We start from the raw sequence: 144,179 nt of genomic DNA on the forward strand, positions 1-144,179 counted from the left end.
GCCCCCCCGGGCGCAAGTTAAGTATCATCCCTCCTTCACACACACCATGACACATGCAGTATTTTTAACATGTGGATTTTTGAGGGCAGAAACAGCAACTGAACTCACAAGACGTAGAAATACAAAACAGGTATATTCATGCAAATAGGCATTTGCAGAAACATTTCAACACATAACACAACATATTCCCATGCCACATATTTCTTTCCCCACTCCCCCTCCCGCCCCCACCGTCTCTAAAGCACCCACAGCAGGTCACAATTGCACTCAGTCACCCAGTGCAGTGCGGGCCGGCGACGTGGTATTTCAACCACACCACCCAGGACAGACTAAAGAGGATTTGGGGACCCCCAGGGGTGTGTGGAGGCCCTGGACTTTGGCCCCAAAGTCCTGGGGGTAAGAGCACCTCAGCTCTTGTCATGGTACTTGGAGAAAAAGATAAAACCTCACTAAGAAGTGCGCTGCTGGGTTTAGAATTTTGAACAAATTCAGTAAAGTTTGATGGCAGGAGGTTTTTCACAGGAGGCTTTTAAAGCACTTTAACACACATCTCCTCTGGAATGGAGGTGCTGCATTCACATGTTGGCCAGATTGACCCTGAAGTCCCTGCAAGTTATTGGAGAGCAGTTCACACACAAGAAAAATAAAATAAAATAAAATAAAAGCACCACACATGCTTCACAGTTCTCACTCAGACCTTCTGGGTTGCAAAACAACTTGAGCATAAGTGCATTTATAAATGAACGAATGAATAAATACATACAATATTGTTTGTTCCAGAAGTTTTTGTAATTTTCTGCCATGAAACAAGCCACTTATAGGACTTTTTAGATAGTTTTTTTTTTAAGCCAGCAAATTTTCTCAGCTGTTTTAAATTAAATATTCAGAGACTTCTTAGTCTCTCCCCCCTCCCTATCAAAGCCCTATGGCAAGCAGATCCCTATATATGGGCGGGTGTGTGTGACCACAAAAAGGAGTTCACATTCTACCTGGCTAATGCTGGGCTGGGCTGAGGGTCTGCTGCAGAGAGCTGTGGGGGCCACTTTGCCTGCCTCCTTCATTCCTTGCTTGGGGCCTCCCTGCAAGCCTACTCCAGTTCAGGCTTCACTGGGGCCTACACAGAGGCCTCCCTGGAAGCCCCGCCCACCCACCGATCAGCTGAGAGGCGGGGAGAAAAGGAGCTCTTTGCAGCTTGCCTGCTGCTTAGATTGCCTGCCAGGAGAACAAGCAGGAGAGAGGGCAAACAGGGCAAGTGGCTGAGGGGGCCTTGGGGCTGGGCAGGGGGCAATGGGGAGTCACGTGAGGTGCCTCTGGGGGGCCCCTCCAGGCAGTGGGGCCCCCAGACAACTGTCTCCCCTTGCCTAATAGTAGTTATGCCCCTGCAGCCAGTGTAACCTTCAATATATTGTTTCACCAACCCTGGAAGTGGTGTAAGTAAAAAAGCTGCAAGCACCCACTGAAACAGAAAGCAAAAAAGCACTGCCCCTCCACCTCCTGCTGCATCCACCTTGCCACTTTGAAGTAGAAAATTCAGACTATCTCTGTAGCCAACCATAGCACACCTAGCGCCTGATAGGGGGACCATCACTCAGATGTACCATATAAGGTATATCTATAGGGTAGATGTATCCTATAGGGTATGTGGCATGAGGCTGTATGACTCAGGTCTCATGTCATGCATCCTTAGGGCACACAAAGGTGCTCCCTGGTGGTGGGAATTATGGAGACAGGCCCCTTTGCAGAAGAAGGGAGCACATTACATAAACCACCTGCTGACCTCAGAAACATAGACAGGAAGAGCACTTTGCTAACCTTTGCCTTCTCAGAACCCTTAAAGCAGGCCTGCTCAACTTCAGCCCTCCTGCAGATGTTGGCCTACAATTCCCATTCGCTGGCTATTGGCTGCTGTGGCTGAGAATTATGGGAGTTGTAGTCCAAAAACAGCTGGGGGGCCTAAGTTGAGCAGGCCTGCCTTAGAAGTACTCTGCCTCAGGAGGACTCCATAATTAGATGACTCCGCTCAGGTGGACTACCCATTGATTTCAAGGGGAAAGGTTTAAGCAAGTGCTTCACTTCCTCATAAAAATAGATGAAATTTGAAAATGTTTAAATTTGACTGCTGTGCCCTAAGGCAATACCAGAAGGGGCAGGAGGGCAAGTGCCTCCCCCCCCCCATTGCTAAATCATAAACTGGAAATTAAAATAATCCTAATAACGCATACTTGAAACTTAACTCTATCAAAATCAACATGATTTAGTTCAAAGAAAATATATCTAGGATGGGAGCAATATTGTGATATATACCATGGATTCTTAACCTTTGGGTCCCCAGATGTTATTGGACTTCAACTCCCATAATCCCCAGCCAGTGGCCTTTGGTTGGGGATTATGGGAGCTGAAGTCCAATAACATCTGGGGACCCAACGTTGAGAATCCCTGATATATACCATTCTTTTGCTCTTAGAAATCTGACATGGAATAAAGGTCTCTCTCACCCTGCAAATGCACTTTGCTCCTTTTGTGCAATATTGTTTTCTGATGCCATCACTGATTATATATGTTATATTTATCAGTCTTATTTATTACTTTTCTCCTGTTCTGAACCAGATTAATCAAATCCTGATAAAATAAATATTTAGGATTAGTTCTTAGAGCAGGCTGAACGATTCTGCTGTTTACCTCATCAATACAATCAACTCAGTCAGCTAACAAACATGTGACTGGATCTATTCTGTCTTACTAGTGGACAAAAAGAACGTGGCTTCTTAAATTAGTACAGGTACAGTTCCGTAAAGCAATCTTATTACCAACCTAAAACAAATATAGAGAAATGCTTTTTCAAAGTAACATAACACGGCCAATTTTCTGGTTTTTGGCTTGTTAAATTAAAATAACTGTAGTTGTAGCCGATTAGCCTAAATGCTTTTTAACAATCATATCTAGACATATGTTTCATGTCCATAGATGGTATCTTGGCTTCCTTTATCTCTGACCATCTGTCCAGAATCATCATGCCCACTTACTAGTTAGCCAAAACATTAGTCAGGTGCCAGGCAAAGAGGAGGCGAAGCAGGCTTGCATGACTCTGAGAGCAATTTAAAAAATCCCCCATTTCCTTCTCTGATAACAATTCTAATTAATCTCTGTGAGCTTAATCTCATTTGCTGAGAAAAATGCATGATGCTTCTTTGACTAACCCAGGAAGGCTACGGTCAGCATTTAAAAGCATGCAAAAGTAACAGCCAAATGCATGCATTCTGTTGTTAGCTCTCGTGGCTGATGAGAGCATGCAAGGGTAGCATGAATCATAGACCTAGCTGAGCCACAAGACAACAGCTGTGCACTTAAGTAAAATACCAGCTGAAGTGACATAAGGGACTGATTATGAACAGAATAATCTATAATGCTTTTTCTACATGAAGCAAAGGACTGAGTCATTTTGAGCACCCTCATTTCATAAGTTACAAATGAATCAATTCCAGTATTACATCATTTCTATTATTAATCACTGCAATGGACTTTTCAGCACACAGGCTACATTGCGATGTCCTGAACCATAAAATAAAAAGGGACAAACAGTTGGGCTTCAACATCAGATATATTTATTTTGGAGCTAGAATGAATCTTTTAAAGCCCAGCTGTATCCTTAGCTGGGTTTCAGGAAAACACCAACAGCAATGCTAAATCACTGCAAGAGGTTTCAAAAGGCAGAATGGAAAGAGATGTTGGGAAAACAATGTGAAGTAAATTCATTAATTACACTAAAAACCAAGTTGGTACTTTTCCCTAGCTTCCTCCTAAGCAGTATATCAATAAAAACTATTAAATGAGACTTTCAGGTCCATAATGTTCTGTAGTAAGAGAGCTAGAAATGAAGTCAATTGGCAAAAGGAAAGGAAAGTAGAGAGGCAGCTTAAATTAGGTAATTAATTGGTTAACTGATACATTAGTGAGGATTATACAAGTATGAAATCATCAGAAAGTCTTGCTGAGTGAATGGTTCTCTCCCATAATAAAGAGGGAAAGTATAATATGGTTTACACAGAGAAAGGCTATGAAAAGATGTATAGAAACTATCTTGGCTTAAATTTATAGCCGGCAAAGTAGAAGATTTCAGATATTCTCTTAGCGGCAGCATAGGAGCAAATATAGGAGAAGCAGCCAACAACTGTGCTGGTAATTACACTTTAGGGGATCTTAGTCCAAGTCAATATGCTTAGGCCTAAAGAATTGGACCTTGGTCACAAAAAGTGCCCATGGCTCTATAACAGTTGAGGCTCCCAACATGCAGGCTGAACAGCATTGACGTCATAGAATAAACCAGACAGGCATTTACACACATTTCTCCAGAATTTACAACAATAGTGCCCTTGGTTTTATAGTTTCATAAAGAGTTTGGATATTTTGTGATAAGACACCTCACAAAACCTTGTTATAAATACTGTGCAGCTCCAGTACAGCAATCTGACAAAAAGGAAGAAGCATAGTCAGTTGAAAATTAACCAAAATATTTTGTCCCGCAGTTGCCTGTCACCAAACCAATGGTTTGTTTCTTTGTTTTTTATGTGTGGTATGAAGAAGTACTTCCTTTTGTCGATTCTAAAGTTCCTGGCAATCAGTTTCATTAGATGATTTCCATCTATCAGGATGAACAACAGTTAATGCATAAAAATATTAAAACTAATCTCTAAAATATACATCCATGGAGCAATAAAAGCAACAGTTAAACTGTAAAAATAGACACAGATAAAACTCAACAACTGCAGCAGTAAATCAAACACTAAAAGCGTAGGCATATAATTATAACTAGCTTGACCGGCACAGAGTATCTCCGTGCTAGTTGCTCTCCTCGCCCTCCACCACAGATCCCTCACCCCAGAGACCTCCCCAACCGCCAGCGTGCCAGCAGCAGCAGCAGCACTACTTTCTTTCCCTGTGCCACCTCCACTTCAGACCTCCCTCCTCCTCTCTCTCGCCATTCATGCACTTAGTGCTGAGTGGATGGGGCTTGCCATGTACCACCTAAGGCTAACAGAGATAAAATTTGCTTGGCACCTAAAATATTTGCCTGGCATCTAAAACTCATCAAGCTGGGTATCAGGCAAACAACTCTAGGGAGACCATTCCAAAGAGTAGGGCATCAAGACAGAAACAGCCTTTTCCCAGTCACTACCTGACTGAATCCCAGCAGCAGGGGCATCCAGAGGAGGGTTTCTGATGACAATCTTAACGAAAAGGCTAGGGAAGTGCACGAAATGGATTTTGGGCAAAATCCTAGAATCGATTTGTCGAAACAGTGGCCAAAGCCAGTTATTTCGACAAATCAACCTCAAAACACTTGAAACATTTTGAGCGCCATTTTGAGGCCTGTTTTTCAGGGAAGAGCTGATGTATCAATTGGGGCACGCAGGTAAACCAGTCGTCCAAGGCAACCGACGTACTAAATCCGAGGTGGTAGCCTGGTCTACTCACCTCACACGGCCCTCTGCCCCAAACTTAGCATATCATCCCACCTCAGATGCCTCGTCTACTGGGTAAGACCAGTCATCTGAGGTAGGATGACACACCAAGTCCAGAGCGGAGGGCTGGTCTACCCGCTGACCCTAATTGGTGGACCAGCTCTCCGCAGAAAAAGAGACCTCAAAATGGCACTCAAAACATTTTGAGTAGAAACAGGGCTGTTTTTTTCACGCTCAGAGAAGGCCCTTTATTTTAAAGGGTGTTTTTTTTAGGTGAAACACTCAAAACAGCCCATTTCAAGCTTGAATTGATTTGCACATCTCTTTTAAAAGACAGGTTTTTATGGGAGCAGGCAGTCCTAGATGAATTGGAGCTTCTCCCAAGCTTGTTATAACAGGCCCAACACAGAGCAAATAAAACAGAAAACACACATGTCAAAATCAGGCAGCCCCCACTAGGGATGTGCATGGAACCGTTCGGCACTCCATTCTAGGAGCACTGGACCGGTTCCGACAACTAGCGTTTGAACTGGTTCAGAGGGCGGGGAGGGGGGTTGCTTTAAATGGCAGGGAAGGCACTGCCTACCTGCCAGCCCCCACCTTGCCGCTTCCCCCCCGCTGGCACTCTTTCAAAAAGTGGGTGCAGGGCTGCAGCATTCCTCCTTGCAGCCCAGACCAGCATTGCCACGCACATGCGCCAGCCATTTTGTGGTGATGCTGGTCCAGGCTGCATGGAGGCACACTGTAACCCCGCACACCCACTTTTGGGAAGAGCACCGGCGGGGAGAATGTGGTGGCGTGGGGGCTAGCAGGTAGGTAGTGCCTTCCCTGCCATTTAAAGCCACTCCCCCACCCTCCCAAGAGTGCACAGATCCAGTTCCATGCATATCCCTAGCCCCCACCTCAGTCTATGCATATAAAAATCACCTTAATTAGATGATTACAACGAAATTAAATCAAAACATTTTTCATTTAAGCCAGCTAAACTTAATAGCACTAAACCCACTTAAGTCCAAACATTTTCATTTTACCTAGGCTGGGCATCAGGTAGTAGACAATAAAATATAATCTATAACTTGTAAGCCACTGGAGTGAAGGCATTTAAAGGGAAAAGAAAAACATATAGTCACCAATTAGCAGTATAAATATTGTGACTGAAATAACTGAAAACTAGGCATACACCAGATTTGTACAAGACTAGCAAAGGTAATTTGTTTAGCTAAACAGCCTCAGAGGTTTATTATGAGGATAACAATATCATACCATATAACTCATTGACTTGCTCTAAAGCTAAACTGTAGTAATAATAAGCATATGTGCATAGAAATTTCAGCTCAGTTTATCTTTCTGTCACAGCAATCCTTTTCAGCATAGAGAGAATAAAATAAATTTGATGTTGAATTTTTTTCAAAAGTGCTCTACATAGTTCGATACCAGTCGCAGGGGAGCAACAGCAGGAGAGGGGGCATGCACATAACTGGCCCTATCCACCCGCAGCACAGTACCTCCAGTGACTGTTGCTGGTGTCTATCTTATGTTTCTTTTTAGATTGTGAGCCCTTTGGGGACAGGGAGCCATTTATTTAATTATTTCTCTGTGTAAACTGCCCTGAGCCATTATTGGAAGGGCTGTATAGACATCAAATAACTAACTAGATAAATAAATAAAATACCTCTTGCCTATGGGCTCCCCAGAGGCATCTGGTATGCCACTGAGTGAAATAGGATGCTGGACTAGATGGGCTTTGTGCCCGATCCAGCAGGGCTGTTCTTAAGTACATCTCATTATATGAGAAATGCAGCCCAATCCTATTTATGTTTACTCAGAAGTACATCATACTGTTTATTGAGAATTACTTCCAAGTAAATATGCATTTAACTTAAATTCTCTATAAAGAGCCAGCGTGGTGTAGTGGTTAGAGTGCTGGACTAGGACTGGGGAGACCCGAGTTCAAATCCCCATTCAGCCATGAAACTAGCTGGGTGACTCTGGGCCAGTCACTTCTCTCTCAGCCTAACCTACTTCACAGGGTTGTTGTGAAAGAGAAACTCAAGTATGTAGTACACCGCTCTGGGCTCCTTGAAGGAAGAGTGGGATATAAATGTAAAAATAATAATAAAAATAATTATATAAACTGCCAAATTATTTCATTTCAAGACACCACTAGCTCAAAGCACGAGTTTAAGAAGCCGCTGCCAGTCTGGGTAGATAATACTGAACTAGATGGACCTAAGGTCTGACTCAGTATATGGCAGCTTCCTGTGTTCCTAAGCTCACTGGAAGGCACATGCTTCGCATGCAGGAGACCCGGATACAATCCCTGGCAGCTCCAGGTAGAGCTAGGAAAAACCCTAGCCTGAAACTTACTACTACTATTATTTTTATTCCACTTTTCAATCAACAGTTCTCAAAGCAGTTTAACTAGAAAAAGCATAAGAAGAAGATGGTTCCCTGTCCCCCAAAGGGCTTACAGACTAAAAAGAAACACAAGGTAGACACCAGCAACAGCCACTAGAGGGGTAAAGTGCTGAGGCTAAATAGGGCCAATTGCTCCCCGCTTTCTAAATATAAAAGAATCACCACTTTGAAAGGTGCCTCTCTGCCCAGTTAGCAAGGGGCAACCCAGGAGAGCCTCGGCCAGTCAGTACAGACAACACTGAGCTAAATGGATCAGCAGTCCTAAGGCAGGTACAAGGCAGAAGGTTTACATGCAAAACTATATGCCATACAATAAAGTAGAATAACAGAAACATAAAGCAAAATAAGCATAACATGCTCTGATTTGAACACATAGCCTGATCCACAAAAAGTTAAGCCTTTTCAAGTCCAATTGAAATAAATGGAACTATTTTGAGTATTCAGTTATTTTAACAGCAGTTCAAGGGGAAGTTTGTGCCTACAATGCCCTCCTACACTAGACCAATAGAAGAAACCTGAGCCAAGCAGCTGCTCAGTACAAAGATTTGCAAGGCTCACAAGGGAGCAGAGAAAGGGATGTTACAAGGAGAGACAGGCAAGCAGGGTCATTAGCAAACTTTCTCCTTCCAAAAGTCAGGTTTCCCCAGCTACACATTTCATCGAGGCAAAGTTGTGTGCAGAAAACATGTTCATTAACTGTTGGTAATAGAAAACATAGCCCACATGCATGATCTTACAAATGTCAATGTAAAAAATATATATGACATTCACACAAAACTTCAGTACCTCTCACCAAACATATACAAAACTCCAACCCCAATCTGGTGCTGGATTTAAAAAATTCAGAGATAATGCAAGCAACACTGTATTGCCGAAATCTGGAACTGGTTGAACAGTACTGGTTCTGTTAAGCCCAGCTGAATATCCAATGATTTGTCAGTGTTGAAGGACAGCAGGATGACCATAGTCTGCAAAACTCTATTTTCTTCACCAGATATCATATATCACAACCAGCAGTTTTTGAGTATATCTATTTTTTAAATATATCTAGTGTTGGGGCAGAGGGGAAAATTGGTGGTTCTGTACTATTCACCCTGCTCCCTAAGATACCTTGGTTGAGTTCACTGGGGTAGGCTCAACTTTGTTGCTGATGTTCTCCAGATTCGTTCTCCAGATTCTTGAGGCCTCTTTATCTAAGACCTCATCACCTGGTGCTACACAGAATGTTTTGACAACCATGGTGTTTTCTCATTTTGGCCAAAGTGTCTATACGTCAATCAAGCACCTGATGAGCCTTTGCTTGGTTATATATTATGTATGGTGTTGTCATGGATGTATAGTTTTCTAGTGAAGGTGTGAATTATGGGAGTTCTTGTTCTCTGAAGGAGTGGTGGATATATTAAGAACGTCCATCTTGAGGTTTATGGATCCAATAATTTTCCAGAAATTTCAGTGGGGGAGGGGGTCTACCACCAACACAACTGGCATCTCTATTTCTCTCTGAAATGAAGTTAATACAGATATTTAACATCATTGTTTCTAAGTGCTTGGTCATTTAGTTTGAAGCTATGCATCTCTTTAATTTACTGAGGAGTTATGAGCAATATCTCTATGGTTTTAAGATGAAATGGCAGAGGTTAATGTGGATCTCTACACAGAAGTATTTAGAATATCCAAAGGCAAAATTCCAATATTGAACCAAAACAAGAAACTCAGAAGGGGAAGCAAGAAGGGAAACAAGAAGGGGAGCCAGCGTGGTGTAGTGGTTAGAGTGCTGAACTAGGACCGGGGAGACCCGAGTTCAAATCAGCCATGAAACTAGCTGGGTGATTCTAAGCCAGTCACTTCTCTCTCAGCCTAACCTTATTCACAGGGTTGTTGTGAAAGAGAAACTCAAGTATGTGGTACACCGCTCTGGGCTCCTTGGAGGAAGAGCAGGATATAAATGTAATAATAATTATAATTATAATTATAATTTTAATTTTAAAAGATAGCAACTCTTACAATCGTACAATGACAAACTATTTCCAAACTTTGTTCAGGTCAGAAAACAAAACATTAGCATCTTATTTTCCAGAAGTCATGTAACAGAGACGTCCCAGACTAACACTAAGAATATGCAATTTATTCCTCATTTATGCAGAACTGAAGACCCCAAGAAACTTTTAGACCCTTTATGTATGCCACTAGCTGGCATTTTGAGAAAGCTGTCTATATGGGTCACTGTCAGGGAAGATGGCGAAGAGAAAGGAAATTCAGACAATGAGTAGCTCAGCTTGTACTTGAGCAGCTATGGCTGAGGACCCAATCACTCTAATGTGCTTCACAAAAAATAAGCAGAGAAACCGATACTAATAACAGCGTAAGTATGTGTACTTGCACCACCGTGGTTACTTTGCAAAAGTGTGGAAGGGCCCTACATAAAGCATGCACTCTATAAGTGTGCTATGGCTCCTTCCAAACTAGGCAACATGGAAAGGTCCAGACTCCCATGCAAGGGCCCAAAGAGGTGGACCACAGAGAAAATGGCATGTCTTTTGCAAGGCTTGTCTACATTGTATGCAGATTCAAGTTAATGTAAATCCTCCTACATTTGATGGAATTATTAATTATTATTTCTTGTTTACACAGTCAGACAGGTGTTATTGACTGGTTTGTTTTATCCAGACATCGAGTCCTTCGCAAGGACCTGGGATGGCTGAATTTTATTGTCAGTGTTGTTGCTGTTATAGATATCGTCACAGAATATAGGCTGTTCCCAGAAAAGTTGCTTTTTGTAATTGGCTGATGGTGATTTCTGTGGCCCCTATGGTGTTGAGATACTCTTCAAGTTGTTTTGGAATTGCACCTAGGGTGCCAATTACCACTGCGATTATTTTGGTCTTTTTCTGCCACAGCCTTTCAATTTCAATTGGTAGATCTTTGTAATTTGTGATTTTTTTTCCTATTTCTTTTTCTTCTATTCTGCTATCCCCTGGTATTGCTATGTCGGTTATTTTCACTTGTTTTTCTTTCTTCTCAACTACAGTTCTATCTGGTGTATTGTGTGGCAGATGTTTGTCTGTTTGTAGTCGGAAGTCCCATAATATTTTTGCATCTTCATTTTCTTCAACGTTTTCAATTGTATGGTCCCACCAATTTTTGGCTACAGGTAGCTTGTATTTTTTGCAGAAATACAGGTAGCTTGTATATTTTTCCAGTGTATCATCCCTGCTACCTTGTCATGCCTTTGTTTGTAGTCAGTCTGTGTGATCTTTTTACAACAGCTGATTAGGTTGTCCACGGTTTCATCTGCTTCTTTACAAAGGTGGTACTTGCTGTTTGTTGTTGACTTTTCTACTTTTGCTCTTATTGCGTTTGTTCTTAGTGCCTGTTCTTGTGCAGCCAGTATTAAACCCTCTGTTTCTTTCTTCAAGTTGCCATTCTTAAGCCATTGCCAGGTCTTGGTGATGTCTGGTATTCCACTTATATTGTGCAAATATTGACCATGCAGTGGCTTATTTTTCCATTTTTCTGCTCGGAGTACAACATACTTACATTTCTCCTCACAACAACCCTATGAAGTAGGTTAGGCTGAGAGAGAAGTGATTGGCCCAGAGTCACCCAGCAAGTATCATGGCTGAATGGGGATTTGAACTCGGGGTCTACCTGGTCCTAGTCCAGCACTCCAACCACGCTGCTGAAGAGCTAGATACATCTAGTTCTGCTGAAGATCTAGATACATTTAATTTGTCCAATGAACAATTTTATAATTTATTGTCCATAAAATATAGCATGGGGAAAAACAGCCTACTGCCTTTATATATACCTCATTTTATAACCAAAAGGATATTCAAGTTAAAAGGGAAAGCATGGATTTAACCTTCATGAGTAAACCTTGAAGTCAATTACCCTTCTTGGGGAGCTTTCCAGCAGCCACAGCTAAGACCTGGCCTGTTGTATGATAATCTCAAACAGATTGTTTACCTGCTTATACAGGTATAATCACTGCAGATTTTCTGATGGTTACAGCTTCACTTATTTTATTTCTAGGTATGTGCTATAGCACCACCTCATTTGGGACTTTCTGCAGCCCTGCTGGGTTCCCTGTATTAATCTTCCTGCCCTGCTTTGCGTTTGTTGTATTCAACTCTTGTATGTATCTCAGCTCCATATTAGGGATGTGCATGGAACCGGTTCTGTGCACTCCTGGGAGGTAGGGGGATTACTTTACCCACCCACCCCCCAATGCTGAACCGGGCTATGAGGAGGAATGCTGCAACCCCGCACCCACACTTTTTGGGAAAGTGCCAGCGGGGGAGAAGCAGCAGGGCAGGGATGGGCAGGTAGGAGGCACCCTCCCTGCCCCTTAAAGTAACCCCTCCAGCCTCCTAACTGGCTCAAACGCTGGCACTCTGAACCAGTTTGGCGCTCCAGAAAAGGAGCACTGCACCAGTTCCGTGCACATCCCTGCTCCATCTTGCTCTATTGTTAACACTTTTGTTAATTCCCAGTACAAAAATACAAAACAGACAACAGTCTACTGAAATTATGTAAATGAAGTGCCTAGAACTGAATTGTGCTATATAAATGCCATGTATTATTGTTATTAGAAATCAGTCACAAGAAAGAAAGAGAGCTGCCTGTAAGGAGTAATACCTATTGAAGAGTGTCTACAGCAGGGTTTCTTAACCTTGGTTCTCCAGATGTTGTTGGACTAAAGCTCCCATCACCTCCAGCCATGGCCTTTATGGCTGGGAATAATGGGAGTTGCAGTCCAACAACATCTGAGGACCCAAGGTTAAGAAACCCTGGTCTAAAGGGATACCTTCCTGACAGCAGAATTCAGTAGCATCTATATAATACACATGTCATGTGGAGCACATAAGGCAGTCAGGTCTTACTGTTGCTTTAACTTTTACATTAGCTTACATAGCTGCACTTTGGTCAAGATGAATACCAAAAATAATAAGAATAGGTATATTTCCTCAACAGCAGCAATGTATGGTAGGGTACAGTATTAAATTATATACATACTACAGTTAAATTGCACTTAATAAATAGCTAAAACCAATTACATAGACAAGCTTAATAAACCTTAGGACCTTTTATTAGATCCAGAGGGCATCTTGTAATCTTTGCCCTTTTTTCTTGTTCAGTGAATAACCTAGTAAGCAAAATAATCTTTAACTGGTTCCCATTTGTCCAATGGGAAGTCTAAACCTCAAGCAATGACACGGTTGCCAATGCATATATCTACAGAGATGCTAACCGCATAAAAAATTTCTTGCTTCAGAAAAATAGTCCACCTTTTCACATCATAGGAATAGGTCATGACAGTATAAATTAAAAGCCACAAGGAAACAAATCAGCTTTACTGAAATGCTTTCGAGCGTACAAGAGCATTTCACTGATTGCCCATATAGTTCACATACACCATTTTAATTTGCTTGGTATGTACTGACTTAACTTATAGCTTCAAGTTATGTTAAGACAAGCAAGGACCCATAACAAAATGCTGCAGTCTCTCCCAGACTCTAACAGTAGAGCACTACCTGAGGCTTGCTGAGTGGCACTAGGTTTCAGGAATGCAGAAAGAAAATGACACTTTTTAATTTCCCACTCTCCTGAAACCTTTGCCCACTCTGCAATGACTGCCAGCACCACCACATTGACTTTCATCACTTGAGTTGAAAGGTAACAAGCCACTTGTCCTGCCCTCTGACACTGATGCCACCCTGCCCACTGCTGACACTGACCCCACCCCTGATGCTGCCCCCTCCTCACCACTGACACTCTGCTTCCATTTCAGAAGGCTGGCCTCACCTTCTAGGTACACTGGAGCCACTGCTTGATACTGAATGTCAGTGTCCAGCAAGGACAGAGCTTCTGTGCAGTTGCAGCCTCTCCTCATCACTGCTTCTGCATCAGCTCCAGCAGCTTAATCACTTCTGTCTCTCTTCCGACAACGAACCTGTCCATTTTGTCTAATCCCCAAACGGAGTAGACGTAGCAGACATATTTGTTGGTGGAAGGGGTGGTGGGGAGAGAGCACGATCAAGCTGCTGGAGCTAGTGCAGCAGCGACAAGGAGAGGCCACTGCTGCAGCTGCCATTGACTTACAACAGCAAGCAGTGGCTACAGCACCCTCAAAAAGTGAGGCCAGCCTGCTGAGGGAGGCAGGGCCGGTGTCAGTGTGTTGGTATCAGCATCGGGGGAAGAGCCAACAGACAAGGGAGGGGAAACACATAACACAATGAAAGTGTCGAGTTGGAGGTGGTGGCAGGCAGGTGGGGCAGCACCCGCAGGGGAACAGGGCAGGGATGGGGATTCATACTTGTCACCGCATGGTGCAGTCACCAACTAAGGCCATTGTCATGAGGGAGCTGCCCCTGCCAAATGCTTTATTGCTATATATGATGGGGCGGCGGGGGGTGGGGGCGGGAGTCAGGTTCTGTAGAGTGAGAAAAGGGGCAAGTGTTCCTGAAGCCTACTCATATGGCCCAGGAAGAAAAGGCTTTTAACCTCACAATGAGCATCTGTCTGACCCTAATCATCCCAATCCTTCTCCCCACTCTCTTTTCATTTTCATTTATTTTTTCAACAGCGTCTCTCAACATTCCATGGCTCAACAGCCTTCAACATTCTGCAAGTCTTGAAAGGTGCAGAGAATAGGTCCATGTTGGGTTGTATGGAAAAAATGTTTTTCTTTTAATTTACAAACTAATATACTTCTGTATACTTGGGGAATCCTCCAAATATGAAGAGCACACTTCTTTATTTTGGGGTAGCCTCATTCTGCCTCCAGACCGATAGGAATGGGACCACCCAAGTTTAGTATTAGAAGGAAAAATATGTTAGATCCAAACAAATTACACAACACATTCAATATTTAGATGTGTTTTTCTTGCTGGGATTTGTGATTATTTAGCAAAGTCCAAAGAAGCTACCACTCCAGTTACAGAGTGCAGACTTTAGTTGTTGCAGCTATTTAAAGAACACTAATGGAGATCACTGTAGAGTCTAAACTAAATTGATTTATGGGTGAAGTACATTTGAGATAGGAAAGACCTACTTTATCTATTAGCTATAGAATGAATAGGTAGGAAATGAGAGAGATGTTTCCATCTTCTCTAGGAGGAGAAAAAGACGACTGATTCACTACAGGAAGTACCTGAGGAGTCAAAGCAGGGGTCATAAAGTAGAGGCAAGCAGGAACAGGTAAGGAGACCATTACTAACTACCTCTATTCCCAATGCCCCTAGCAGCCATTAGGATAGGTGGTGCAAAAGGTCAATGCACTGGAACCCAATCTCCAACATTTCTAACCAGGAAACTGTTGACTAGAGTTTTGCTCAAAATAATTTGCTGATTAAGACTGCTAAGTAGGGATGTGCATGAAACGGATTTTCCATTTTGTTTTGAGCTAGAAACAAAACGCAAAACGGCCAAAACATTTTGCTGAAACAACTCAAAATGTTTCGCTGAAACAACTTATCAAAAAAGCTGTTGAACTGGCTGTTTTGTTGAAACAACATGAAGTGTTTCGAGTGTTTCGACCATAGGGCACAATCGGGAACCTTGGAACACCCCATTGTTCCCCATGGGTAGCTCCTAGTGAACCAAAGTGGATTGATTCCTGCCTGCAACCTTGGAGAAACCACTGCCAGTCTGTGTAGACAATACTGAGCTAGATGGACCTATGGTCTGACTCAGTATATGGCAGCTTACACCTTGCAGCTTACTCCTACTTCTAGATAATTTATGAACAAGTAATAGAGCACTGGTCCCAATACTGATCCCTGGGAGACTCCACTTCTAACTTCCCTCCATTTAGAGAACTCCTCATTTATTACTACCCTCTGTTTCCTGTCCTTCAACCAGTTACCAATCCACACATGAACTTGTCCCCTTATCCCATGACTGCTGTTTTCTCAAGAGTCTTTGATGAGAAACTTTTTCGAAAGCTTTTTGAAAGTCTAGGTAGACTATGTCAACTGGATCACCTTTATCCACACACCTGTTGACATTCTCAAAGAACTCCAAAAGGTTAGTTAGCAAAGATTTGCAGAAGCCATGCTGGTTCTCCTTCAGCAGGGCTTGTTCTTCTATATGCATTTTATCTTTGAGGTTGCTTTCCATCAATTTGCGCTGGTGATAGTTTGTAAGTTCCAGGTTTCATTTGTCCCCAAGTATATCCAAGCCAGGGTCCCTGTCTCCATGCATGAAGGTATAAAGATTTTATTTAGTTTTGAAATAGGCGACATCTTAACTCCATGCACTAATATATCTGGTTGCTGGGGCCACCAGGGCATCAGGTCCGAATTGAGCAGATATACTATGTTTCAATTGCACATACTGCCAGGCACTAGATGGGGTAAATGGAACTCCTCTTGCAGGGAAGCGAAGGATTTGTAGTTATCCTCCTCATTTATCAACTGTGATAGCCGGCTGATTCCTTTTTCCACCCAATGTTTCCATAAAAATGGCAGTTTACCTATCAGGCAGTTTACCTGTGGTTTCCCCACAGTGTCATTTCCATGTGGGTGTAGAGGCAGAAACTTAGTTGTCTTGCCAGTTCCTTCCAGGCATGTCGGGCTGCTTGTATTATAGGAGATTGGTAATGGGAGTGTTTAAGATAACTGGAGCCCAGTGCTTCCCAGCCTTCTAAGGGTTACAGTTCTGCTAGCTCCACTTGTGCTCATTCTGGCCTTTCCCCTTTCATGCTGGATATCCAATGTTCAGCTCATGCAATTAAAAACGTGTTAAGGTACAATCTAAAGTTCACCAGGTTAAAGCCCCCTGTGTTTGCAGCTAGCTGGAGTTTGATATAAGCAATCTGAGGCCAGCTGTTTCCCCAGAGAAACCTCCTCATGACTCTGTCAATTTTTCTGAAGTATCTTTGAGGAATAAGCAGAGGAAGTCCTCTTAAAGTATAAATACATCTGGGCATAACATTAATCATTATCACATTTCTCTTATCCCACAAACTCAGAGAGAGGTCAGCCCAGCAGAGGAGATCAATCTTAATCTGTGTGATTATTTTATCTAAAATAGTTTTGGCTACCAGATTAGGTTGTTTTGTAATCAGAATTCCTAAGTATTTCAGGGAGTCGGTTTTCCATGTAAGAGGCCATGGCATTTCACTGCTATAAAGAGGTAATTTCCCTATGGACATAGCCTCAGATTTGCACCAGTTAATGTTATATCCAAATAGGTCCCCAAATTGGCGTAACAATTCCATAAATTTAGGAACAGATTTCTGCGGTTTTGCAAGGAACAGAAGGCTATCATCAGCACATACCACAATTTTAAGTTCTTGTCCACCCACCTCAATCTCCCTGATTTTCTTCTGTAACTCCAAGTAACTGTCAGCGTTTTGACCAGGAGGGTGATAGCACATTCCTAGTAGCACATTTCTTTTCCGTCCTCGTATTGTTACCCATAATGATTCTGTGGAGTATTCTGGTCCTCCTAGGTTTTCTAGCTTCTTGGATTCTATCCCTTCTTTATATACACTGCTACTCCACCCCAAATCCTCCCCTCCCTGTCCTTTCTATAGAGTTTATATCCAGCAATAACTGTGTCCCACTGGTTCTCACTGATCCACCATGTTTCCATTATGCCCACTATATCTATGTTTTCATTAGCAACCAAGCAGTCCAGCTCGCCAATCTTGGCTCGGAGACTTCAGGCATTGGCATATAAGCACCTATATGCTGAATCTCTTACCTGGTGTGTGCTATTTTTCTTCTGGCCATTTGAGCTCTTTGACCAGCTTGCACATCCTTCTGCCTGCTTTTTATCTGCTTTTTATCTCTGTCCCCTTCTGGTTTATCTGAATCATTTACAGCCTCACACCTTAAGAGATGGCATTTATTGAACTGGATACTGCCCAGCTCCTGATGGCTATCCACCAGGCATCATTTTAAAAACTGCTCTGAGACCTTTTTGATTTTACATGCTAGCAGTCTGGTTCCATCTTGGTTTGAGTGGAGTCCATCCTTTTGTACAGCCTCATCTTGTCCCAAAATGTATCCCAGTAACAAATCTAAACCCCTCTTCCTGGCACCACCATCTCATCCATGTATTGAGATGCCTCAACTCTGCCTATTTCGCTGGCCCTGCGGGTGGAACAGGTAGCATTTCTGAGAATGCTGCCTTGGGGGTCCTGTATTTCAATCTGCTACCTATCAGCCTAAATTTGGCTTCCAGGACCTCCCGACTACATTTCCACTCCTTCCCAGCACTTCCTAACAGCCTATCTAGATGCTGTGTGACGTTCACAACCTTTGCACCAGGCAGGGAAGTCACTGTGTGGTCAACACGTGAGTCACAGACCCATCTCTCTATAACCCTAATGATCAAATCACACACTACTAGGAGGCCCCCACCCGCCAGAGGAGTAACCCCTGTGTGACAGATATGGGTTAATCATTCATGGAAGGGGTCCCTTCTAAGGGAGCATTTCCCTTTTTTCCAGAATGATGTCCTCCTCCTTCCCTGAGAGCTCCAGTTTTGTCATTAAAAAGCCAGACTGGAATTTGCTAAAATGCATATTGACAAGCCACAATGCTTCTGGGAGAATGTCCTTTGGACAGATGAGACAAAACTGGAGCTTTTTGGCAAATCACATCAGCTCTATGTCCACAGATGAAAAAATGAAGCTTTCAAAGAAAAGAACACCATACCTACTGTGAAACATGGAGGAGGCTCAGTTATGTTTTGGGGCTGCTTTGCTGCGTCTGGCATGGGGTGCCTTGAGTCTGTGCAGGGAACAATGAAATCTCAAGACATTCTGGAGCAAAACGTACTGCCCAGTATCAGAAAGCTCTGTCTCAGTCACAGCATAATGGCCCAAAATACACAGCTAAAAACACCCAAGAATGGCTAAGGACAAAACATTGGACTATTCTGGCCTTCTATGAGCCTTGATTTAAATCCTATTGGACATCTATGGAAAGAACTGAAACATGCAGTCTGCAGAAGGCACCCTTCAAACCTGACACAGCTGGAGCAGTTTGCTCAGGAAGAGTGGGCCAAACTACCTGTTGACAGGTGCAGGTCTCATTGAGAGCTACAGGAATCACTTGTCCACCAAGCAGCATCCTCACCATGGCTAGAGCAGGAGGAGGCAGATAAGAACTACTTTATTATTATTATTGCCAGAGCCTCAGAAGCTACCAGTATGAAATGGCAGCTTCTAGGGATGGAGCCAGTCACAAGCTGGCAACTTTGGTACACAGAGTCAGTCACAAAATGGCAGCTATTACATCTACAGAGTAATAGCAAAACCCCTCAAATGGTCATACAGAGATTTGATCGTAAGCAACTAATAATGTTCATTTTACTAATGTGGAACACCAATGCTGAGATAAGCCTACAGTTAGTCATTGAATCCAAAGCAAATATTTTCTTCTTCTTTTTTGCAGTTTTCAAGCTGCCCAACTCCTGGAGAGTTACTTCAGATAAACCCGAGAGCTACCCAATGCCCACTCCTGTTAAGGCAGCAAAATGGCACCACACTGCTTTTACATTCTTGAAAAGGAAGGCAGGGAAAATATTTGGGAGCGGGAGGAAGGAACTGGGAGTGTGAACAGAAAAAAGAGATAGAGGAGGAAGGGAAACAAGAGGAGGGGCAGTATTTGGTGCTCTGAATCAGGCAGCAAAATGTCTTAGATTTTAGTGTTTGCGAAGAGACCAAAAATTTACAATTGGACAATAAATGGGTACAAGTTAGAACAAGTAAAACAATTTAAGTACCTTGGTGTGGTATTTCAGGCCTCTGGCTGTAAATCTGTGCATAGAGAATACGTAAGGCAGAATGCAAGTAAGAGTGCACAAGCAATTCAATCTTATTACCACTCTAGGGGTGCCCACTTTATCCCTGCTGCTATTAAATTTTTTGAGGCCAAAGTTTGAGCACAGCTCTTGTACGGAGTGCAGCTGGGCATATGCTTTAATTTTTCTATACTAAAAGCGGTTCAATCCAATTCCCTAAAGAATATATTTCAGGTTCCCAGCTGCATGCCTAGGGTTATTGTACAGCTAGAAGCAGGGTTGCTCAAAGTAGAGGCTAGAGTTTGGATTATTATTTTAGAATTCTGGCTTAAGCTGATTTTTCATCCCACTGGTTTAGCTCCACTTGTATTAAAGGACATTTCAATCACTCAAGGTGGGGAAAAGGAGTGGAGGAAAGGCTATATCATTATGGCTTTTCGCCCACCTCATTGCTAACTTTGAGTTATGAAAGCACTAGAGTCAAAATAAGGGAAAGAGTTTATGTTATGGAGCAGCAAATTGATTAGGGCTCCATTCCGGATGGTATCTATTTGGGCAATCAAATTCTGAGCTTTACCCCTGCCAACTATTTAAACCTGTTAACAGTCCCAAAGTACCGCAGAGCTCTGATATTGGCCCAATACAATGCCTTGCACACAGATGTAATGGAAGGAAGATATCAAAAAATCCAATATGGAGAGCGTATTTGCCCGTGGCTTTGGTGAGATTGAAACAACGACTCACGTACTCTTGTACTGTCAGTACTATTGTGACATTGGGCATAAGCTTATCTCCCCATATATTAGCGCATGTACAGGTTGTAATTTTTTTTTAATCTTAATTTCCTTTTGACAGATCAGAATTTTAGATGCTATAATGTGGCCAAGTTCTGCCTCATAGCTAGCAAAATTCATTTAGAGTTTAATAAGAATTAAACACTTTAGCACCTGTATGTATGTTGTGTCCACTTAAGAACATAAGAATAGCCCTGCTGGATCAGGCCCAAGGCCCATCTAGTCCAGCATCCTGTTTCACACAGTGGCCCACCAGATGCCGCTGGAAGCCACAGGCAGGAGTTGAGGGCATGCACACTCTCCTGCTGTTACTCCCCTGCAACTGGTACTCAGAGGCATCCTGCCTTTGAGGCTGGAGGTAGCCTACAGCCCTCCGACTAGTAGCTGATGATAGACCTCTCCTCCATGAAGTTATCCAAACCCCTCTTAAAGTCATCCAGGTTGTTGGCTGTCACCACATCTTGTGGCAGAGAATTCCACAAGTTGATTATGCGTTGTGTAAAAAAGTACTTCCAGTGGTTGGTCCTAGATTTCCTGGCAATCAATTTCCTGGGATGACCCCTGGTTTTAGTGTTATGTGAGAGGGAGAAGAATTTTTCCCTATTAACTTTCTCCACACCATGCATGATTTGATAGACCTCTATCATGTCTCTCCGCAGTGGTCTTTTTTCTAAACTAAATAGCCCCAGATGTTGTAGCCTTGCCTCATAAAAAAGGTGCTCCAAGCCCCTGATATGCACTTGTTGGATATGCTGTTGCCATACATAGTATAGAATACAATATGGAATGAGATTTAACACCATTCTGTATTAGGCACATAATTTTGCTGTCTTGCACCCTTTCCCTTTATACTCAGTATCATTCTTATAGCAGTGTTGATTAATTTTTACATATAGGTATATGTTCATAGTCTTAATTTTTAGCTTCTTCTACTCACTATAAAATGTTTAGGTAATTTTATAGAGATCCCTTATTACTTTGTAGGAGTAGATTGTCTTAACTGGTTTTTGTTTATTTTGATGTTATGCTAGTCAAAGACCGAAATAAAGACTACGCCTATGCCTAAATTGTCTTGCTGTCACTGTGACAAAACTGTGATAAAACTTTGTCACCGCCCAGATACAATATATTTCTTAATTTCTAAACTAGTAAAGCCTATGGGTCAATTTTTCAGAAAGTCACACACCTGGAACTCCCAGTGTATATTTGGTTATTTATTTGTAGCATTACATAGAAGCACACTTGTTTTTTCACAATAATTGTTCCAGAATTGAAATTTGTGAAAGTAGGTCCCAAGGCTGAAAAAATTAAGCCCAAGCTTCTTTGCCATAACACAAAGAATGGGGAGTTTATGTTTTTTTAACACTTGTGTATTGTAAGCAAGACAAAACATTTAAGCCCATCCAACATTCAGAATTTCCCAATGGAAAATTACAGGTCTTTTTGAAGTCAGTGTATTCTCAGCACTACGACTATCAGTTGCTTGAAACTTTTCCATTATAGAGGAACAGTGACTTCTACAGGCTTGCCAGGTTTTCCAATTTTATCTGGAGTGTCTTGATGGAAAGACCCAGCTGGTGAAACCATGAGAACCTTGGCTTTTGCCCAGGCAGACACAGACCTTAAAGTCTTGTACACACACAAGAACAAGCCGCATGTAAAATCCCAGAAGAAGCTTTACGGTTTTTAATATGTGTTACACCAATTTAATAATTTGGTAGGGAGTGGGGGTGAGCTTTGGGCTTCAAAGCAACTAAAAAAAGAACATGATATTTATACTGTATGCTTAATTATAAAAATATTGACTGGCATCCAAAGAACCACAATTAATAATACACATCTAACTCAATGAGCAGTCTTCCACAGTGCATAGTACAAGCCTTGGCAAATATTCTTTGGATCTAGTAGTCTGTTCAGAAATGTAGGAGCCAGACAATGGACTCTTGACAAAATTGCAGGACTTAGTGACAGACATTGTGGAGAGGAAGGGTAAATGGACTTCTCTTTATCTCCTTTACAATCAATACACTTAGAACAGAAACAGGGCTGCCTGGAACAAGTAAAGATGTTAATAAACTCTATCTCTGAATATCCTAGTCTGAGTGACATAATTAAACTTTTAGACACCATGGTTCCCTGGAGCCTGAGATTTATCAAGCCCAGACATAGCAAACTGCATTTAAAACTGAAGGATATTTCAACAGCAGTTTGTAATATGGCATGGAGATCTGTCCAAAAGGAGAAAAAGTATAAAATCATTCGGCAATCCCAAGCTCTTTGGTGTAGTCACAAGAACAGCCCAAGGCCTAGCTAGTCCAGCATTCTGTTTCACAGAGTGGCCCACCAAATGCCTCTGAAAAGCCCACAGGCAAGAGGTGAGGCCATGCCCTCTCTCTTGCTGTAACCCCCCTGCAACTGGTATTTAAAGGCATCTTGCCTCTGAGGCAAGAGGTGGCCTATAGCCACCAGACTAGTAGACATTGATAGACCTGTCCTCCATGAATTTGTCTAAGTCCCTTTTGAAGCCATAGAAGCTAGTGGCCATCACCACATGCCATGGCAGAGAATTATGTGCTGTGTGAAAAAGTACTTCCTTTTGTTGAACCTGAACTTTGGTCCTAAAGTCATTTTGATCCTGGTCTTTATATGCTATTACTAGGGTTCTCATCCTTTGGGCTCATAAACTTTACAGGAACAAGGCAAGGTAGAACTGTTGGACTTTATGAATAGGCTCCTTCTGTGAACACTTGCTGCACTCCCACTCCACCCACTCTGCAAATATTTGAGCAAGTTAAAAAAGCAGTGGAAAAAACTAATGGGGGAACAAAGATATAACTGCATGTACTTAGTGCAATAAGAGAAAGTAGTGTTTGTAACAAATTGTTCTAACTGTACATGCCTCTATTGCAGTTGTGGCAATAGCCATGGAAGGGGAGCTGTAGTTAGTGGTAGAGCATATGCTGTATGTAGATAAAGTCCCAGCCAGGTTCAATTCCCAAGCAGGGCTGAGAAGGAAACCATTTGGGACCATGAAGTACTGCTACCAGTCAGTATCGACAATACTGAACTAGATGGACCAGTGGTCTGAATTTGAAACAGTATAAGGCAGTTTCATATGTTCAAAAGGGAGAAAGAAAGAGATCAGTGCAAAAAACAGATTACATCAAGGAAAGGAATTTATAAGGACCAATTAAGATGTCAGCGAGTACTGAGCAGGCTTTTGAATTCTCCAAAATTCTTCTTCACAGGACTGGTTAGATTGACATTCTACCAATTATTTTACAGAAGTAGTGTCTTTTCTATTTTTCCTGTGAATCATCTCTAGGGAAAGAGTTATAGAAACAGTTTGGAAGGGAAGTCTCTGGGACCAGGCTTGTCAACGCCTGCCCCCAAAAGAATTTGACAGCTCCCTGCATCCTGTTTCCAGTGGCAAGCCAGAAACATGAAATTTTTGACAGAAAAGGATTATCTCAGCATATGCACAATGCCTTCCCCTCTTACCACTAAAAACAGAAAACCACAGTCACCCTCGTTTCAAATCGGAGTACTATTTCTAGATAGATAGGCCTTGAGCCTCTTTTAGAATCTATTTATTACTCCATACCTGACCATTACAGATTTGTTTTTTGCAGAGCCTTTTAAAGCGAATTTTGACTGGGGGGGGGGGGGGACATCAGACCGCACAGAGCCCAAACATAACTCCAAAATCAAACTTAGCTATATACATAGCTGAACGCACAGTGCGAACCCCATTTCACTGGTTATAGTTTGGAACACAACATTTATTTAAACAATTGTTCTCTATTTGTGTTGTTTTGGAGGACTGCAGGGTGGGTACGGAGGAGGTGTTTTTTACGCACCCTAATGATTTCATTCAAATCCAAGAATCACGTCTTGGCTGGGGCTGGCCTGCCTTAGCAGCGGTTTGAAGCCTGAGCGCGCACTTTCTGGCAACCCCACCTCCAGCGCCTCGGTCACAGGCGGGCGGAGGACAGAGGACGAGCGAGCGCTCGCTGCCCCGCCTCTTGTAGGGGTGGAGTCCCGCCAGGCCCGCCTCGGTTTCTTTGTGCTCGGCATCGGCGGCGGGTACTTGCTGGCAGCCTCTCTGTGTGTGACTAGCTGAGCTCGGCTGTTGGCGGCCGTTTTCCCTCACAGAACCGGCCTCGGTCTGACAGACCTGACCCTTCTCTCTCTGCCTGCCGTCGCCGCCGCCCTTTGGAGCTGCCGCCATGTCGCTGGGATCCGGTCCGGAGGCAGGTTTCTCCAGCGAAGAGCTGCTGACCCTGCGCTTCCCTCTGCACCGCGCCTGTCGCGACGGCGACTTGCCGGCTTTGTGCGCTCTGCTGCAGAGCGCGCCCCGCGAAGACCTGGCAGCCGAGGACTCCTTCTACGGGTGGACCCCCATCCACTGGGCCGCGCATTTCGGAAAGGTAAAGCCGGGGTGGGGGCAGGGAGCCGCCGAGTCGTCCGCCCCGCATCACTCGCTCCCGCGGGGAGGCTAACGGAGACCGCCCAAGGCGCGCCGCCCCTGGCTGCGGTCCACGAGCGCCTTCAGCTGCGGTGCTCCGGGGTCGTTTGTAGGTAGCAGCGGCGGGAAGCGCCGGCGCCATCTTAGAGCGCCTATTCCGCCTTGTTCACCCCAGCGGGGTCTCCCCGAGTGGGGCGGGGGAGGAAGAGCAGAGGGAAGCGGCCATTCCACGTAGTAGAGATGTACGTCTCGGGCCGCCGCCTGCCTCGAGAGGCTTCCTCGGGGGAAAGAGAGGGAGGAGGCGCTCTTGCGAGGGAGATCCCGCGACGGGCGCGCGCGCGTTTTTAAACGGGTGGTGGTTGCGCGGCCCCTGCTAACCTCTCGAGGTAGCCGTCATCACCACTGTCGAAACCCGGTGAGGCGAGGCTGCTTTCTTTAGGTTGCCAAGGCCGTTATGTGTCCGCGTGAAGGAGGCTGAGCGAGCGAGCGAGCGTATCCCTTCTCTCAGAGTTGCCCCGCAGAAACCGCGGAGAGCGTTTTCCTGATCTGTGGGTTGGCTTTATTGGAGATGGTGTGTTGTTCATGCCACAATATCCGCACAACCTGAAATATATTCTCTCTTCCGTGTATCATTTTCTGACCCTACAGGAGGCTGAAAAATGCACTCGGTCTCTGTGTCTTCTGGTCTGAATTGCCACTCCTAAGAACACACAACTTTTCACCAAACCCATCCTGTTGTCAAAGTAGTTGGTTGGAGTCTTACATCTTTCTGGGTATGGTGGGGATTAAACAACAACAACAAACCATGAACCACCAGGTGTGCTAGCTAAGCTAAATTTTAAAAAAACTGGGCAAAACCTTACATGATTCGTCTGCCTTGTGCTTATAGAATGTGTTCAATTGGGGACCTTGCAGTAATAGTTTTAAAAGAGCATGCAGCAGAGGGTGTAGTGGTTAGAGAGTGTCGGACCAAGACTGGGGAGATCCAAGTTCAAACCCCCACTCAGCCATGAAACTCAGTGAGTGGGTGACTCTAGGCCGGTCACTGCCCTCTCAGCCTAGCCTACCTCACAGGGTGGTTGTGAGGATAAACATAACCATGTTTATCTGGGCTCCTTGGAGGAAGAGTGGGATATAAATGTACAAATAAATTTTAAAAATAAAAAATTCTCCCACAGCTTATCTCTCTACATTTGCACTTTTCTTCATTCTTGATTCAGGAACTGAGGGTGGTCAGTGTCTCCTCCACACACAACACAGAGATCAATAACCTTCTTACTCTTTCCTGCCTTTCTCCATCAAATAAGAGGGAAGACAGATGAAGCCTAGTGGTCCCCTCCTACACAATAACTGAGTGATTACCCTCCTCGCCTGTACGGTATATTTAGATCACTAAATATAGTAGTGATCTTGGGGCTCTGTATCATAACTGCCCATCCTTCCTCAGAGATAAACTATTTTACCAATCCCCTCCTACACAGCTTTTGGCAGATCCATGAATCTCAAGCCTTTTCTTGTTGGTTTTTTCCAATATGTAGGTGCTGTGTGAACTAATGGGTAGAGAGATCATTATAGTGTGTCTGTTTTCCCCTACTGCACCTCCCATTGTCTACTCATGGTGTTGGGTAAAAGTAATTACTAATTTGATGGGCTTTTTTGCCAAATGTCATCTGTCTCTCATCTTTCCCCTTGAGATTTTTGTCACTTTGTTCTAAGAGCTCTTAGCCACCCATTTATGGCAATTGAGCTTCCAAACACCTGCAGTCTGTCCTTTCTCTTTTTCTTTCTTTTCTTTTTTGTTGTGTTTATTATGGCAACAAAGTCATTTGGAGTATTTGTTCAGATTGCAAGCAGGTCTTTGCTTGTGTTTGATAGCAATAAACCTTACAGAAGAATTGTCCCCAGGGCCGGACTGGGGGCTCTGAGAGGGCAGTGGAATGTATGTTGGGAGGGCGTTGGGTTTTGAGCGTAATGGGTACTTAAGGATGCCAGTCTGAGCCTGATTGTCCCCTGATAGTAGATCAAGGTTAATTAGTGCTCTCTCATATTTTGGCTCCTGGTTTTCTTGGCAGTAGTGGGTTTTCTGTTGCAGTTATCTCTAAAAATCCACTGAGCCTATTGTGGTGGTGAAAATATGTCAGTCAGTCAAACAATTTTTGTTATGGTCTCTGGCCAGCATAAAGTAGATTACATTAAAACGGCTTTAAAACAGGCTATGCCTAGAACTGTGAGAGTAGAGAGGTTAAAAACTATACAGTGTTATACAGCTACTGTTAAACTGTGGTGAGCTATCTTAAAACTGGGTAAAGTGGGTGAGACTGTATAAAAAGTTTACGTAGTTACAAATCTTAAAATCAATCTGTAAAACTATAAAATGCTATGAGGTTTTAAACTAAACTGTTTTGGGCCTGCTTAATTCTTGCTGGCTGTCAGGACCCAACAAATTTTACATGCTGCTTTGCAGAACTTGGCAGTGTTTTGTGTGATAACAGGGTTGGAGTCGGCGAGCAGGAGAGAGCCATAGAATTGACTTGAGTGACCTGGGGACTTGATTAATAGCAGAAGGATGAGGGCGATATAAATGTCTTTGTAGAATGGGCAATGGAGGAGGACATTCTCTGTTTCAACTTGCCCAGAATCACAGTGGCACAGGAGTTCCGAGTAGGGGGGTCTTCCTGTATCTCTGTCTAAATCATTTTGGCACTCTGTGTCCGTGATGCGTCATTTGAGTGTTTTTGCCTGTTTGTAACCCATGGAAAATAGGGGAGGAGAGCAGTGTTCCCTCTAACAAGGATTCCCAGATGTTGTTGACTACAACTCCCATAATCCCCAATCAAAAGTCATTGCAGCTGGAGATTCTGGGAGTTGAACATCTGGGAATCCCTTTCAGAGGGAACCATGAGGAGCGGTGAAAATATGTGAATGTTTCTTGAGGAGGAACCAGGGTGGATTTGATTTAAATCAAACTGATTTAATTCACGATTTAAATCACGATTTAAATCACTAGTCAGTAAGGCTTGATTTAAATCATAGTTTTCTACATAAAGACTAATTCTTGCTGGTATAACTTTAATATGCAAGTAGATGAAGATTTTTAGAATAACAACTTTTCATATTAGTTTTTTTATCCCCAGTTTAATAGGTTAATCATTCATATTTGGACAACTTTTCTGTTGTACTTAGGAAGGAGAAAAATAATCATTACCTTAATAATAACAATTTAAATAGATTTATTCAACTGAAACAATAACATTACAGCATATGTTATTTGCTTAAACAAACATCCATGTTTGTTAACTAATTTGGCTAAACAAAATATATATATTTTAAGAAACTTAGACTGTCAGCCCAGCCTACACATGAAAAACTTATATACTGTCCTCTGTAGCTCATTCGTCATCTTCATCTTCTTCTTTGTTCATAATCTGGAAAAGAAAAACAAGCTTTCCTGCTTTATCGGGTCCCAAATGATTTCTCAATTTAGAATGAATGAATCCAAAGGAAGAGAATATTCTTTCAACGCCTGCAGAAGAAGCTACTGCTGTTAAAAGTGAAATCATTACTTGAACAGTCTCTAAATCCAAGTGCTTAAGTGACTTCCACCAGTTCACTGGTGTGACTTTCTTTAAAATATCTTCAGCAAACATATATTTCTTGAATGGTTCCCCCTTAGCTTTGAAGTTTATTATAGTTGGCATTACAGATGGATGATTGCTGGATACCCATGTCATAGCTAACTCCTCTTCCTCAGCACTTAAGTTTTGACCCTGGTACTGGATATTGACAATATTTGCCAAAAAATGAGCTGGAGACAGTACTTGTCCCATTCGTTTTTTTAATGCTTGTAATTTAATTCTGTCCATGTGTAGTTCTGTTTTTAAGTGTTCACTCAGTTCCTTCCAAATTTCAACAGCATCAGCAATAAAACAGCTATTTTTCTGTATTTTGTTTAAAGATTCAGAGATGGGTTTCAGGATGCTCAGCATATGTTCAACATTTCTCTTAAGCCCAATGTTGAGGATTTTGGCTGTGACAGTGCCATCTATTTTATCTCGATTTTGTTCACAAACTGTCATCAGAATAGGCCAGTTCTTGATATACTGCTCAAAACAGTCAACCACAGAGTTCCATCTAACATCTTGTGGGAGTGTTAGCTTGGTTCCACCCATCCTTTTCAGAGCTGCTGCAGCAAAGTGATTGTTACGGAAGTATTTAGCAATTTCAACAACATTAGTCTTTATTTCTGGAACACTTAAGGCTTTGGCTAAGAGGTGCAGCAAATGAGCACTGCAACCATATGTTATTAGCTTTGTATTCCCTTCCTGCTCTTCTAAATTTCTTCTCATCTTGGATACATTTGCAGCATTGTCTGTGACCAAACTGCGTACTAGACATTTGAATTTTTGTTCACATGTTGTTATAGCTTTTACTGCCACTTCTTGTAAGTATTCTGCTGTGTGTGCATTTCCTGACGTATCAATTGTTTGTGCAAGGAAGACTTTCCCTTCTGTTGTTATACAAGCACATACAATAGGATCATTGTGGACATTACTCCACCCATCAATACCTAGGTTAACAATTCTACCCTCCAGAGCTGTAGCACATTGCTCCATTTCTCTGTCATACACTTTATCCAGCAGTTTCCCTGCAACATCTGCTCTGCTGGGTGGACTGTATCCTGGTCTCAGTGACTGAACCATATTAATGAAATGTGGGTTCTCAGTCAGATGGAAAGAAGAGTTCGTTGCATAAACAAACTGGGCAATTTTTTCATCAATTAACACTTTTTCTAATCTGCTAGTTTTTACCACAAACTTATCTATGGTGGTTCCAGGAGGGAAGGATTTTTTCTTTCTTTTAGGTAATAGTGATATGTGGCTGTGGGTGTCTGATGATGATGCTAATGAAGCACTATCCTGGATGGATAACTCTGAAACTGTAGAACAGGAGGATGGTGATCTTGAAGGTGGATAGTTTCCAGAATCCATGAATTCCCCTAAACAAAAAAGTCAATGCTGTTATTTTATTGTTTATACAATTTCTGCTTATTGTACACAGCACTGCCCCAAAAGGAATATTTGCTTTTCTTCATAACTGTACCAAATGACAGTAACATGCAGTAATAATAAAAAATATAATTTTGCTCAAACATGACAGTTCAAGGCAGTCTTTAGAAATATTATATGATTCAATAAAAATGTTTACCAACCTGAAGATCCTGCCTGTTCAAATGTGTTTCTTTGGTCATCTTCATCACAGCACTTCTCATGATGTTGCCTCATTCGGGCCACCAGGCCTTGCATTTCTTTGTTGCAGTGTTTGCATTTTGCACGCATGCCTGCCTTACCGATAGGTAAAGGAACTTCATTAAAATATTGCCAAACTGGGTCTCTTTTACGGCCTGCTGCCATTATAGGTTTTTTCCTCCAAGGAAAGAATGTGATAAACCTCAGGTCATACACACAAAAAGATCCAAAGACTTGTCTGTCTGTGGCTATGCAGTATTGTGCTCAGAAAGTTTCACTTTCATTTTGTACTGCTTGTCTGCTTGCCCCTCCCTCCTCACACTTAGTTTCACTTTCTTCTTGTGCAGATCTATTCCACTCCAAACAATCAGAAAAATATTGTTTCTATTCTATTTCACTGAACTTCTTGAAACTTAGCACTGAAGGGGTTGATTCTGTATTCATAGGTTTGTAGAACAATAGGATTAAGGTCTTTTTCTCAACTCTGTTCATGTCATAACATTTTTGCTGTGAAGAAGAGGCATGTGATCTCTGCTGAGTCAAATTCAGTTTTGAGAACTGCAAAAGTAAACCAAGCATCTGTGATAATATCTTGTAGGCAGAGAAACTGCCCAATAATCTTACAGAAACCTCTGGAAGAGCATGACATTGTGAATGGATTAATGGAATTTATTTACCAAAAAGATTAAACATATGCAGCCTTATTCTACATAATTAAAAAACTAATCTTTATTTCATGATGGAATAACCTTTGGATGGTAACATATTTTCCTCAAAAAGCATTTTATTTTAAAAAATCCAATTTAAATAAAAAAAAATCTGATTTTTTTAAAAAAATCATTGATTTTTATCCACCCTGTGAGGAACCAAACTTTCTAGAAATTCATTTGACTTGTTTTCCTCATATTGTGCAATGTTTAATCCAGAAATGTAAAATAGGATGGTGAGGGAAGATTATTGTAACTAAAAATTGTCCTCCATATTGTCTTTATTGTGTATTAAATTGAACCCTCTCCTCCGCCCGCCCCCCCCCCCCAAGCTCAGTGACTTGCAGGAAACAACCCGCAACACAGTGAATATTTACATTTACACATAATGTTGATTACTGCGTCTATTTCTGGAGGCCAGCTTTTATTTTTAATTACTGTTCAGTTCTAAAAAGTGTCTTCACCCTACTTAACAGGCAGATTAAAGTAATGGGAGGTTTTTCATTTAATCTTGCACTTGAAATAATACATTGTGTTTTAATTCTGAGGTTTCACTCTTTGTGCTTCAGCTTTCATTCATTATTCTGGCAGAATAACTTCCTACAAGTATGTTGTTTGTTTCAGATTTAATTTTAAGCTTATTTTAAAACATACGTTTATATGTTGCTAATATTTTATTGCTAATATTATTTGCAAGAGCTACGCCTGAAATCCTGAATTGGCTTATACTTAAAAAAAAAATCAATAAACTGTTTTCTTTGATTTTACAAGCCCTATGAGAGTTTGCATGGCTCAGGGAGAGGGGGAGGGGAAGCCTCTAGTTTCACATGCCATCGAACAGGATAGCAAAGCCTGCTACTTCCCTACTTAAACATATACAAGTGGAACCACGCTTTTATATTTGCCTGCTAGCAAAGTAAAGAGGAGACTGGAAGTTTTAGCGTTCCCATCCCAGTCAGAGGTAACTATAAATTAAGGAACACTTGGTGTAAGTGAGACTATCTGCCAGAGGTTTTTTTTTTAATGTAAACCCAGTCAGCCCATGAGGCTCAGAGAGGTGTGACTAAACTGTAGTCTCCTCTCAGGGGGACTGGGCTTGGGATTTTTACAAAAGTAATATTCAGTTTAGTAATTTTATTGATTACTTATCCATTTGTTTCAGTGATGAGATCTAGCTGTAATCCATGTCTGTAATATGTGAGGAGACTGAGTTTGCAGTTCTTGGTAATCTAGCCATGACTATAGCAAAATAGGAATAGGATGAATATTTATATACCGCTTTTCAGCAAAAGTTACTAAAGGGGTTTACATAGATATAAAATGAATAAAAGGGCTCACAATCTAAAAAGGAAACATAAGATATACACCAGCAACCACCACTCAGGGTGGATTTGATTTAAATCAAACTGATTTAAATCACGATTTAAATCACTAGCAGTGGATAAAAATAAAAAAAATCTGATTTAAATAAAAAAAATCCAATTTTTTTTATTTAAATCGGATTTTTTTTATTTTTATCCACCCTGCTAGTGATTTAAATCGTGATTTAAATCAGTTTGTTTTAAATCAAATCCACCCTGCCACCACTGGAGGGATGCTGTGCTGAGGATGGATAGGGCCAGTTGTTCTCCCCTGCTAAATGAAGAGAATCGCCACTTTTCTCACACCAAAAGAGTATGTTTGTGGTTTTAACTTTAATATATTCATGTATATGGTCTTCATACTCTCTTGACCTTTTGAAATCCTTTTGTCAATGTAAGAAAATGCAAACAGCTTTATAAACTGACACTGCATGGCAAGTTTCTGCCCTGAGCTATTGGCACTGATACACCTAGGTAATTTTGGAGCCTGGACCTGAAGGGCTTCGGACACCCCCTTCCCATTGCAAGGCCCTCTCTTTAAAAAATTTCTGCCCCTTTACTGGGGGTGGGGGCAAGGAGGGGAGAGTTTACCTTTTACCCAGGGAGGGAGGGTGGGATGAGGTGTGGCACCTGCAGGGGTGGGGAGAGTTGTTACCAGAATGGAGGGCGCTGAGCTTTTTTCAGCTCCCTCCCTCTTCCCAGAGTCTCTCTGCTTCCTCCAGAAGGAAGAGGAAGGCTGGAATGGGCTGCTTAGCAAGAAGCAATTGGCCCGTGCAGTCACTTGGGAGGAGGGAGGGGAGCTGGAAGGAGCTCACTGCCCTCCATCCCGGTAACAGGAGGCACTCTTCCCTCCTGCCCTCCACCTTCCCTGTAATCACTTCCCCTCGTAAGGGAAGTCACTCTCCGGGCACAGGAGGCCCTTTCCCCTGCCCCCCACCCTCCCTGCAATCACCCCCACCGCAGCAGCTACTGCTGCCACCGCATAGCGGTGGGTTTTTTAATTCAAAGCGGGAGGATTCTCCTCACACATACCCCACCCTCACTGTAGCTGCTGCTGCCGTACCCCAGGCAAAGGGGAAAAGTTTGCCCTTACACACACCTCCAGTTTACTGCCATTGCCATACAGCAGTTTTTTTTGTTTTTATTAAGGTAAAAACCAGGAGAGGAGCGATACAATATTTACAGTAAATATTGACAAAGCATAAAGAAAAATGTGATAGAAAATACTGGTGCCAAGTTATTTTCATAAGGGAGGACATTAAAGTCTACCTACCTGAGTTTTGAGAATTTGAATGTTCAGGTTCATAAACCTGAAAAAGTGTTGTCTTGTGAGCTGAAAGCTTTTAGATAACATTTGAGTGGCTTTGTAGTAAACAGTCATTGGCCACAAACACCAATAATTGTACATGATGTTGGGTTTTGATTAAGTGCTGTCAGGTCAGTGTCAACTCTTAGTAACCACATAGATAGATTTTATCCAGGTTTTATATGATGTATAATTAAACTTGTACTCTTATCTCCTTTGTTTCCTTTTAAAGTTGGAGTGCTTAATGCAGTTAGTGAGAGAGGGAGCAACTGTAAATGCCTGTACAACACGTTTTGCCCAAACACCAGCACACATTGCTGCTTTTGGAGGACATCCTCAGTGCCTCATCTGGTTAATTCAGTCAGGAGCCAACATAAACAAACAGGTATCTATTTGGAGTTCCTTGTTTTTTAAATCTTATGCTGTGGTTCTGAAATGATTTATGCTTGGAAACGTTCATTAATGCCTACAGGTTTATGGCTTCTGTAGCCTAAATGTGTACTCTTATGTACGTTTTCATGTAGAACATCCTCAGAATGCTTGGAATCCAGATAAAACTATAAATGACAGTAGAAGATAGGAAGGATGGTTTATAAGGAAATTGCAAACACACACACTGTATTGGTCATCAGTAAATCTAAACCCTAAGTATCTGAAGGTCTTTTATGCTTTAAGCACTGAAGTGTTGCCATTTGAGTAGAACCAACTATAAGTTTAGTCAGTGTGTGTTTAATATGACAACAGTGTCTCTTAATCTTAATAAATCTGAAACCTGGATGGGAAAATATGCGTAGTTGCTATATTAAATTTACCTTAACTAATTGGGTTACTTGCTTTGATGCTCAATAAACAGCATTAAAGTGGAACATAGGAAACTACCATATACTGAGTCAGACCATTGGTCTATCTAGCTCAGTATTGTCTTCACAGACTGGCAGCAGCTTCTCCAAGGTTGCAGGCAGGAATCTCTCTCAGCCCTATCTTGGAGAAGCCAGGGAGGGAACTTGAAACCTTCCGCTCTTCCCAGAGCGGCTCCATCCCCTGAGGGGAATATCTTGCAGTGCTCACACATCAAGTCTCCCATTCATATGCAACCAGGGCAGACCCTGCTTAGCTATGGGGACAAGTCATGCTTGCTACCACAAGACCAGCTGTCCTCAAGTGGTCTTGTATCAAATCCCAAAATTTATCTAGACATGTGGTTCCTCATCTTTTTCTCCCCCCTTGCATTTTTTTCCTGAAGTTTAACTGGGGGCTTCAATGGTTACTGTCTGCCCTGCAGGGTTAAACATTTTTCATGGAAATATTTCCATTTCTGAACTTCTTTTCACATAAAGCTTTGAATTTGTTTCTGTAGACAGGCAGACCTCATTATCCGTGGGGGTTCCATTCCTGCAGATTACTGCGGGTAACAAAACTGTGGATAATAAGGCATTGAGTCTATTAGGTTCCCAGACTCAAACATGCACACTCCCCCGGGGAATAATGTTTCCGCATATAACAAGGTCTGCATGTAATATTTAAATCACAAGTGTCTTTATTTCTCTTCCCTAATCAATTATTGAGTTCTGCTACTTGAAAAAATTTACAGTGTACAGTTTCCTTGCTAAATGTATAGGTCAAATAACATGCCAGATTGGATCACAATCTATTTAGGGCATCTATCTATACTTTGTGTAGTAAAACTTTCTGAGGAAAAAATAATGCAAATAGCAAAAAAAATGCATGGATTTTTTCTCTCAGAAAACTCACATCTCTGCCTGGGGGAGTGGAAAAGCAACACTGATTCACTTTTTCCATGGTATAGGGAGGTCATCCTTTGTTCTGGGTTATCAGCTTCTCCGAGACAGGACCAATCAAACTTGAGTTAGGCTATTTCCTGTAACTCAGCTAGGTATCAGTCAAGCCCCAGTTCTGGTCCTGTCTTGTTCCAGTAGACAGCTTCAGGAAAGAGCTCCTGCTCAATTTCTCTAGTTCTTCACTCTCCTCTTTTCCTCAGTGTGCAAGGATGGGAAGGGAGTCGTTTATGTTGTTGTTTTACAAATTATTTAATCAGTTTTTTCTGTTTAGGAATTTGGCAAAATGGGTATTGCTTTTAGTTCCTATATATTTATTTTGGGTAACATTTTATCCTCCTGCTATGGAGTCTTCCCATATGGGGGACATGTTGGGGGGCATCCCTTTTGGAGGGTCCCATGTCTGAATCTCAGGGCAGAGACTTGGCTTAATCCTATTTGTATTCACTAAGGAATAATTTTTGCTTTGTTCAACAGATATTTAGGTAAGTGCATGGCACTGAAGACTTGGAAGTTAAACAAAAACAAAACCAGTTGTAATGAGGCTTACTATCAAAAACTAAATATTTCTTTCTTGCATCACAGTGATCCTGTTTTGTTAAGTGACAAGGAGGTGGGTGGAGGCAAAATTGAACCCTTATATTTTTAGCAAGCAATAAAGATGGCCCAGTTGAAAATGAGCATTTGATAGACTGAGGGAAAATGAAAAACCAGGAACTAGAACAATAGAATATGAGGAGACAATGGGCAGTTATTTGAAAACAAAACTGGAAATGGTAACTGCTACACAAAGAGGACAATGGATAAAAATCATCACAAGAAAACCAAAACAGCAAAAAAAAGAGACTGCAAAGGTCAGGAACAGGAAGATGACTGGGAAGAACTATACTTTTTACAGCAAAAGTATCTGGTTCTGGTTGTGGCTGAAATTTGTTCACATCCTTCACAGCAAGCCAAGTCTGCTCCTTTCTATTGCCACTGCCCACTATCCACATAGCCCTGGCCTAGTCAGAACTTGAAAGCCAGTAGTCCTGGATACAACTCTGCTTCCACACAATGACAGTCAAGTCAGATGCTCTGGCTCCTGTTCCTTCTTTGCTCTTTTTTCTTTTGCTCTTTATCTTTTCCATGGCATTGAGAGGTCATCCTCAACACTGGGTTATCAGCCACCTCATGCTCCAAGACAGTGCCAGTCAAATTTTAGGCTAGTTCATATACCTAGGTAACTGACACCCAAGCCCCAGTTCCGGTCCTGTCTTGCTCTGGACTGGTAGCACTTGGAAGGAGCTCTTGCAAATATCACTATTTTGGTTCTTGTCAGGCTAGTTCTTTTCTCTTCCCCCTTCCCTATCCTCTGTGCAAGAGTGGGAAGTTTTGGAAAAAAAGAAACTTTGGTATTAATTTTACTGTATCCAATTATGTCTCCCAGGATGGGGACATGTTGGTTGGTTTCCCTCTCTGAGTGTTCCATGTCTGATTCTCAGGGCAAGGATCCTATATCGCATCCCCTTCCTGTAACATCCGATCTGCGCACGTTCTCACTGCAGCGCGAGGGGGTACATCGTGACATTGCCAATACTGGTAACTAAAGTAGAGCAGAGCATGCACAGTTCCAGCTGAGGGGAAAGGGAGATGCCATGTTGTCAGCAGCCCTAAGTAGACTGTCACAAATTATCCAGCGATGACTGGCTTTTTGACCATGACTGACATTTTCCTGTCCTCAAATTATTTGCACACTTGATCTACATTATTGGTTAAGACAATGTGACTATAGAATTGGTAAGGATTCTGCTGTTATCAATTTATTATACTCAGTCCAAAAATCCCTGCTTCAAGTCATTCTTGTTTGGTACTAATCTGTTACAATTTCCCCCCAGGATTATGTTGGTGAAACTCCTATTCACAAAGCAGCCCGGTCTGGTAGTATGGAGTCCATAAGTGCCCTTGTGGCTCATGGAGCTCAAATAGAGTAAGTAAGATTTTGGCATGTTCTTAGTAGATGTGTGTCTAGTTAACTAACATAGAGCAGTAATCCTAAATAATAACTAACTAATAAAAACAGAACAGGCAGCTTCTTTGAGATAATTTCAACTAGACATGTTGAATTCATTAAGCTCCACATCCTTGACATGTTTAGTAATTTTACACTTTTAAGTGATTTCAGTGTTTCATACATGAAGCACTTAGTGTATTTTTGAATTAATACTATTAATTGCGCTTTCTAGAATAAGCCTGTATCTTAAAATTTTAAGCTATATAGCTGCCTTTAAAATATGACAGAAAAACCAGCTAATTATTTGTCAGAATAGAGTTTTAGGCATGCATGATCAGTACTTTTTGGTAGTAAGTTCTGTTCTTGTACTTTAACTTTTTCTTTAAAGGTTTTATGTTCTACAAAACATTCAGAAAATCTCACAAACAATGACAACATACAGCATGGACAAATTGGATGCAGTATTCACTAGAAATGTTGAGTATAAGCTATATGGCTTATCATATACATAATGACATGAGCATTTTCTCTTACAGCTAGTTTGATTATTTAAATAGTATTTTGTACCTTAATCTGAAGTATAACCTTTTTAGTTTAGTGAAATAAGAATTCGCTGCTTGTTTAACCCTTTGGTTTCCATTTAATGAATCTGTTAATATTTACACTTAATCAAGAGATGCCTTAAGTTCTCTTAAATCTTTTATAAATTATTGAACACAATGGTCTTGCTAAAATTATGTCTTCAGTTTAATTAGTCTCATAAAAGCTTTTGGACTTGGTAAATTTGGGTCTTACCTGAAACTTGGTAAGTTCTCTCTTGTTCCCCTTGTCGTGTTAAGTTTTCAACTGTGGATGCCTAAAATAAAGCCGTATTTTATTTGTTGGGACTGAAATTTGAAAGCTCAATTATCAGATACATTCTTGAATGGTTAATTTCTATAATCTTGATGTTTCTAGTCAACCATTTTGACATGACTTTTGAAATAAAATAACATAGTCTAATAAAACAGTGTTTGGCTTGTATAAGAATTGTGTTGCACGGTACACAGCATTTTTGACAGTTGATGTAAAATTGTTCTGCTTGCTCTACATCATACAAACATGGGAAGCTGCCTTATACCGAGTCAAATCCTTGATCCATCTAGCTCAATATTGTCTACACAGACTGGCAGTGGGTTCTCCAAGGTCACAAGCAGGAGTTTCTCTCAGCCCTATCTTGGAGGTGCCAGGGAGGGAACTTGGAACTTTCTGCATGCAAGCATGCAGATGCTTTTCCCAGAGTGGTCCCAAATGTCTTGGAGCACTCACATGTAGTTTCCCTTTCAAATGCAAATCAGGGCAGAACCTGCTTAGCAAAAGGGACAATTCATTCTTGCTACCACAAGACCACCTCTCCATTCAAAAGGTTTATCAACACTCGTTTGAAAGAATTTAACCCAGCCAACTTTCCTATGGCTTTCCCCTCTTAATTCCTATTTGTGCTTACATTTCTAGATAAGACTCTAGGACAGGTATGCACAACACTTGCAGCTCTTTCCCACCTCCTTGTGGGAGAATCTTAGGCCCTCCAAAGCCCATCTGAAGCTGGAATAGAGATGGGAGAAATCTTCTGTTATTATGTCCACATTTCTTTTTCTTTCCATGGATTCAGAGGTACATGGCAAATTCCAGGCTATTGCAGCCAGCCATGCCACATAGCTCCCTTGCATCTCAGACTCTTTCTGTGTGAATTGCTGAGAAACTAAAAGCCTTGTGTGCTGTTGCTGTTGTGAACTCAGCAAGGAGGAGTAGAGGTAAAAGGGATGGGGGCAGAAGCATAGCACAAAAAGAAAGAAAGACAAGGAGAGAGAGTGCACTAATGAAGTACAGGGTGAAAGAGGTAGTAGTTCAGGGATCTCTGGAGTGGGGAAGACTAACCATCTTGAGAAAAGCTGCCTGGTGTGTATGTGTGTGTATGCCAGCCCCCCACCCCTGCCCGCCAGCAATGGTGACCTTTTCCCCTTCTTGGCAGCTTGGGGTTTATGTAACATGAATAGACAGATTTGTGCTGGACTCAGTACCCAGGCTTCTTCTCCTATCTGACTTCTTTTTGTCTAATAGTAGTTTTGCATGCAGCAAAACTTGTGTAGTGGGGAAATGGAGGGAAAGGAGGGTGACCTATGGGATACAAAGAAAATGGGTAGCTTAAGGGCTGCAGAGACTCTTGTTTGTAGGGAAACTGAAAATAGGATAGGTAATAGGATGGCAATAGGTGGGGTAGAAGGGATAAGAAGGGGAGTAACATGGAAAAACAATGATTTACAGTGATATTGATTTGCATAGTGATGCAATTTTCCCAAGTTAGTTTAAAAAAACAAAAGGCCCTCACACTGATCTGAGTTCTACAACCCTTTCCCAGGCTGAAATGCAGCTTAAGGTACAGCATTGTGGGATAGTATGAAATTGTATGGAGATTTGAGCATGGTTTATGTGGCAGTGTGTTATAAGCATGGCTTCTTACATACAAGCACACTACTGTAGGTATAATGTGACACAGGCAGTGTACTCATAACCTGGGCATTGTGCCAGTTTGACATTGGTCCGTGTTCCCAGTTAGCCCTAGATATATAACTGATTAATATGTATGGAGTTTTTGCTACCTCTACTTTGTAATAACCACTGACAGTCTTCAGATCCAAAAGTTGGGTTAGGGAGAGAGTCCTGTTCAAATCCACTGATTTATACCAAGCTTTAGCTGTAGATTGCATTCAGCAGCTGAGGCCTGTCCATTTGTTTGCTGTCACTCTTGTGATTATGGTTATGGCCATGTTTCTGAGGAAGTTTGTAGAGTAATTACTGATCTGTGGCCAGGCAGTTCATGGTGTCTATCTTGAACATCTCCATGAAAGCTTCGTTGAAGTAATGTGTAAAACTGCTGTTCATCTCAGATGTGCTAGCAATTATAATCCACTTTACTAATTATTTTGTTCAATATGCATGGTGATAACTTGCAGATTGGGCATCCACAATCCTGTATCAAGTAATTATTAAGTATTTCTTCTTTAGTGTAGAAATCCTGATTTCTGTAAGGTGAAGAAATTTCATTGTCTGTGCTTGGCAGTGAAGGGCTGTACATAAAGCCTGAATCTTCAGACTTCATGTCTGGTGAGCACTGGCAAAGATCAAATGTATAGAAAAATGCTGGGTTGGGTTCTCCAGCGACCAAGGATATAATTAGAATTGGCTAAATTCTAATGGCTGTTTGTAATTTTACTTCACAGCCCTGTGCCACACCCTGTGGCCTCCAACACACTCTCCTATATGACTATCAAAGGTGCAGAATATGTAAAATGTGGAAGATTGTATGAATGGCATATTTTCCTAAAAGTGCAGTGGTCAATGTTTTCCCTTGTCTTTTTTCGGCCTCATCAATTTAAAAACTGCTAATGGAAGCCAAAAAGAAAATGCATGACCATCTTTGAATGTGAAGGCTGCACTGCTAGCACCTTCCACATGTTCCTAATAGTCAAAGGCAAAGACATCCTTCCTTTTTTCTTTTCTTGCTGAAACTGACAGGCTTTGTATCTGAACATAAAGAATTCAGTTTCCCTTACAGTATCCAGAACCTACAGGGCTCGGTCCAGTAAAAGAGGGTGTCTGAAATCCCTGGGATCAAAATTCTAGTGTTTCCCCCTTCTCTCCAGTACAAGCAGCCTCTTCAAAAGATAAACAGAAATAAAAGCCAGATAGTCCACTTGTTGAATTAGATTCTTGGGAGAGGAAAAGAAGATCATCTCTGCACTAAAAGAAACAGACGTATGTGCACCTGGATCAGATTATCATCTAAGCCACAGTTTAGGCTTATGCACTCCTGCTTCCATCTCCGTTTCATGTGCCAGAGCAGATCAGAAGCTTTTCTCGTTGCTTTTGAGCTAACCATAGTTCCCCATAATATGCAACTTAGGGAGCTGTGGTTTTTAAAAATCTGTTTGATCGTGGTTTATTTTGATATCCTGGTTTAATAAAGCACAATATCTTGAGAGTTTGGACAGAGTAGATTAGTTGTAGGTAGGTCAAGAGCAGAAGGATTTTACCATCTTCTCTGGTGTGTGGACTGTAGATATGCAAGTCGGAGGATAGGTTTGTCCATTATAATTTGAACGAGGCTACAGCTACTCATTTCAGGTACTACATCATCTATGTGTGTTGCAAGGAGAAACGTATCTGGAATTATTCACGTAACTTAATATGTCTGAAAGTACTTAAACCTTCCTGTTCAAAGCAATAGCCATTTTAATCGAATGTTTAACTTTATGCCTATTATGACTAAAAGATTGGCTTACTTGCAAGTAAACCAGTCTTTTTATCATAATAGGAATAAAATTAAGTATTCTATTAAATGGCTATTGCTTTGAACAACAGGAAGTTTAATTTGCGTGTGCAGCTATTGTGCTAGTTGGTATTTAATTTAGGTATCCACACTTTGAAAACTGACGCTCAGAATTGGTTGTATTGCTTGCTTTATCAAGTATAAAGAGCACTTTAACAGTGCTGAGTCCACAGTTTTTGTGTTACCTTGGGTTTTTCCCATCACAAAACCTTCAGTCAAGGGATTAAGAGTAGCTTTTTATAAAATAATGTACGAATCTGAGCATCATATGATTTCCATTGAATCCCTCCACTAAATTTGGCTTTGGCTTACTGTGGAGGTTAATTTTAGCCACATGCTAAATATTATTGACAATTTTTAATTAAAAAATTAACAAGATTGATTTTTCATGTAACTAAGATGATACAGATGGGTTAATATAAAATTGGAATTTTGGGAACATGTATACATAAAATGGGAGAATCCCATGTATGCTGCCCTAAGCTCCTTGAAAGACCATATATCTAAAGATTCATTGTCTTGCTAATGATAAGAAATCCTGTAATGTTCAATAAGTATACATATTGACATTTTATAATTGAAATATTTGTTTTAGAATATGGGCATCTTGCTTTTATGTAATACTAATACAATTCTTACCAGTTGCATTGAAAATAGAAAACTTTTAGCTCATGGTAACGTCCTTTTGAAATTTTAAATTTATTCCTTTAAAAATAATGATCTGTCAACACTGAAATAAGGGGCTTAAACATATTTTAAACTGAGATACTGTATTGCTTTCCCTAATGCTGGTTGGATTTCTGAGCTGTGTATATTTATAGAACGCAATGTTAAATGTACCCTAGTGAAAAATATTTTGATATGTTTGTGGTATTTACCTTCTCATTTTAGCTGGAGCATATTCTTTGCACAGTATGCCCAACAGTCATAAACATGGTTGTCCATTAACTGTGGTTCAGTGTTCATGGACACGTGAAGAGGGGAAGCCATGTCCTCATATCAGTAAAAGGTTTGAGGTGTCACTTTTTAATGTGGATACATATTTTTGGATTATCCATAATAGTGAGTTGTTATGAAAAATGAGGATTGTACAATAACAAATTTGAGTTGTACATATATAACTTTGTACCAGCACATGTACAGTTTTTGGTGCCATGTTTTCCTTTTGTGTTTCTATCATATCTTATGACACTAAATATAAAGTATAAAATCTACAGTTTAACCTATATTTCTATCTAAAATACTTCAGCAGATGAGTAAGCATATAATAAGTAAATAGAAAAAGATATTTAGGCTGCAATCTCATGCAAATGGAAATTTTGGAAGCACAATCATAGTCTTCAAGCTACTTTTCCTAGAGTTGCTGTCCATGTTCTTGTATGTCTTGTTAATCACATCTTCAGGTTTCCTGGGTTGTCTTCCTATGAATATAGACCACTTCACAGCTTAAATGCCGTAGTCTTGAGTTGGATCATGGAGGCAGGGGCAGTATGACTAAAGACCAGTTTTCCTCTGTGGTGGACAATACTAACTTACAGTTGCCACATTTAGAAATGTAGATAAAATTAGGAATGAGCTTAAAGTGTTTCTTTTACCAGGATGATGCTAATATTGTAGGTGCCACTATTGGAAGATTCAGAATTTAGCATTCTGCAAGAGCCTTTACAGAAAACCGGGTTTCATACAGTGCCCCTAAGTGATGTTGGAAAAAGAAAAGAAGTTGAATTCCAAGAATATTTAAGTACAAAGATGATATGTTGTTATTGAAAATCAGAATAACATCAGGAACATTTAATTTGTTGGATGTTGCTGTAACAACATCTCTCTAATACTAGATAGTATTATGAAAAGATTTGGAGATGTTAGAATTCATAGGCTCAATTCAGACATCACACCAAACCACTGTTTGTGCTAACCTTAATTTAGGACCCAAACTATTGCTCAAGCTTCCAAACATCTGACAAGCAAATAGTTTTAGAGCTACTTGTCCACTTTAGTTTTCCTTTCTCTTAGCAGTTGGCTTCATAAGTTCATTCCCCTGGCATAAGCATTCTCTGTCTGGAGGCAGATCATAGTTGTAACTATGGTTTGCCTTTTCAGATATCATGCCAAACCTCAAAGTAAGCCCTTTCCAAATTTACCTAACTTCTGTGTGCGTGTGCACGCACGCATGCGAAATTATATTTCTTGGATCATACTTGCTTCAATCTGTTAAGATCATTTTTGTTCTGCAGTTATTTAGTTTCTTGAGTAAACTTAAAAAGGCCATTCTTTTCTTTCAGCAAAGCATTGTACAGCAGTATACAAATACGCGTCCTTAGTGTTGTGTACTTGAAGCACTTCCTTCCATAGCATTTCTGCCATAAATGACTCCTTGAATTATTTTAGTACCGTCTTAGTTTAAAGCTGAATCGTATAAGATCAACTTATCCTTCTAACTTTATACAGGCACTTTAAATTTGAACAAGGTAGCACTATTTAGTGTCAGGTCAGTGTTGATTTGCAGATCAGGATTGACACATCCATCTTTATTTGGAGAGAGTCTGCATCTTTTGGGATTAGATTAGACTCTAAGTATAGTCCTGAGCTCTGGAGATCAGCATTGAGATTGTGTCATGACTAAGGAATACAGCATCACTTCAACAGATTGACCTTGTGCCGTTATTAGGTAGGCAGATGGTGGTAGAGAAGAATGGGAAACAAGCGCAGTACTGTTAAGCACTAAAGTGGGCAGACACAAGGCAGGTAGTGCTGACATAATGAATAATTGGGCTCAACCGTTGGGTAACATGGTGCGGAAAAGGGAAAGTTACACAGCCACATCAGTCCCACAGCCCCTAACAGGTTTCCATAGTGGACTGACTATTGCCCAAATGCCGTGAGGGAGTCTTTTCAGAACAGGGATTCATAAAGAGCTTAACTTCAAGCCATAGTCCCTGCCGTATGTCAAAGTGTCACTTGCACCTGTATCCAAATATAACACTTGCAATTACAATCATGCAACTGTGCAAATTGTGCTAAGTATGCAAGTTTGTGATTTTTTCTGCATATTCTGGAGATGCTGAAAGTAGTACACGTCTCATTGAAGTGGAAATTTCGTGCAGAGAGCCTAGTGGTAAATTAGTGAAGCTTTGCTGGTTTCACAAGAGCTCATTTGTTACTGAGCTGCATAATTTCACTTCTAGAAAGCTACTAAAGAGAAGATAGAGGAGTGCATTATTTACTTGTAATAAGTGAAGTAATGAATTCTTCTCACTTTTCTTCAGTAGTTTTCTAGAAATGAAATTTAGTGCAGACCAGGGATCATAAATAGAGTCAAGATCCCCAAAGGAAAACAGGTAATGGAATAAGCTTGCAAGAGTTAAACTTGCCTGAGGGAATGCTCACACAAACAGCCCAGTGTACAATCATATCTGACTTGGTTCCATTAATTTTCATCAAGATTGAACCAGTTTAAATCAGTCTGAAAGAAAGTGAAGCATATTCATTTTCTTGCTCTCTGTCCCTCAGTTGCAATGCATAATTAGTATACATCACTCATGGAATCTTACTGAAGTAAATGGAACAAAATATACATTGCTCCATGGTGAAAGTGCCAAGACTTTTAAAATATATTAGCACTTTTTTGGTATTAATTCTGTTACAAAAGGATCTTTTCCTTTTGCAGCATTTCACTTTTATGTATAGGTTTGTAGGGAAGAAAATAATATAATATGCAGCCAATTTACATAGTTTTGGTGAAAGCAGACTAGTTATATAAACACTCTAATATACATTTTCTGGAGCTCCTGTGCTAATCATTCTTTATTCTGCCAATTGCACTCCTGCTGTGAGTAGGATTTTATGACTGAAATAATCCTAATCATTCTTTATTCTGCCAATTGCACTCCTGCTGTGAGTAGAATTTTATGACTGAAATGATCCTCTCTTTTTGCCTTGGTTTTAATTAATATTGATGAACAGAGCCAATTCTCACTGTAATTTTTTTCATGTTTTGCCAGATTAAATACTAGTATGGTTGTTCTTACTCCAGTCAGTAGTAATGTCAGTTCTTTTTCTTTTTCGCACTTTGCAACAGTTATCTCAAGCTTACCTTGCTAACCTTAATCACTAAATTACTGCTAGAATATCAATTTTTATTATTTATTTAGTGCATTTATATACCACCACATACAAGAAAAGTCCCTGGTCGATTCACAATATAATAAAATCATTAAAATATTAACATAATTAAAACAATTTCAAATACAATAAAAACACTAAAACCAAAGCTTTAAAACTATAAACTAAGAAGCCTAACTAAACAGGTATGTTTTTAGGTCCTTCTTAAAAACACTGAAAGAAAGAGAAATTCTAATTTCATTAGGAAGCGCGTTTCAGAGACCCGGAGCAAGTAGAAAAGGCCTGGTCTCGAATCACCATCAACCAAGCTGGGGCAACCGCATCCAGACCTCCCCAAATGATCTTAACAGGCGATGGGGATGATGAAGAAGGCGCTCTCTTAAATACCTCAGACTAAGCCGTTTAGGCCAGCATTTTGTCATGCTGGTCTTACTGAATAGTCCTCTAATTGATTTGTTCCCCTAAACATCTCCAGATTATTTTTATTTGCAGTATTTACAAATACAAAACACTAAAAATAAACAAGACATACAATTCTTGCATGTTAGAACATATTTATTTGTAGGTACATAGTATCTCTATAATTTTTATTTGTGAGCATGTAAAGCAACTATCCCAACAGTATAAGTATAAATTATTGCTTAACAATCAGAACATTTTTTTCTCCTATAGATCACATTAACTTCTGAAGCCACTTTCTCTTCTTATAAAAGGAATCTCTATTCTATACATAATGTACAATATCCATTTAGGAATCTCTTCTTCTGAAAAGTGAGTCCTGGTCTAAAACTACAGCAGATTTTATTTGACTAAAAAATAGTTGCTTTCCTTTAGTTTCACATGTTCCATAGTAAAAGAACTCTGAAAATATTTTAGAAAAGAAATAGTACAGGTCTTTGACAGAATACCCTTGAAATATGTTGACTATAATCAGTTTTCATCTTTTCTCTCTAGTGACTGAAGTGCTCTTTAATCTCAAAGACCATTTAGCAGAAATTTATTTTAATTATATTTTTATACTGCCTGATATATGCATCTCAAGGCGGTATACAAACAATATAAAACAGAGTAAAAAACAGTTAATTTTACAAAATACATTAAAATAAATCTGATAAAAACAGTATAAAATTGACTGATTTGATTTCAGTTAAATGCCTGTGAAAACAGGTGCGTCTTGAGGGTCTTCCTAAAAGCAAACAAGAGAAGGAGATGCTCTTATTTCAGCAGAGAACATTTTCCAAAGCCCCAGGGCAGCCAGACAGAAGGCCCAGCCCTAAGTTGCCACCAAATGAGCCTGTGGAAACCCTAACTGGACTTCTCCAGAAAATCGTAATAGGTGACAGGGTTCATGACAAAGAAGGTGCTCTCTTAAGTACCCTGGACCCAAGCTGTTAAGTGCTTTGTAGGTAATAATCAGCACTTTGTATTGCACTCAGAAACATAACGACAGCCAGTGTAGTACTTTTAACATCAGTGTTATGTTTGGGATGTCCCAGAGACCAGTCTGGCTGCTGCATTCTGTACCATTTGTAGTTTCCAGACTATGTACAAAGGCAGCCCCACATAGAATGCATTATAGTAGTCAAGCCTGGAGGTTACCAGCATATGCACCACTGTTTTAAGGTCATTTTGCCTCGAGAAATGGATGTAGCCAGTGTACCAGCTGAAGCTGATAAAAAGAGCTCCTGGCCACTGCCTCAACCTGAGAAACCAGAGTGAGTTTGGGATCCAGGAGCACTCCTAAGCTACATACCTGATTTTTCAGGGTGTGTGTAACTCCATCCAGAATAGGCAGATCTAAACCATCTCTCAGGTCCCGGCCTCTCACAGTCGGCACCTCTGTCTTATTTTTATTCAATTTCAGTTTGTTATCACTCATCCAGCCCATTACCACCTCCAGGCAGGCATTTAGGAAACTTCTGCCATTTCCTGATGAGGTCAATACGGAGAAATAGATCTGGGTGTCATCAGCATATTGATAACACCCTGCACCAGATCTTCTTAGAGACAGTATGGAGCGTTGAGGAACTCCACACTTTAATTATCACTTTGCAGAGCAACAGTCTCAAAGTGACACTATATGGAATCTGCCAGAGAGGTAGGAACTGAACCACAGTAAAACAGTGCCACCCAATCCCACCCTCCTCAGGTGATCCAGAAGGATACCATGGTTGATGGTATCGAAAACCGCCAAGAGATCCAAAAGGATCAGCAGAGTCACACTCCCTCTGTTGACAGCCAATTGGAGATCATCGGGCTGAACATGACAGTCTCAACTCCGTAGCCGACTTGAAAGCCAATTTGAAATGTCAACAGAGAGAGTGTGATTCTGCTGATCCTTTTGGATCTCTCGGCAGCTCTCGATACCATCGACCACGGTATCCTTCTGGATCACCTGAGAAGGGTGGGCTTGGGTGGTACTGTTTTACTGTGGTTCTCTTTATTTAGCAGGCAGAGAGTAACTGGCCCTATCTACCCCCAGCACAGTACCTCCAGTGACTGTTGCTGGTGTCTGTCTTGTGTTTCTTTTTAGATTGTGAGCCCTTTGGAGACAGGGATTCATCTTATTTATTTGTTGTTTCTCTGTGTAAACTGCCCTGAGCCATTTTTGGAAGGGCAGTATAGAAATCGAATTAACAACAACAACAACAACTTAATAATAGGTCTCGCTAATCCAATTAGTTTCCATCTTTTGTCTCTGGTGACTGAAGTGCTCTTTAATCTCAAAGACCATTTAGCTGAAATATAATTTTATTTGTCTACTTAAAACCTGAAGCTGAATTTTAATTTTCATCCAGCACCTCATTTTTGGCCATCTGTTTAACAGATTGTAATTTTAGTCAAGAAGTAATACTTAACTAGTGTTGGTGTTTAGAAAGCCAGTGTATCAATTTCTATTTCAGGGGCTATCCTGCACTGTACTATTCTAGCACCGCTAGTGTGCTATCTCCTCTCCTTCTGGTTTCGGTTGGGGGCAGCAAGAAAGAAGGGTAGCTCTTGAAGTTGTCCCTTGAAAGAAGATCCCGCTTCTTTCAAAGAACTCTGGGCAGTGCATGTGGATTTTCTCCCCGCCCCCCACATAAGGTAGCTTTTTTTGAGAGCGAGTGAATGGCCCAGTGAGATTGTTTATATTTGTTACTGTGGAGATTGGAATGCTAAGTTAGTTGGACCTCTGGTCTGATCCAGTACGGTTCTTGCACTCTTAAAAGAGTAACTATTGTACACTTATTGTACAAGCAACTGGCTGACTGGAAAACTCTCCTGTTCAGTATTGGAAGTATTTAGGAGCACTATAGAAGACGGGAACACTAAAGAAGACAATCTATTAAATATGCCTTTCCTGGTTCTGGCATTTCTAGAAGCTGCTCTTTAGCTACTACAGACTAAAGCATGCATCTGTAATTCAGTCCTTTGAAACTTTGTGAACTTTCAACGGAAGGGTAGCCCCTGGAGTCCTAAATGCACAGTAGTCTTTGTACACAGAATAAATTAGATGTGCAAGGTCATCTTCTACAGTTCTCTTTTGGTCTTTGTACATGGCTTGTTGGTGCTTGGAAATGTTCCTGGTACAATGGACTGAACAGCAACGCTGTGGTGGCTGTCTACATTTTGAAGACCACCTGACAAGGCCGGTACTTGTGACTAGTTCCTGCCTCCTTTGTATCTGGTCTGTACCTCTCTTTAGATGTTTCTTCATCCTATTGCAGTACTTGTGAGTACTTTCAAAACCCACAAGAAAAAAATTCTTTGTAGTGCAGACTTCCAAGATTTTTCTTGACTCTAGAACATGTAATCTACCATATAGTTTAGTTTATTATAGGCTAAATATGCAGTACTTGCAAAATTAATAATAATAAATTCAGGTTGACATACTGATGGCTTAAGAGGCAGTCTTCTCTTTTATGCAGAAAACTTAAGAGAGCATGTCAGCTCCTTGATCTAAATTATACTAATTAGGAATGTGGCTTAGGAAAATAGAATTCTGCATCTCTTGTTCCCTTTTGCACTGGACTCAAAAGGACTGAGAATACTAACCATGCTTTTAGAGAGAACAGTGTTTAGGAAAGATTAAAAAATGCACTTGATCAGAACATCAATACCTTTATTACAACTAGCCAATGTTTTCTCGTACTGCTTGGTGCTTTTGAGTCGCACCTAATTCTTCCTCTTGATATGGATGTTCAGAAAAAACAATTTTCAAAGGGATGAGGACCTGGCTGCATTCTGTTTCAGTTTTAAGATAACAGTGGAAGAAACTTGCAGGCTTTTGTACAAGGATACCTTGTTGTTCAAAAGCATTCTAGAAGAAAGGAGAAAAAGATGGGGAGGATTCATCATAGCAGTAGTTCGTCATAGTGGTTAGTCTCTACTAAGGCAGAATATAGAGGCAAAGAAAAACAAAGCAGACTTAATAGTAGGAACACTGGAGATCTTAAAATATCTATATGATGATTTCTCAATGAAATGAAAATGTGGCACCAAAAAATCAATGTGTGTATGCAGTACATTTCTGCAGCAACTTTCTAGAAAGGATCCCCCAAAGTATCAGTTAACCATTATCTCAAGATCATTTTGTTGTGTGTTCTGTTTTGGATGCCAAAGGGTTAAAACGTTAAGTTTAGTGTCATAAAATTTTTGCTCAGTAGTAGTGTCTGATCCTGTGGAAAAACCTTTCTCACTACAGTACTATGGCAAGATGGTTTTATTCTTTAATCCCATGTATTAACTACTTTTTCATGTAGGTGTAGTTAGCAATTCATTTTAGAAAAAATTTACCAAATTTTAAAGTAACGGAAACCATGAATTGACAATTTGTTTCTAGTACATATCATGTTTACATTTCAGAGAACTGACAGGATTACATTGGGCTTCAGGATGAAAATCCGTGCTTGAGAGTCCGTGCTTGAGTCAGGCGCACTGTCTCATTGTTAAGGTGGTCACATGATGATGGCTTCATGATAATGAATTATGTGCTACAGCACTTTATGTATGTTAATATAGCTTTTAATCTTAATGTTGCCTGCAAATATGTGATCCCTTATGATGTAAGTTTCCTGTTTTATGCACCATTGCCCTTTTTTTAAATCAAAGAGAAGATTCTGAAACTATAAAAACTACACATGTCAATGTTTTACAGCTACGTAATTCGAATTGACTTGATTTTTTCAAGTAATCCTAGAAAGGGGGAGCATTCCATATAGAAACTGCTGAAACTGCCACAGGTGCTTCTCCGAAAACCTTACAGTTGTGGCATTGAATGTTCAGTATCGCTTCCTTTCTGCACACAAGGCATACTGTTGAGGTATTTGTTGCGGTGATTGGTTTTAATGCTAATCTAGGAATTCAGATATAGAATATATAGATTTGCATGCTTTTGTTTACCCTAATTACAGTATCTATTTTTATTTGTAAACTAACAATATATAAGCTTGAGTATTTCTAAATGGGAGTATTTACATTAAGAACTGAGGCTTATTTTCTTAGATTGTCTCATGGCATGAATGAAGAAAGCTTTTAAGCTGCAGATACTGTGGCAGTCACTCCAATTTTAGGGGATTATTTCTAAATATAACTTTTTAAAAAATAAAGTAACCTATGTTTCATTCAAAGTATGTGACATTATAAGTGGATGATTCCTTTGGGTTATCATATAGACCACATGACAGTGATCTTAATCTGCCCTTCACACGTCTTTGTACACTTTGTGCCCTTCACACAAAGCAACACTTTGTACAAGAGGAAACACTTTGTACAAGAGGAAAATGGATGAGGCTAATGGGAAGAAATTGACTTTCAATGTTACCCTTAGGTATACGTGTGCATCACTATTAAAGGTTGGAAGATAAAGCTTTTAACTCCCAACATGTAGTGTATATGTACATGCAAATAACTCAATACAGAAGCATTTAGATCATGACTTTTTTCACAATTGATACCTTGCTGTGCTTACTGACTTCAGCTCTAGAGTCAGCCCCATGGTGTCTTACCTTCAAGAGCTCTTCCACTTCTTCCCCTAAGAAAATGAGTTCAACATCTAAAACACACAAAGCAATTTCTGATCACAGTGGTACATTCTGTAGTAGGTGAAGTTGGTGTCAGCAGGATCAATCTTAAGGGGATAGTCTCTGCTCATCTGCAGTAGCCTCACTATTCAGCCTATTTACCAGACACCCTTTTCACAGGGTTCACTCTCAGAAGTCAACTGATGAGTCATCTTCATTGTATTTGCAGATTCATTTTTGTTCTGCTGTTGATGTGGTAGGTGGAACACAGAAACCAAAACTTTAATACAGCTTATCCTCTATAAAACATTCTTTTCAGCAATTTTTCTGACTAAAAAGTCACTTCAGTCCTACTTTAAGCAACTGCAGGATAGAGGGCATGCCCTCACCTCTTGCTTGTGGACTTCCCAGAGACATCTGGTGGGACACTGTGCGAGATGGGAAGCTGGACTAGATAGGCCTTGGGCCTGATCCAGCAGGGCTGAACTCTGTTCAAGCACCATCTCCGTAGCAGTTTAAAGTTCAGCTTAGTTCCATTTTTATGTAGTGCTGTAAACTACATCTTCATACCAAGTCTTATTGAAGGACCTAATCTTCTGGGTATATCTTGGGTTTAAATGAGAATAATTGCTTTCAAGGGATCTTTTTGCAGGGCCACCTTTCAAACATGCTTTCTCTGAATGGGAAGCAGATACTGATGTTTTTTTAAAGGCTGAGTTATACCTTTGTAATTGGTTTCCAGAGCTATTAAATTAATATTCCGGTTCATTAATTTTATAATGCAAAAGTATAAACTAGTGATCCATCAGCACTATGATATGGATATTCAGCTGTTGCCTGAACTATTCAATATTCTGTCTAACATTGTAGTATCCCCCCCCCCTTTTTTTAAATGCTTGATGTCCTCCCCCCATCTTTATTAGGTTTGAAATAAAAGCTGCCCTGGTTCTTAAAGTGGGGGCATATGAGGATTTCTTCTCTTCTCTTCTCTTCTCTTTTCTGTTCTTATCTCTTCCTCAAAATTCCCAGATAGTATGTTGAGCCTTCTTGCAGATATAAGATCTTCTTTGTAGGAAACGTGGAAGTCTAGATCTGGATATAAAAGAGAGGCCTTTATTTGTTTTATATCCTGCTCTGTTTTATGGGCCCAGAACAGTATATAGTAGTTTTGCATTCATCTCATTTTGGATTTAGCAGAGTTTTGATTAATTGACATTAACTGTTTTATATTTGTGGGCCTTTTACAGTTTTAAGATGCATGTAGGGCAAAGGACTGAAATGAAAAATTGATCCCATAGACAGTCAACCAGTTCTGTTTTTATATAAGAACTTTCCCCCAAATCTTGATAGGTGTTGCCATCTTTCATTGCAGTTTCTCCCTGTATGTTGACTTTCCCCCCTGTATGTCCTGTCTTCCTACTTATCCACATTTTTATTACCCATTCCTTAATGTCCCAACAATGGCCACCATCTGTGTGCACAGCTACATGCATGGGAAGGCATAGGCATATGACTCAATGGAGTTGCCTTTCTTCCTTCTAGCATACCAAGTAACTAGGGACTAGATACAGGCCTGCCATTGAAGGTGTGTCGTAATGCGTACAAGCCTGCTGGAAGGAAAGAGATGTGGAAGAAAGAGAGCTCTGTCGAACTATATGCCAATGCCCACCTACATTCAGATGCCTCATGATCAAAGAAATTTAAAAGGAGGTCTTCACTTACTACTACTAATTATGTATGGTGGTACATGAAACTATTTAGCTTCCAAATAGCTAAATTGCTATTCTGCTTCTTCAGTAGAAATCCTAAATAAACTGAATGTGCCATCTTCATTTGATAAGTATGTATAAATTTACAGACTGCACAGAACTCTTATCTAGGACTTGAGAAGACTATTGCTGGTCTTCTAAATATGTAGAACTGGCTGCATAAATTTGCTGATTCACCTATTGGATTAATAGAAACAGATTAATCCATAGCAACACCCATCAAAGCTAGCAAATCAGCTGTGTTCCTAAATTCTTGCTCCATCTTTACATCTAGTTATTCAATAATGCCATTTTTTGCTATGCTTCAACTACGTGGTATATAAAAGCAAATACATTATTTCTTGGTGATATGGCTTTCCTTTCTTGGACTTCCTAGTTAGCACAAAAGAATAGCAATGAAACTTTTTCTGTGTCATGTTTTTTCTTTATTACACTTCAGTGAGTGTTAGCCATGAATATGTGTAGTCTTTCGTGATGAATAATAGGGAATTCTTCAGCCATTACTGTCTGTCTTGTTTTCAGTTTTAGAAGTCCAAAATCTAATACTAAGTCTTTTTAAAGAAATGATCATGGATTAAAATAATATACCACTTATGATGTCACAAATTTTGAAATAAGCACTGAGCTTCATATAGAACATACAGCAAAATACACTCTGTATGCAGGCATATATGTAAATAATGTATTACACTTGCATACCTATTTTTTTTAAGAATAACCATGGTGTATTTTTGTGATGTTAGATTCTAGAATGCCATGGACAACTACTAAGTTCTGTAAAGATTGATTTGAGTATACTTAAGATAATTCTTATCAAACTTAAATAGTAGCTGACAGGACTTGGATAAAAAGTCTGAAGTTTGTGTAAAGGCCAGATGCTTCAGATTGCAGGCAAGAAATTTTACCATTTTCAGACATTTAAATAGGAAGCTGTTACTTTTTATGGCACATAGTGATTCTTAATTGTACTGTTTCCCAAACCTTGTTTAGAATACAGATATGTGCTGAGATAGTTTTATAATTAAAATTTGATAACTTAAAAACCCTTAATGGGAAGTTACAAAGTTCTCTTTCATCGCCTTCTTAATAAAATCATCAGCAGTTACCAGGCTATGTTTGGTACGGGGTATAATTCAGTATATTTGTATTGTGCAGCTTGAGAAATGCCAGTGGCCTGACAGCAGCAGATCTTGCACATACCCAGGGCTTCCAGGAATGTGCTCAGTTGCTCTTGAACCTCCAGAACTGCGCGCTGAACCATTTCTATAGCAATGGCACCTTAAATGGAATTCATCAGAATACCAGCCTCAATAATGGTGCAAGTCGAAAACGGTCTTTTGAGCATATGGAGAGTGCTGGAATTAAGAAAGCCAGGACTGAAGGTAAAGTGTTGTATTCAGTGTTCTCTTTACTTTTCTCCCCCCCCCCCATCTGTGTGCAGAATGAGTTTTGTTCTGGGCAGCAGTATCAAGGCAGTGTGTACGCACTTGCATTCAGAATGGGGCCTTCTTGATTCAACCTGAGCGGGATCTAAAATTTACTGAGTGCACATCAAAAAAATTGTGAGCATGCGCACATGTGCATGCCTTAGAGGGAACAGTGGTTGTATTTCTAATGTGTTGACCAGCATTAAGAAAAATGGTAAGATAATCTTGACATTACCTTAAAAAGCAAAATGACATATAGTTAAATACATTTTTATAAAATTCTTATGGCCTTAATAAAGAATGTACTAAGGAATTTGCTGCAGAAAATTGCTCTTTATTCTATTGATGAGGATTAGGGTTGTATCCTAAAGCTACCCATCTTGAGAGGAAATAATCATCCTCTAGAGCAAAGGTTCCTTCCTCTGTACCTTGTACCTTAAGATACAACTCATATTCTAAACTCTCGTCTAAAGTTCTAGTCTCCTAAATTCTAAATAAACTACTATTGTATTCATTGCCTTTTCAATGAATAAGTTTCTCAGAACAAAAGGGGCTTTGAAGACAAATGCCCTGGGGATGTGCATTCATACGCCTCCACCTTGGCCTTCCAAGCCAAGATGAAGTCCCCCAACTACCATCTAAGTCTTAGTACCCATAATCTCTCAAGCAGGAGTTCTGTATCCATTGAAAGTTCCTGTTTCTATTGACAGACACAGAAAGGTAAGAATTGACAAACTGGACCAGTGGGAATAGAAGGTTAATTTTCTTACCAGAGTAGTAGATGAAGAGAAGCTAATGCCCTCTCTGCTTATTCATCTTGGCCTCCAAGAAGCTGACTTGAACTAGGGATGTGTGAACCGGTTCGAATTTGAACCAGGGTGGTGGTTCAAAGGTTCGAATTCAAACCGAACCAGCCATCAGGTTCGAGCTGCAGGTTCAAATTTGAACCAAATGGGGTGGTTCGATTTGAACCAGTTCAGACCTCCAAAAGTGGGTGGAGTGGTAGCTGGCACCCATGGCTACCTACCACCCAAACCCCAAATTCATGGTTTGTCACTGAAAATCTTATATGCTACCAAAGAATCTACACTCAGAACACTTCGGAAACAACAAAACCCAGTACCCCATGGGTTAGCAACCCATGGGGGTGGTTGGCACCCTCTTTGCACTAGACCACCACTCACTCTGGGCCACCCCAACACCCCACAAGTGGCTTTAAGGTTTTTCTCCATATGGAAGAATGGAGGTTTCAGCAGCCCCATAACTGCACTTGGGGAGTGCTGGGGTGGCCCAGAGCGAGGGTGCCAACCACCCCCATGGGTTGCTAACCCATGGGGTACTGGGTTTTGTTGTTTCCGAAGTGTTCTGAGTGTAGATTCTTTGGTAGCATATAAGATTTTCAATGATAAACCATGAATCTATTCTCATTGCTAACCTTAAAGACACACAAACTTAAAAATCACTTTAAAATCAGCCCTTTGCTCAATTCCTTTCAAATAATTCTGATAGCTTCCTTGCCCCACTTGGGCACTACCATCCATCACACTCCTCTCTAGGACACCCCTTTCTCCCCGACGTGAAGCTATACATTTGCTGCAATCCTCATTATTCTCTATGAGGAATTCCAAGATAATTTTAAAATTCACCAGTAATCAGAGGAGTGTCCGATTGCCTTGGAACTTTGTGGGTGGTAGGCAACCCTGGGTGTCTACCACCCACCCCACTTTTGTGCTCCTAGGTGCTCCACAATAGGGGATGTGGGCTGGTTCAGGTCCCATTATACCCTATGAGAAAAATAATTAAAAATATTTCAAATATTCATAAAAAAATCATAGGGGTGTCAGATTGCTTCGGGGTTTGCATGGTTGTTGGCACCCATGCGTGATCCACAATAGGGAATAATGGGCTGATTCGAGTCCCATTATACCCTATGAGAAAAAAATAAAAATAAATTTCAAAAATTCATAAAAAATCGTACGAGTGTCTGGTTGCTTTGGAGTTTGGGTGGCAGGTACCCCTGGTGCCAGCTACCACCCTACCCATTTTTGGATGTCTGAACCAGTTTGAAACAGTTCGAATTCGAACCGAACCAGGGCGAGGTTCGAGCAAAACCAAACCACCCCCTCCTGGTTCGAACTCGAACCGAACTGGGCAAACCGGTTTTGTGCACATCCCTAACTTGAACCCCTGTTCATTCATACCTTTCCAACTTAAACACGAAGGATTTAGGAAGCATTCTGTCAGAAAGGGATTTCTAATTTACATATGTTTTTATACACCCTTGAGGATCAATCTGCTTTGAATTGAGACCTCAGCATGAAATTTTAGTTGATCAATTTAGTCACTGTCTGCTTCAATGTTATGTGTATGCCCGTTACTTCCAGATATACATGTTCTTGATTGAGATGTAAATCTGCATAACATGAAGAAATTTAGTTCCAGTTGTGTTTGGCTGTTTGGGGTTGGATTTTTGTCTGTCTTAAAATTAGACTCTGGGTCTAATTTAAAACTTGGAAATTGTCACTCTTCTTTACTGTCTTTTAGGTGATGCTTCTGTATAAGCAAGCTTTTAAGTTTATTCTGAAATTATGAAGTAATTGATTGACATGGAAAGGCTGCCATCTTTCCTGGGAAAGTGAATACTTGTTTGGAAAGCGTGAAAATATCCCAAATTAAGTGAAAGTGGTGGGGTTTTCCTGTTCTGAAAGTGGATGACCCAGGGCCAAGGCCATAATATCTTGACATTCAGATGATGAGCTGAATTAGTAGTAATCTCTCTCTCTCTCCCCCTGCCCCCCGCCCCCCATAAAGGTATGAGAAATTCCCTGTAGTTCAGAATAACCACTTTTTCCCCATCTCCCTGTGAGACATAGTATTTGAAGTTACCTGTTTGGTCCTGCTACAGTGAACCAGTAGGAGAACTACTGAAGTGAATGACTTTTCTACTCTTGTTTCCTAGTTTATATAAGTATTATTTAAGAAAACTAATTATGAAAAACTTGCATATATAAAATGCATTAAATTTTTTCAAGACTTAAATCTGAAATATTCACCAATCTAAATATTAATCTTTCTGAACAGGTCAAAGTTTTGATGGCTTAATACCAATTACAAATGGAGGAACTGAAGATGATGCTGACAATATGCATGTTGATAGAGAATTTGCTGTTATATCAGGTGGGAGAGGAGAGTTTCCTGTTAACCACAACAACATTCAAATGATTGAAGATAGCAAACAGAAGAGTGGTTCTGTTGGACCCAGAGAGATTGAAATTTACACAGTTTCTGCAATGCAAACTCCTTGTCGTTGCAAGAATCAATATGCATTCTATCTCTAACAGCCTTATTACTGCACATGTCCCAAAGTCTTAAGACTAATGTATCACTGAAATAAATATAAGGCTTTTTTCAATTAGCTGCTCAGATTGTCAGTAAGAGACATTGCAAGACTCAAGAGCAAATGTTGATTACAAATCTAAATAGATCACTAGTGGCAGTTCCAGTTCAGTTAAAGACCTGCATGCAATGTGCCTTGATTGTAGTTGACCATACTTGCTCCTTGAATATTAATAGTTTGATTAATTTAATAATGTTGTTGTAATTAAAAGGGAAAGCTTTTTGCACTGCCCTCAGTAATCTGATCAGTATATAATATTGCAAATTTAGCTCAACAAACCTTGGTCTGTAGTCAGCCTGTGCATGTGTGAGAGAGAAAACAATATATCTGTTTTGGATCTATTGCTGCTGTATTGATAGTAACTAAATTGATGATTTTGGACTTGTTGAGTTACCATTGGGGGGAAACTGCATTATGGTTCCTTAAAGCATAATAACTAATATTCTCTACCACCCTCTGGCTAGCTTCACACATCATGGTGAACTGGTGGTTTGCACACAATCATTATTTCTTGTGTTGGGAAGGATATGCTGACATTGGGTGTGGTGTGCAAAACCTTCTCTGTCAACATATTCTACCCTGTTTGCAGCCCAGAACCCAGCATCGGTAACCTGCTTCAAATCGAGGTTACCGATGCTGGGTTCCAGTTTGCAAATAGGGTAGAATATGCCAACATTGGGTGTGATGTGCAAACCTGCCCATGTTAGCATATTCTTCCCAAAATCAGAAGTTATTAATGAGAAACCAACGGTTTTGCTGAGCCACAGGTTCACCATGACATGTGATTCTCCCTCCCACTCCCCCTGGGCTAAGGGCTATTCACAAGCTTGTGGAACTCTCTCTACCCAGAGCAGCTTTCTAATTAAATTCAGTAGATACAATAGCTCAATGCATGCAAAGTGTTACATGTGCAAAGCTGCCTCATTTTCCATTGGAATTCGTGGGGAAAGCCTGCATATGCTACTGGAGTGAACTAAAACTCTATGCAACACTCTGCCTAACGCACTGTGTATAGGACTCTGAATCAGCAGAGATATATGTAGCCTCAAACTGTTGGTAGCGACATTTTTTTTAAAAAAAAAGAACTTAGATTGATGCATTATTGAATCTAGGAGTGAATGTTCGCATTTCTTTTTAAGATAATATGATATGTAGCATAAAGGAACATTAACTAGATTGGAAGATGTAGTCCTTATTGTATAAAGGTGAGGAGAGTGAGAAACTGACAATATTCTTTTATAAATACAAAAGTAATAATCTTTTATATCGTTACCCTAGTAATTGCAATGTAAGTGTTGCTCTTACTAGTAATACTCTTGAAGCTTAATAAAATACATTAATAAGAACTTTACAAGAATTGTGATGAGTAATTTACTCTGTGCTTTGCCTCTGCTATAGACAACTCATTTTCCAATATATTTCAATATTTCTTCAAAGTTTTTGCTGAGTAAGACTGAAAGTGGCATAGGTCCAGTTAAGGTGTTGCCAGTGAGTAGAATCCAAAGAAATGTGAGAATTTTTGCAAAAGGGGACTTTCCTGCTCACACACAGAGGGCATTACCTCTCTCGCACATCCCCCCCCATGCCATCCTGTTCTGAGGGTCCCTGAACCATCAGGGGCAGATTTTGGGGGGAGTAGAGAGCAGGGGATGGGAATGTCCCTTTCCTCAAGCTTTCTTTCGCTTGTATTTCCCTATATCCAATCCATTATATTTAATGTATCTTAAAACTTTTTGAGAGGACATCATAGCAAGCCAAATGGGTCTTATACCTTCCCTATCTTTCTAGTATATGGATTGTTGGAAGAAAAGTTGCCCACCATTTGGCTTTTTGACAGACAATGCTGTATTGAGCTATGAGGCAGAAATATCCCTTGTACATAACGTCTTATTTTGTATGTGTATAGCCCAGAGGAATCTAGAAATTGGTATAATATAATTGCCAAACACAGAACTGCCTCTTATTCTGAGGCAGCATATTTAACTAAAAGGCTATTTTTAGTGCCAAATCAAAATACTATAAAATATACCGGGAAACTGCAATATTGCACTAACCACTACACTTGAGAAGAGAGAATTGGCCTGATTTGGAAGGAAATTGCATTTTTATAGTACAGGTGGCCCTTGTTATTTGTGGGGGTTCTGTTCTGGCTACAACCACAGATAATGAAACCTTAAGTCAGTATGAATTGGGGAGTTAGGTTCTGGAGCCCACGAAAATGACCAAATAATCACCAATAAAAGACAAGGTAAAAGCAGAAATCAGGATGGAACACAGCACTGTACCTTGGCTATCTAGCTCTCCAGCTCCTCCAGTAATGTGTAATCATGATGTTTCTTCACCCCATTGTTGAAGTCCAGCATCTATTAGCACAAGCCCCTTGGCTTGATTAGCTGGTAGGTTGGCCAGAGAGGCAGCACAAAACTTCATTCATTCATTCGATTTATATACCGCCCTTCCAAAAAATGGCTCAGGGTGGTTTACATCAAAATAAAATCAATTAAACAAAATAATTTAAACATTAAAATCATTTAAAACCAACATTACACATTTAAAACCATAAATCCAGTTTATGGATTGAATTGGATTTAAGTCCAAGTAAACACACACAGGAGTGTGCAAGAATCAGAGTGAGAGGAGAATCCATTTTCAATGGATAATTAAAATCAATTTTAATTGAAATGTTAATTGAAATTCAAATTAAAGATAGTACAGTTATTATCAATTTTTCATCAAAATTGAAATTTTATAGAAGTGATAATTAGCTCCAGCAAGCTCTACAGCAATGGCTTCTGAAGGCTCCCAGGGCTTCCAAAGGATGCCAAATGCTACCCAAAATGGCTTTCAGAAGCACACAAAACTCAAAACCATGAGTGCAGATAATGAGAGCCGCATTTGCTCTGTATATTTTGTGATTTGCTGTTAATGGCATTCTATTAAATCGCTTATACAGACCGTTAAACTCCACTTTAAGGAAGAACTTGGATTTAAAGAACACCATGCTGACCATGCAAATGTGGATGCCATTTGCATGCTTCCCAGCAACTGCCATGGCTTTTTTGAGCAGTTGAACAGCGGTGGGGTGGCAGAGGAGCAGGTCAGGACCTGCGTACCTGCTCCTTAAAGCTACCGCTCTCTGCCTGCCCAAAACATTCTGTGCACTTCCCTACAAGATATATTGCATAATCATTCTTGCATTTACATGAGGCTTTCTATAATGCCTGCTTGCTATGTCCTTATCTGAGATCTAGAAAGGAACAATTAACATTCAATTTTCAGACCAGAAAGGGTTATTAAAGTTTGATTCCAAGTTGAATTTCTAGTAAACATAATAGTTGACTTCCAGATTAACGTTTCATGTGGGGGGGGGCTGTTTTTTGTTTTGTTTGGTGCCAGCCCCTCCCCCCCTCACTTCCCTCTGGAGCCATCTGTGTGCCCTCCTCCAAAGGTTGCAAGACCCTCAGACTTATTTTTTGGAAGGCACAGAAAGCTGAGGAGTGGGGGCTAGGTGTTTTGTTAGTTTAGTTTTGTTTTTTGGCAAAAATCACTTGTCCTTAGCATGCAGTTATTTGGCACATAAAAACGTTAAGTCTGGATGTTCAGCAGTTTTTATATTCTTGTTTAGAAATGAATCTAACATTTTGCCCCATTTTCCAAAATACCTGAATTCTGTATAATAAAATTTCATATTAGTCAAAATGCATTTACTACCTGATTCTGTGCATCTTTATTTAGAAGCAAATCCCACCATGTTGACTGGGGCTTACTCATAAGTAAATGTGCATAGTTGTGGCCTTAAGCATTTTGGGCGAATACATCATATATAATTATACATCACAATTTGTTTTGCAAAACTTAATTTCCAACCTTCATTATGCTCAGATGGCTCTCTCTCTCTCTCTCTCTCTCTCTCTCTTTTTTTTTTAGTGTATAAACAAGCTGATTTACTTAGATCCTAAAACATGGTCTGTACTAGTACAGGATTATTTTGACACTGTTAATTTATAAAACTCTTAATAAAAATGACTATCTTGATTGAGTCAATTTGTGGTGACAGGTCTATTTCTTAATGCAGATATGAACTGCAGTAACTCCATATTGAATGCATTGACAAATGGATATATCCTCAATGGACATTTGGACTCCAGCTCCCCAGCTCAGCTCCATGGAATGAGGGCCAGGCGTGAAGAATGCCTATCACTTATAGTACCCAATGAAATAGCATCTACTAATAAGCATACAATTAATGTTGGTAATGGTGCTGAGGAGCCAGAAAAAGTTATAAATCCTTCTGATATGTGTGGTTCTTTGCATCTGAATGGAAGCCCTAGTAGCCTTGTGTCAAGCAGGCCCTCATGGGTGGAGGACCTTGGAGATACATTGCACTATGGACATTATCATGGTTTTGGGGATACTGCTGAAAGTATTCCTGAACTTAACAGTGTTATTGAGCATTCCAATTCTGTTAAAGTTGCACAGAAATATGATAATACTGTCTTGGGTACAATGCATCTTTATCATGGCTCCTAAGGTGTACATACCACACTTTGTGGATGTAAACATATATTTTGAAAAAGTACTATTAAACAATGTAGTGGAGATGGTGGTATCATCCGAAGGATGCTTCAAGTAACAGTTTTTTTACACAATGTTTGAGAGAAATTGCCACTTGACAGCCTTATGCTTCTAGTTTGCATGCACAGGGTTCTTTAGTTACATGAATAGGTGCTTTTACAATGGAATGTGTGGTCTTTTTTATGACGAGTTCTAGTTTTGTACTTTTTTTATTTCTAAGCTATAAACACTCTAGATGTTTTTGTTCTCACTTGCATTAAGCTCTTTCACTAAATTTTTTGGGGGGAAGTTGGTTTTTGATATTAGCAAAAGTCAATTCTCCAATTAAGATTTTCTGTTGAAGCTATGGTAAGCAATAACCGTGCCAGCTATGACTATGCAAGGAGTGGATGGTTACAGTAAAAACACTTGGTGTATTTGCTCACTTCCCAAAACAAGAAAAAGGTGATTTTCCCCTCTTGAATTGCATATAAACTAGCCTGCTTAAAATGAAGTGATGATTGAATAGTACTTTAAATGTTTCACTTTATATTTAGATAGTTTGTCCTCTGTGCGCACACACAGCTAGCATTTCCGTATTTTATTCCGAAATGCGGATCTGAAAGATATTTCCTATTTTTTGCTTCCCTAAAGATATGCATGGTATTTTACCATAGCTCACAGAATGGCATGTTGGCATTGTTTTACTGTGTATCTGAATTACAAAAACTTGTTGAAATGTCTGGTCAATATATTTCAGCTTTATGTTCTGTTATATGCACATATTATGTTTTTGTGGGTTTCCCCAAGAAAATATATTGTTTTGAAACTAATGTGTATCTCCACCCCAAAGTTAGGGGTTGTTTTTTTAAGCCAAATTCAGTGGGAATATAATTGACGGTTGAATAGATGGTATATGTAGAAGATTTATGTGTGCACTGCAAAAGCTCTGTAAAATTACTACTTTTGTGATTTTCTGTAAAATTCAGATGGATAAAGAAAACATTGAACTAAAACAAATGTATGTCGTTTGTATCTTGTTTCCAAAGGGACCTTTATAAATTGAATTAAAAATTTAAAAAATTAAATTTCATCTTGCATTTTACTTATAAATTTGTGCAACAATGTTACTGTCTTGTGTGTTGCTTGGTTCCTAAATGTGTTTTAAAGTAATGCAGATTATTATAGGCATATGCTTGTTTGACATACAGTTCTGAAAATACCTCTAGTTGCAAAATATTCATTTTACAAAAAAGCAATGCCCTTCCTCTTCCACTCTAGAAGCCTTTTTAAAAATTGTAAATTGATACCTTTGCATTTGTGCACCAGTTCACCTGAAGAGGTTGCTGATTTCTTTTAGTAGAAGTTAAATGTGTATATTTCATTTCCCCGACTTAAGATTGCCCCTTGATTTTGGCAATTGATATTGAGTTTTATTGGGGTATATGGGTGACATTACTTGAGTTCATCATTTATTTAAGCCTACAATTGTGGGAGAAATACCTTGTTACAAGATGAATGCTATTTAGGGCAGTGAAAAACAATACTGAAATGTGACAAGTACTGCACTAGACAAGATCATAGAGTGGATCACTATCCAAAAACAAATCCAAGACATAATGCCATATGTACTCATTTTGAGTAGACCTAAACATTACTTTAGGTTGTTAACTTTTGGTGTTAAGAATACTATTCTGCCATTTTATTGTAGGGTTTACTAGACATCCTCACAACTCCCCCAGTTTCTTGTGTAAGACCCAAGTCTCTAGCATTCAGCTTTGTACTTAAGTGTTGGGCTTTTGTCCTGCAAGATTTGTTATGGAGCCCTCTTGATAAAGTTTGAGGCTTATGTCCAATACATTTTTCCCAGTCTTCAGGATCTTCTTGCCCGTAGACCTTCATTAAGGAACTGAGCCTATGGTCCTATAAACTGAATCTCCTTCCAACATCATATGCATAACTAGGGGGCTGTCTAAGAGGTATTTTGGGTCTCTGAAGCAGGGTTCCCGTGTGATGGAGGGGAGGAACCAAGCTGGTGACCGGTTAGCAGCTTGACTCATGAGCTCCTGCCCCGAGTTGGGCTTCCCCCTCTTCTGAGCATGCCTTCCAGGGGCTTGCCTCCCCCACCCCCCGCCACCAGAGGGAAGAAAAGATCTCACAACAGCCCTACTAACAAGAGTCCAGCCAACGATAGTGGACGCATTGGAAAAAAGAAACAAACTAAGCTTGACTCCTTTCTCCACTTATCAAAGACAACAGTGGAAGAAGTGTATGCTCTGAGTATGAAGAATAGATTTATGGCTCTGGGTACAGAGGCCCCCTCCCAGTCATGCAAGGAGGCTTTTTCATGCAAGCCAGCTATTAAACAAGGTGCACCCAAGCTGTCTCAGAGGGCTGCTCTTGGTAGCTCCCCAGATCGGAGAGATAGTGGCCAGACACTTTCCAGCCATGCATCCTGCCCTTCATCTGATCTAATCACTCAAAAACTCAGTGACATCTGTATTATCTCAGCAGAAACTCTGATAGGCATTCTCAGCCGGATAAATATCACTGAAAAACGACCGTCTGAGGCAGGCTTTTGACCAATTTCTAGCCCAGGAACATCAAGGGGTTAAACTCATTGGAGCATGTCATCACTAACCCCCAACCAGCCCCTCCCTTCACTTCTGTCTCCACTTCACGTAAGATGTCACCAGGCTTCTTGGGAAATAATAGCCAAGCAAACTTTTGGCATGTGCTTCAAAACAATAAGAGTATCCTAGAAATTCCTCACAGTGCTCGTCATAGATGGACAAGCCATAAGAAAATTATTTGCTCTCTGTCCTACTTTTCAAACACACAACCAGAAAACATTGGCTTAATCTCACACTTCTTTCTGCCTGCTTGTCCATGCTTCAGAAGGCTATTTATAACCTTTCAAAATGCAGCACTGGTGACAAAGTTGACATACCAGCCTGGTCGCTTGCTTTTTTATGGCTATGAACTTATTTGTGTTTTTGCAGACCCTGTAATTACAGATTACAGAGAATGTCACATTTACAGATTCAGACTCCGACATGAATATTCAACTCCCAAAAGCAATCTCAAACCAATCCAGCTACTCAACCCCCAAATCATGCTATGCTTCTGTTACTCAGACTCGGAATAAAAGAAAACTGTCAGTACACTTGGCAGATCTATGTTCAAGTTCTGAAAGTGGTAGTGAAATGCAAGATGCAGAGAGCACCCCTCCAAAAAAGCCCACCATCAAGTGGAGTGGCTGACCTTCTAGGCCATGTGTGTCAGTCATGCAGACACCTGGCATCACATATAATGTGAAATCTTCCCCTCACATTTCAGTCCCCCCCCCCCGGCAGGTGCCCAGGTGGAACCCACCCTGAGGGGCAAAGTGTCCATGCCCCTCAACAGCCTTCAAGAACCTCCTTTCACACCTGCAGTCCTCCAAAATCATGAAGTGGGTGATGGGCCACTGCCTTGCAAGAACTGTGTCCTGGAATGCTATTTGCCAGTGATCCACGTTTTGACAAGGTCACTTCACTGCTGGTCTCAGGCAGCCTCTTTGAGACAGCCACCTTAGGGGAGGGTCTCAATGCCCCCCCGCTCATCATCTCCACAACTTGATGAGCCACAATCCACCTTGGATATCCCAGAGAGTTTGTTGCACCCCCAGCTCCATTTGACCCCCAACTTGAGCCACGATCAATTGGAGGATGAGGCTCTTTCACCTTGGAACCTCAGAAGCAACAACGGGCACTCCCCCCCCCTTTTTTCTTTTTTGGCAAAATGGCGACCTACTGAGCTGGGTTGGTTGAGCTTTTTAAGCTCCTCACGTTCCTCTCATGTTCAATATATTTTCACCCGGGCAAGGTTGTTTCAGGAAAAAGCTGATTCCTTGGGGCTGTCTAAGAGGTATTTTGGGTCTCCGAAGTGGGGTCTCTGATGCCTTGGACAATCCCAGAAAGGGATTTCTTCAAGCAACACCATCTGCATTTTCGATCCGTGAGAGAGAACTGCTGTACATCTGCACTCTAAAGATTTGCCTGCAACTCAAAGACTACTGATCCCTTGAACTCCTTTGAACTTCTGAATATTTTTAAATATCTTTTTTCTTATCTCCTTCACCCCTTCACCTCTTTTCTTTTATAATTAAGTGGATTTAGAGTCTCAAGGTCAGACATTGCTATTTTTTTCTTCTGAGTGGTTTTCCCTGCTTCTGAACTGATTTATCACCTTTTAGTTTGGAAGTCTTTATGGACTGCGGGAGAGCACAGATATATACGCCTTCAGATGCAAAGCACCTGCTGGAATCTTAAAGTGTAACTGACTCCTCAATTGTGCCAGACAAAACCCTGGACGGGGATCAACCAGAACATTTAAAACGAGACCAAGCCTCTGCTTTGTAGAGGGGGGGGGGGGGTCGATTTTAAGAATTCAATAACATGCATGGACTAAAAATATTCAGCATTAACGTTAATGGATTGAATAATCCGTTTAAAAGGAGGGGGAATTGAAACTGAAGAGAGAAAAAGCAGATGTTATTTGCCGTTAAGAAATGACTGCCATAGCGTTTAGACTTCAGTCTGCCGCCTCCTGTCGGTTAAGTTCCTCTGTTAATTCATCTGTTCCTGGAAAAAAGGGGGGGGGGGAACCTTGATTATTCCGTGTATGACTTGGACTGGCTGACGATCTACGATTCGGTAAATTGACTACATTTTGGCTAACAAACTTGACTGGTTTTTCTGACTCGGAACGCCCCCGACCGCCCGATTGCGCGCCCCAACATGTCTGAGGAGAAAAAGTCCTTCAAAAGGTGTGACGGCTGTAAAGCCAAGCTCCCCTCAAAGGACTTACAAGACTTGTGCTTATTATGTCTGGGAGAAGAGCACAATGTCTCAACCTGTCGGATATGTTTGTCGTTCTTGAAACAAACGCACAAGAGTAGAGCGCTTCGTCTAAGGGATGTCCAAGACATTTATGATGATGTCTTAAGTCCCTCGACACCGGGCGAGCCACATTCGTCGGCTGCGAGGTCGAAATCGCCTACGAAATCGGCGTCGGCACCTCCTTCAATATCGACGCCCCATCGATCGAAGTCCACCAAATTGACCCTAGTGTCGACGCCAGCCCGTCCAGCATCACACCCCTCTGCTTTGACATCGACAGCGTGTGCTGTTTCTATGACACCGGCCTCAATGTCGAAATCCGCACATGGTCTGCCTAAGCTTACACACTCGGCCTCGACATCCAAGCAGTCTCTCTCAACGTCGAAGTTTTCCAAACACCATGCCGATTCTCCTGTGTCTTCGAAACACCATGCCTCATCGCCTGTGTCTCCGCCTCCATCGAAATGCCAGAAGACAATCCATCTAACACGCACCGATCCATCTAACACCGTTGGCCTCTCATCTGCCCTTGGCTCTATGCCACTCCCCGACATCGGAGTCGGCGCCAGGGACTTCGATGTTGACAACAGCCCAACTTCCACCAGCACCGTTGTCTTTGGCATCGAGGGCCAGGTCCCTGTCTCCTGTTAGGACGCCAGTCTCTTCTTCAGCTCCAACATCGCCAGCACCCAGAACTATGGCACAGCCGGTATCCACTCTCCATACTCCTATGGTCTCGATGTCGACGAGAGTGTCACCTAGCTGTCCGACCCCATTACCGACCTTCAACGTCGATGACGATGAGACTCATACTAATGTGACGGTTGCATTAGATCCTTCAACCGCACAGACCTTACTCTCGATGCTGGACTCTACCTCGAGCACCCCATCGACATCTACCTTTAAAGGTTTTCCACCGTCAACTGCTGATGCAGATGCTTCAGTGGTCCCATCGGGGAACACCTTATCAGCTCTCTACCTACATGACTCCTTGACCTGGCACACGTGTGGTTTCACACATCAGACCCTGGCCACTGCGCCTGGAACTAGCGGATTGGGGACTTGTTCTCCTGGTGCCGCATATTCTGATCATCCAACAAGGGATTGGAGACCGTATATCCCTCTACCCTCAACTCTGACAGTCTCGACATTGCCTCAGCAGCCTTTGAGAGTTCCATCCTATGTAACAAAAGCATCTCAGACCCATCGGGTACAAACAGATCAACAATGTGCCCAAACCGTAATACCACAGGTACGATCCATAGGCACACAAATGTGCTTTCCACACTCTCCACGGAATGTTACCACAGAGACACAAACAGTTCTGCCCTCTTCATCAGTGGCATCTGAATCTGAGCATTATGGATCCTCTGACTTCGAGTCGGACCCAGAAGATAAAGAGTCTCTTGTGGACCCGCCAGTGGATGTACCTCCTGCAACGTACGTGTCTCCTAATGAGGAGATGAAATCTTATCACAAGCACATTCGTGCCATGGCAGAGACTCTGGGCCTGGACATTCGATCACAATTGTCTACAATTGATGATCCGGTGTACAACTTCATGTTACAGACACAGTCTACTCAATCTGTGGCCTTACCCATGCTTCCGGTCATTACCAGGGCAGCTAAATGTGCATGGTAAGTATTACACACCTCAACACCGACGAGCAAGAGGTTAGAGAGCTTATACCACATACAAGAAAAAGATAACACTTATCTTTTAAAGCACCCTGCACCAAATTCCCTTGTGGTGGATTGTGCAGCCTCCTCAAAGACAGGAAGACATTACTCAACACCTCCTGGGAAGGAAGGCCGCAAACTGGACTTACTGGGCAAAAAAATTTATTCTACCTCATGCCTTTCCATCAAGGTAGAGAACTATGCCGCCTGTACAGCGAAATATTACCACAGTATTTGGGAGAGCCAACGGAATAAGCTTGACTCTTTACCCCCAGAAGATTTCAAGAAGAAATACCAACAGACTCTGGAGAAGTCAGCGGAATTAACGCGACAACAACTGAGCATCGCTAAACACCTTGCAGAAATCAGAGTCCTGTTCCTTAACTGCAGCCGTTACACTCCGCAGGCATGCCTGGCTGCAGTCTACTGGCCTCCAAACGGACATGAAAGAGAAAATTGAAGGACTGGCATTTGATGGCACCAGGCTTTTCAGTGAATCCACAGACTCAACTATGGAACAGCTTAAAAAGTCAAAATTTACTGCCAAAACATTTACAGCTCAAGCTTCCACTTCCACAAAGAATCGGTCTTACTCAGGAAGATACAAGACTTCGTTCCGGCAACAGGACCGTTGGGACTTCAGAAGACCATACTCATCTTACAATAAGCGTCCCTACCAGGGCAAAAACAAATTCTCGCAGTCTCAGAAATCTAAGCAACCTGAATCCCAAAAGCACCTTTGAGATTCAGGACTACCCACGGACACCACTCCACTCCCCATCCCCGCCAGCAGGGGCCTTACCACCAACACCAAGCAACAACATCAAGCTGGCAAGTCATGCCCCTGCATGGCACCGCATAACATCAGACCGCTGGGTCTTGAAAATCATTTCATCGGGCTGTGCTATAGAGTTCAAGACCACTCCTTGTTATTCGGGGATGAGGATTACTCCTCCCTCAATGGCCTTACAGGAAGAAGTACGGGAGTTATTGGAGAAGGGTGCAATCACCCTGGTTCCGTGGGGGCGCAGGCGGGAGGGGTTCTACTCCCACTACTTTCAAATTCCAAAGAAGGATGGAGGGATCCGTCCCATCATGGATCTCTGTCCCTTAAACAAGCTGATCACAGTAAGGAAATTTCGAATGATGGCATTGCAAGAGATACTTACGCTGCTCCAAGGTGAACAATGGCTTGCAACCCTGGATCTGAAAGATGCCTACTTTCACATCAGCATCAGGGAACACCACAGAAAATATCTCCGGTTCACTGTGGGAGATCAAGTGTACCAATACACAGTATTGCCATTTGGTCTGTGTACTGCCCTGCGGGTCTTCACCAAATGTATGGCCGCAGTGATTGCCTACCTCAGGACCCGGGGGTTCACTATTTACCCGTATTTGGACGACTGGCTTCTGGCAGCCAGCACCAAAGAAGAGTTACTTTCACAGATTCAGTGTGTATTATTACTTCTCCAGGAATTCTGCATCGAAGTAAACTGGAAGAAGTCGCACCTGGAGCCACTCCAAAGGATCTCCTTCATTGGTGCAGTCTTGGATGCGATAGCACAAAAAGCATACTTGCCAAAGGACAGATTCCTATGCATCCAGAATCTAGTCCATCTCTTCCAACAACAACCCAGGCAACCAGCACGACTCATGGGGTGTAATGGCGTCTGGGTCTAATGGCGTCATGCGCAGTGGTGGTTCCTTACACTCGCCTGAAGATGCGGAAACTACAACTGTGGTTCCTGTCCATCTTCCATACCATCCAAGACAACCCAGGGAGATGCTTAGAACTGCCTCTACAAATCCTGAAATTGCTTACCTGGTGGGCGACCCCAAGAAATCTTCTGAGTGGAATTCCCTTCGAGACTCCATCTCCAGCAGTCTGGCTGACAACAGACGCATCTCTCCTTGGTTGGGGTGCTCACTGCAGTGGTCATCGAACGCAAGGGAAGTGGTCTCGGACTCAGTCCCCGCTCCATATCAGTTTTCTAGAGCTACTGGCAGTTTTCCAGGCACTACAAGCTTTTCTGCCGCTCGTCCAAAACCAAGTGGTACAAGTGCAGCTCAACAATACAACAGCCCTAGCATACATCAATCGCCAAGGGGGGACTGTGTCTCGAAGCTTGTGTGCCCTAAGTGTTCAACTGTGGCATTGGTGTATCTGACATCAAGTCACACCCATGGCAATACATATCAAGGGCCTAGACAATGTTCTGGCCGACGATCTCAGTCATGTGTTTCTGCTGGAGCGTCATCACGAATGGTCCCTCAAGAAGATTGTATAGCTCCCCTCTTCCACCACTGGGTTAAATCAACCATGGACCTCTTTGCGTCTGCCTTGAACACGAAATGCGTACGTTACTGCTCGAGGGCGGGACACAATCCTCAATCTTTGGGGGATGCTTTTCAACTGGAATGGTCCCGGGAGAGGCCTTACATGTTCCCTCCACATCCAATAGTCAAACGGGTGGTTGCCCGGCTACTGGCCTCACCCACTTGGGGATTCTGGTAACACCCTGGTGGCCCTGCCAGCCATGGTTTCCTCAAGTACTCAAACTATCACGGGGTCGTTTTCATCATCTCCCTCAAGTACCGGACCTCCTGTCCCAAGACAACGGAGTGGTCTTCAACCCAGACGTGCAAACTCTCCGTCTCACCGCCTGGCTAATCGGATGTTAGACTGTATACTGCTCAATCAGCGCAAATCTTCCACCAGATGCATCTATACTAGCAAATGGTGCAGATTCAAAATTTATGCAATAACTCATGGGTTCCTCCCCATGCAAGCCTCTATACGAGATGTTCTTCTTTATCTGACCACCCTGAAGTGTCAAGGCCTAGCTAACGTCTCCTTGAAAGTCCATCTGGCAGCTTTTTCATCGAAACATCCTGGCTGGGAAGGGAAGACCTTGTTCTCACATCCACAAAGTAAGGCATTCCTAAAGGGGCTTTCTAATGTTTATCCACCCATTCGAACTCCAGTCCAACCTTGGAGTATCTCCCTGGTTTTCTCATCACTAACTCAGGCTCCTTTCGAGCCCATGACCTCTGCACCCCTGAAGCTGGTTACCTTGAAGACTGCATTCCTGGTTGCCATAACGACAGCACGCCGAGTCAGTGAACTGACTGCACTTAGAGTAGATCCGCCCTTCACTAGGTTCTTTCCGGAAAAGGTCTTGATGCGTCTGGACCATAACTTCATACCCAAAGTTGTTTTGGACTTCCATCTGAACCAGGATATAGTCCTACCCACGTTCTTCAGGAACCCTTCAACCGCATTGGAACGGTCTATGCACTCACTAGATGTTCGCAGGGCGTGACTATACTACTTAGATAAAACTAAAGGTTTTCACACATCTCCATGCCTTTTTGTGGCTTACAAGGGCTCTAAAAAAGGCAACAGCATCACCAGGCAGAGACTGTCCTCATGGCTGGTTGATCTCATTAAGCTTACCTATCACCTACAGGGGAAATCACCCCCCGAAGCTATCAAGGCCCATTCAACCCATGCCTATGCTTCCTCGGCCGCACACCTTTCGGGCATATCTTTCAAGGACATTTGCAAGGCTGCTACATGGTCCATGGAGATACCCTTTGTAAAGCATTACGGTCTGGATGTACGCTCTGCTGCAGAGGCTAACTTCGGGAGAAGTGTTCTTAAAAGGGTGTTACAATAGCCACTACTGCACCCTCCTCCTTGGAACAGCTGGCTAAACACCCATTCTCGACGGATCTCGATCCAGATAAACAGGTTGCTCACCTGTAACTGATGATCTGGAAGAGATCCGTCGACATCCATAAGACCCTCCCGAACCACCCCTCTGCAGTAGGACTGCGCTAGGCACGTAATGGTGTGTAGGCCATTTTTCTGTTCCAGATACTTCTTTGATGAACTCACCTTTGAAACTGGATGGTCTTCCTTCATGGCAGTCATCCAAAGAACTGAGGAAGATGGCGCCTAGCCCAGATGGCTAGCTTAAATAGCACGCTGCCAGCGTGGGGGCGGGGCTTGGATGCCTCGACAAGCTGAGGCATGGCTACCGCGTGGTCTCTGCGCAGGCACAGAACCCAATCTTATGGATCTTGATCCAGATCATCAGTTACAGGTGAGCAACCTGTTTTTATTTGCCATCAAGAAACCCACATTAAGTTTATTATTTATTTATTTATTCAATTTCTATACCGCCCTACCAAAAATGGCTCAGGGCAGTTTACATAGATAAATAATAAACAAATAAGATGGCTCCCTGTCCCCAAAGGGCACACAAGTTGAGTAATGTTAATTTATTGGACTGTAAATTTGGGGGCCAAAGTTATTTTATTTATTTATTTATTTATTTATTTAATACATTTCTATACAGCCCAAAACGCAAAGTTTTGTGTCCTCCCTCTCTCTCCCTCTCATCTTCTCCAGAAAGAAGCTTCCCTGCTTTCATTTACTCTCTCTGCCTTCCTATCCTTTGTGCCCTCCTTCACTGCATGGAATATGCAGCCAAGGTCCTTTATGTGAGAATCCCCAAGGGGAAACAGCAACAGGGCCTCCCAAAGGCCATCAGAGCAGCTGGGAACCTGCCCCGAGGTCCTGTTCACCGGCCTGCTCCACGGTGAGCTCCCTGGAACACTCAGCGCCCGCTGAACAGCAGAAGGGTGGTGTTCCGGAGTGGGAAGAGGCACTAGCCATTTGTGCTGTAGGTGGGGAAGTGGACCAGGCCTTGACCTTGCTTCTGCTTCCCGCCAGCCCTGCTTGCCACCAGCCAGCTGCTGCTTCCAGCCAAAGAGCAAATGTGGCAGCAGGGAAGTATGCTGCACCCCATAGGGCGTTTAAAATACCTGGCTCCAGCGGGGGAGGGGGAAGCAGAGGGAGGGGTAAGTGCATCATCCCCCCCACCCTTAAAGTTACACATACACACACCCCTGCCATCGAGCCACCCTCGCCTGGTTCCATGCACATCCCTACCTATGTGAGAAAACGAAAAAAAGATCCAAGGGGTTTCCTCCAGCGCTTCATCTTCCATATCAGAGGCACCCGCCCCGAAAAAAGAAAAGAAAAGGTGAAAACATGTTAAGAAAGCTAAAAAGGGGAAAGAACATGCATTCATCTGAACACTCTGACCAAGTCTCACCCAATCCCAGAGGCCCAGTTCCCAGGGATACAGGGAAATTACCCAGTAACCCACTGCCCAAAGACCACTAGCAAAAACCCCTCTTAACCTGGTCCCCACCATCCCACTTCAACCTCACCAGAGAATTCTGAGGGTCCTGGAGACCTTGTGTGGGGAGGGGATCCTGGTCAGCCAAAAGAAGAGGGAGAATGATTGGATGGGCTGGAGGGTTCAGAGGTGCCTCAGAGACAACATCAGTCTATAGACCTGGCACCCCTCATGCCTTAAAAGACATCTTGGTTGAGTCTAAAGACAAAAGAAATCTCTGCCCTCCTCTTCATGAAAATAGGACTGCCCTCAGGGAAGGCGGCCCTCTCAGTCCTTTCATCCCTTTAGATCAGTGTTTCTCAACAACCGCTTTCTCCCTACTCCAGCCTCCCACCTACAACAAAAACGCCAAGGTCTTAAACGGGCATTTCAACACGTCTTGTCAACCAGGGCCATAGAGCTTATCCTGCTATAACAGCAGGGCACAGGCATTTACTCTATAATCTCCACAGTGCCAAAAAAGAACAGCGTCTGTGAGCAGGGCTAGACTTAAAACACTTTAACCACTTTGTTTGCAAGACGAAATTCTTCATGGAACCCTGAGGTCAGTCATGAAAGCACTCCAGCAATTAGACCATCTCTCCTCAATAGTCCTCAAGGAGGCATACTTACACATGCGAATTCACCAAAACAGCCACCACCTGTTCTGTTTCCTCTATGCAGAAGTCCATTATCAGTACTGGGTTCTCCCATTCGCCCTATCCTCAGCCCCATGCATATTTACAAAGATCCTGTCCTGGTGATTGCACACCTCCACCTCCGTGAGGATCTTTACATTCCTGGATGATTTTTTGATAAAGTCTTCTTCACTACAGGCAGCCCAGAGGGACCTCCAGTCCACCCTACAGGTACTCAAGAACCACAGTTTCCTGATCAACAGGGAAAAGGGCCGACTCCGACCAGCGCACCAGCTACTTCATCTGGGAGTTCTCGTAGACACTCAACAAGACAAATTGTTCCTGCCAACGGAACGCAGACACACTGAGGTACCTCAGACTGAGGTATACCAGGCCCTGGTACAGAAATCTCTTCCTCTACTGTCCCTATCCAGGCTGCTGATGGTGGCAAGTTTGGAGTCAGTTCCATGGACACGTTTCTACCTGAGACCCCTACAATGGTTCCTGCTGCCTTACCACCTGGAGACAGCAGTGAAGTCCAGCACACGGGTGACCCTGACACAGCCGACTCTACAATCTCTTCATTTGTGGACCACTGCTCCATAGCTGTCAGTAGGCAAGGACTTCCTGGACCCACCCAGGATCATTGTGACCACAGATGCCAGCAAGAGGGGATGGGGCACCCACTGTCTCCAGTAGTCAGCCCAAGGCAAATGGTCAGAGGAGAAGCGTCAGCACAGCATAAACTGGCTGGAGCTCAGGGCAATCCAGATGGCACTTCTGGAATTCCAGTCCATTCTCCATTGCCACATTCTTATACGCACAGACAACACCATGGCCAAAGCACACGTGAATCGCCAAGGGGAAACCGGGTCCAAATCTCTGCATGCAGAAGCGGTTCTTCTCTCTCTGTGGGCAGAACAGCATATGGCATCTCTAGCAGCTTATCACATGCAGGCGAACCTGAACACTCAGGGGGACTGGCTCAGTTGGTTGGATCTGCTCCCAGGGGGAAGGCAGCTGAACCCAAAAATGTTCCAACCATTTCAGGCACCCAATAGTTGATCTCTTCGTGACCTCATCCAATGCTCAAATCCCATGCTTCTTCACCAGGTTGCCCTGTCAACAAGCAGAGGCAGTGGACACACTCTCCTCACCATGGCTGGTAGGTCTCCTGTATGCTTTTCCACCCACACTGCTCCTGGCCTGGATGCTTGGAAGAGTCAAGACCCTGAAAGCACAGCTCATCCTGGTGGCTCTGGTTTGGCCAAGAAGACCATGGTTCACAAAGCTAACCAACCTGGCCAGAGAACCGCAGCTGATGCTCCAAGTCCCACCAGAACTGCTTCTCCAGGAACCAGTGTGTCACCAGGATTCAGGCTGGTTAAAACTAGCTGCCTGGAAACTGAGCGGTGCATCCTAAAACAACATGGCTTCTTGACAAAGGTGCATGACATGATGCTCACATCCAGACATCCTTCCACAAACAGAATCTATCAATACATGTGGAGAGCATTATTTATTAATTATGTGATTTATTTGATTTCTATACCACCTTCCAAAAATGGCTCAGGGTGGTTTACACAGAAAAACAACAAACAAATAAGATGTCTTCCTGTCCACCAAAGGGCTAACAATCTAAAAAGAAACATAAGTTAGACACCAGCAATAGTCACTGGAGGTACTGTGCTGGGGGTGGATAGGGCCAGTTACTCTCCCCCTGCTAAATAAATAGAATCACCACTTTAAAAGTGCCTGTTTGCCAAGTTAGCAGGGGTTGAAGTTCCAGGCCGCTTCCTTGATGGGACTCATATCAGGGATTTCTAAACGATCCATGGAACATCATCCCCACCTGCAATGCTTCCTGAGGGGAGCTACCCTACTGTTCCCTCTGGTGGTCCATCGTTTTCCTACTTGGCACCTGCATATGATCCTGAAGGCACTCTAGGACCCCCCTTCGAACCTGTGTTCACCATTCCACTCTGCTTACTTTCCTTTATTGGTGTTTCTTGTTGCTATTACCTCAGCCCATAGGGTGTCTGAACTCAGGGCCTTATCTGTCCATAATAACCTGTACATTTTCCTATCAGACTCTGTTAAGCTTATCCCAAACCCCTCTTTCCGTCCTAAGGTAGCATCTCCCTTTCACATATCACAAGACCTTCTTCTTCTTCTTTTTGCCCTAAGCTGTTTCACTCAAAAGAGAAGGCCTGGCACAAACTGGACGTCCGTAGGTGCCTCAAGGTAGCATATTAAGACTATGGAGTCTCTTTTTGTGTTCCTTTTACCATGTTCCATTGGCCAGGCCGTCACTCCCACCACCATAGCTAGGTGGTTGAAGGAATGCATAGCTTTGGCTTAAACCTCAGGGCACCCACTAAGGTGTGTGCACATACTCTACCAGGGCTGCGGCTACCTCTGAGACCTTCTCTACAAATGGCCCTGTTCAAGATATTTGCAGAGCAGCCACCTGGCAAGCACCTTCTACTTTTCCTAAACACTACAGATTGGATGCCTTCGCCTTGGCCCAAGCAGCCTTTGGGAAGCAAATCATCCAGCAAGTTCTCCCATCAGAGTAGGAGAGGTGCTCCCTCCCTGGTTGGACTGAGGGCTGTGGTATGTCCCCACATGTGAGATGCCCTTGGACTACGGCAGCAGAGAATGGAGCATTTGGAGACTTGATGTGTGAGCACTGTAAGAGATTCCCCTTAGGGGATGGAGCCAATCTGGGAAGAGCAGAAGGTTCAAAGCTCTCTCCCTGGCAACTCCTAGATAGGGCTGAAAGAGATTCCTGTCTGCAACCTTGGAGAAGCTGCTGCCAGTCTGTGTAGACAATACTGAGCTAGATGGACCAGTGGTATGACTCTGTATATGGCAGCTTCCTATGTTCCTATGTTTTTAGCCTACTTCCAGTAGCCTATCACCTTAAGTGGCGCTGTGGGGAAATGCTTGACCAACAAGCAGAAGGTTGCTGGTTTGAATCCCCACTGGAACACCTATATAAGGTGTAAGCGGGGTATAAATTTAATAAATAATAGGCAGCAGCAATATAGGAAGATGCTGAAAGGCGGGAGGAGGCAATGGTAAACCCCTCCTACCAGAGAAAACCACAGGGCTCTGTGGGCGCCAGGAGTCAAAATCGACTTGATGGCACACTTTACTTTTACCAGTAGCCTTATGAGATCACCCAGCATTCTCTGTGTGTGTATCCGTGTGTCTGTCCCCACCTATCAACTTCACAATGCCTGGACCAATATGAACCAAATCAGATACCGTAGTAGGGACACCTCAATGGCATAGATTGTGATTGTCACACACTCCAATTCAAGACGGCAGATGTGTAAACGTTTGAAGCACAAGTGGACTAACTTATGGACCGCCTAACTGATTTTAACCAATTTTGGTATAACTGTAGTGAGTGACACACAGGGACACTTCAATGGTGTAGTTTGTGATGATGTCAGACACCCCAATTCAAGATGGCATACACATGAACATTTGAAGCATAACTGGGCTAACTTGTGAACCACCTAACCAATTTCAACCAAATTTGCTATAGGTGTGAGGACACAGGGATGGCTCAAGTGTTTAGTTTGTAATGTCATCGACCCCGATTCAAGATGGTGCACACATAAATGTTTGAGGTGCAAGTGGGAACCATTTGGACCAAATTTGGTACTGTTGTAAGGACACATAAGGACACCTCAAATGCATTGTTTGCAGATGCATGAACGTTTGACGCGCAAGTGGGCTAACTTGTGAACTGCTGAACCGATTTGGACCAAATTTAGTTCAATTGTAGGGATAGTGAAAGGAAAGTAGGCAGATTAATTTTTACTATAACCTGTTAATATAAGCAAAAAGAGAGAAACTGACCCTATCCAAGCACGGCACAGCATTCTTTCAGTGGTTGCTGACATCTACCTTGCTTCCTTTTGGATTGTGACCCCTTTTGGGGCAGGAGTCTATCTGTATATATTATTAATTAATGTAAACCACTTTGAGAATTTTGTTGAAAAGCAGTATATAAATATCTGTAGTAGTAGTAGTAGTAGTAGCAGTAATGGGACACAATGACATGGTCTACATTAGGCATACACTGTTTAGGACTTTTGTGGGTTATTACCAGCATCCTTTTTTGTGTAGAAGAGAACAGGGAGCCACTGCAGTCATTGAAACATATGGTTGCCTCTGCTGTCCTCTATAAAAATATTCAAATTATTATTTGAATAATTCCTTATTCAAATTCACCAGCTGGACTTGCTGTCTAGTCCTGGGATGCCTGCTTTTGAGAATAAAAATGCAAGACAATTCCTTACATTAGTGACAAAGTTTGTCTCTGGGTTTTAATAGCTAGTTTGCTGTTTAAATGTATAGAAGTCCTGGTCAGATGGTGTAAATGTAGTTTTAAAATATAACTAACTGCTTTGCACGCTGTTGCTAACTGGAATATATATGATCTTGTGACAAGATAAATAGCCTTGGTACCAGCATTTGTGCCATATCTCCAAGTGCCCTGCATAACCATGTTTAAAGGCATCTGAATAATTACCACCAGGGCTTCTTTTGTGATGGTACATGCTGCCAGCACCAGTGTTCCCTCTAACATGGATTCCCAGATGTTGTTGCCTACAACTCCCATAATCCCCAAGCAAACACCATTGCAGCTGGGGATTTTGGGTATTGTAGTCAACAACATCTGGAAATTCCTGTTAGAGGGAACACTGGCCAGCACCTGCCATTGACCTGCCCCATATGGGTGTGAAGCTCCCAGCCTGTGCAGCACCTTCCCTCTGCTCTCTGACTTGCTTTCCTTCCCCACACCAGGCTGCAGCTGCTTCCTTTCCTTCCCCGCTGCCAAGTGCCAAAGCACTGGCTGGTTCCCTCCCCCCACCCCAATGCATCGCTCTTTCCTAACCCCCCCCCCCCCCCCATCGAAGTGATGGGATCCAGCCAGCTTGCTTCTTCCCGCTGTCACTGCTGGGATTCCATCCCACCCCCTCTTTTGTATCAATCCTGCCCCATCTCCTTTTGCTCTTTCTTTCTCTTTCCCACTTGTCAAGCCTCCCCTCATGCCCTCTCGTCGTTGAGCCTGCCCCACCCCCTTCCCCACCCCTCTCTCATTGAGCCTCTCCCCCTCCCTGTGCATGTGATGCAAGGGTGTGTGACTAGGCTTCAAAAGTACTACCTGGCATGGCACTGAGGTTAGAATACTGCAATATGTTTAACACAACATTCCACTGCTGAAAATTGTTGGGCATTCTCTCTGGTAAGAGAATCCCTTTTTCATTATAGCAGAGTGCACAGAGGCACAACACAGCGGATTTAGTTAGGCATGCGTGTATGCTGAGAGTAAAGTAACTTGGAGCCACTTCATAGTTTCAAATCAATATATATGGCATTTATTAAAGAACTCCATTCTAGATAGGAAAGTGAGGAGTTAGGATCTCTAATCTAGCTTGCTAGCTGGATGCAGATGGTTTCTGCATCTCTGCACACATGGTGCAGAGAGAGGGGCTTGCATGTTGCAAGGTAGAAGGAACAGGAAGAGAAGGGAGAGAGGAAGGAAGTGGCTGGAAGGAAGGAAGTGTCCCTGAGAGTAGCAATCTACATTCCAAAGGGATAGTGTCAGAGCAGTAAAGAAGGGATGACCAATGTCTTGACCCACTAGCCCTCTGACTCACTAGTCTGTCCTCCACCGTCATTGAGACAAGAGGCAGCGTATAGTCCTTCACTTCCAACACCCCCTCTCAATGTCTCGTGACTCAGTTCACCAGATTCATTTTCTCTCTCAGCTTTTCAAAGCGGGGTCTTGGTAGTGGCTTAGTGAGTAGATCCGCATGCATTTCATTTGTTGGGCAGTAGATCAGCTTGATTAGTCCATCCTTTTGCAGATTTCTCACTACATGATACTTCACATCAATATGTTTCGTACGCCTCTTTACATCTTCTTGTTTGGAGAGTTGAATGCAGCTTTGGTTATCTTCATACACTGATACAGGCTGTGGTACATCTATACCTAGATCTTTCACTAGCTGACACAGCCATTGTATCTCATGACAGCCCTGTGCAGCTGATACATATTCTGCTTCAGTGGTTGATGATGCTGTTATGTCTTGCTTGGTGCTTGACCAGCTTACGGCTCCATCTCCATAGAAAATCATGTGACCGCTGGTGGATTTCCTTTCTGTTAGGTCTCCACCCCAGTCTGCATCTATGTATGCTTCTAGTTTTTGGTTCACTGTTAGCTTGAGCTTAAAGTGTGCAGTACCCTTTAGGTACGTAACAAGTCTCTTAATTGCATTCCAGTCCTTGACTGTTGGTGATGCAGTCTTTCTGCAAAGTAAGCCAGCTGTACCAATATCTGGCCTAGTGAGTGTACTAATGTATAAAAGCTTACCCAATGCTTCACGATATCTATGATTGTCAGATAGTGACTCAGTTTGATCTTCTTGCTTTATGTAGTTCACTTCCATTGGAGTTGGTGTAGGATTTGCATCTTCCAGTCTGAGCAGGTTTATCAAGTTTTTAATTTTCTGTTCTTGGTTGATGAGGAAACTTCCATCTTTCTCTCTTTGTACTTGAATGCCCAAGTAATGTGCAATATTGCCAAGTTGCTTGACTTCCACATCTCTGTTCAGATGATGCATCATTTCCTTGCTGTCATCTGGATTTTCATAGGCAAGAATCAAATCATCAACATACGCCAAAATATAAGTCCATTTGCCATCTCTGAATTTCGTGTACAGGCAGGGATCAGCTTCACTTCTTTTGAAGTTTGCTTGAGGCAGCATATCATTTAGTTTTATGTTCTATGCTCTGGCAGCCTGTTTTAAACCATAAATGCTCTTTTGCAGTTTGCATACATAGTCCTCTTTGCCTTTCTCTAAGAAACCTGGTGGTTGTTGCATGTAAATTCTCTCTTCTAGTTCGCCATGCAAGAATGCAGTTTTCACGTCTAGGTGTTCAACATGCATTCCTTTGCTAGCAGCAATACTTAACAGAGTCCTTACTGTGGTATGTTTAACCACTGGTGCAAAGGTTTCATCATAATCTTCTCCATATTGTAAATATTCTTTTGCTACTAATCTGGCTTTGTAATGCTGAATCTCACCATCAGCATCATGTTTGAGTTTGAAAACTCATTTACAGCCTATAACTTTCCTTCCTTGAGGTAACTTAGTAAGAGTCGAGGTTTTGTTTTTTTGTAGAGCCTCAAGCTCTTCAATTGCAGTTTGTTTCCACTTCTGAGCTTCTGGTTGTGGTCGCTGGGATATTTCCGCCCATGATGAGGGTTCTGGTTGTTCTGCCGTTCTTGCAAGGTAGGGCAGTCTCGGGGCTGGAACACCTCTGGTTGAGCGCGTTGATCACCTTATCTCACCCTCTGTGGTCTCTCCCATTATCTCAGCTGCATCTGGTAGATCGCTGGGGGTCTCTGTGTCGAGCGTGGTTGGATCTGGATCTGCTGTCCTCTCCTCCTCAATTTTGCTGAGATCAGGAAGCATAATCCAGTCGTCGGGGTGTTTGGTCTGGTTGTCTTCTTCGGTGTAGGCCCCCTCTGAAGACGTAGCAATTTCATTCTCATCAAAATACACCGTTCTGCTTATGGTTATCTTGTTGGTGTCAGGATCCAGAATTCTGTAGCCTTTGGATTGCGCTGAGTAGCCTACAATAATCCCTTTTGTGGCCCTAGCCCCTAACTTAGTCCTTTTTTCCTTTGGGATGTATGAGTAAGCCGTGCTTCCAAAGACACACAGATGTGTCATGGACAGCTTATGACCATGCCAAAGTTCATATGGTGTTGTTCCTATAGGCTTTGTGTGCATTCTGTTTTGTATGTATGTAGCGTCATGATGCCTTCTCCCCAGAGTTTCTGTGGGAGGTGTGCGTCAGCAAGCATGCATCTTACCATATCCAGGAGGCTTCTGTTCTTTCTTTCTAAGACTCCATTTTGGGACAGATTGTAAGCTACCGTGGTTTGATGCACAATTCCATGTTCTCTCAGGAACTGCTGTGTGGCGCTGGACATATACTCTCCTCCATTGTCTGTGTGCAGGATCTTTGGCTTCCAGCCAAATTTGTTGTTTGCCATGGCCACATAGTCCTGGAGTTTCTCGAGCATTTGTGATTTCTCCTTTAGTAGAAATACAAGCGTGTATCGTAAGAAATTGTCTATGAATGTGAGAAATTTTTTGAAATTACCTATGGTTGCTGGTAGTGGTCCAGATATATCGCTGTGGATCAGCTCCAAGGGTCTTCTGGTCTTCCTTTCACTCTGCTTAGGAAATGGCTTGTTAACTGCTTTGGACTCAAGACAACAAATACAGTTAGTCACAATGTCACATGGTACAAAATCAATGCCATCAGCTAATCACTTTTCCTTCATGTTCTGGATTGACTCATAGCCCTGTGTCCCAGGCGTCTATGCCACAGTTGCAAGCAGTTTTCATGCAGGCATGACTGAGCAAGGTTCACTTCATTGGGCTGGTATGCTTCAGGTTTGGACCAAGCTGGTCTTTCTCTGTCTGTCTTTGATATAGGTTGCTCCTGCACGCTGTACAGGCCTTTGCATTTAGAGCCTACAAGGCAAACTTCTCCATTCTGGGTAACAACACATTGTCCATTTCTAATACACAATTCACAGCCTTGTTTCTCTAGCTTGGATATTGAAAGCATGAAGCTTAAGAAGTCAGGGATATACAAAACATCTCTCACAAAAAACTCATTAATTGATCCATCCAGTAACTTGCAATACAAAATTCCTTCGCCTTTCTTCTTTGCTTTAATTGTAGTATTATTGCCCAAATGAACGATCTCTTCAGGAATATCAAACAGTTCAGTATAGAAACTTAAATTATTCAAGATATGAACTGTGGAACATGTGTCCAGAATAAACTTTTCATCGCCTTGCATCAGGGAAACACTGAAATTCTTATTTGAATCATCAGCACACTTAAAGTCCTTATTTAAATTTCTCTCAGTAAAATCAACTCTTCTTGTCTGATTCGTGGGACAGTTCGCAACCTTGTGGCCAAATTGGTTACACAGAAAACATCTAAAGGCATTAGTCCCAGTTGGCCTCATTCCAGGAGCAGTCTTCCTGCTGGTGGTCATGTGACCTCTCTCTCTAGACTGAGTTCCCTTGGCAATGGAGCCAGACCTCTTTGTATGCAAATGTGGGGGGACCATGCGGTTTCCTCTTGCAGCATTCCCTCCCCACCTTGGGTCTCCTCTGGAATGGCCAATTGTTGCTTTAAGTGCAAAGTTATTTGCCAATTCACCTTCATATCAAGAATTCAAAACTTTCCTTCTGTTTGCCTCAGAAAATATCATTTCCACTGCTCTCTCAAAGGTTAGAGTGATGTGGACTTCTAATTGGCCAATTATACTGCTATAACTGGGGGGGCATGCTTAGGAACAGAGCTTCCAGCTTCTGACATTCTGTAAATTCCTCCCTTGCAGCTTTAAATTGAAAGAAAAAATCTTCCAGCAGTCCGACATGAGTGGCAAAACAGTCCCTGTCTTTATACTGGAGATTCTGCATTTTCTTTCTCAAGTTATAGGTGTATGCCCACCCCTTTTTCATATGCAAGGAATTTAGCTTGCTTAGCATTTCCTTTGAGGTCTCAAGATCACATATAGTAGTAAGATAGTTTTTACTCACAAAAGCAGCTATCAAAGCTTGGGCTTTCGCATCCTTGAGCAGCCATTTCTCTTTAGCAGTTTTCTTAGCAGTTGTAGTTCCATCTGTGGGGGGTTCCTCTACAGTTACTTTCTGGAGTCCTTCTGCTCTCAATGCAAGCCTCAGTCGTGTTTTCCATTCCAAGTAATTGTCTGGGTTCAGGATAATCAGCCTGAGCTTTCCCTCTAGGTAAGTAGCCATCCTCACTGTGCTCCAAGAAAGGGCAGCTGCTGTAGATTAGCAATTCAAAGTGTCCACGGCTAGATCTCAGTGGATCTCCTGGAACAAACCTAACTCTTTAGTTGCAGTACACGGAGCTCAAAATACTGGGCTCCCATAACCTGTTGGAAATTCCCTCTGGTAAGAGAATACCTTTTTCATTATAGCAGAGTGCACAGAAGCACAACACAGCAGAATTTGGTTAGGCATGCGTGTATGCTGAGAGTAAAGTAACTTGGAGCCACTTCATAGTTTCAAATCAATATATATGGCATTTATTAAAGAATTCCATTCTAGACAGGAAAGTGAGGAGCAGATCTCTAATCTATCTAGCTAGCTGGATGCAGATGGATGCTGCATCTCTGCACACATGGTGCAGAGAGAGGGGCTTGCATGTTGCAAGGTAGAAGGAACAGGAAGAGAAGGGAGAGAGGAAGGAAGTGGCTGGAAGGAAGGAAGTGTCCCTGAGAGTAGCAATCTGTGTTCCAAAGGGATAGTGTCAGAGCAGTAGAGAAGGGATGACCAATTTCTTGACCCACTAGTTCTCTGACTCACTAGTCTGTCCTCCACTGTCATTGAGACAAGAGACAGCGTATAGTCCTTCACTTCCAACAAAAATAAGGACATATTAGCTATTGTTAACACAATCTATCGCAATGCAAAAACAACTAAGTTGTGTGACACCTTCATGTGCACTCTTACATTGTAATAAGTTACAACACAGCAAAAAACAAAAACAAAAAATAACACAGCCCTAAAACATAAGACAATATGGAAGAAAGAAAATAGAGAAGCTACTTTAATTATCTCTCAGACACAGGTAAATGGAAAAAATATGCTTTCCTCACAAAGAGAGTAGGGATGTGCACAAAACCGGTTTGCCCGGTTTGGTTCGAATTCAAACCGGGTTCAAACCAGGAGGGGGTGGTTCAGTTGGTTTTGCTCAAACCCCCTTGGTTCAGTTGGAATTTGAACCGTTTTGAACTGGTTTGAACCTCCAAAAGTGGATCGGGTGGTAGCTGGCACCCATGGGTACCTGCCACCCAAACACCAAAGCAATCAGACACTCGTACGATTTTTTAAATGAATTTTTGAAAATTATTTTTATTTTTTTCTCATAGAGTATAATGGGACTCAAATCATCCCATTATTCCCTATTGTGGAGCACCCATGGATGCCAACAACCACCCAAACCCCGAAGCAATCGGACACCCCTACAATTTTTTATGAACATTTGAAATATTTTTTATTATTTTTCTCATAGGGTATAATGGGACCCGAACCAGCCCATTATCCCCTATTGTGGAGCACCTAGGGGCACAAAAGTGGGGTGGGTGGTAGGCACCCAGGGGTGCCTACCACCCACAAAACCCCAAGGCAATCGGACTCTCCTCCGACTATTGGTGAATTTTTAAAGTATTTTTGAATTCTTCATAGGGAATAATGAGGATTGCAGCAAATGTATAGCTTCATGTCCGGGGGAAAGGGGTGACCTAGAGCGGAGTGTGGTGGGTGATAGTTCCCAAGGTGGGTAAGGAAGCTATCAGAATTATTTTAAAGGAATTGGGCAAAGGGCTGATTTGTAAGTGATTTTTGAAGTTTACGCGTCTTTAAGGTTTTTCTCCATAAAGAAGCATGGAGGTGTCAGCAAATGTATAGCTTCATGTCGGGGGCAAAGGAGTGGCCTAGAGCAGAGTGTGGTGGGTGGTAGTGCCCAAGGAGGGCAAGGAAGCTATCAGAATTATTTAAAAGGAATTGAGCAAAGGGCTGATTTTTAAGTGATTTTTGAAGTGTATGTGTCTTTAAGGTTAGCAAATGAGAGTGGATTCATGGTTTGTCATTGAAAATCTTATATGCTACCAAAGAATCTACTAGTGGTGTGTCCGAACCGGTCCGGCAGCCATTCCAAAGAATGGCCGAACTGCCGGACCGGTCCGGCCCTGCCTGGTTCGGGTCCGGGTGGGGGGTATGTCTTTAAGGGCGGGGAGGGCTTGCTTAGCCCTCCCGCCTCCTTGCCCCCGCCAGCGCCCGTATTGTACTGTATAGGGGCGCTGGAAACCAGCCGCCCCCCCCCCGCCGCGGCCGCGGCGAAATAACCTCTAAAACCATCCAGCCCTCCCTCCCTTCCAGCTAGCTGCCCGCCCACCCAGTCGCTCACCCGGTCACTGGATAAAAAGCGAGAGGAGCTCCGGCACAGAGCTCCTCTCGCTTGGAAGGCCTCCAGCAGAATGGTGGCTTGCGCGCGCGTGCATGCGCGCGCCGCAAACCACGCCATTCTCCGGAGGCCCGGTCTACCCGCCGGGAAAGGGCCGGGTAGACCGGGCCTCCGATCGCTGGGTAGACCGGGCCTCCGATCGCCGGAGGCCCGGTCTACCCAGCGATCGGAGGCCCGGTCTACCCGGCCCTTTCCCGGCGGGTAGACCGGGCCTCCGATCGCTGAGTAGACCGGGCCTCCGATCGCCGGAGGCCCGGTCTACTCAGCGATCGGAGGCCCGGTCTACCCGCCGGGAAAGGGCCGGGTAGACCGGGCCTCCGATCGCTGGGTAGACCGGGCCACCGATCGCCAGAGGCCCGGTCTACCCAGCGATCGGAGGCCTGGTCTACCCGGCCCTTTCCCGGCGGGTAGACCGGGCCTCCGGAGAACGGCGTGGTTTGCGGCGCGCGCATAAGCCACCATTCTGCTGGAGGCCTTCCAAGCGAGAGGAGCTCTGTGCTGGAGCTCCTCTCGCTTTTTATCCAGCGACCGGGTGAGCGACTGGGTGGGTGGGTGGGCAGCTAGCTGGGAGGGAGGGAGGGCTGGATGGTTTTAGAGGTTATTTCGCCGCGGCGGCAGCGGCGGCGGGCGGCTGGTTTCCAGCGCCCCTATACAGTACAATACGGGCGCTGGCGGGGGCAAGGAGGCGGGAGGGCTAAGCAAGCCCTCCCTGGCCTAAAAACAAGGCCCCCCTTCGGTGCCGGTCTGGACTTCTCCGGACCGTGCACATCCCTAGAATCTACACTCAGAACACCTCAGAAACAACAAAACCCAGTACCCCATGGGTTAGCAACCCATGGGGATCGTTGGCACCCTCACTCTGGGCCACCCCAGCACCCCCACAAGTGTAGTTATGGGGCTGCTGAAACATCCATTCTTCCCTATGGCTTAAAGCCACTTGTGGGGTGCTGGGGTGGCCCAGAGTGAGTGGTGGTGTAGTGCACAGAGGGTACTGGGTTTTGTTGCCACATGGATCAATAATGAAGTTGTGCAATGTCTCAAATTGTGCTCGCTTCCAACTTGCCCTCCATGTACTCACACCTTTCCTTGTTCTTTGAGGCCCAAATTAAGATGGGGAAGATGGAGCGCCTGGCACCAGCAAAGATGCCCATGATGTCCTGCTCCTGTACTGCTTTAGGAAGCATCTGGCCCATCATCCTTATACTGACTCAACAGAAAACAGTTTTTATGGTGCACTCCAGTAAAGGCTGGATGGCCATACCATTTTGAGCTTGGATAACCTATCATTGGCTGTGAGATATCTTAGACTTTGAAGATGCTAAAAACTGTAGCCTATAGTAAGGATGTGCACCAATTTGTTTCAGCACCATCGCAAGGGGGGCAAGAGGTTCCCTTAAGAGGAGGAGCGCAGGTCTTACTTGCCCCTCCTGGAAGCCTCTGCTGCCCCGCGCCACCCCATCACAGTGCTGTTCTCAGAAAAGCATGCTTGTGAAAGCGGCAGCCCGTGCCACTGTCTTCTTTCAACTGCCCCTCTGCAGCAATGGGATGCTTCCCCCAGCATCCCTTGCACGGTGTTGGCACGCAAATGGCATATGACATGGATGCTGGGGGAAGGAGACAGCAGCATGGGCTGCCGCTTTCACAGGGATGTTTTTCTGAGAACAGCACCACAATGGGTCGGTGTGGTGCGGTGGAGGCTCCCAGGAGTGGCAGGTACGACCTGCCCGCCTCCTTTTAAAGGAACCTCACACCCCATGCCGAAACATTTCAGCTACAAGGAGCTGAATCATTTTGGCACCTCCTCAAAGAGGCGTTGAAATGGTTCGGGCACATCTCTAGCCTATAGTCTATTGTCCCATAGACTGTAAAAGATGCTAGAGTCATTAATGTCTTCTACAGTCTTTGATTATAGATCCATAGATTCCTTCCAGTTCTGTTTTACAGGCTCAGCTGGGTCAAGGAGCACCCAAGGATGATGATAAGGAGGACACTGCTTCCACAGGTGAAAAGGTTTGACCAGTTCATGAGAGCTAACCAAACTGACTGGACATGAGAGTGGTGTCCCCATTACACTCTCATTTTCATTTCTTAAAAGGTAAAAATGTAATGTGTAAAATGACCTGCAAAAACATTTCCAAATATATAAAGTTCTCATAGAATGTACAAACTAGTGGGAAGCAAATACATTTTATTCTTCTTGATGGAAAAGCAAATCTGACAGAGCAAGAGAAGGAAAGGAGAATGCATTTCTGTGTTTGACTGCTGCCCTAGTCTGAACACCCAAAACACAGGCAATTCATGGGTTGGAGAGTTCCAATTGTCTTACTATTGTGAAGTTACCAAATTAATGATGGAACAACCATGTTGCAAGCATATTACTCTAGCATTCCTGGCTGATCTGCTGATGAAAGAGATTAGCTATCCAAAATGATAGAAGGGATAACTAGTTTCAAAAGTGAGAAAAGACGAAGCAAGACTATTTTTAAGTGATAATAACTAGGGGTGTGCATTTCGGGTTTTCGGTGATTCGGCTCGGGACCCGAGCCGAATCACCTTTGTTCTGTTCTGTGTCCGAATTTTGCTGACCCGAATCACCCCCGATTCGTTTCGGATTCGGATTTAATCCGAATCCGAATCCGAATCGATTCAGATCAGCAAAAAGGACTCTGGAGCCAAAAGAGTGGGGTGGGGTGGTAGTGCCTAATGGGTGTAGGCTACCACCCAAATTTCAGGGGGATGGGACAAAGGGCTGATTTTTTGTGATTTTTTGAAGTTTTTGTGTCTTTGGGGCAGATTGGGGGCAGAAAGCATATCTGCCCCAAAAGAGTGGGGTGGGGTGGTAGTGCCTAATGGGTGTAGGCTGCCACCCCAATTTCAGGGGGGTGGGACAGAGGGCTGATTTTTTGTGAATTTCTTAAGTTTTTGTGTCTTTGGGGCAGATGGGGGGGCAGAAAGTGTATCTGCCCCAAAAGAGTGGGGTGGGGTGGTAGTGCCCAATGGGTTTAGGCTGCCACCCCAATTTCAGGGGGGTGGGACAGAGTGCTGATTTTTTGTGAATTTCTGAGGATTTTCTTGGGTGCAGCAGAGTGAGTGATTGATTCATTCATTCATGCAGCATATAGTACTCTCAACTCTAGATGACCCTAACACTCTCGCTTTTCTCTCACTTTCTCCTTAATTACTATGACGAGTATGGGAATGAATCAATCTAGCACTCTGCTCTGCTGCACCCAAGAAAACCCTCAGAAATTCACAAAAAATCAGCCCTCTATCCCACCCCCCTGAAATTGGGGTGGCAGCCTACACCCATTAGGCACTACCACCCCACCCCACTCTTTTGGGGCAGATACACTTTCTGCCCCCCATCTGCCCCAAAGACACAAAACCCTCAGAAATTCACAAAAAATCAGCCCTCTGTCCCACCCCCCTGAAATTGGGGTGGCAGCCTACACCCATTAGGCACTACCACCCCACCCCACTCTTTTGGGGCAGATACGCTTTCTGCCCCCAATCTGCCCCAAAGACACAAAAACTTCAAAAAATCACAAAAAATCAGCCCTTTGTCCCACCCCCCTGAAATTGGGGTGGCAGCCTACACCCATTAGGCACTACCACCCCACCCCACTCTTTTGGGGCAGATACGCTTTCTGCCCCCAATCTGCCCCAAAGACACAAAAACTTCAGTAATTCACAAAAAATCAGCCCTTTGTCCCACCCCCCTGAAATTGGGGTGGCAGCCTACACCCATTAGGCACTACCACCCCACCCCACTCTTTTGGGGCAGATCCACTTTCTGTCCCCCCCATCTGCCCCAAAGACACAAAAACTTCAGTAATTCACCAAAAATCAGCCCTCTGTCCCTCCCACCCCCCTGAAATTGGGGTGGCAGCCTACACCCATTAGGCACTACCACCCCACCCCACTCTTTTGGGGCAGATCCACTTTCTGTCCCCCCCATCTGCCCCAAAGACACAAAAACTTCAGTAATTCACCAAAAATCAGCCCTCTGTCCCTCCCACCCCCCTGAAATTGGGGTGGCAGCCTACACCCATTAGGCACTACCACCCCACCCCACCCCACTCTGCTGCCCCATATCCCACTCTAAGTCCAGCAACAGTGCCCTGCCCTGAACCTCACCTCATCCAAACTTCTTTCGCCCACTACAGTCAACAGACAGGCACAGCCAGGAGGGAACACACATAGGACGCACGCAAGACAACAACACTCCGCAAGTGGAGCAGCAAGTCTTGGCATGTTGTTGTTGCCCCCTCCTCGCCCACACAGCTTTGAAGAGTAACGGATGATGATGGCAGATAAGAAGAGAATGGCAGCACGCACGTGTCTCTGGACATTTCTTTTCCTGTCTGACTCTGTGGCATGAGATCGCCGCATCTATGTATCGGCAAGCACAATCTTCAAATAAAATGCTGTCAATCAACTCACAAACATGACCCGATCTTCATTTGGAAACATAATGCAATGATGCATCTCCCCACACACATGCACAGGCACAGTGAATTGCACCTGTCCTGTCCTTTACCGGGCCCCACACGGACACACCACTCCACACCACATCACACAACAACACCACATACCACGAAGAGGTCTCTGCAACAAAGCAAGCTAGAATTTTTGCAGGCTTTTTCGGATTGCATCCCAATGCATGCCGCAGATACTGGGCAGAAAGACTGTGCAATCACATGATATGACATTACCACTAGTTCGGAGTCTAGAAGATGCCTTTATTCCCCTGTGTGTGTGCACTGTGCGGGTTTGCTGCTCAAGTCACTCACTCTCTGCAAGAGGGTTAGGGCTGAAAAGGGCTGTTGTGTCGCCTCAGGTTGCAATGTGTGCTCTCTCTGTCTGCGTGAGACAGACATTTGTGTGAGGGCTGCACCAGCATCAAGCTCATCATTGGCAACACAGCTTTTCGGGGGGAGGGGAGGGGAGGGTGGGTGCATGTGTGTGTGTGTGCCGCTTCAGGCACAGCAGTAGTACTACTCCCATTGTGGCCAGAAAAAGCAGGCAGCAGCAGAGCAGACCATCTCACTCAGCGGCGGCGGCGACAACCTAATAGCTCAGTAGACCAAGGCAAACCACATATTTGGATTTGAACAGAGGAGAGCATGAAGAAAGAAGTAAACTAGACATCACCTGACAAGCAAGCCGAAATCAGAAATAATTACATCGCATTGAGAAAAGCAGCAGACAGACCTTTTTTAGATTACAGCTTCAATGCAATTGTTCATGGGAGGAAGCAATGATGACAGTTTTAGCAGGCAAGCAGGCTAGCAATTAGCGGCAAGCCCACTCAGTGACAGTGTGTGTGTGCCCCCCTCGCCAGGAGGCACAGGCCCATTGCACAGAGCCACTACTCTCCCCCAGGGATGTCCCTTCCAATCCTGACTGTGCCCCCCACACACGCACACGCAGCAGCCTGTCTCTGAGGTTGTGGATGGATGGTGCGCTGCCCTACGGCCCAGCCTTCAGCACTGGGCAAGTGGGTGCTCCCAGCATCAGGGGGGGGCCCACCACAGATTTCTTCTGCAGAGACAGCGACTACAGCTCCCATTGTCCCTAGTCTTGATGGTGGCCAGCCATCAGGACAGTGGGAAATGGGAGTTGTCGTCTCTCTCTGCCACATCTGTGGTAACCCCTCCCTCATGCTGGGAGCACTCACCTGGCAGTCCACCATCCCAGGCTGACAGTGCAGCGGTGCCTGTGTATGCATGCGTGTCTGGATGTGCCAGCAGCACGGGGCATGTTTTAGTGGCAGGGTGGGCTTAGAGGGATGGACTGTGACACATCTTCTGGCCGGGATGAACTGCCGTGGCGTGGGAGGCGCTACATAGGGGGGGTGACGCGAGTCACTCGCCCTCCACGGCCAGTTCGGGGTAGCCCAGCAGGGGGAGGTTGGCCTTCAAGAAGACGAGCTGCTCTACCAAATCAGCATCCAGGCGTGAGCGCAGAGGAGTCACCACGTCCCCGGCCATGGAGAACAACCTCTCGCTCGAGACACTGGTTGGCGGGCAAGAGAGAAACCGGACAGCAACGGATGCCAAGTCCGGCCAGACTTTGCGACGCGTTGCCCAAAAGGGGAACGGCTCACTCTCCTCGTCTTCCGTCGCCTCCTCCAGGTACTGCAGAACAGTCTGCTCAGCACGGCTGGGGCGAGGGACAGGCTCCTCCCGTCTCCCAGGCATAAGACTAGCATAGCCCCTGAGCCACCGGGTGGTGGTTCGAGGTCGCACTGGCTGCTCTGCTGGTCCCAGTGCCGGAGAAACCACGCCGCTGGACTGGGAAGAAGTGGGGGTGGTGGCAGTGCTGCTGCTGCTGCTGCTGCTGCTGGGGGTGGGATGCGCAGTGCCAGCCTGCGACCAAGACCCCTCCTCCTGGTCGTCTGCTGCACCTATCCCTAGCCTCCTTTCCTCTTCACGCTTCACGTGTTCGACCAGGAGGCCCCTCCACCTGGGCAGCTCGCCAGGAGGCACAGCGCTGCCCTCCATCCTTGGGTCACAAATGCATGCCAGGACATGCCATGCAGATGCGGCCCATGGTGTCTTGAGCCGCTCAACTACCCCAGTCCTCAACCGACCTGCCAGGGCAATCGCAACCCCAGTGGTCAGAGTGGTCTGGAGATCGCTCATTGCCTTCTCCAGGAGAATAGCAGTGGGCAAAGCCAGGCTCAGCGTGGCGGTCTGAGTACACAAGTCGTTCGTTGCAGAATAGAACGGCTCTAGTACTAAGACCAGCTCGCGGATCACCGGCCAGTCATCATAGAGAGACTTGCACAGATCCAAGCAACCACGCGTCCCCAGGCTGTTGAGTGCTCCCTCTTGCTCATGCATGCGCCGGAGCAAGAGAAAGGTGGAGTTCCACCGGGTAGGAACATCCTGGGGGATTTGGTGTTCGGGCAGGCCCAGCTCGATCTGTCTGGCCTTGAGCTGGCGCCTTGCCTTTTCACTCCGGTGGAAGTGGCCCGCTACCTGGCGGCAACGCTCCACCAGGGCGGCCACGGGAGCAGCAGGATCCTGACCTAAACTACTGGAAGAGCCCCGAACACGCTGGTGCTCCTTGGCCTTCTTCGGCGCCTCCTTGAGGCCAAGCGCACCCTTCACTACGAGGTTCAAGGTGTGCGCAGCGCAAGCGATGTTCACACCGTAAACCCGCCTAGCAGCCTTGGTGATGTTGGCTGCGTTGTCCGTCACCATGAAGCCCCGGCGGAGGGTTGGCTCCCCGGCCAGCCACGCCCCCACCTGCCGCTCCATGACGGCAGCCAACTCATCTGAAGTGTGGTCTGTGTCCATCGCCTCCACATGCAACACTGCCCAAGAAGGCGTGCATGCATGGGAGGAGCTGGATACAGCACCAGCAGCGCCAGATGTCCCCTCACCCCCATGCCCCCACCAATGGGCTGTCAGGGACATGAAGGCAGTGTGCAGCCCACTGCGGCTAGTCCAGATATCCGCAGTGAAATGCACACTGGTGTTTGGCCCAGCTGCACGCAGCTTGGCCAACACGGCCCCCCTGCACGCACGGTACAGGGAGGGGACCACCCTCCTGCTGAAAGTGGTCCTTGAGGGGATCTTGTACTCCGGAGAAAGCAGCTGGAGCAGACGCCGGAAGCCGACATTGTCGACAATGGAGAACGGCTGGTCATCAAGAGCGATCATCTCACCAATGGCCCGAGTCACGAGATGAGGCTTTGGACGATCAGACCGCTTCCCAAGAGATTGCACCCACTGATGATCGGTCAGCTTTTCCTGCCTGTGGGCAGGAGCCGCTGGCCGCTTGCTACTGCTGCCACTACTACTGCTTCTGCTACCAGGTGAGGCACCGGGCCTACTGCCAGTGCCAGCAGAGGTCTCCACACCTGGGTGCCGCCGACGCATGTGCGACCACAGCCCCGAGGTTGTGAAGTGCATAGGGTCCTTGCCTCTGCTGACCAGTGCCTTGCAGTGGGTGCACACAGCATGGGTGGGATCACCAGGGCTAAGCTCAAAGTGATCCCAGACCACACTGCCAGACTCCCCAGCGACACAAGGTCGCTTTGTTGGTGGAACTTTTGCTGGTTCCTTCTCGGGCATACCACCACCAATGCCCTCAGCGCTGGCATGGGAAGGCCCAGGGGCAGGAGAAGATCTTCCCTCCTCCTGAGCCCCCTCAGATGCCAGACTGAGCCCCCCACCAACCCCCATAGTGACCGTTTGGGGGGTCCGCAAGGTGGATCTGGCTGGACTGCCAACCTCCTCCACCAGCACCACCTCCTCAGCTGCCACAGGAAGATCTTCTTCCCTGGCAATCTGGGAGGCCCCCCCCCCAAATCCTACCTGGACGCAGGCCCTGGCATAGGGCCAGGCTGACCCAAGAAGAAGTCAAGCCTGCGCGCCGAAGCAGGGCCGGGGGTGACTTGGGGAGTAGGCCCCTCTTGCCGCCCCCTGCCACGACCAGCTGTAGGGAAGACAAGCCTCCCACTTACTTGCGCCCTCCCTTTTCCTGCTGTCCTCCCAACCATTGCTTTTTAAAACTTTTTTAAAAATTTCAGAATGTGAAGAAGGGGTAGTTGTATCGAACGCACTCCACCACAGGGGAAAGTTACTCTCTCTGTGGTCTGAAAGTAGCACACAGTTACAAAAATGTTTCAAAAAATTATCTCTGTGTCAATTACACAGGCAAACAAGATGGAAAAGTAACTGTGGGCAGACTAGGCCCTTAAAAAATATTTCTGCAAAATACACAAAAGCAGCAACAGAAATATAAAGTTGCAGCACTACTAGGCCAGGCCACTCTTACAGTCTACTGCTACTCTACAGTTGGACCTCCTCCTAATAGCTAGCTACCGGGGAAGGTTACACACAATCCCTAGTTATTTAGAACCCTATTTATTTAAAACACTATTTAAAACCCAATCTTACAACTATCACAACACTTTAATACCCTATTTATTTGAAACACTATTTATTTAAAACCCAATCTTACAACTATCACAACACCTTGAAACCCTATTTATTTAAAACACTATTTATTTAAAACCCAATCTTACAACAACTATCACACAACACTTATAGAGAAAAGTGAAAACCCCAAAAACCTAAAAACAGGGAAAAATTAATAAACCCCAAGCGCACAGTTAAAGAATGGAACACTACAGATTAGAACGCCGTGCGTGACGTACGTGTGTCTGTGTGTTGTGTGCGTGTGTAAAATATAAAATGGCTGGGCCAATCTCACTCAGGTGTAGGCTTCTCCAACGCCGGGTCTCTGGCGTCCACCTCTGAGGGTCTGGTCTGGTGGCTGGTCACACAGGTGGGCCTGGAGTGCAGGCAGGCAGGCAGGCAGCAGGCACAGGCAGCAGTGACTCTCCGCAGAAAAAAATTGCCCAAAAAAGTGGTTTGGCAAAAAATAGGGTGGGGGGATTCAAAAGGAGAAAAAACACCCTCCTTTCCCACCAAGGGCTGCAGGCTGGCAATGCTTGCAGGCAGTCAGATGTTTAAAAAAAAATCTAAAATCTATTCCTCTTCTTCTCTTCACAAAAAAGGATTAAAAAAAATGGGAAGAGGAGGTTTGCTCTGCAAGGAAGAGGTTTCCTTCCAATCCTTTCCTTAAAAAAAATCTCCCCCTCTTCTAGCCCCAACAAGGATTAAAAAATGAGCAGAGGGTTTGCCTCTGCAAGGCAGAGGTTTCTTTAAAAAAATAAATAAATCTCACCCTCTTTTAATCCAGAAAAGGATTTTAAAAAATGGGAAGAGGAGGTTTGCTCTGCAAGGAAGAGGTTTCCTTCCAATCCTTTCCTTAAAAATAATCTCCCCCTCTTCTAGCCCCAACAAGGATTAAAAAATGAGCAGAGGGTTTGCCTCTGCAAGGCAGAGGTTTCTTTAAAAAAAAAAAAATCTCACCCTCTTTTAATCCAAAAATGGATTAAAAATTGAAAAGTGGTTTGCCCCTGCAAGGAAGAGGTTTCCTTAGAAAAAAAAAATTCTCCCCCTCTTCTAGCCCCAACAAGGATTTAAAAATGAGCAGTGGGAAACCTCTGCAAGGCAGAGGTTTCTTTAAAAAAAATTTCCACCCTCTTCTCTCTTTATTTTAAAAATTGCTTAAATAAAGCAGAAAACCAACCAACAAGGCAGAGCACTGGCGTCAATGCAGAAAAACAGCACCCACAAAAATCCAAAATCAAAATGGAGGCAAGACTTACTAAGCAAGGCAGCAGATCTCTCTCTTGTGTCTCTTCTCCCACGCAAGGCAGCAGAAAGGAAGAAAATGGCTACTGGTGGCCCCTTAAATACCCTCCTGCAAAGCCCTCCAAAAATCACCCCCACCCTTGACCCTACCTCCACCTGTACCTGGCCAATGGGAGGGTGTGATTTACTATCCAAACCTTATTTGGTCATTTTCCTCTGCAGGTAGGAACTTTTATTTTCAATGGAGGTGAATGGGAAAATTTTTCTGCATTGATGTCAATGGAGAAAAAAGGCGGGAAATTCAAAGAGCTGTCAGAATTAAAATGGAGGGGGAAGAAGAAGGCAATTCTGCAGCCACAAAATGGAGGCTGCAGACATGCCCACGGAGGTCCGAATCACCCGAATTTTTTTTCACGAAATCGGGGTGATTCGGATCGGGCACAGAAATTTTCGGAGGTGCGCAGGGGTGATTCGGATCGGCTCCGAATCACCCGAAATTCGTTGTTTCGGGCACAGAACGATCTGTGCCCGAAACGAAATGCACATCCCTAATAATAACCATGGACTGATGTTCTCACTAACCATGCAGAGGTGCTACATGCAAAGCACTGAGATTGCATGCAGTCTAGAGCCTCACTGAGCAGGGGCCATGTTCCCTGTAGCGGGGATTTCCAGAAGTTGTCGACTACAGCTCCCATCATCTTTAGCTGCAATGGCCTTTGACTGGGGATTATGGAGTTGTAGTCAACAATAGGTATGTACACAAAATGCACTTTGCGTTCTGTTTCGAGCTAGAAATGAAATGCAAAAGGCTCAAATGTTCCATCAAACCACCTATCCGGCCGGTTGTTTTGATGGAACAAACTCAAAATGTTTTGAGTGTTTTGTCCATAGGGAACATGGGAGAACTTGAAACACCTCATTGTTCCCTATAGCTAGTGCCTAGGGGCACCAAAGTGAGGTGGGTGGTAGGGCATGATGGGTGCTACCTATCACCCAATCCACAAAAGAAATGGGAAAGCTGGTTATTTTAAACAAATGTTTGAAGAATCCAACAGTGTTGGGTGTGTAAGTTTTCCTTCTATTGAACTGGTGCACTACAGACTTCACTAGAAAATTCTGTCCTCTTAGGAGACTCTCTTTAGCTGGGAAATCATTGCTGAATGCCTACACCTGCCATTGATTGTTCTTTCCATACACAAACACACTCCGCTGTTCAACAGGATAAAATTTAACAGCTGCCTTCTTGGATGCTGAAGAAGTGAAGAATATGATGCCTTCCAGCATCCTTGGAATACTGGAATTCAGCATGGATTAGCCCCCATCATATTATTCACGGTCTCTTAGATCTAATTCAGTAATCCAAAAACCTGCTGTGCCATCTCGTGAATAGGGGGATGGGTTGTGTGACCCTCAGAGATATACTTAGGTGATGCTTGGTGGGCTTCAGAGGGAAGGGGGAACATCAGAACAGCCCTGCTGGATCAGGTCCAAGGCCTATCTAGTCCAGCATCTTGTTTCACACAGTGGCCCATCAGGCAAGAGATGAAGACATCTCCCCTGCATTTCTACAAGGTACAGTGTCTATATAGTAAATGTCCAGTCAGAAACTCAACAGCTCCCTAATTGAGCCACTATCACTCCTACAGATACACCTGATGGATTTCTGCCTGCTGCATTACTACAAGGCACAGTTCTCCCTCATAATGCTATGTACTACTGTGGAGGAATAGCTGCATATCCTACCGTTTGTCACCACGTGTGGAGGATCCGCCCAGCTGCTAACACGAGACACAGATCTGCCTGACAATTACCCATTCAACCACTGCACCAAGCAGACTTTTGTGCTCTAGGCTTAGACTGCCACAACCGCCTTTCAAACTGCAAAAACAAACTTTGGTAGTGTGGTAAGGCCTATAGGCGTGGTGTGAAGAAACAGAAGCTACATTTTTATATAAACAAGAAATTTTACTTTGCAATTAGTTCAATCAAAAGTTGCTTCGCATGTTTAGTATATATAAAACAAAGCCATCAACCAAAAGACCATAAGAACTAAACCAAATGTGGTCAAAAATGCATCCACTAACCTGACTCTTATTGAGCCCCTAACTCTTCCTTGATTAACACCTTTAGCAACTCTGGCTTCTCCCTTGTCTTGTCCTGGACACAGTACAGGCCTGGGTTTCAATCCAGCTAGTTCATCTGTGGTTTCAGTTCTTGCTACAGTCACAGCACTGATTCTCTCAGCCTGGGCTAGCAATTCTTCAGCTTTGACTGGCCTCAGCTCCTCCACTTGGACTGGACTCTGTTCCTTCAGCTTTCCAACCTTTACTTCTTCAACTCCAATTCTCCAACTGCGATTCCCCAAACAGCTTGTGCTTTCTCATAAGCATTCATCCTACCTTGAGTTCTCTTCCACAACCCGTTGCCACTTTCTTGCATTCCCTCACAAATTCATACACCACTCTGCCACAGCCATGGATCTAGCACTGGGAGGAAGTACACTTTCCAAATGTCCCCATATGCTTTCACAATGTCCCTGTGTAAATTCTCAGCCAGCCCCATGGGCTCTGCTTCAAGCAGAAGAGGCCGCCCCAGCAACGGAAATGTAATGAACTGCACCAGAGATTGCCATGGTGGAAGTAGCACCAGGGGGATGCATCCAATGAACAGTAGAGATGCGCAAACAGGTTTGCTGTCGAACAGGTTTGACACTGAACCTGATCGTTTCAATGGTCCGGTATCGAACCGAACCCACTGGTTTGGTTTGTTCCAGACCGGCCCCCTCAACCATTTGGGGGGTTCATGCTCAGAGAGTTTGGAGAAGAGAGCTGGTCTTGTGATAGCAAGCATGACTTGTCCCCATAGCTAAGCAGGGTCTGCCCTGGTTGCATATGAATGGGAGACTTGATGTGTGAGCACTGTAAGATATTCCCCTCAGGGGATGAAGCCACTCTGGGAAGAGCAGAAGGTTTCAAGTTCCCTCCCTGGCTTCTCCAAGATAGGGCTGAGAGAGATTCCTGCCTGCAACCTTGGAGAAGCCGCTGCCAGTCTGTGAAGACAATACTGAGCTAGATAGACCAATGGTCTGACTCAGTATATGGCAGCTTCCTATGTTTCCTATGCTCATTTTTTAAAAAAGGTTTTTTAAAAATTGTACTTACCCCCTCCAGGGGCTTCTTCGAGGCCACTGGGGTTTTTTGGAGGTTCCCCTCCCCCTGACGGTCTCCATTATGTTGTAAATCACCCTGTTTGGGCAGTCTTCAGCCTGTTCCAGGCCTAACCCCTGTTACAGAGGCCATTTTGGAGGCCACCCTGCATGCTCAATAGGCCTCTGCGTGGCCGGGTCATGACAACATAATAGAGGCTGAAGGAGAGAGGGGGAACCTCCAGAGGATACCCCCCATGGCCTCAGAAAGTAATTTTTTAAAAAAATTGCGAACCCCACCTGGACCGAAGCAAACCTGGGTGGGGTTCAAGGGGGTGCTGAACCAAACTAGCCCAGTCCAATTTGGGTCCGATTTGAAACCTAACCGAACCAAGCCAGCCAGTTTTGTGCACACCCCTAATGAATAGCTGTAGTAGCCAACACTTGCTTTCTAGAGTTTAAGGGTCAGTTTTTAACTGCATCTTAGCCACTTTCTGTCTCCCAATCAATGTCTGAAAACTTTCAGGCAGATTGGGTGGACATTTTAGCTTTTATCAGCAAGATAATATGCAGGGCTTATAATATTAGAATTCTGAAACAACTCCCCCATCTTAATTATATTAGCGGAACTGTGACATAAGGAAATGTTCTTTGTTAGGAGTTTTCTCCACCATAGAACTCTCTTTGCAATTAGAGGGTAAATTTTCCTTTCTATTGAAAAACTGCTGGTTTTGACCAGTATTCTTTAGAGGGCACTGCAGTATCTGAAGCCTTGTTTGACAGAACTACTACTCATGCCTCTCCAGACAAATAGCATGACAGGACTCAATAACTGTGCTGGGCACAGAACTGAACTGCAAACTCAGGGAAGACTACCCCCACTTAGTAGCACATCTCTCTCTCTCTCTCTCTCTTTTGACAACACATAATTATTTAGGCATATTTTAAGTCTACACACTCGGCAACACTCCACTCAGTCCAACAGAGCAATCAGGCCCCAAATGGTAAAGCTTTCCAAGTTTTGTTTGACTGAAATTCAATAAATTACCTATTAAATAGCTTACTCATGTTAGCTCAAACTACATGGTACAACTTCCTCATGTTGAACACCAAAAAACACCTTCAACTAAATTGAACACTACCCCACCCCCCAAAAAACCTAATTAAATGGAATTAATAGATTCAGTAATAGTGGCAGTGTGATCCCACCTCATGATTATTCGGCAGTGAATAAGGACACAACAAGAAGCAGGTAATTTGTATTCACTTTAAATCTATACTGCATTTTTAAATTTTCTTTTTCTTAAAAAAAAAAACAAAAAAAACCCATACAAACAACAATAATCATTAAAAATAACAGCTGCTTTAGACTCCATGTCCAGAACTACAGATTCTTTCCCCAGAAATTTCACACAACCTCACAGTTCTCCTGCTTGATTTAATTTCCTTCAGGATGGTGTTATCAGCAAAACAGTGATGGACCTTAAACCAATCTGACTGAAATAGTAGGTCTTAACTCTCTGAATTGTGCCTTTTTACCATATACAGTGACTCAAACTCTGCTTTATGACCCCCTAGAAAACTACACCCCCCCTAATTCTTGGAACACCAACTCTTTCAAGAGATGGAAACCTACATGAGCCCTTGTTTCTCCTCCTCCTTCCTTCACTGAGGACACACAGGCCTGGCTATGAGGGGTTTTTTATAAACCAAAGTAGTCCTTACTTGAAAAAGAGTGAAAATCACTGACCTATAGAGTTTTCCCACTGTAAAAGCAAAGATTCCCCCCAGTCACAAAGTCTGCCCAGAACGCAAGTTCTCTGGGTGGTTTACAAAACAATTAAAAACAGCCAATTAAAGATTAAAACATTTCAACAATTAAAATTAAAATGTTAAAACCATTAAAATACAATTAAAACACAATTAAAACAGTATCTAATTAAAAGCCTGGGTGAACAAATGCGTCTTGACTGCTTTTTAAAAAGTTGTAAGAGATGGGGAGGCTCTTATTTCAGCAGGAAATGTGTTCCAAAGCCTTGGGGCAGCAATGGAGAAGGCCTGTCCCCGAGTAGCCACCAGACGAGCCAGTGGCAACTGCAGACAAACCTCTCCAGATGATCTCAATGGGCAGTGTGGTTCATAGCGAAGAAGACGTTCTCTTAAATACCCAGGGCCCAAGCTGTTTAGGGCTTTATAGGTTATAATCAAAACCTTGTACTCTGCCTGGAAACTTACCGGCAGCCAGTGTAGATGTTTTAAGATAGGAGTGATATGGTCTCTCCGAGATGACCCAGAGACCAATCTGGCCGCCACATTCTGGACTAACTGCAGTTTCCAGACTACATACAAAGGCAGCCCCACATAGAGTGCATTGCAGTAGTCAAGTCTGGAGGTGACCACCAGATATACTATAGTTCTGAGGTCATTTATCTCAAGAAATGGACGCAGTTGGTGTATCAGCCGAAGCTGATAAAAGACACTTCTGGCCACTGCCTCAACCTGGGACATCAGGGAGAGTTTTGTGTCCAGAAGCACCCCCAGACTGCGTACCCATTCCTTCTGGGGAAGTGTGACCCCATCCAGAATAGGCAGATCAAAATCATCTCCCAAGTTCTGACCCCACACAATAAGTACCCCCTATTAGGCTTAAGACAAGTCACGTGTGTATACCCAAAATCTAGTCGTGCTGTAAGAGGGGTATCTTTAATGAAATAGGGTAAATTTAATGAAACTAGACAGCATGGGGAAATCTTTGTCCTTCTGTAAAGATGCAAATTTGAGGGGGAAATCCTAACATTGGTAACAGCTGCTTTCAGAACTAGGTCTTATTTACTTATTAATAAATGTGATATCAAAAGATTAGCATTGCAAAAGTACTAGATACTCAACTTATAAATTTAACTTTTCATCCAACAACAGCAAATACACATAATATATTAGTCATGGAAACTGCATATTGGCCATTTTGAATCAAAATAACTGCAATAATAACTGAAGGACCATACCCATACCTCCTACTTTAACATCTTCAGGGAAAACTTTGCTCAGTGCTTCCTCTTCCAGCACAGTAGCATCTAAGCCATATTGCATAAGAAAAAATTCAAACAACCATCCATTTATTCATTCCATTTAGTTTTCAAAGACAAGACAAGACCAGTGGCAGTGAGGATCAGGGCTTTAATATAGCATTGCTCTCTATGAAATTATCTGGATAAGAAGCCATCAGTAAACTGCACAAAAGCACTATTGTCTTAGACACCTTTTAAAGTGGTGATTCTCTGTATTGAGCAGGGGGAGAGCAACTGGCCCTATCCATCCCCAGCACAGAATCCCTCCCGTGGCTGTTGCTGGTGTCTATCTTATGTTTCTCTTTTAGATTGTGAGCCCTTTGAGGACAAGGAACCATTTGATTGATTGATTGATTGATTGATTGATATCTATGTAAACCACTTTGAGAATTTTTGTTGAAAAGCGGTATATAACTATTTGCTGTATTAGTATTCATAGTCTTCTTTGTCCATACAGCATTTCGGCTGCTTTCTTACACAAACCTATCAATTTCATTGGGCCTTGTGAAGGAAACCCTCACACTGGCTTTCACTCTTGATCAGTTGCAATTTGTTGTCAGTCCATTATATCTCAGCATAAAAGCACAATGACATTCTTCCCTTTCATCAGATGGGCAATACAAGTAGTGAATATTATCGTTGCAGCAGCCTTTCAAACATTTGAAAGGATACATATCTCTTGTTTCCAGGGGCACAGGGAGCTTTGTCTAGCAACTCCCCCACCTGCTAGCAACTCCCCCTGCTAGCAACTCCCCCTGCTAGCAACTCCCCCACCTCTTTTGATTTTTAATTGCACATACAAAGCGCACATGCCACAAGCCATGCCCCCTGCATCAGCATTTCAATTGAAATGCTGACTGGCTGGGCTCCCTCCCCCCAGCTCAGCCAGCGTTTCAACTAAACACTGGCTGGGAGGTGAGGGGCATGCCTCATGCTTCCAGCCAGCAAGCAATTTGTTCACTGGCTGAGTGCAGGAAGGGGCTGAGGAGGTGCCTTGGCTACACCCCCCGACCCTGGCAGCCGAGGGACTGTCTCCCCCCCCTTGCTCCATTGTCCTCACACCCCTGCTTGTTTCACACATTCCAACTTCCTTCAACCTTATGCCAGAGTTTACCTGCTAACAGGGCAGAGAGGCACATTTCAAAGTGGTGAGTGTACATTTCAAGTCTGTTTTGGACAAGGAACCATTTTATTATTCCTTTTGCTATGTAAACTGCACATATGTGAATGCACAATAAATGACAACCACGATTATTATATCACTACCTTTCAATCTATTTAAAAACTTTAGTAGATCCCTTCATAACCCTGGTCCAGAATGTCCATATTCACCCTCAGTGAAACTATTGTTTAGTCAATGAACACAATAAGGAGCTGAGAAAGTTTACCAAATCACTCCAAACCCATCGAACCAAGCTGGTTCGACATGGAGCCCAGCTTGAACCCAACTGGCTCACACACTCCAACGTACTTCCAAGAAAACATGATAAATTCAAATTATACATAACATGAATTTTCTGCATCTAAATATCAGTGTAAGAGAATACTGACCAACAATAGTGACCAACAACCTAGGACATCACCATGCCTCTACCTTTAAAAAAACTGCTTACTTTGTATGTATACATTATTATTTTTTGTTAAGTAAATGATCTATGTATTACATGAAAGATCTTACCTCTCCATGGTTAAAAAGAAGCATACTACTGTAAGTAGCCCTACAAATCTGTTCCCACTCTGAAAAAGAAATAAATTCAACATCTTATAATCTTCAAACTTAGGCTACAACACAAAAATATTGCTTACTTTATGAGAGATAAAAATGTGCATAAACCAAATGCCAAATAGTGTAAAATGTAATTCTTAGCAAGGTAGTTCTTACTGTGTTCCTTTGGAGGCCCTTTTTGGATAGCATAGCATAGTCTTTATTTCGGTCTTTGACTAGCACAACAGCAACATAGACAAAAACAGTTCAAACAATCTACTCCTACAAAATAATAAAATTACTTAGTATAATAAGTAGAAGGTAAAAGTTAAAACTATGAACATAAAACTATATAAAAGTTAACACTAATAACAGAATGACACTGAGTAGAAATGAAGCAAGACAGCAAAATTATGTAATTAATACAGAGAGGTGTTAAATCTCATACCATATTCTACACTATGTATGGCAGCAACATATCCAGTGAGTGAAGGCAACATACATATAGGCTTTAGAATATTTAGTTCTTAATGAGATCTAAACTAATTTTGCTAACTATAAGGCAGAACTTAGCCACATTATAGGAAACTGCCATATACTGAGTCAGACCATTGGTCTATCTAACTCAGTATTGTCTTCACAGACTGACAGTGACTTATCCAAGGTTGCAGGCAGGAATCTCTCTCAGCCCTATCTTGGAGAAGCCAGGGAGGGAACTTGAAACCTTCTGCTCTTCCAAGAGCGGCTTCATTCCCTGAAGGGAATATCTTGCAGTGTTCACACATCAAGTCTCCCATTCAGATGCAGCCAGGGCAGACCCTGCTTAGCTATGGGGACAAGTCATGCTTGCTACCACAAGACCAGCTCTCCTCATAACCCAGGGTTAGGAGTGTGGTGGGAGAAAAACCATAATAATATAGCCTTTCCTCCAGCCCTTTTCCCCAGCTTGAGTGATAAATGTCCTTTAGCACCAATGGAACTAAACCAATTGGATGGAAAATCAGCTTAAGCCATAATTCAAAAATAATAATCCAAGCCCTAGCCTCTATTTTGAGCAACCCTGCTTCCAGCCGTAGAATGGCCCTAGGAACGCAGCTGGGGACCTGAAATATATTCTTCAGGAAATTAGATTGAGCCACTTCTAATTTAGAGAAATTAGGGTATATGCCCAGCTGCACTCCATACAAGAGCTGTGCATGGACTTTGGCCTCAAAGAGTTTAATAGCCGCAGGGATAAAATGGGTACCCCTTCTTTTTTGGATGGTAAAACACACACATACACACTTGCTCTACATGTGATGAGTGCTCCGAAGCTTCAAGTCCTTCCCCAATTCTACCCCATATGCAGAAAAGTAATACTAAAAGATCCGGTTCTACCAGCTTGGTATAGGATTGCCCTTATGCTGAATCAGTGTGAGTGTGATACTCAGGGCAAGAAAGATCCTGTATTCAAACAACTCCAAGATCTACTGGCTTGTACATTGCTACATACATGCAGTGAGAACAGTAGGGAGAAACCTCGACTTTTTAATAATCTGACATGTCCAACACATCGGAGAATTTTCACCTTAGTTGGTTAAGATGTTTTCCCATCGTCTTGGTTGGAGGAAAGATATAAAAACACACCCCATCATCTACGCAAGTGTCCCTGTAGATCAAATGAAGTTGAAAATTTGGTTCATATTTTACTTTATTGTAACTTTTATAACACCTCACATAACAAACTGAATTTACCCCTTTTTGAGGGTTTACAGGGAAAATCAATGGATTTTTATGTAATTTATCTCCTTGCTGATAAGAGTATATTGTCACCTCCTATGTTGCCAAATTCTGTGCCATTGCATATAAAATTCCTCAAGTAATGATCAAGGCTCCCGCTATCAGTGAGGTAAGAATGTATTCCCAGTTTAGGTAAATTCTTTTATCTAAATCTAACCATGACAATTGACAGATTGTACTGAGTATATTGAGTGCAAATATTGGACTATAGCGATGCAATCTAGTCAAGTACTGCAATAAAGATCTTTGATTCTTTGAGTAGGGAGAGTCAAACAGGACAAGGTATTGGCCACATTCAAATGTAACATGAAACCGGAGGTTGCTGAACCTGCAGTTAATTTTTGAAACCGTGAATTCAGGGGCGTAGCAAGGTTGGAATGGGCCCAGAGACGAGATTTTAAAATGCCCCCCCCTCAAAGTCCAGGGCCTCCGCACACCCCAGGCCCCCAAGGATTTAAGTCTGATATTCCAAAATAAGTATGCTGCCTGGAAATACATTTCACTGAATACACACACGCACACGTCACAATATATAGTGATATACATTGAGTACTATACGCTTGTTTTACTTTTAATGCCTAGAACACACTAGAAAGATGAATGATTAAAATGGCCCCCTCGCTGCAGATTAGCAAAGGAGACTTTCAACCATGCAGGGTGAGCCTATGTTTGTTCTCTCAGAATTCTGAACAAATTCAGTCAAGTTTGATTCCAGGAGGTTTTTCACAGGAGGCTTTTAAAGGCCTTTAAGACACATCTCCTCTGGAAGAGAGGTGCTGCATTCACATGTTGGCCAGATTTACCTGAAGTCCCTGCAAGTTATTGGGGAGCAGTTCACACACAAGAAAAATAAAATAAAATAAAAGCACAAGACATGCTTCACAGTTCTCACTCAGACCTTCTGGGTTGCAAAACAACTTGAACATAAGTGCATTTATAAATGAATGAATGAATGAATGAATAAAATTAATATAATACTGTTTCTTCCAGAAGTTTTTGTAATTTTCTGCCATGAAACAAGCCACTTATAGGACTTTTTAGATAGTTTTTTTTAAGCCAGCAAATTTTCGAAGCTGTTTAAAAATAAATATTCAGAGACTTCTCAGTCCCTCCCCCCCCCATATCAAAGCCCTATGGCAAGCAGATGCCTATATATCTGGGGCGGGCGGGCGGGGAAGGTAACCACAAAAAGGAGTTCACACTCTACCTGGCAGCAAGGGGTCTTCTGCTGCAGAGACCAGTGGTGGCCACTCTGGCTGCCTCCTCCTTCCTGGCTGGCTTGGGCCCTACTGGAGTTCAGGCTTCACAGAAGCCTACACGAGGCCTCCCTGGAAGCCCCGCCCACCCGCCGATCAGCTGAGAGGCGGGAGAAAAGGAGCTCTTTGCAGCTTGCCTGCTGCCTGGATTGCCGGCCAGGAGAACAAGCTGGAGAGACGGCGAACAGGGCAAGTGGCTGAGGGGCCTTGGGGCTGGGCAGGGGGCAATGGGGAGTCACGTGAGGTGCCTCTGGGGGGCCCCTCCAGGCAGTGGGGCCCCCAGACAACTGTCTCCCCTTGCCCGATCGTTGTTACGCGCCTGCGTGAATTGCATCACAGACATTCATCTAACCACAGTCTGGCAACTTCTGTATTCAGGGCAGAGAAGTCCCTCCCTCTATCTGGTCTACCAAGGCTGCATCCCAGCAAGCTCTGTAGTGCTCGTGTTGCCAGACTGTGGGAAAGGCCTCAGCACATCTCCAGAATGGCAGCCATTGGCCATGATCTTCAAGGAGGCATGCCTTTTTGGAATGGTCTGCCTGCTCTCAACAGGGAAAGGGCATTTAAATTCCTTTAAATGCCATGCCATGCTAGCCCTCCTTCTGACAGCGATTGCACCATCATCCTCATAAGAGCCCTGAAACAAAACAGTCTTGCACAAGCACAATATCTGGTGGAGGGATGCTGGGAGGAATTATTTTTCTGTTACTCAGGAAAGGGAAGTGAACATGATGACTTCTTAGGAAGGGATATGTATATGAGGGAGCGCAAAGGATCCTGGGGGCTGGCCCACTGTGACCAAGGATGCGCTTGTGATGGCTCAGCCTGGCAAAGCAGTCCATGGAGACCAAACCATACTCCTTCCCCTGTGGTGGCTTGCTGTCAGGGCAGTAGCACTCTCATAAGAGGGTTAGTCTGCTGGGGAGGACCTTAAGTTCACTAACCTTTGGTCTCTGTTGGTCTCATGAGTTGAGCCAAACAAAAAAAGGGGTCCCATGTGTGATGCCCCTTTTCTTTCTAGTTAATGATAGTACTTTTGCGCAGCAACCTCCTCCTCTCCAAGGAAGCCTTTCACAGGAGATTTACTCCATGTGTCCAGGAGTAGCTGGGTAGGCAGCCTGGGGAAACACCAGGACCAGGGACAGGTCTTTACTATCATTCAAATTTCCCAGGTTTGGACCAATGCTGCGCTGAATGTAGATCTGCCACCACAGGGAATTGCAGGAGAGGGGAGTCCTGGTTGTCTGTGACCCCAGTAGAGTGTGGTTGCCGTTCCAGGCAAAAATAAAATTGGACATGTTCAAATGGGCTGGCAGAGGACATGTTTTGAAAGCTTTTTGGCGGCAGTTGCCAAGACAGGGAGAGCTGTTGCCGGGGTACCCATCCTTGCAACTTGCTTGTATACAGCAATCTGGCTGGGCAGCATCTGCCATCCGACCCTCATGCATGTCTCCATGGCTTGACACTCTCATGGGAGAGCAGTCCATGGAAGAAAGGATGTCATTGCACATTATTAGAAATTCTGCCTGACACCCCTGTCCCCACAGACACTTATTCTCATGAGTTGTGAAGGGATATCCCAATGGCCTTACACTCTCATGAGTGAGTAGTCTACTCAGAAACAGCATCCCTCCTCATCACAGAGGAAGAATCTTCCCTGTCATGGTTGGCAATGCTGATGATGCTGCCCAGCCCTTCTTATGAGTAAGCCTAGGGGCTGCACATGTTCCCCCAAGGGGAAGGGGCTGGGGCCCCCTTCCCCACTAATTGTGAAGAAGAAGAAGAAGAAGAAGAAGAAGAAGAAGAAGAAGAAGAAGAAGAAGAAGAAGAAGAAGAAGAAGAAGAAGAAGAAGAAGAAGAAGAAAGAGCCATTCAAGAATTCCTGGCTGCAGCTGTGCTTAAAAATCAACCATGGGTATTGCCGCCCTGAAATATGTTGCTGTCCCAGTGCTCTAATGACATTGCCTTGCTTATGTTGCCACCTCAAATGCATGTGCTTGTGAACATACATTTTTATCACTTCAATTTCAGAGAGCAAAGCACGTAGTGCCCGTCTTGCCATTCTGTCGCTTTTCTCTCCTAATTGTCAGGTGGGAAAACAAAGGACAGAGTGGAAAGAGGGCATGCCTTCATGTGACTTTCCCATTTGACGGGCTGAGAAGCTTGGGATAAGATGGTCCTGTTTCTGGGCAACTGCTTTGTTGGATCAGAGACTGAGGTGGGGCAAATCCTTGGAGAGGCAGCCAGCAAAAAGTGCTGCAGGCATGCAGCGGGCATGATCCTGGGTGGGTCTGCTCCACCCTCTCTATTATTATGGTTCCAAAAACTGGACAAAACCACAGTTATGGTGGCATACACGTGCAGATGTAACATTGCTGCCCCAAACCGTCAGGTTATGGTGGCAAAACTCACTATAAACTGATGGTTCAAACTGGAGTTTGGTGAGGCAAACTTCAGGTCACTTTTGCTGCAAGGACTTTGCGCTGTCTCTTTGCCTCAGACAGTGGAGGACAGACTAGTAAGTCAGAGGGCTAGAGGGTCAAGACATTTGTCATCCCTTCTCCACTGCTCTGATGCTATCCCTTTGAAATGTAGATTGCTAATCTTAGGGGATTCAACTTCCTTCCTTCTCTCTCTCTTCTTACCTGGCCATCTACCTTGAAACATGGCAAGTTTCTCTCGCTGCACCATATGTGCAGAGAGGATGCAGAATCCATCTGCATCCAGATAGATAGATAGATTAGAGATCCTAAATCCTCACTTTCCTATCTAGAATGGAGTTCCTTAATAAATGCCTTTTATATTGATTTGAAACTATGAATTGGCTCCAAGTTACTTTACTCTCAGGATACACACATGCTTAACTAAACTAAACCGCTGTGTCATGCCTCTGTGCACTCTGCTATAATGAGAAAGGAATCCTCTCACCACAGAGAATATCCAACAGGTGAGGCAAACTTCAGGTCACTTTTGCTGCAAAACCACGATTGCACACATTTGGACGTTCATAAATTCAAACCTCTGTCCCATATAATTGTGGTTTTGCGTTATATGCAAATACAGCCATTATCTTCCCCCTGCAAGATTCTCATGAATTTGCTTACCTTTCAGACATCAAATGCCATTCATGTAACAGGAAATTATAATGCATGTGTCTCACAGTTCCTTTATGGAACATATGATTCTGCATTATGGTTTTTGACATAGGCTTTCTTCACTAAAATTTGTTATTCACGCTAAAGGGCTTCTGTTCCTGGTACACTGACACCCAACTATAATTAGCCAACTTTCCAGTAGGCTTATGAGATCTGGCAGGGGGTGTGTGTCCCTATCAACTTCACAACACCTGGACCAATATGAACCAAATAGAGTACAGTTGTAGGGACACATGATGTCATCCACTGCGATTCAAGATGGCAGTTGCATTAATGTTTGAGGCACAAGTGGGCTAACTTTGTTGTAGTGAGTGACACACAGGGACACCATAATGGCATAGTTTGTGGTTATGTCATCCACCTCAATTCAAAATGGCAGATATGTAAACATTTGAGGTGCAAGTGGGCTAACTTGCGAATTGCCTAACCGATTTGAACCAAATTTGCTAGAGCATTAAAGACACTTCAATGGCATAGTCTGTGATGATGTCATCCACCCCAATCCAAGATGGTGGACACATGAAAGTTTGAGGCTCAAGAGCTAAAACTCAAGACCAAAGATTTCACTGGACTATGTAATGGAGAAAATCCAACAATATGGGAAGGTTTCTGGATACAAACTGAACAATAGTAAGATGCAGATATTAAAGATGAGGAATGGAAAGAATTGGTAGAAAGAACAGGATTTCAGTCCAGTATTAAACCAGTAAAATATTTGGGGATTAATGTAATAGCAACAAACAAAGATTTACTCAAAAATAGTTATTTACCAGTATGGAAGAAAATACTGGCTGATCTGAATAGATGGCAAAAATTAAATCTTTAATGGCTAGGCAGAATTTCAGCAATCAAGATGAATGTCTTGCCTAGGATTAATTGTTTATTTCAAATGTTACCAATAAGAATTGAAGAGTTTAAATGAATGGCAAATACATGTAAACTCTTTTATTTGGGCGAATAAAAAGCCCAACGTGAAATTTAAGATTATGCAAGATGCAAAAGAATGTGGAGGATTAGCCACCCCAAACTTGAAACGGTATTATCATGCCAGTAGTATAACATGGATTGCAGAGTTGATCAATGCCCCATATGGATGGGTTACAAATATGGAAGCATCAGACATGACTAATGGTCTACATAAATATTTGTGGACAGAGGTAAAGAAAATGGATGTAGAAATTAAAAATCATTCCATTAGGCAGAGCCCATTAAAGGTATGTGGCAAGTATAAACAAAGGATAAGTCCAGCATTGTCGCCTATAGCCTTGATATCAAATATGTATTTCCATGGAGAAGAACATGCAAAACAATTTGATCAATGGAGAGCATAGAATTTGCAAAGTCTTATGGTAGGAAGATCAAAAATGAAATCCATTCAATGTTTAAGTCAAGAGTGGGGTGAACATCCTTCCTGGCTATTGTACTCACAGATTAACAGTATAATTCAAGAAGAAGTAAGGAAGTAAGGTGGAAAGTTGAGAGAGTTGACAGAATTTGAAACTCTAATAACAAGGAACTCAGAGCATTTGTTGGGTCTTATATACAAATTAAAGCAGGTTGCTTACCTGTAACAGGTGATCTGGTAGTGAGGCCTCGACATTCATAAAATGGGTTCTGCGCCTGCGCAGGACAACTTCGGGTAAAACTGATTAGCTCCTCGCGACGCCTTTCAACTGCCTCTGCACGAGCCGTGCAGTACATATACTGGCAGTTAGGCGTCAGTTGCTCAGTTTCTGAATGGCCGCTCGGCACTTAAAAGAGTCAATGACATCCACAGGAACCGTAAGCTGGCAATGAAAATTAGCAGCACATTCACTTGTATTTCGAAGAAATGCAACGTTCCAATCGCTCGTATTTCGAAGAAATGCAACGCTTCAATTGCTTGCACTCTGCAGCGGGGTCGGCTGGGAGGGTTTTATGAATGTCGAGGCCTCACTACCAGATCACCTGTTACAGGTAAGCAACCTGCTTATCTGGATAGTGAGGCCTCGACAAACATAAAATGGGTGAATCACGAGCTGCCCAAATGGAGGTGGGCAACGCAAGCTATTGAAGCACCCTCTGCAGCACGGCCCTGCCGAATTGTGCTGCCTCTATAGAGCGAAGGTCCAGTGCATAATGCTTCACAAAGGTTTGGTCCGAGGACCAGGTGGCCGCCATACAAATATCCTTGAATCTTATTCCTGAAAGATGAGCTGCCGAGGCAGCGTGAGCCCTAGTTGAATGGGCTCTAATAGCTGATGGCGGAGTGACTCCCTGTATATCATAGGCCATCTTAATGAGTTCCACTAGCCAAAAGGACAGCTTCTGGCGGGATGGCTGAAGGCCCCGGTTCTTTCCATTCAAGGCTATGAAAAGATTCCTTGTCCTTCTCATTTCCCTTGTTCTTTGCAGGTAGAAAAGAATGGCCCTCCGCACGTCCAGCAAGTGCAAAGAAGCTTCCAGCGGTGTGGATGGATTCTTGTAAAACGTAGGTAGAACCACGTCTGCATTTAAGTGAAAATCAGTCACTATTTTCGGGCGGAATTCCGGGTCCAAACGCATAACTACCCTGTCTGGAAAGAATCGAGTATATGGTTCATCCATCCGTAGAGCAAGTAATTCGCTCACGCGCCTTGCTGATGTGATTGCCACCAGGAATAAGGTCTTTAACGTTACTAACTTCAAAGAAGCAGTGGCCATAGGTTCAAATGGACTCTCCATCACAGTCGAGAGCACCAAGGAGAGGCTCCACTTGTCGGATGGTCTTCTTACTGGGGGGTATAGATTACTCAACCCTTTCAAAAACTCCTTGCATTTAGGATGAGTAAAAACCGTCTTTTGATTCCAGCCATCATGATGAGCAGAAATGGCCGCTAAATGAACCTTTATGGATGTATTGGCCAATCCACTGGATTTCAAGGAGGTTAAGTATAGCAATACCTCCCTCACAGAGGCCTCTCCAGGTTCAAATTGGTGCTCTGCGGCATACAATGAAAATCTTCTCCATTTGCAGAAATAATTTCTCCTAGTTGACTTCCTCCTGCTATTCTTTAATATCTTCTTCAGTAACCCACTTTCCATACTGTCAGGTTGAGGACTGACAGGTTGGGGTGGAGTATTTGTCCTTCTTGCTGATATATCTGGTCCCTCTGTTGTGGCAGTCTCTTGTACACATTGTCCGACAGTCGCAAGAGTTGAGGAAACCAAGGTTGCCTGGGCCACCAAGGCGTGACAACAATCGCCCTGGTGTTGTCCTGTAAAAGCTTGGCCACAACCCTGTTCAACAGGGGATATGGAGGGTATAAATAAAACATACTTTGCGTCCATCGGTACTGGAAGGCATCTCCCTTTGACAGGGGGCCCACCCCCATTCTGGAACAGTATTGGCTGCATTTCTTGTTTCCTGCTGTCGCAAACAGGTCGACAGTTGGGGTCCCCCAGGCAAGGAATATCTCTCTCAACAACTGTGGGTTGAGCTCCCACTCGTGTTGCTGTTGGACAGGTGATCTGCTCAAGGTGTCCGCTAGGATATTGTCCTGACCTCTTATGTGTATAGCCACCAGATGTATGCGATGTGCAATGCACCAGTTCCATATCTGGAGTCCTAGATGGCACAACGGCTTCGACACCGTACCTCCTTGATTGTTGACGTAGGCGATTGCAGTGGTATTGTCCATCTGAAGTTGCAGTACTCCCTCCTGAATGATCTTTTGAAGGGCTTGCAATGCCTTGTAGGCTGCCAGAAGCTCGAGGAAATTGATGTGATACTCCTTCTCTCGGTGATTCCATCGGCCCTGTGCTCTGTGGACTCCCAAATGAGCTCCCCATCCGAGCATCGAGGCATCTGTTGTCAGCGTGCAAGTAGGTACCGGGGTCCGAAATGGCATCCCCTCCTGCATATTTGCATCCTTTGTCCACCACCGCAACGATTCTTGGACTGCATGCGGAATTTGAAGGAGCAGACTCTGGGGGTCTACATTGGGGCGAAAAACATCCAGGTACCACATCTGCAGTTTCCTCATGCGTAGCTTCGCGTAGCGAACAGTAGTGGTACAAGAGGCCATCAGGCCCAATAGGACCTGGATTGATCTGGCCTGTTGACGTGGAGTAGCACGAAAGTGTAACACCATCTCCTTTATGCGATGGAACCGGTCCTGCGGGAGGAACGCCCTCTGGCAGTCCATGTCTAGTTCTGCACCGATATACCTTAGGCGCTTCGAGGGAGCCAGGTGAGACTTCTCCCAGTTGATTCGTATGCCCAGGTCGCTCAGCAGTGCAGTCACTGTTTGTATGTGGTCGTTCAATTGAGTATTGGACCGCGCTGTAATAAGCCAGTCGTCGAGATACGGAAATATCGAAATTCCTTGTGTCCGTAGGTAGGCAATGATAACAGCCATGCACTTCGTGAACACCCGTGGGGCTGTCACCAGACCAAAGGGCAGGACATTGTATTGGAAGATCCGACTGCCCAGTGTGAAACGTAAATATCTCCTGTGGGACTCCTGAATCCCGACGTGAAAGTAGGCATCTTTCAAGTCCAACGTTGCAATCCATTGCTCTTGATGAAGAAGAGGCAGGATCGCTTGCAGCGTTATCATCCGAAATTTCTTCACGTCGACATAAAGGTTCAGCCATCTGAGATCCATGATTGGGCGAATGCCCCCGTCCCTCTTGGGTATTTGGAAGTACCTTGAATAGAAGCCTGTCATAGCATGAGCCCACGGAACCGGCGAAATTGCTTCCTTGTCTAACAGAACCCTGACCTCCTCCTCTAGTGTTTCCGTTTCTGGGGTATATTTTATCCCATTGAACTGAGGAAGAGTCTTGAACTCGATAGCATAACCAGTCCTGATTATGCGCAGGACCCAGCCATCTGATGTTATGTGTTGCCATGCTTGGGCATGGCTTGCCAGTTTGATGGTGTATCTGGTTTGCAACAAGGTGATGTTGTTCCCTGTGGTTCTGTTGGATAAGCTTAACTGTTTCTGTTGTTTCAGTTCCGGTAATTGTGGGCTCTGGCAGCAATCAAAGATGTTGTTTTGGCTGCTGTGCCGACTTATTACGGCCCTGCTGTTCCGGCTTGTTTCTTTGTGCGTAATTTCTGCGATTGTATCGATTAAAGGGTCTCCTATACTCCTTGCGCTCATTTCTCCTGTAAGAGTTCTGTCTCCGTTGGTACGGTTGAAACCTATTACTTGTAAAGCGCTGTGCTGCGAACGTCTTTGCTGTATACTTAGACTTCTTAAGGTGTTCCAAAGTATCATCTGTTTGCTCTGCAAACAGGCCTTTTCCATCAAATTGTAATGACTCTATGCGGTCGCGCATATCCTGCATCAAAGTGGTCGACCTTAGCCATGCATGGCGTCGCAAAATCACAGCAGTTGTTAGAGAGCGCGATTCTGACTCCGCCAAGTGTTTAGCATTCGCCAGTTGTTGGCGTGTAGCTGTTGTGGTTTTCACAAAAACAGTATCAAAACACTTTTGAAATTCCTCTGATGTCAAGGACGATCTCTGAGCATGGAGATTTTCCCACAAAGCGTAGGTATATTTTGCCAGACAAGCTATGTAGTTCGAAATCTTAATGGACAGGCAGGCTGTAGAGTAAGCCTTTCTAGCAAGTACATCAAGCTTCCTGCCCTCCTTGTCTGCTGGCGTAGTATGCCTTCTCCCCGATTTCGCAGAGGAGGCACAGTCAATAACCAGTGAATTAGGTACTGGGTGAGTAATTAGATATTCGTTTTCTTTTTCCCTTATTCTGTATAGAGATTCCAGACGCCTTGAAGTAGCCGTGGAAGTCTGTATGACCTCCCATGCTGACTTAGCTGCCTTTGTGATCACAGGGAGCATTGGCAGGTAAACTGGTTGAGAGCCAGACGGTTTTTTAAGGAAATTATATACTGGGTCATCCAAATCTGTTGTCTTTTGAGAGAGATCAAGACCCAGTACCTCTGCCATTTCAGCTACTTGCTGATTGTAAGACCTCATCTCCTCTGTAGGTGAATCAGCAGGAAGAGGCACCACATCTGGGCTGGGGTCATTAGGAAGCTCATCTTCTGAATCATCATTGGGGCTATCCTTTGAGGAGTCAGAAGAGAAATCCTCTTCATCCTCAGCAGAGGAGGATGGCACGGTATCAGGTAAGTTAGATGACTTTGAGAGTACACTTTCCCTGTGACCAGTGTGTAACCTCTGGCCACCATGTGTCACCAGTGGAGGCAATGAGGTCTGAATTGAGACCGTTCTGACAGGGCAAGGCAGTGAGATGGCAGCCTGAACCGAAGATTCCTGAACCTGAGGTCTGCATAGACGTGGTTCTAAGGTCTGTACTGCAGTATTTCTGCTCATGGGTTCCTCCCTTAAAGGAGTATTAGTCTGAATAGAAATTGAAGTGCAAGGTGGAACAGTAGGTGTTGTCTGAGTCGTGGCTGCTATAGAGCGATCTGGAAATTGTGGTCTGTTTAGCCGTTCTAACTGCCATTCCCTAAACAGCGTATACTCCTTAGGAGACAAAGTGATGTCAGTCTCACCCCACCCTCTCAATGGACACAGACCAATAGGTGTTCTCTGAGCAGGAGTGAGTGAAGGTGTCTGAGGAGGAGGAAGGTTAATATTATCTTCATCCACATCCAGACCCTGGGAAATGAACCCCTGGAAGGCAGAGGCGAAAGGGGTTGTGTTTACAGGCTGAAGGGGTTGTAGGGGGACGCCCCCTTCCCCTGGTGTAACTTCAATATGCATGCCATCCTCCAAGAATGCCCGTTCAGCTTGAGGGGGTGCTATGCCTTCCCTGTTTGCTGGGGATGTATCCACATCAGCTCTCAGAGCGACCCTTGACGTCGAAGCAGGGGAGGCTGCTGTCGATATTGAGGGTGGAGTCAGTGCCTTCGATGCCGAGGGAATGCCCCCCACCCGCTTTGACTTAGTTGTAGCGGAGTCTTTGACCTTAGCAGCATCGTTGCGGTGTCGTTTGCGAGCTCGATGTCGAGGTGGTGTTACTGCGCTCGACATCGAGGCTGGTGTCGAAGGCGATTGTCTAGGGGTTGGAGCAGGCGACAGGGATCCCGCTCTGCTTCTCAGGGGCTCATCCTGTAACCCTGAGGGAGACGGAGTGGTATGCCGTGAGGCGGAAGTTGGAGCTGCCTCCTTCCTCTTTGTAGTATGAGGTGGCGTTGAAGTGCATGAGCGCTTCAGGCTGTCGCTGTTCGGTATCGAGGGCTCCTTGAATGAGCTCTGTTTTGTAGTTTTAACAGAGGTCCCCGCAGTATTGGGAGCAGTGCTCGAGGGTTTAGACTGCATAGTAGCAGCCCTCGGCATGGAGGAAGCGGCTGTCGGGCGGAGCGCGTCCTCCATTAACGAAACTTTAAGCCGCGCCGCCCTATTCTTCAGAGTTTGCCTCGAGAATGACTTACAAATAGGGCAAGCAGTTGTGGAGTGCTCTTCTCCCAGGCAGTGGAGACAAAGTCGATGGCCGTCTGTTGACGGAAGCTTTGCCCTGCAGCGAATGCACCGTTTAAAGGTGGTCTTCTCCCTCACAGAACTACTCATGGGCACAGGAGTTTGTGGCCGGCTCGTTTAGCTCTGTAATACTTTATTAATTTTTACTAGTCGTGACAGGGGGAAGTAGGGACACAGTTCATTAAACAAAGATGTAAAGGTGGTAAGTTAAAAATGTCGTCTTCAGAGTAAAATCACTAATTCCCTATACGAGGAGCAACAAAGTTTCCGAGGTCCGAACGCATCAGCGGTCAGAAAGAAACTGAGCAACTGACGCCTAACTGCCAGTATATGTACTGCACGGCTCGTGCAGAGGCAGTTGAAAGGCGTCGCGAGGAGCTAATCAGTTTTACCCGAAGTTGTCCTGCGCAGGCGCAGAACCCATTTTATGTTTGTCGAGGCCTCACTATCCAGATCTACTGAAATACGACTCAGAATCAGAACAGGTGAAAGACTGTATGAGAAAATGGATGCATAATTTTAACAGAACAATAGAGATACAACAGTGGGAATTTCAATGGAAGGGGAACATAAAATTTACCGTGAATAGTATCTTGAGGGGAAACTGGTATACAATGTTCCTACGCTGGTATATTACCCCAGTAGAGATTTCAAAGATGAACAATAAATACTCTTGGGATTGTTGGAAATGTAAAGAACAGAAAGGTACTTTTTATCATATGTGATGGGCATGTAAAAAAGATCAGAATTGCTGGAAAACAATACATTTGAAGATGCAGCAAATCTTGCATACAGATTTTCTCTCCGCCCCCCGCCACCCCCCCCCCCAGAGATTTTTATGTTAAATATCACTAAACCATATATTTCTACAAGATACACTGAACTTTCTTTATATATGATAACGGCCGCAAGAATCCTCTATGCTTCTTGCTGGAAAACAAATCTGATTCCTTCTCTAGATGATTAGTATCTTAAAATACAGGATTATGCATCAATGGCCAAAATTACTGCATACGTTAAGAACAAATCTGAAGATTTTTTTTCCTCAGACATGGGAACCATTTATTCAGTATAATATATCACAGGGTTTGGTTCCTCACCCAAGATTTGGTTTCTTTTTGTAGATAAATGTAAAGCTGAATGCTCTATGTAGATAACAGGTACACTAATTATTGACCTTACTGTTAATGATTTTGAATTTGCAGCCATTTATCTTTCAGATTGGAGAAGGGGAGAGAGAGATGGTAGTGTAAAGAACTCAGGTGGAAGTATACAGACTGTAATGAGAATCATTTTAATTGTATCGTTTGATCACATCTTGTGTCCCATCCCCCCCCCACTTTCTTTTGTTATTTCTATTTTTCTTATGTTTTTCTGTTTATATTATGGATAAAATAGTAAAAATATTATTTTTTTTTTTTTTAAAGAGCGAACTTGTGCACTATCTAACTGATTTGAATCAAATTTGGTACAGTTGTAGGGAGGACACCTCAACAGCATGGCACATGGACACCTCAACAGAGTGGCTTGTGATGATCATCCACCCCAGTTCTGTTGGAAGTGAAGGACTATGCGCTGTCTCTTGTCTCAGTGACATAGGAAGACAGACTAGTGAGTCAGAGGACTAGAGGGTCAAGACATTGGTCATCTCTTCTCTACTACTTTGACACTATACCTTTGATATGTAGATTGCTAATTTCAGGGACTTGCTTCCTGCTTGCCTACCACTTCCTCTTCCCTTCTCTTCCCTTCCTTCTACCTTGCAACATGCAGGCTCCTCTCCCCTGCACCATGTGTGCAGAGATGCAGAATCCATCTGCATCCAGCTAGATAGATAGATTAGAGATCCTATCTCTTCACTTTACTATCTAGAATGGAGTTCTATAACATATACTCCTTATATTGATTTGAAACTATGAACTGGCTCCAAGTAATTTTACTCTCAGCATACATGCATGCCTAACCAAATTCCACTGTGTTGTGCCTCTGTGCATTCTGCTATAATGAAAAAGGGTTTCTTTTACCAGAGAGAGAATTCCCAACAAATTCAAGATGGCAGACTTGTGAACATTCGAGGCACATATTGGCTATCCTGTGAACCTCCTAACTGATTTGAACCAAAGGGCACAGTTTGTAATGATGTAAGCCACCCTGATTCAAGATGGCAGACATATTAATGTTTGAGGAGCAAATGGGAACCAATTTGGACCAAATTTGGTGCAGTTGTAAGGACACATAGGGACACCTCAAACACATAGTTTGTGATAATGTCATCTGCCCCAATTCAAGTTGGCAGACGCATGAAAATTTGAGGTGCTAGTGGGCTAGCGTGAACTGCTTAACTGGTTTAGACCAAATTTAGTCCAATTGTAACTGCTTAACTTAGCTGCTTAACTGGTTTAGACCAAATTTAGTCCAATTGTAGGGATAGTGAAAGGAAGGTAGGCATATTAATTCTTACTAGAATTTGTTTTATTTACTATCTGAATCAACTGTATGAGCCTAAATCAGTAATAAGGGGCCATAAGAGTAGGTAAATCCAAAGACAATGATGGTGTGAATTCTTAATATAGAGGACCAAATATCAAGATGATCAATGGCAGCATATTCCATGTTGAGTTAATCTAGATTCTGCTTTACAGTAGTGACTAGGACTGTTTACGGACTGTGGGGATTAAAACTATTTAAATAAATAAGAATTCTATGAGATACAAAAGGAAAATTAAAATAGTAAATAGCCTAATGGGATTTAACACTTGTGTATCTGTGAGAAGAACTCTGTTTACAAGAGGAAGTTTAACAGATATTGTCAATAATAAGTGTGAATATAAATCTGCCTTTTATATAAACCTGTCTCTGTTTTATAATTTTTACTAGGCTATCTAGAACAGACTTGTTAAATGTAATGTAATTTAGTTCCTCAGAAATAAATTTGATTGTTAATTTGTTAAAGCAAAGGTTTTAACAGAATATTTTCAAACATATTCAACCAATTGCTTTTTGAACATTGCCATCTAGAGGATGGATGAAACAATTTAAAAATAAATTTTAGTTTTAAGATGCTTATTTTATTCCTAAATTTCAAATTATAATGTTTTTAAATCTAAATCACTATTGCTTCAAATATTATGAGTAAGGAGCATTTACCACTACATCTTTCTGGTTTTTTAAGGAACTTTTCAAAAAACATGTTAACTTAACTAGATAGATTATATCCCTTATTTAAAAAAAATTCAAAATGCATTCCATAATTTATTTATTCCAGTTTACAGCTATACAAACTTTAGTTGCTATCAATTACCATATTTAAATTAATAATTTCCGCATCTTCCAATAAGAACAAGACTTCTTTAGGAACTCCAACGAATAATCAAATAATAATAATAAATAATGCATCCTGTCATTCAGAGAATATATTTAAAATTTCCATCCAAAAATCTGGATATAAAAAAGGGCAGAACCAGAAAATAGAACTATAGTGAGCTGAAGATCAAAGCTTACAAAATCATTCTCAACAACAGACTATTTTACATTTCGTACACCTCCTTTGCAACAAATAGGTACAAATTTGGGGTTTCTGTTGTCTTTAAACTTCCATTTCAGACTTCACACACAAAAAATCCCAGAATATTGTCATGCTCCCTTCCTCTGTTTGTGTGTGTGTTTTTTTAAACAACAACTAAAGACACATATTTTTAGATAGGCTTTTAAATGTTTTATCCACGGCTTATATCTGGTAAGTTTCTTAGAAAAAAGCTACTAAGTTTTTACTTATAACTTTTAAGTTGAAATTTTTAATATGTGTAACTTAAATGTGATTTTTAGCTTGGTCTTTTAACTTTTAAAATTTAATTTAATCTGTTCATTGTTTGTAGTAATGGTGAGGCTTTGAGGGAGGACATGGCCTCACTCAGAGCAACTGCTGGCAGGCTAGGCCTTTCCTAATAAGGCAAAAAGCCTGCAAAATTCAAGAAAGAAGGACCAATCCAGAGGACTGGATGGGAACTACTCACTCAGCCACCTACTGGAGAGGAGAAAGCTTTGGTCTGGGGGTTAAGTCTGTTCCAGGAGGAAGCAACAGGCTGATGGCTGCTGGGGAAATGGGAAGGCCTGTAAGTAACAAGTTAGGAACAATTCAGTTAGACGTTTGAGAAAAGTTATTTTTCTTTACTGATTGCTTGGAATCTGCATTGCAAGGTTAATGAAAACTATCTCTTAGAATCTGTTTTATTAAAAGAGAATTGTTCTTATTGATTACCTTTTTCTTTTAATCTAAGAATAAATCCTTGTTGCTGAAGTGTGCTACTCTTCATTTTGGGTCTGACTTAGTCACACACTTTTGAAGGTTTGAGAATTCAGCTGGCTAATACTTGTAAAGCAGAATCTGGTGAGGATTCCCCTTTAAAAGCATAGAGAGACCCTGGAAAAAGAAAGGGGTGGCCGGGCAGGGGTGATGAGAGAGGTAGTAAGATCCTTACCCAGTTGGCGCAGCTGCCAGCACCACAGCTTGCCACTGCTCAGCCTCCCTGCCACGGCCCCAAGCACGCTTTCTGCCTTTTTTAAGGAAACCGCCTGCAGAGTGGTGGCCTCTGCATGAAGGCCAGAACCGCTCCGCCGCCACGTGGGCAGTTGCCTAAACAAGGCAGAGAGTGTGCTTGGGGTTGCACTTGGGATGACAAGTGGTAGTGAGTGGCAAGTGGCCAGCAGCTGTGCTAGCCAGGTAAGGATCTTACTACCCCTCTCTCTGCCCCCACCCCGCTGCCCCTTACTTTCACCAGGGGCCCCCACCCCTGTACTTTTAAAGGAGAATCCTCACCATATTCCCCTTTACAAGTATTAGCCACCTGAACTGCCAAACTGGTTCAGTCAAACAGACTGAATCAACTGATTGGGTCAACCAAACTGGTTCAGCAGCATGTGGTTGGGCTCGAATTCTATTCAAATTTGGGCCAAACCATGATTTTTTAGTTCATGCACATCCCTAGTTTAGTATGCATGTAAGTAGCAAGCCAGGTTAATGTTTTTCTTATTCTTTTCTGAAATTTTATTTTATTTTCAACAAATACAGCACATGTGTAAAAACTGTGCGGCAATGGAAAAGAATAAAAACTCAAATATAAACCAGAAATTAAGAGCTATTTGTGGTTATATGCAAGTCCAGTGTTAAGAAGAGATTGAGGTGCTTAACACGATTAGTGTGAAGTGCTGTCAGAGTTTGTAACAGAGCTGGCAGGGGCAGTGGGGATCCCGGCCGGCCCCGGAAGTCCCAGGATGCCCTGCATGAGTGCACAGGGCATCCTGAAGAGACCCCCAAGGCCAGGAGGCTTGTTGGAGCCTCCCGGCAGGGGTCTCCTCCAGTGCTGTAGTGGCATGAAGCCACACTGTGGCATCTCACGACTGCAAAAACATGATTAATGAGTGAGCATTCCATTAAACTCATTTAAGGGGAGGGGTTCCTAGGTGGGCTAGCTGCCATGGAACCACCGGGCTCATGGGGAAACTCAGTGGTTCTAACAATCACTAGAAATCGGTTTCTAGTGATCGTCAGAATAGCCTCATTGTCGGTTGCTGAGCATGCAGGTGCAACTTGATAGGAGATCATTGATAACAGAATTCAAGAAAGAACATCATTCCAAAATTTGATTTGAGTGGATGGGGGTTACAAACTGACCATCCCTTATTGACATATTCAATACATGTAAACCATATTTCCAAACTTGTCTTGTTTTGTTAGTCCTCTAGCTAACCTGTAAACTGCCCTGAGCCATTTTTGGAAGGGTGGTATAGAAATCGAATAAATAAATAAATAACCTGATCTTCCAGACCCTATAGATCAATGCATAGACCCTTTGAGAATTTCCAGTGTTTAGCTACCTCTATCTTGGCTACTGCTATCAGTAGAGTTATTAGATCTTTATGAGGTATATCTTTGTGAGTACTTTTGTAAACTGATAAAAGTGCTAACACTGGATCAGGCTGAAGATCGAGTTGGACTACAGTATTTCAGCGATTATATGAAAAATTTGCTGCCAATAGCCTTTTACATATGGGCAACCCCACCATAAATGAAGGAGAATATCTCTGTTCTACAACCCGGCCAACAAAATGGGGAAGACATTTTGGTGATATAGTGCATCTTGATTGAAGTAAAATGCCATCTATGTACAACCTTTAATGTTGCCTCCCTTATCTGGGCAGATGTGGTTCTAAGTGGTTGTTTCACCCAAATTGCTTCCCATTCATGATCTTCAGGAGAGGTTCCTAAATCAGTTTCCCATGTTGCTTTTAGCCCTCCCGAAGAACCACAGGATTCGGAATTGAAAGTATTGTATGTAAGCGAGGCTACCTGCCTTGTTTTGTTAGTTAGTGAGACACACAAGTTTTCATAGATAGTCAAAGATCTAGTAGCCTCTCTTTTCTGTAGCAACTTGGATGCAAAGGACTGGATTTGAATTTTCTGCATCCAAGTATCTTGGTTGCCAATCAGCATACTATCAAGTGTAGCTTCTCATATTGGCTTTCCTTTTTCAATAATGTCCCTCACTCTGTAAATCCCTTTTGACTCCCACTTCTCATATTGTTGATATTTGCTTGGGTATGCAAATACAGGGTGATCTAAAATAGGGAAGAGTGGTGAAGTGGGTGGTGCCAATTTCTTAGCCCAGGGACACCAGATTCTAAATGTGGTGGCCAAGAAGGGGTTACTCAGACCTCAAAATTTAGCTTCAGTGACCTGTTTAAAGAGGAGAGCTTGAATTGTTTGAGCTTCTGAAGAAAGCTCAATAGAAACCCATGGGAGCACCTGATCATTTTGAATAATATGAATGAGTTGCTTCAGTTGGAAGGTATCAAAATAAGTCAGGTTAATGTTGTTAGACTTCCTGTTGGTGTATGTAGCTCTAGAAGAATGACTTAGTCTATGTTATTAGATGAACTATAAGCCATGCTGATCACATAGCAGAGAACAGCTAGTACAGCCTGTTTAGAATTAGTGCATAGGGAATAGCTTAGTAGGGCTGCCTCAGTCTGAGAGCCAATGAAAACTCTAGCTCCTTTGCCTTTCGCTTTCTCCCTGCTTATCCTACCAGTAGTGGGGGAAATCCCCTCTCTGAGCAAGAGCGAAAGAGATCTTTAATTCTCACCTGAACCCGGCTGAAAACAATGGTCTTTTTACCTAATGGGTTTAATGTCCAAGCACCCCCAAACTGAATGAACTCATCAACAAACTCAGAGGAAACATCATCTATGATATGTTAGTTATCTCTTTCCATGTTAGGCAGTGAAAACCATTTAACTGTCTTGGATGTTATCTTGTTTGCGTAATAGTGCATAAAATCATTTGATGTTCAGAAACCATCAGAATAAGCTTCCAGCAAAATCCTGATATCCTGTCTCAAAGCTCAGATCATTTATTTAGACGTTTTTATTCCAAACTGAGTTTTATTTTTCAGCCTGAGTTCCTATATTGGATTACAAATATGGATAAAAAGGAATAAATACATTCAAACTTTCCCCATAAATATCAGCAGCCTGATTAGCTAAAGAAGGGAATGGGTACAGATAGGAACAGTTTTGGAGGGGAGGAGGCAAATAGCAGTTGGTCTCTCTTAGCCAGGCCGGAGTGGGTCTGGCACTCTGACTTCTAATTTAGCTGTCTGCTGCAGCTAAATTAACACAAAGGATGTTTAGTAATTAGAATTAAGAGCTGTAGCACTCTCAGTGAAAAATTGCCAACATACAGATTTTAGAAGTGTGGATAAGTTTATGTAGAACCACACTGCAATTCTTTAATCCAGATAATTAATGTGCATGCAACTGCATTCTCTTTGCTTAAGGGGAATACTAGCTTAGCACATAAAATGCCTTTAATGTACCGCAATGTAACTTTAGTCAATATAATGACGTAGATCCAAAAAACATTGGGAAGAATAATTCTGATTTTCTGTGAACTCCTGAACGAGTACTAATGGAAGATTTCTTATAGTGCAATAGTACACTGATTCAGGCATTAGGGCAGTGCATAGACTGCAGTTCATGGGTCAGCCCGAATTCAGACCAATCCACAGTTCCGTGAACTAGGTTGTTCCAGTTTGGCCCAACTATGAACAAGTTCATCAGTCCTAGGCACGGTGAGCAGCACCTTTTAAAGGAACTAGGCACATCCTTACCAGTGCTACTGCCGCTCCAGACAGCTTCTTGCTGCAGCAGTGCTCCCCCTGCCAGCCTGTGTGCGGCCGTGCGGCAGCAGCACACCTGGCCTCCATGCATGCTCCACTTTTGGAGCTGACTTGCTCCCTGATGCAGCAGTAGGGACCTGTCCTTCCCACCGCATTATGGGGCGAGTCCACTCCAAAAGGGGAGAGTTTAATAGATAAATATCAGAGGGTGGCTTTGTCGCCACAAAAAAAGGTCGAGAAGTACTATGCCCCTTATTTTAATTTAAGCATGCCTTAGGAGAAAAGGGTTGGGAAACACTGCCCTAGTTCACTACCTGCAGAACCACAGAAATTGCAGCCCATTTGCTCTAACTTGTGTGTCTGGCTGAGTTTTTGTTTGATATTTTACTATCTCAGTCATGCCCACCCACGTTCTGGAAGCTTTATGCTGCTTGCTCTGCCCTCCTACTGCTACAAATAATGCAGAGCATCTCCTTTGAAATGCAAGTGCCTAGACAATTTGATTTAGAGTATGAAGTGACACTCTCTGCCTTCTGAGATTTCTTTTTAAAGCAATAGTTGATCCTTAGCTCCTCTTGTATCCATAGCTCTACAAAAGTCAATAGATAAACACTGATTTATGATAGCTGAACATCTAACCCTGGCTTTAAGAGTCTCTGGGTTTTGTGATAAAGAATTTATTTGCAGATGCATTTCCCTGAAACATAAACCTCACTTTTATTTCCCAAATCTTCTTGCTGCATATATTCACATATTGAGAACCCTTTGAACTATGCACTCGGCTGTAAAGAAGGAAAATGTAAGGCCTTGTTCTCACAGGGGGAGAGGTAACCTTGCAGTAATCTTCACCTCAGGACCAACTTCCTCACATCATACACCCAAACTTCACACACAGATATGTGCCTTGTGCTCCCCACTAATTGAATCGGAATAACTCATTCTTTGGTTTTACATGTACAATGACTAATGCAAATTAGAATATTTTCTATGCAGGCACTGAAAAAAGTGGAGTTACGCAGTCCTGTACCACTCTCATTAGCAATAGCAATAGCATTTACATTTATATACCGCTCTATAGCCGAAGCTCTCTAAGCGGTTTACAATGATTTAGCATATTGCCCCCCAACATTCTGGGTACTCATTTTACCAATCTCAGAAGGATGGAAGGCTGAGTCAACCTTGAGCCCCTGGTCAAGATCGAACTTGTAACCTTCTGGTTACAGGGCGGCAGTTTTACCATTGCGCCACCAGGGGCTCAATTAACATTCTGGTTTTGAATACATAAGAGTTAAATGATATTAAAGAGTTCAACAATCATCTTATGTATTCAGCCCTATTAGTATGCTCCAAATCAACTATATTCCTACCCTTCCAGTGACAGTCAGCAGAGGTCCATTGCACTATGAAGCCTATATTCTTGCAACCACAGCAACAAGGTTGGAGTGGGCCCAGAGACAAGATTTTAAAATGCCCCCCACTGAAGCTCAGCTCATGAAGTAAATAAATCTTAAATGAGGCTGAATAGTGGCAACAAAAAGCACAGTAAATACACACACACACCCCTATGTGCCACAATAGAACATCATCCTAAATTGTTTTTTTAAAGGTTTTGTAAATTGTGGATGATGCAAGTTATTTAATGATACTAGAGAAAGACATGCTGTTCTGGTAGCTCCAGGTCTTAACACTGACATCAATTTTGGAGGATGAATACAACCGAAGGAAGCCCGGGTGGGTGTGTAGCTGGGGGAGTCAGTCATGTGACATGCCTCTGAGGCCCCCCCAAGGCAGTGGGCCGCCAGACAACTGTCTCCCCTTGCCCTATTATAGTTACACCCCTGCACTCGTACTGGAAGGGTGGTGTAGTTCCCTGTATTTTTTTACAGGAAGCCCCCCAATATGTACTCAGGCTTTTAATACATTAAAATCTACAAATGCTTCATTAGCCTACAGTAAAGGCCAAGTTGGTTATTTCAAATCATTATGTGATATTTTTGCTGTCATAGCTGCAATAACTCTTATCTCCTGCCATTCTTTTACTTGTTCTTCTCTCTGCCTTTTCATTCCACTGAACCACACACACTCTCTGAAGTCTCAACTCACATTGTCTTTGCTTTACGGTTTTCTCAAGCTCATGACTCATGATTTACTTGGCCCATTGTTCTCCCCTTGCCTTTCTTAAGATAACAGGCCTTTCTTTAGAACCTGAGGAGCTCAGCCAATGCCAGACAGGGACTCCTCTGCCTACCCATCCCTCTTCAATACTAAAGCAGATGCCCCTGTGTGTGCTGCTGATGCGAGTTGGGCGGGTCTATAGGGCTCCTGGGAAGAAGAAGCGTGTGCCCAGGTGAGATAGGAGCAATGGAGTCGTACCAAGTTCTCTCACGGTGAGTTCTGCAAGTCCCTGGGGGGTCAGTGGTACAGGGGTTGGTCCCATCTAAGTCCTGGTGAGGTCCAAAAGGAAGGAAGCCAGGGCATATGGCTTCGGAAGTTTAGACTTAGTAGAAAGTGTTTTGGTAAGGCTTGCATTAAAAGTTATTCTCTTTTGTGTGTGTGGCTTTGTATACCCAAATATCTGCTTTTTGTAACTAACTATCCTCAACACCAGCCTAGTAAATGATAAGTACCACCTGATATACTTATGTTTACAGTTTATGTTTACAGTCTAGTAAACGTTAAGTACCACCTGAGAACATCAGGGCATTTTGGAAATCTATTGTAATCACTACAAAGTTATTCTTATCTGCAACAGAAGACTGCTTATTTTTGGAGTAAACTAATAAATTGGTTCCCTTGTTTTCACAAGCCCTCAGAGTATTTGACTGGCTCTGGGAGAAAGGGAGGGAAAGCCTCTAGTTCACACAGCCCCAAACAGGACCACAGATCCTACTTCCCCACTTAAAAATGCATAAGTGGAACCTCACCTTTTTAAATATTTGCAAGCTAGTCACCTTAAGTGGTGCAGCGGGGAAATGCTCGACTAACAAGCAGAAGGTTGCCAGTTTAAATCCCTGCTGGTACTATATCGGGCAGCAGCGGCATAGGAAGTTGCTGAAAAGCATCATCTCATACTGCGTGGGAGGAAGCCATGGTAAATCCCTCCTGTATTCTACCAAAGAAAACTACGGGGGTCTGTTGGTGCCAGGACTCAAAATCGACTTGACAGCATTTATTTATTTAAAATAAATTGGGGACTGGAAGTTTAAACGTTCTTCTTCCAGTCAGAGATAACTCTGCTAAGGAGCATTTGGTGGCTGCAAGACAATCTACCGGAGATTCTTTTGAGTTGATTTTTAAACCCCAGTCACCCCTCCAGGAAACCAGGAGAAGTGACTCAGCAATAATCCCTCTCGTGAACAGGTCTTGGCTGACTGGGGATTTCTTACAAAGCCTATAGTGGTTTTCTTTGCTCATTACTCCAGGCTGTGGTTCTACTAAGCCATCCCTTCCCAATAAAGAACACACTTTTGTTGTTGTTGATTGTTTGTTTCACCTCCTGTGCTTTATGTTCCCAGCAGCTTTTCAATTCCTGGGGCTATTCTTCCATCTTTTCGCTTTCATCACTGTCAGCCGACTTTGCCTCTAAATGGCAAAGGGTATACCCAGACATGCTTTTTGCAGGAGATCCTTGAACAGGATTGCAGGGAGTACCTGCATGGCACTGGGAAAGCCCATGGTTTCACTCATCCCGCCCCCCCCGCCAAGTTCTTCAATTAGGGATGGCCCGAGTCATGGCTCAGTGGCAGAGCACATGCTTTACATGCAGAAGGTTGCAGGTTCAACCACTGGCGTATCCAAGTAGAGCTGGGAAAGATCCTGGTCTTAAATCCTTGAAGAGCTGCTGACAGTTAATATACAATACTGATCCAAATGGAGCAATGGTTCAACTCAGTAAAGCAACTTTACATATGCATGATATTTTCCCAGTTAAAATATATCTGCCTGAGGTTTGCTTAATGAGGAAAAATAGCAGCTACTTTAATCAAGAAGACAAAGCTGAGAGGGAGGGATAAAAACTCCTTCCCCAGTAAAGCAATCTCAATCCAGTTCGTGGAGGCGGTTGGTCTTGCAACATTCCTGCATTTATAGCCCACCTATCTTCCATGAAGCTCAAAATTGTATATATGGGGTTCCCAGGTGTTCTCCCACCCAGCCACTGACCTTCTTAGATTTAGCCAGGTTTCCTGATTATGTGCTTTCAGACATTCCTTGAGACTTACTTTAAACTTTTTAAAAATGGCAAGAGACTCCTGATCACCAATTGACTGTAATACCTCACCATCCATGCTCACTGGCAACTTCTCCACTTCATGGATCTCAGCCAGTCCTGACTGGATATTCTGCAGCTGGCCTCCAAATCAGCTTTGGCCCTTTATCGTTGCTGATAAAATATGGCTCTCATCTCTACACTCACCTTTGTAATTGCTTTAAGTAATAAATATTGACCTTCATACGAAACTAAGTTGCACACAATGAACACTTATGCAGGTGCAAGAAGAGAAGGAGCAATTTTGGAGCCCCCCCCTTTTCTGCACAGCTGCTTGTTCTTCCTAGATATATACCCCTGAGAAGTGCAGAACCTTTCAGAGACATATTTTTCAGGAGGAGGGACTGCCAAAAATTGCTCCTCTCTTCCAACTGCATGCAAAAGCATTCCCTATATGCAGCTTTTTGTTTAAATATGGGCAAAGAAAATTCTACAAAACACCACTGCTCTTTAGGGATGTGCACAGAACTGGAGGTTCTGGCGGTTTGACAGCAGCGGGGGTGCTGCTTTAAGAGCAGGGGGGTGCACTTACCCCTCCCGCTTCTTTCCCCCCGCCGGTGTCCTTTTTTTGGAAAGCTATTCAGGGTGGCAGCGAACCTACCGGCCGCCCTGTTGCCCCCATTCGCTGGATCTGGCCGGAAGTCCCTGATGCGCCTGTGCATGCTGGCACAGCTGCGTGCACATTGCCTGTGCACACGGGCCTGTGCCGGTGCACGCAGGGGACTTCTGGTCATTTCTGGCCACTGGGGGCAGCAGGGAGGTACGCTAACGCCCCGATTAGCTTTCCCAAAAAAGGATGCCGGTGGCACAAAAGTGGCAGGAGAGGTAAGTGCACCCTCTCTTACTCTTAAAGTGGTGCCCCCACCGCCTTCGAGCCTCCCCACGGCGGTTCCATGCACAACCCTACTGCTCTTTGCCTCCCTAAAGTGTAGGGAGTTCTGGGGCAACCCTACAAGTCTAATTTACTTTGAAAAAGTGATAGTGTGTGTACTCTGGACTTATGGTGTCAAATAATTGTTTATTTCCAAATATGTAAGCAGAGCATAATGTGAGCAGATAGAACAGGCAGCAAAATTCTTCATCAGTTTCCAAAAGCAGCAATCTGATCCCTATAGAGATCCTGCTAACTCCAGTTCAACTAAACTCACATCTCAAAGTTCTCAGTACTCTGCCCTTTGTCTCTGTTCAGATTTAAAATGATTATAGCATTGTATTTCTGTCCCTCCCACTAGCTGAAGGGTGTCGCATTCCAAAGGTGAGGGGAAAGATTTCCAGCCATCAATGGCAATTAATGTTCTTTTCTCAAGTCCATTTGTCAGGCAAAGCTTTAATAAGCCCATACAGAGCAAGACCACAAAACCTGTAACATGGTTTTCTTTATGCCATCCTGCGTGTCTTATTATTCCAATTTAGTATTTACACTCTTATACCTAAGGGTGCAGTCTTTGCACAGCTAACTGGGATTAAGCCCCAGTTAACTCAGTGATACTTACTTCTGAGGCGACATGCATTGGATTGGGTTTCATATATCTGCAAGCATCTTTCTATATATTTATCTTAGACGTATCCATTGTTAATTCCATGTGTGGCAGCTCTGGCGAGAGTTCGCAAGCGGCTGCCGACAGCGACAGGGATGGGCGAGAGGAAGAATATGGCAGCGGTGGTGCATCTGGCCCACTGGCCAGCTGAAGAAAACCGCAGGCAGGAGGGGGCCATGACCAGCAGGCGAGTGGGGGGATGACTGGTGGGCGGGGAGCCGCGACAGGCGGGCGGCTGCAACTGGCTGTTGGATGGCCAGCCGGCAGGTGGCCAGCCAGAAAACGGGGTGTGTGTGTGTGGCCGGGAGATGGAAAAGAAGAAGATAAGTGTGGGTGGGGAAGAGGATGAAGGTGGTTGTGAGTGGGCAGGGTGAGAAGAAGACAGCTCCGGGGGGGAGGTGGGCGGGGGGAGAAGGCAGGGCTCTGGGTGGGTGAAAAAGGCGGCGGTGTGCCAGGTGGTGGCGGGCCAGCAAACCAGAGGCGCAGATGCTCTGCACCCGACCCAGCAAGTTTAGAACTATTGGTCTTGTATCTGGCCTCTAAAATCCTTGATGCATTGTGCTTGCATGGGCACAGATACACCAAGGCAGTAAAGATAAGCCAGTGCAACCACTTTGGCAGATACCACATCCCAGCTGCAATTCTTTTTAAGTGTGGTGGCACATTTTAAGTCACCTACCTGTCAGTGTGGGTTTGCCTGTTCATATACAGTCCTCCCTTGCCAACCACGGTTTTACCAACTGCGGTTTTGAGTATATGCAAATAGGAAATTGTGACAGGTCTTGCCAACCATGACCGAGGGTTTTTAGTGATGGGAGGGTGTTCAGCAATTTTGTGGGGTTCCAAGGTTCAATCTACTCATTCCTCTTGCTGACCTTGCTGTCCCTTGCCAATTTAAAGTGCCTTGGAGTTATTTTTCGGGGGTTAAAAAAATTTCCAGAGGTTTGATCTGCTCGTTCTTTTTGTTGACTCTTGGTGACATTACAAGATTTTTTGTTATTTCAAAAGCTTTAAAAAAAAATTCCCCTTTATTTTTAGGTCTTTTTGCAGCCGTGGTTCCCCTAACCCACTGTTTCCATTAGACTTTAACTAGCCGACCTGCACAGAGCATCTGTGCACTTTGGGGCTGGCTGTTTTCCACTCCCTCTCCCTCCTGCCCCAGTCTCTCCTCTCTCCCCCCCTCCTCACGCCACCCAATTCTTTCCCGCCTCAGGCTGCAACAGGTGAGGGGGCTGTGCCCCACTGCCCATTCCCCACTCACTCCTGCAGGCACCTCCAGGGCCAGTCTGTCCCACTGCCTCCCGCCTCCTGCCTAATCCCAGCCCAGGCTGCGGCTGCAATGGCTGGGCTAGTGCTGCGGCTGCCACCGCCTCCTCACAGCATCCCGCAGCGGCCGCCACCGCCTCCTCGCCACAGCTGCCGCCATTTCCCCCCACAGCTGCAGCTCAACTCAACGGCCTCCTGTCCTGCTGCTCTCTCAGCCAATCCCAATGGCTCCCGCCGCCCAGCCAATCCGGTGCTTCTGCTGCCAAGCCAATCCGCTGGGTTGCCGGGACGCATCCCCACAGAGGCATGTCTATGGGGATTAAATATATGGATGCCTTGCCAACTGCAAATTGGCCAGCTGTAAGGTTTTGCTAGAACAGAACCCTTGTGGTTGGCGAGGGATGACTGTATTCCTTCCTTCACATAGCTGCAGCCATCTGACCCCTCTGAGGGCCGGATCCTAGAGCTTGCAAAGAAGGCCTTAGAAGGTTGTGACGCAAAATTCAGAAGACAAAAACTGGGGTTTGCACATGGAAGAACAAAATTAACTCAATTCCAGAATAGGTTATGTGAGGAATAAGGAAATATAGATCATGGTACCATATGGCTCACAACATAATCAAACTAGTTTTGCTGTATTTATGTAATTCAAAAGTTGTTCCTAACTCTATACTCCCATCTAGTGGAAACAAAAAAGAAAATTAACTCCAGCAAGTTTTCATCCAGCACTATTTAATAACTTTCTGCATGATCTAGAACAACTTGCAGCTGGAGTAAATTGATGTTTGGCTGGATATATTTGTGCTAATATTAACCCAGCACCAGTAGTAAGATATTCTTTCCCTACATAATGGATGGGTAGGTCTAGAAGAGGAGACAGGGGCGTAGCAAGGTTGAATTGGGCCCAAGAGATGAGATTTTAAAATGGCTCCCCTCAAAGTCCAGGGCCTCTGCACACCCCAGGCCCCCAAGGATTTAAGTCTGATATTTCAAAATAAGTATGCTGCCTGGAAATACATTTCACTGAATACACACACGCACACTTCACAATATATGGTGATATACAATGAATACTATATATTTGTGCTACTTTTAATGCATAGAACACACTATTATTAATTATTATTATTATTATTACATTTATATCCCGCTCTTCCTCCAAGGAGCCCAGAGTGGTGTAATACATACTTGAGTTCCTCTTTTCACAATAACCCTGTGAAGTAGGTTAGGCTGAGAGCAAAGTGACTGGCCCAGAGTCACCCAGCTAGTTTCATGGCTGAATGGGGACTAATTATTAAAATGAGCCCCTCGCTGCAGATTAGCAAAGGAGACTTTCAACCATGCAGGGTGAGCCTATGTTTGCTTTCTCAGAATTCTGAACACATTCAGTAAAGTTTGATTCCAGGAGGTTTTTCACAGGAGGCTTTTAAAGCCCTTTAACACACATCTCCTCTGGAATGGAGGTGCTGCATTCACATGTTGGCCAGATTTACCCTGAAGTCCCTGCGAGTTATTGGGGAGCAGTTCACACGCAATTCAGGTTTTTCACTGCTCTTTAGCGTGTAGCATGATTTATATCCGGAGTTTTTAAAAAACCACACTATTTTGCGTTGGTTCTTTGGGACAACTTCAGTTTCACAGTAAAGCCTCCCAGTAAACTTGCAGTAAAGCCTGCTGTGTGTAAAAGTCCCAGGTAAGTGTGTGGAGAATTGCAGCTTCAGGCAGCAAATCTAACCACATTCAGCTGGAAGTACGTTTCATTGAAACCTAAAGGACTTATTAGCAAGGAAAGCATGTCTACTTAAAAATAAACTCCATTGCATTCAACTGTCTGAGATCCTTCCCTGGTAAGTGCATATAGGATTGCACATGCTCAGGGATGTAAACCAAACCAAACTAATTTGTGCTCCCAGCATATTTTGCTCCCTATAGGAGACCAGTAAGTCCCACTGAAGCAAGGAAGATAGGTGGGGAGAAATAGAGAAAAGAGCAAGAATTAGCACCATTCCTCAGGAGAAAAAAAAGGGGGGGATGAGGAATCTGCCTCTTCTTGGTACAATTTTAAGATAGATGAGACATGCCGGGGCTCAAGGAGCTCCTGAAGCTGTGCCCTAGTCTGTCCTAAAAGTCATCCTCCCGGCTCCCCAATGTGGAAGTAGGGCTGGCTGTGGTCTCTCACTGTACTGAGATAAAAACCACTCTCTGCAGGTGCTCAGAAGCAGGGTCATCCCTAGTGGGGTGTGGGGCAAATCAGCATGTGCAGGGCCTCCTTAACATGTCATATCATTACAGAATCATACTGACTGATGACGTACAGTGTAAATAGTGTGAGTGAGGTTTTTGGACATGTCCAACCAGCTTGGCAATTCTAAAGAAAAATAAAATAAAAGCACAACACATGCTTCACAGTTCTCACTCAGACCTTCTGGGTTGCAAAACAACTTGAACATAAGTGCATTTATGAATGAATGAATAAATAAATAAATAAATACAATATAATACAATATTGTTTGTTCCAGAAGTTTTTGTAATTTTCTGCCATGAAACAAGCCACTTATAGGACTTTTTAGATAGTTTTTTTTTAAGCCAGTGAATTTTCCAATCTGTTTCAAATTAAATATTCAGAGACTTCTCAGTCTCTCCCCGCCCCCATATCAAAGCCCTCTAGCAAGCAAGCAGATCCCTATATATGGGTGGGGGGAACCAGAAAAAGGAATTCACATTCTACCTCCATTACTGGCAAAGGCTGGGTTAGCTGGCCTGGGCAGAGGGTCTGCAGAGAGCTGTGGTGGGTAAGGGCAGCCAGCGCTGGCCACTCTGCCTGCCTGCCTGCCTGCCTGCCTGCCAGCACTCGAGTTCAGGCTTCAGGGAGGCCTGCACGGAGGCTTCTCTGGAAGCCCCGCCCACCCACCGATCAGCTGAGAGGCGGAGAGAGAAGGAGCTCTAGCAGCTTGCAGGCTGCTTAAATTGCCAGGGAGAACAGGGCAAGGGGGACTGGCTGAGTGAGGGGCCTTGGGGCTGGGCAGGTGGGCAATGGAGAATCATGTGACATGTCTCTGGGGGGGGCAAGGCAGTGGGGCCCCCAGACAACTGTCTCCTCTTGCCCAATCATAGTTACACCCATGAGAGCTGGTCTTGTGGTAGCAAGCATGATTTGTCCCCTTAGCTAAGCAGGGCCTTGGTTGCATATGAATAGGAAACTTGAGGTGTGAGCACTGTAAGATATTCCCCTTAGGGGATGGAGCCATTCTGTGAAGAGCAGAAGGTTCCAAGCTCCCTCCCTGGCATCTCCAAGATAGGGCTGAGAGAGACTCCTGCCTGCAACCTTGGAGAAGCTGCTGCCAGTCTGTGTAGACAATACTGAGATAGATGGACTTATGGTCTATCTCAGTATATGGCAGCTTCCTATATTCCCTTGGTTGGTATGAATGTTGTTTTGCAGTATGATGATAAGACACATCAGCTATTTGTTCTGCCTCTGAAAATGCTCTTGTCATCCATAAATATTGTCCTTGAATATCACTCAGGGACATATTTTTGGGTGACATAGGGTACTTCTGGAGCCAGAGCAAATAGATGAAATATGTGACTACAGGCTACTTATGACAGTAGTGGGGAAACTCCACAAGGTGAATGCATCTTCCTGGAGTGTCCATGTTCCACTGATCAGCATGCCAGTTGTTTGTTTATATTGGGTCTGTTGTAGCTTCAGGAAGCACCAGCACCCTCAGCAAGAAGCATGATTTTTTAATTGTTTTAATTGTAGATAAACCACTCTATGAGGCCATGGTTGAAAGGTACTATACAAAATAAAATAAAGTACACTTGCTGATATCCAATAATACATCTGTGCAATCTGAGAAGCACTGGTGCTTTTGAAAAGTTCAACTCACTCAACTACACTACTGGCTCAATGGAGGGAGGAAATGTCAACAACCTCCCATTCCCCACAAAGCGCTCTGTGCCAGCCAACAATATGTCCCTGAGAGTCACACAGCCCTCAGGTACATATTTTTGCGTGAAACAGAGGACTTCCATGGGGTGGAAAGGTTATTGACCTCTGCTAACTTGGCAAAGAGGCACCTTTTAATGTGGTGATTCTCTTTATTTAGCAGGGGGAGAGTAACTGGCCCTATCCACCCCCAGCACACTACCTCCAGTGACTGTTGTTGGTGTCATCTTATGTTTCTTTTTAGATTGTGAGCCCTCTGGGGACAGGGATCCATCTTATTTATTTATTATTTCTCTGTGTAAACCGCCCTGAGCCATTTTTGGAAGGGCGGTATAGAAATCGAATTAATAAATTAAATAATAATAATAATGACCCACATATTAGTACCAGCGCAGCATTAGTTTGGAACTGTTCTGAAGCACTAGTCTACACCAGTGCTTCTCCTGTTGCACCAATGCTTCATTAGTAAGGATGTCAGTCAATCTTTTTAGCAACTTTGAAAAGGTAGTGAGGCCTAGATGCTGGCACTGGATGAGTATTGTCTTGTGATTAATTATTGGCTGACATGACTAACTTGCCCTTTTAATTTCAATGGGACTACTTTGAGTAATTTTTTATCAGTGTCAGCCATTATTATTAAGAATATTTATTTACTGTTTTTCAAAAACAAAAATCTCAAAGCAGATTACATAGTAATGGATTAAGAAATGGTGCCCAGTCCCATTGTAGCACTGAGATAGCATTAGAAGGAGCACAGAATTAGTAAGAACATTTTTTTAAAATAAAGATTTATTTTTAATGGTTCACAAAATGGTACAAGTACTTACACTAAAGAGAACAGGCAATAGATGCCCTTTAAGGTTTCCATTTCAATTTTCAGTGAGGATTGGAGGAGGCAGCATTCTCAGCCAGGCTGAAAACCCACTCATGGATATTGTGGTGTTTTTGGTTAACTCATTCCTTGATCTAGGCCAGCTTTTGAATGGTGCTTTAGTTAGTTTTAGTCCAGTCCTAGAGCAGAGGTGGGGCTAACAAACAACCAGCAGCAAGAGCATTGAAAGTAGTCTGCACTTTCCTCTCTGTAAGTAGTACTTATTTCATTAAACCATTAATATTCCTGATTCTACTCCATTGCCTTGTCCTTGCGTACCCCAACTCTTTCCTCTGGATTCTACAGATATGTTCTAGATTAAACTGCAAGACAACAGTGGATCTGTGGGCCACTCTGCCTATTCTGCTTAGAGCATCTACCTCAGAATTCCATGCCCTGGAGGAATGAATGACAAGAAGGAAGGTTCTATGGTTCCAATCCCAGTCAGTCTGCCATGGTCACCTTGAAGAAGCTGTGACACAGAACTTCTATGATCACAAAGAACAGCAGATACAGGTCAACAACCTGTCCTTCCTCAGAATCTCAGCTTTACATCTTAAGGGGCACAAGTTTCTGGCCTTAATGGTTGAAGTTATGCTTGAAAGTAGATGGGCAAAGCCTAAGAATATCTCAGAAGCCAGAGTAGAAATGTATATTTTCAGTGGGGTTCACAGCCTCACAGAGCTCCTTCTACAAAAATAAGAGACATTATACACATACATCCAAGTGCATAATTTATACCAGTTGCAGAATTCACCTTTTTTGGGTGGTATGGAATTTGTTTTGTGTGCTGGGTTTGAACTGGCTTGTTAACCTACAACAACTTGCTAGAGCTAGTAATTCTCATTACATGCAAATAAACAACATAAGGTACCTTTCTGAATAAAATGACAACAAATTTTATTGGAGTAAATGGACTTGGACTATAGTAACACTTTTTGAATTGTGTTTAATCTATATTATGTGCAGAAGATTGATACTCTTTGCTGATAATGTTTCATTAAGTACATATTATGGATTCTAGTTATTGAAGAGAATGTTAACTCAAGGCTAAGGTGAAAGAGACAAAAGCTGCTTGGGCACTTAACAGAAAAAGAATTCAGGACCCCTAATATCTAATTGTACATTTGTCAGAGCAAAAGTCAGAAGTAAATTGAACACTTCAAACAAAACACATTACTTGAGAGAGAACTGTAATTAAAAAGAAGAGGGATGTGTGCACTTGGAATAAATTTATTTGCTACCTTGTGAGGACTGTAATTGAAAAGAAGAGGAACTTGTTGAGCGGAGCATTTGAAACTGACTTTGGTGAGAGCCGAACTGTGAGCACATTGTGCTGAAAAGAATTTCCTAGCTGATTTGTACAGCTGAGCTTTTCAATAATCTATACCAATTAATTTGGAAGTAGTATACCCGGCACTAGAGAGCTGGGCTTCATGTTGATAGGTCAGAAAGTAACCGTAGCGGATTACAAGCCTTCGTCTCAGAGCAAGCCCATAGGAAGAAAATTGCTGAATCCTCCTCCTCTATGCTTTCCGAGTAAAGGCTTCTCCCAAAACTTTTCTGTAATCTTGGTAGGGTCTAAGGCTGCCACCACTACCCACTTATCGACAGAGCTTAAATCCCACCCACCCCGGGCTTGGGTGGAAATCCCAGGGAAACTCTCTCCTTCTTTTGCTATTGTAAGAGTATACAAAAACATTCTATGTGCACGTTTACACGTGGTGAGAAAACTGAGAGTTGCTGAACATCTTAGGGCATGTTATGCACCAGAGTTTGACCCCCTTCAAGCTCCCTCGCTTTCCTGAGCCAAAAATCCACTCAGAGAGGCTTGTAAAATGCAAAGGGGGGGAAAGTGGGAGGGACTTTATTTAAAATGCTACAGACAGCTTCCCTCTCAGGCTTCCTCAGCTTTTAGTTACAGGAAAAGGAAGTACTCAGTAGGTTACAAGAATACTTCAAAAAGTACCCTAGATGATGTCAGGGCGGCACTCTTTTAAAATCATGGTTACCCAGTTGCAAGGAACATGGATGTAGGAAAATACAAAAGCACCTTTAAAAGCTTACAGACATACCATCCTACCTAGAACAGTATCAGGGATTTACAAAACACACAAAAGTAATATAAGTTTCTAACACAAAATCTGACTAACAAACTGTTCCCTAGGCTGAATCCCCTGTTCCTTGAAAACTCACCCACCATCTGATGAGAATTAAGCTTCCTGCAATCCTGTCTCTTAAGGATCTGCAGAGATCCTTCCATGAGAGAAATCTCTAGGCTAGCTTTTGCCCATGAGGGAGCAAAACTCCATTGCTCCTCACTAAGCCCTTCAGCCTAGCTTCCTCTCACAAAGGAACCTTCTCTTCTGCCTCATGGCTCTCTAGGTCCCATTCACACCTGGTGTGCTGATTGACTGAGCTCTGGAGTTCACCAGCCTGTCAGTCAGGGCAGGGTACACTTCCGGTTTATTCTTTAGGGGAGAGGAGGGGCTGGCCAGTGACTGATCACTACAGTAACATACTGTAGTGGTCTTAATAGAAGTTGATCTTGGGGTTTGTGATTAATTAGCAAAGCGCCAAAAGAAACTACCCACTTACAGAGTAGAGTTTAGTTGTTGCAGTTATTTAAAGAACACACATGGAGATTGTTGTACAATCTAAACTAAATAGATTTATTGGTGAAGTACATTTGAGATAGGAAAGACCTAGTCTTATCTATCAGCTACATAATGAATAGGTAGGAGGAGAGAGATGTTTCCATCTGCTCTCTAAGAGAAAAAGAAGAGGACTGACTCGCTACAGGAAGTACCTGAGGAGTCAAGGCAGGGGTCACAGAGTAGAGGCAAGCAGGGACAGGTAAGGGGACCCTCACTAACTACCTCTACTCTACTGGTCATTAGGATAGTTGGTGCAAAAGGTTGATGCACTGGAACTCTATCTCCAACAGTTGCACAATAAAGTTTCCCATTTTTGGTAAACAGCCTAATGTACTGGGCCTAATATCCATTGATCATATAATAGCTATTGCCTAGTCGAACATGCTTGCTGTGTCATGCTCTGTTTCTAGCATTATATCTCATTCTCCCAGCATTCCTTTTACAGCCTCAGTCTACCAATATTCTGCCACACTTCAGCGTGACTAAAGCCCTTTTGAGACTCCCCTCACATGTGAAGACGGGGAAGAGATTGCACTCAGCTTTTTGTGCATATACTTCATATGAGAATGCAGAATGGAACCCCGCATGATCATGGTTTAAGAAACAAGAGCAGAGCTGTCAGAGAGGTTTCCATTGGCTTCCATTAATTTCTATGGATCCAAGTAAATGGGAGCAATCTGGAGCAAAATGAAGAAGGAGCAAACCTAGCATCTCATTCCAGACATGGGGATCACCACAGGTATGGATAAGGTTTAGCTTTGATCTTAGGGTCAAACTAAGAGCCAGCGTGGTGTAGTGATTAGTGGTGCTGGACTAGGACCAGGGAGACCCGAGTTCAAATCCCCATTCAGCCATGAGACTTGCTGGGTGACTCTAGGCCAGTCACTTCTCTCTCAGCCTAGCCTACTTCACAGGGTTGTTGTGAGGAGAAACTCAAGTATGTAGTACACCGCTTTGGGCTCCTTGGAGGAAGAGCGGGTTATAAAATGTAAAATAATAAATAATAAATAAACTAGGCAGTCATCTACTATATTTACCCAAATAGTAGATGACTGAATTTAACATGACCTCCTTAGGAAACACAGGCTATACCTGCATTTATCTAAAAGGAGATGACTCTGAATATAAGGTGACCAACCCCCCCCACACACACACCCTTGCCCCCATTTCTAATATCAGAGCACTTGAAAAAACCTAGACTTGGATTCAGGTAAATACAGTAAATGCCAAGATGGCCCAAGGTATTGTGGCACCTGAGATGAGGCACAGCCAAGTGCTATTTTGTCCCATGTTCCTGGGGGCACCATCCTCCTTTCAAAACAGACCCTTCCAAGCTTTGCAAGCAGCATGGAGGAGGTAGAAAGGAGGGAAGGTTGCCAGCTGCCTCTTCTCATGCTTCTTGCAAGCTTTGCAAAGAGTATGAGCGGAGGAGGGCAGGCTTCTTTCTTTTCCCTATGCTCCTTGCAAAGCCCACAAAGGGTCAGATCAGTCCCATGCAGCTGTTTAGAGGGCAGTGGCATGGAGCATCTTGTCACCCTGCTGGTGGCCCAATAATCTACCACCCAAGGTGACCATCTTAACTCACCTCATGAAAAGACCACCCCTGCCTAAATGCAGGGCCAGCTCTAGGATAAATACAGCACTGGGTGAGGAGTCTCTTTTGTTGGAAGTTCTCTGTGGTGAGAGAATCCCTTTCTCATTATAGCAGAGTGCACAGAGGCACAACACAGTGGATTTAGTTAGGCATGCGTGTATGCTAAGAGTAAAGTAACTTGGAGCCAATTCATAGTTTCAAATAAATATATAAGGCATTTATTAAGGAACTCCATTCTAGATAGGAAAGTGAGGAGTTTAGGATCTCTAATCTATCTATCTAGCTGGATGCAGATGGATTCTGCATCTTCTCTGCACACATGGTGCAGGGAGAGGAGCTTGCCATGTTGCAAGGTAGAAGGACAGGTAGGGAAGAGAGGAAGGAAGTTAATCCCTAAGAGTACCGATCTACATTTCAAAGGGATCGTGTCAGAGCAGTGGAGAAGGGGTGACCAATGTCTTGACCCTCTAGCCCTCTGACTCACTCGTCTGTCCTCCACTGTCTGAGACGAGACAGAGCAAAGTCTTTAACTTCCAACATCTTTGACACCTCCCGCCCCACACCATGGTTAGTTTATCAGTGTTATCAAATTGTGTGGCTTGTGCAGGGTGGAAAACCTAGTAGCGCAACTGGTCCTACTGATCCCAGGCTTTCCCATTAATGTCCAT

At 43.4% G+C, this 144,179-nt stretch overlaps 2 protein-coding genes across 8 annotated transcripts; one reads left to right on the forward strand and one right to left on the reverse strand.

The window, feature by feature from the left end:
- Positions 1–24,474: 24,474 nt before the first annotated feature.
- ANKRD10 (ankyrin repeat domain 10) lies at positions 24,475–64,073 on the forward strand. Of its 6 annotated transcripts, XM_053304447.1 has the most exons (7): positions 24,768–24,861; positions 25,548–25,716; positions 33,752–33,904; positions 37,193–37,284; positions 54,726–54,952; positions 58,079–58,174; positions 62,470–64,073. In XM_053304447.1, exons 2-7 carry the CDS (start codon positions 25,675–25,677, stop codon positions 62,922–62,924), a joined length of 1,065 nt encoding a protein of 354 aa, XP_053160422.1. In that variant the 5' UTR covers positions 24,768–24,861; positions 25,548–25,674; the 3' UTR covers positions 62,925–64,073. The 6 variants fall into 6 exon arrangements, with proteins under 6 accessions (XP_053160421.1, XP_053160422.1, XP_053160424.1 ...); XM_053304446.1 differs by lacking the exon at positions 25,548–25,716 and having other exon boundaries at positions 24,475–24,861; XM_053304449.1 differs by lacking the exons at positions 24,768–24,861; positions 25,548–25,716 and adding an exon at positions 24,993–25,141.
- LOC128348793 (uncharacterized) lies at positions 28,113–113,615 on the reverse strand. Of its 2 annotated transcripts, none has more exons than XM_053304444.1 (6): positions 113,318–113,615; positions 107,130–107,210; positions 105,536–105,594; positions 38,104–38,164; positions 30,109–30,703; positions 28,113–29,895 (listed from the first exon to the last, which is right to left on the reverse strand). In XM_053304444.1, the coding sequence occupies exons 5-6, from the start codon at positions 30,308–30,310 to the stop codon at positions 28,289–28,291; spliced, it is 1,809 nt and encodes a 602-aa protein (XP_053160419.1). In that variant the 5' UTR covers positions 30,311–30,703; positions 38,104–38,164; positions 105,536–105,594; positions 107,130–107,210; positions 113,318–113,615; the 3' UTR covers positions 28,113–28,288. The 2 variants fall into 2 exon arrangements, with proteins under 2 accessions (XP_053160419.1, XP_053160418.1); XM_053304443.1 differs by lacking the exon at positions 113,318–113,615 and adding an exon at positions 108,549–108,744.
- Between the last annotated feature and the right edge of the window lie 30,564 nt (positions 113,616–144,179).

The sequence above is a fragment of the Hemicordylus capensis genome, chromosome 3, assembly GCF_027244095.1.
Source record: "Hemicordylus capensis ecotype Gifberg chromosome 3, rHemCap1.1.pri, whole genome shotgun sequence".
NCBI classification, from domain to species: domain Eukaryota; kingdom Metazoa; phylum Chordata; class Lepidosauria; order Squamata; family Cordylidae; genus Hemicordylus; species Hemicordylus capensis.

Excerpts from the sequence above, each read along its gene's own strand:
- LOC128348793 (XM_053304444.1), bottom strand. The coding sequence starts at position 30,310 with ATGGCAGCAGGCCGTAAAAGAGACCCAGTTTGGCAATATTTTAATGAA. Across the intron at positions 29,896-30,108 it reads TGAACAGGCAGGATCTTCAG|GGGAATTCATGGATTCTGGA; the intron begins GTTGGTAAACAT and ends TTTTTTGTTTAG.
- ANKRD10 (XM_053304446.1), top strand. The coding sequence starts at position 24,661 with ATGTCGCTGGGATCCGGTCCGGAGGCAGGTTTCTCCAGCGAAGAGCTG. Across the intron at positions 33,905-37,192 it reads GAGCCAACATAAACAAACAG|GATTATGTTGGTGAAACTCC; the intron begins GTATCTATTTGG and ends ATTTCCCCCCAG. Across the intron at positions 37,285-54,725 it reads GCTCATGGAGCTCAAATAGA|CTTGAGAAATGCCAGTGGCC; the intron begins GTAAGTAAGATT and ends TGTATTGTGCAG.